General features: G+C 37.8%; 4 protein-coding genes and 1 non-coding gene across 9 annotated transcripts; 2 read left to right on the top strand and 3 right to left on the bottom strand.

Moving 5' to 3' along the window:
• Window positions 1–29981: 29981 nt before the first annotated feature.
• On the bottom strand, window positions 29982–46189 carry LOC130968167 (phosphatase IMPL1, chloroplastic). 2 transcript variants are annotated; one of them, XM_057893278.1, is made up of 10 exons: window positions 45806–46188; window positions 44031–44098; window positions 43638–43771; window positions 41668–41756; window positions 39715–39772; window positions 39558–39610; window positions 36934–37032; window positions 36739–36852; window positions 35970–36071; window positions 29982–30346 (listed from the first exon to the last, which is right to left on the bottom strand). In XM_057893278.1, the coding sequence occupies exons 1-10, from the start codon at window positions 46085–46087 to the stop codon at window positions 30248–30250; spliced, it is 1098 nt and encodes a 365-aa protein (XP_057749261.1). In that variant the 5' UTR covers window positions 46088–46188; the 3' UTR covers window positions 29982–30247. The 2 variants fall into 2 exon arrangements, with proteins under 2 accessions (XP_057749261.1, XP_057749262.1); XM_057893279.1 differs by lacking the exons at window positions 39558–39610; window positions 39715–39772 and having other exon boundaries at window positions 45806–46189.
• Window positions 46190–48658: 2469 nt separating this feature from the next.
• Window positions 48659–52903, bottom strand: LOC130965868 (uncharacterized). Its single transcript, XM_057890628.1, has 3 exons — window positions 52847–52903; window positions 49368–49634; window positions 48659–49300 (listed from the first exon to the last, which is right to left on the bottom strand). Exons 1-3 carry the CDS (start codon window positions 52901–52903, stop codon window positions 48659–48661), a joined length of 966 nt encoding a protein of 321 aa, XP_057746611.1.
• A 23770-nt stretch (window positions 52904–76673) lies between these two features.
• LOC130968778 (DNA repair protein recA homolog 1, chloroplastic) lies at window positions 76674–89958 on the bottom strand. 4 transcript variants are annotated; one of them, XM_057894235.1, is made up of 14 exons: window positions 89658–89958; window positions 88042–88133; window positions 87779–87854; window positions 87076–87138; window positions 86866–86995; window positions 86659–86744; window positions 86436–86561; window positions 86162–86266; window positions 85817–85873; window positions 82177–82239; window positions 82026–82102; window positions 81307–81379; window positions 79409–79508; window positions 76674–76693 (listed from the first exon to the last, which is right to left on the bottom strand). In XM_057894235.1, exons 1-14 carry the CDS (start codon window positions 89859–89861, stop codon window positions 76689–76691), a joined length of 1257 nt encoding a protein of 418 aa, XP_057750218.1. In that variant the 5' UTR covers window positions 89862–89958; the 3' UTR covers window positions 76674–76688. The 4 variants fall into 4 exon arrangements, with proteins under 4 accessions (XP_057750218.1, XP_057750216.1, XP_057750215.1 ...); XM_057894233.1 differs by lacking the exon at window positions 76674–76693 and adding an exon at window positions 78065–78351; XM_057894232.1 differs by lacking the exon at window positions 76674–76693 and adding an exon at window positions 78358–78498.
• An 8553-nt stretch (window positions 89959–98511) lies between these two features.
• Window positions 98512–100128, top strand: LOC130965866 (uncharacterized). Its single transcript, XM_057890627.1, has one exon. The coding sequence runs from the start codon at window positions 98512–98514 to the stop codon at window positions 100126–100128; it is 1617 nt and encodes a 538-aa protein (XP_057746610.1).
• Window positions 100129–129298: 29170 nt separating this feature from the next.
• On the top strand, window positions 129299–129402 carry LOC130971734 (small nucleolar RNA R71). The gene has a single exon (XR_009082946.1). It is a non-coding gene; the product is annotated as a small nucleolar RNA R71 (small nucleolar RNA).
• The last annotated feature ends 14777 nt before the right edge of the window (window positions 129403–144179 follow it).

Genomic DNA, 144179 nt, shown 5'->3' with positions numbered 1-144179 from the left:
CTGCGTCTCTATATACTGCATTTGCTCCGGCGACTTCCTAAACTCTAGACTGAACTCATCCGTAGATGTCATGTGGGTGAGGATCTCCTGATACCTCTCCCAATAGCAAGTTAGTCACTTATGGTGCTAATACAACAACAACATCAACTAAAAAAGTACTTCAAATATTTGTTAGAAACTAAATACAAAAGCCCTTCATTGGCTGAGCGGTGACTAGGATTGGATATACCACCAATTCAAGAACCTTAGATGTCCTAATGATATTTTTAGACAAGACTCAGATTGAATATTCCACCAATCTAAAAATTTAAATATTCTTTCTTTATGCCTTTTCAGATTTAGATGTCACTATTGGATAAATTTACAAAGATATATGTGAATTACAAATAGTCATAGTAATTAAATAAGAGTCTTGAGAAGCTTGTAAACTTAACAACTCAATTTAAAAACTTTTTTGATTCTGATTAGTTCAAAGAAGTTATTAAGTGAACACAAACTACTTAAATTTACAAGTATGTAATATGGATTAAGATATTAAATATAAATTGACAAGAGTAAAAAATAGATCCTCCTTCAGAAACAATATTGCTCTTATCTTCAAGTTTGAGCCTGTCCATATTTCTAAAGCTCTCAAGGAACAAGATTGGGTTAAAACAATGGAAGAAAAACTTGAGCTTTTTAAGAAGAATCAATTTTGACACCTAATTCCTAGACTGAAAGGAAAAACCATCATTAGAACGAGGTGGGTATTCAAGAACAAGTTTGATGAAGCTGGAAAAATTGTCCAAAATAAGGCAAGATAGTCCAATGATATATGAATCGGAAGAATTAAGTGATTGATTTTAAAGAAATATTTTTTGACCAGTTTCAAGGTTTAAAACAATCAGAATCTAGCTTGCTTTTGATACTTCTCAGAAGATCATATTGTAACAAATGGATGTAAAGTCGGCTTTCTTAAATGGCTTCATATTTAAAGAGGTATATGTGAGATAGCTACTTAGATTTAAAGATAAGAAGTGATTGTATCATGTGTTAAACCTGAAAACTCATTATTCTATGGTCTCAAACAAGCTCCAAGGACTTGGTTTGACTGTTTGACTTCTTTCTTAACTCAAAACGACGTCAAGAGATACATTCACAACACAACACTGTTCACTCTTCATCAAATAAAGAGGTTCCAGCTTTTCAAATTTACGTAGATGGTATCATCTTCAAAGCAACTCATAATTCATTATGCAAGCAATTTGCTTATTTGATGTATAGTAAATTCGAGATATGCATGATAGGAAATTTGAAATTCCTTCTAAGATTTTGGATCAAGCAAAGTAAGAAAGGCATTTACATTCGTCGGTTAAAGTATGGCAAGGAGCTTTTGATGAAGTTCAATATGGAAAATGCTAAACCTATTCAATATGGAGAAAGTGCCTTTAAGGCCACATATAAATGAATGATGATATGACTTCTATACCTCACTTCTATTCAAGATTTCAATCTAATCCTAGGCAGTCCCATCTTACAGCTATAAAAAGGATTTTGAGCTACTTGGGGTACTACAATCTTGGTCTGGGGTATGAGAAAGACTCATGAACTGAAGCAGTTCATTATATTAACGCTAACTTCGTCGGAGATCAAGATGATAGAAAGAGCACAAGTAGAAGCTATTGTTTCTCTAGAAAGTGTCTTATCACTTGGTGAAGCAGCAACCAAAATCTTGTGGCTCTATCAACTACTAAAGTAGAGTACTTAGGTGCCTCCAATTGTTGTAAAAAGTTTCTTAGATCATGCTAGAAACAATAGACTGGAGAAAAGATGGTATATTATTGAGTGTGTTCAAGTTGTCTACTCAAGTTGTCTATTCAAGTTGTTTTGGAATGATACAATATAAAGGGTATTTATAGGTACTAAGAAAATCGTAATAATAAAGACGTAATCTCCTATAATAAATATTCAAATATACTAAATAATACTAATTGATCCTAATTGATCCTAATTGATCCTAATTGATCCTAATTATATTCTAACATCCCCCCTCAAACTCAAATGACAACTTGAGTTTGAAACTTATTTAAAATATCTAAATAAAGAGAAAAAAGTGCATAAACTGATAAAACGGGTGCAGACGGAACTGGCGGAAGGAAGCGCAGATGGAACTGCCGCTTGTCTGAAGGAAGCTGATGAGCGGATACTTTGTACGCTTTTTGGGGTAATTTCATGTAGATTTTAGCATGTTTCAGTTAAGTTTTTAGTAAAATAATATTAGTTTTTAGGCAAAAATCATATTTCTGGACTTTACTATGAGTTTGTGTGTTTTTCTGAGATTTCAGGTATTTTCTGGCTGAAATTGAGGGAGCTGAGCAAAAATCTGACTTAGGCGAAAAAAGGACTGCTGATGCTGTTGGATCCTGACCTCCCTGCACTCGAAATGGATTTTCTGGAGCTACAGGAGTCCAATTGGCGCGCTCTCAACGGCGTTGGAAAGTAGACATCCAGGGCTTTCCAGCAATATATAATAGTCCATACTTTGCGCAAGGATAGACGACGTAACTTGGCGTTAAACGCCAAGTTCATGCTGCTGTCTGGAGTTAAACGCCAGAAAAACGTCATGATCCGGAGTTGAACGCCCAAAACACGTCATAATCTGGAGTTTGACGCCAAGAAAGGTCTTTACACGTGGAAAGCTTTAGTCTCAGCCCCAGCACACACCAAGTGGGCCCCAGAAGTGGATTTCTGCACCAATTATCTTAGTTTATTCATTTTCTGTAAACCTAGGTTACTAGTTTACTATTTAAACAACTTTTATAGACTTATCTTGTACCTCATGACATTTTCAGATCTGAATTACATACTTTGTGACGGCATGAGTCTCTAAACTCCATTGTTGGGGGTGAGGAGCTCTGCAGCGTCTCGATGATTTAATACAATTCCGTTGTTTTCCATTCAAACACGCTTGTTCGTATCTAAGATGTTTATTCGCGCTTAATTGTGAAGAAGGTGATGATCCGTGACACTCATCACCTTCCTCAATCCATGAACGTGTGCCTGACAACCACCTCCGTTCTACATCAGACTGAATGAATATCTCTTAGATTCCTCAACAGAATCTTCGTGGTATAAGCCGGATTGATGGCGGCATTCATGAGAATCCGGAAAGTCTAAACCTTGTCTGTGGTATTCCGAGTAGGATTCCGGGATTGAATGACTGTGACGTGCTTCAAACTCCTGAAGGCTGGGCGTTAGTGACAGACGCAAAAGAATCAATGGATTCTATTCCAACCTGATTGAGAACCGACAGATGATTAGCCGTGCTGTGACAGAGCATAGGAACGTTTTCACTGAGAGGATGGGAAGTAGCCACTGACAACGGTGACACCCTACATAGAGCTTGCCATGGAAGGAATCTGCGTGTGAGAAGAGGATTTCAAGGAAGAGTTGAAGTTCAAAGGACAAAGCATCTCCAAAACTCCAACATATTCTCCATTACTGCACAACAAGTAACGCTAGTATTTCTTTATTATTCCAACTTACAATTTTAAGTAGTTTGGCTTTTTACAAGTAAAACCCAAATAACCTTATTGGCATCCTGACTAAGACAAATAAAAAAGTATTGATTGCTTCAAGCCAATAATCTCCGTGGGATCGACCCTTACTCACGTAAGGTATTACTTGGACGACCCAGTGCACTTGCTGGTTAGTTGAACGAAGTTGTGTACATACTAAAGATCAAAAGATAGAAATCACAATTTCGTCCACCAAGTTTTTGGCGCCGTTGCCGGGGATTATTGAGTTTGGACAATTGAAGGCTTATTTTATTTCTTAGATTAGGAATAATTTATTTTTGTTGTTATAGAGTCATTAAATTTTGATAGGATAGTTTCTTTTCAAAAATTTCTTTTCAAAAATATTATTTTTCTTAATTAATTGTTAATTTTTCGTGAGTTTAGTGTTTTATTCTAAGTTTGGTGTTAATTGCATATTTTATATTTTCTTTAAAATTCTCGTGTTGAGTTTTCTTGGTTTTTCCTTGATTTTCAAGTTGTTCTTGATAATTGGTTATACCCTTTGGAACCTTTTTCAAAAAATAATTTTTCTTGGATTAAATCTTGTACCAAACTCTAAGTTTGGTGTTTTCTTGTTAAGTTTTCTTTAATTTTCGAAAATTTGTTTTGATTTTCTAAAAATTTTAAGTTTGGTGTTCTTTCTTTTGTTCTTGGTGTTCTTGTGAACCTTCAAGGTGTTCTTGAGTTTTTCTTGTGTCTCGATCTTAAAATTTTTAAGTTTGGTGTTCCTTGGTGTTTTCCCTCCAAAAATTTTCGAAAATAAGGAGCATTGGATCTAAAAATTTTAAGTCTTGTGTCTTTTGTGTGTTTTTCTCTTTCATCATAAAATTCAAAATTCAAAAAAAAAATATTTATTTTCTAACTAATTTTGAACTACTCTTTTTTTTCGAAAATTTTATATTAAAAATTCAATTTTCAATTTCAAAATATTTTCACTTTCATTTATTTATTTCATTTTTATTTTTATAAAATAAATAATACCAACATATTCCACAGTCCTTTATAAACAAATAACTCTATTGTTCAATATGGAAGCAAGTGGGAATGAACAGTCCAAGAGGACTCTGGGGTCATATGCTAACCCCACTACTGCTTCATATGGGAGTAGTATTTGTATACCCTCCATTGGAGTTAGTAGCTTTGAGCTGAATCCTCAGCTCATTATCATGGTGCAGCAAAACTGCCAGTATTTCGGTCTTCCACATGAAGAACCTACAGAGTTTCTGGCACAATTTCTGCAAATTACTGATACAGTACATGATAAGGAAGTAGATCAGGATGTCTACAGATTATTACTGTTTCCATTTGCTGTAAAAGATCAAGCTAAGAGGTGGTTAAATAACCAGCCTAAGAGCAACATAAAAACATGGAAACAGCTGTCAGAAAAATTCCTGAATCACTATTTCCCTCCCAAACGGATGACACAGCTAAGGCTAAGCATCCAAGGCTTCAAACAAGGAGATAATGAATCTCTTTATGATGCCTGGGAGAGATACAAAGAGATGCTAAGAAAATGTCCCTCTGAAATATTTTCAGAATGGGTGCAATTAGACATCTTCTACTATGGGCTTACAGAAAAAGCTCAGATTTCTCTAGACCACTCAGCTGGTGGATCTATACACATGAGAAAAACAATTGAAGAAGCTCAAGAGCTTATTGATATAGTTGCCAGAAATCAGCATCTGTACCTAAGCAGTGAATCCTCCATGAAAGAAGAAGCTAAAACAGTAACTGCAGAACTCAGTCCAGTGGATCAGGCTAATGAATTCAATCAGCAATTAGACTTTCTAACTCAGCAGCTAGCCGAATTCAAGGAAATATTACAGGAAACAAGAATGGCTAACAGGAACATGGAAGTACAATTAAAGCAGACAGAAAAGCAACTGTCAAAACAAATAACAGAAGAATGCCAAGCAGTTCAATTAAGAAGTGGGAAAACATTAAATGCCTCACTTCAAAGCAGCAGGAAACCAAGAAATGAACAAGAGGATACTCAAAATCCCTCTGAGGACAATAAGAGCCCAGAGAGGAACAAAGCTGGCGCTGAACGCCCAGACCATGCTCATTCCTGGCGTTCAACGCCAGAAACAAGCATGAATCCGGCGTTGAACGCCCAAAGGGAGCATGGTTCTGGCGTTCAAACGCCAGTAACAAACAAGGAAGTGGCGTCTAACGCCACTCCAGCTCCCACCACTGGCATTCAAATGCTAGTAGGGAATCAGTCACATACAAGTGCTGACCTTTCTAAAAAGGCTTCCCAACCCACTTCTGTAGGTAATAAAGCTGCAGCAACTAAGGTTGAGGAATACAAAGCCAAAATGCCTTATCCTCAAAAACTCCGCCAAGCGGAACAGGATAAGCAATTTGCTCGCTTTGCAGACTATCTCAGGACTCTTGAAATAAAGATTCCGTTTGCAGAAGCACTTGAGCAAATACCCTCTTATGCTAAGTTCATGAAAGAAATCTTAAGTCATAAGAAGGATTGGAGGGAAACTGAAAAAGTCTACCTCACTGAAGAATGCAGTGCAGTCATTCTGAAAAGCTTACCTGAGAAGCTTAAAGATCCTGGGAGCTTTATGATACCATGCACATTAGAGGGTAATTGTACCAAGCAAGCTTTATGCGATCTTGGGGCAAGTATCAACTTAATACCTGCATCTACTATCAGAAAGCTTGGTTTAACTGAAGAAATTAAACCAACCAGGATATGTCTTCAACTTGCTGATGGCTCCATTAAGTACCCATCAGGCGTGATTGAAGACATGATTGTCAAGGTTGGGCAATTTGCCTTTCCTACTGACTTTGTGGTGCTGGAAATGGAGGAGCACAAGAGTGCAACTCTCATTCTAGGAAGACCTTTCCTAGCAACTGGCCGAACCCTCATTGATGTCCAAAAAGGGGAAGTAACCTTGAGAGTCAATGAGGAGGAGTTCAAGTTAAATGTTGTCAAAGCAATGCAACATCCAGACACCCCAAATGACTGCATGAGTGTTGATATTATTGATTCTCTGGTAAGAGAGGTCAATATGGCTGAGAGTTTGGAATCAGAGCTAGAGAACATCTTTAAAGATGTTCAGCCTGATTTGGAGGAGTCAGAGAAGATAATAGAACCTCCGAAAATCCCTCAAGAAGAGGAGAAACCTCCAAAACCCGAACTCAAACCATTACCACCTTCCCTGAAATATGCATTTCTGGGAGAAGGTGATACCTTTCCTGTAATTATAAGCTCTACCTTAGAGCCACAGGAAGAGGAAGCACTAATTCAAGTGCTAAGGACGCACAAGACAGCTCTTGGGTGGTCCATTAGTGATCCTAAGGGCATTAGCCCAGCCAGATGCATGCATAAAATCTTGCTGGAGGATGACGCCAAGCCAGTGGTTCAACCACAAAGGCGGCTGAATCCAGCTATGAAAGAAGTGGTGCAGAAAGAGGTCACTAAATTACTAGAGACTGGGATTATTTATCCTATTTCTGACAGCCCCTGGGTGAGCCCTGTCCAAGTTGTCCCAAAGAAAGGAGGCATGACAGTGGTTCATAATGAAAAAAATGAACTGGTTCCTACAAGAACAGTTACAGGGTGGCGTATGTGCATTGATTATAGAAGGCTCAATACAGCCACCAGAAAGGATCATTTTCCTTTACCATTCATAGACCAGATGCTAGAAAGACTAGCAGGTCATGAATACTACTGCTTCCTGGATGGATATTCAGGTTATAATCAAATTGCAGTAGATCCCCAGGATCAGGAGAAAACGGCGTTCACATGCCCATCTGGAGTATTTGCATACAGAAGGATGCCATTTGGCCTGTGCAATGCACCTGCAACCTTTCAGAGGTGCATGCTCTCCATTTTCTCTGATATGGTGGAAAAATTCCTGGAAGTCTTCATGGACGACTTTTCAGTATTTGGAGACTCATTTAGCTCCTGCCTTAACCATTTAGCACTTGTTCTGAAAAGATGCCAAGAGACTAACCTGGTTTTAAACTGGAAAAAATGTCACTTTATGGTGACTGAAGGAATTGTCCTTGGGCACAAAATTTCGAACAAGGGAATAGAGGTGGATCAAGCTAAGGTAGAAGTAATTGAAAAATTACCACCACCTGCCAATGTTAAGGCAATCAGAAGCTTTCTGGGGCATGCAGGATTCTATAGGAGGTTTATAAAGGATTTTTCAAAAATCGCCAAACCTCTGAGCAACCTGCTAGCTGCTGACACGCCATTTATCTTTGATGAAGAGTGTCTGCAGGCATTTGAGACTCTGAAAGCTAAATTGGTCACAGCACCAATCATCTCTGCACCAGACTGGACATTACCATTTGAAATAATGTGTGATGCCAGTGACCATGCCATTGGTGCAGTGTTGGGACAAAGGCATGACAAGCTTCTGCACGTCATTTACTATGCCAGCCGTGTTCTAAATGATGCACAAAAGAATTACACAACCACAGAAAAAGAGCTACTTGCAGTGGTTTACGCCATTGACAAATTCAGATCCTATTTAGTAGGATCAAAAGTGATTGTGTACACTGATCATGCTGCTCTTAAATATCTACTCACAAAGCAGGATTCAAAACCCAGACTCATCAGATGGGTGTTGCTTCTGCAAGAGTTTGATATAGAAATAAGAGACAGAAAAGGGACAGAAAATCAAGTAGCAGATCACCTGTCCCGAATAGAACCAGTAGAAGGGGCGTCCCTCCCTCTCACTGAGATCTCTGAAACCTTTCCGGATGAGCAACTGTTTGCCATCCAGGAAGTGCCATGGTTTGCAGACATTGCAAACTACAAGGCAGTGAGATTCATACCCAAAGAGTACAGTAGGGTGCAATCAAAGAAATTAATCACAGATGCAAAGTACTATCTTTGGGATGAACCATATCTCTTCAAGAGATGGGCAGACGGAGTAATCCGTAGATGTGTGCCTAAAGAGGAAGCACAGAAGATCCTTTGGCATTGCCATGGATCACAGTATGGAGGACATTTTGGAAGTGAGCGAACAGCCACAAGGGTCCTCCAAAGTGGCTTCTACTGGCCCACTCTCTATAAAGATTCCCGAGCATTTGTGCTTAATTGTGACAGTTGCCAAAGATCAGGCAACCTACCTCACAGTTATGCCATGCCTCAACAAGGAATCTTGGAGATTGAGTTGTTTGATGTATGGGGCATTGACTTCATGGGACCTTTCCCACCATCATACTCAAACACTTATATTCTGGTGGCAGTGGATTATGTATCCAAATGGGTGGAGGCTATTGCAACACCCACTAATGACACTAAAACAGTGTTGAAATTCCTCCAGAAACATATCTTCAGCAGATTTGGTATCCCTAGAGTGTTAATCAGTGATGGGGGCACTCATTTCTGTAATAAACAGCTTTACTCTGCTCTGGTACGTTATGGAGTCAACCACAGGGTGGCTACTCCATATCATCCACAAAATAATGGGCAAGCTGAAGTCTCAAATAGAGAACTCAAAAGAATCCTGGAACGGACTGTAATTAACCGTAGAAAGGATTGGGCAAGAAGCTTGGATGATGCTCTGTGGGCATACAGAACAGCATTTAAGACCCCTATAGGGACCTCTCCATACCAGCTTGTGTATGGAAAGGCGTGTCACTTGCCAGTGGAACTGGAACACAAGGCCTACTGGGCAACCAGATTCCTGAACCTTGATGCCAAGTTAGCTGGAGAAAGACGATTACTCCAGTTAAATGAGCTAGAGGAATTTAGACTCAATGCTTTCGAAAATGCAAAGATTTACAAAGAGAAAACAAAAAGATGGCATGATAAGAAATTGTCATCCAGAGTCTTTGAGCCAGGACAGAAAGTTCTGTTATTTAATTCAAGGCTCAAATTATTCCCTGGGAAATTAAAATCCCGGTGGAGAGGTCCATATGTAATTACAAGTGTATCACCATATGGATACGTAGAACTTCAGGATAGTGACTCCAACAAAAAGTTCATTGTTAATGGACAAAGAGTCAAACACTATCTTGAAGGAAATTTTGAGCAAGAGTGCTCAAGACTGAGACTTAATTAAAACTCAGTAACAGTCCAGCTAATGACATTAAAGAAGCGCTTGCTGGGAGGCAACCCAGCCATTTCCTAAGTTATTTACTAATTAAATAAATTTTCTTTCTTTACAGGTTTAAGTTCAAGTATCTTCAAAGGTGAAATAGCAAATGGTTGAAGTCACAAAGTTACAGGGAAATTTGGAAGCTCACTGGCGTGAAAAAGCCAGTAAGAAATACTTTAGGCGTTAAACGCCCAAAAGAAGCTCCCACTGGGCGTTTAACGCCAGTAAGGGTAGCTATGTGGGCGTTAAACGCCAGAAAGGAGCATCTTCTGGGCGTTAAACGCCAGAAAGATGCACCTTCTGGGCGTTTAACGCCAGTCTGCTAGCATCCTGGGCGTTCAGAAAAACGCCCAGTGACGAAGGACTTTCTGGCGTTCAATGCCAGAAAGAAGCACCAAATGGGCGTTGAACGCCCAGGAGAAGCAACATGTGGGCGTTGAACGCCCAAAACATGCACCATGTGGGCGTTCAACGCCAGGATGATGGGAGGAGGTACAATTCGTTTTTCTTCATAATTTTTCAAAATTTTTATGTTTCAATTCATGATTTCTTGCATAAACATATTTTAAATTATCACCTTCAATTCCAAAAGTTTTTATTCTAATTTCTAAAATCCAATGTTGCAAATGTGTTAGATATATCTTAACCCAAAAAAAAAAACAAATGGCTTTCCAATCCAACCCATCATCTTTTCAAATTTGTTTTCAAAACTTAATTATTTTCAAAATTAAATTTCAATTTTATCTTTTAAATTATGATTCATATCTTTTTCTTCTTTTAAATTATATCTTTTTTTTATCATATCTTTTAAAATCATATCTTCTATCTTATCTCTTTCTTATTTTTCGAAAATTTCCCACCCCCTCCCTATATCTTGTATTCGGCGCCTTCCTCATCATCACCATCCCACAATTGCTCTCCTCCTATCCCTCTTCTTTCTTCTCTATTGCTTGAGGACAAGCAAAGCTCTAAGTTTGGTGTGGTTATCCGTGATCATCAAATTCATGGCCCCTAGAAGAAAGCAACCCACCCAAAAGGGCAAGAAAGAAAGCACTCCAAAGCCACTTTGGAATCAAGGGAAGTTCTTAACTAAAGAACATGCAGACCATTACTACAAGATAATGAGTCACAGATCAGTGATCCCGGAAGTCAGATTTGATCTGAAAGAAGATGAATATCCGGAGATCCAAGAGCAAATCCGAAACAGGCATTGGGAAATTCTGGCCAATCCTGAAACAAAAGTGGGAAGGAACATGGTTCAGGAGTTCTATGCTAATCTATGGCAGACAGACAGGCAAAGACTAATTGGAGCTGCTCTCTTTGACCATCAGACCTTAGTCAGAGGAAAGATCATTCATACTAATTCTGATAAGATCAGGGAGATATTCAAGCTTCCTCAACTGAAGGATGACCCAGACTCCTTTAACAGGAGAATGATGAGGGTCAATAAAGGACTGGACAAGATTCTGGAGGATATATGCATCCCTGGAGCCAAATGGACCACCAGCACGACTGGAGTCCCAGTTCAACTAAAGAGGGAAGATTTAAAACCAGTAGCCAGAGGCTGGCTGGATTTCATTGGGCGCTCCATATTGCCTACCAGCAACCGTTCTGAAGTAACCATTAAAAGAGCTGTCATGATTCACTGTATCATGTTGGGAAAAGAGGTAGAAGTCCATCAGCTGATCTCATGTGAGCTGTACAAAGTAGCAAACAGGAACTCTAAGGACGCCAGATTGGCTTATCCAAGCTTAATTTCTATGCTTTGCAAAGATGCTGGAGTAAAGATGGGAATAACTGAATATATCCTAATTGAAAAGCCCATTACTGGAACATCAATGTTCAGACAACAGCAACAAGATGATCCAACCAAGAGGAGAGCACAAGAAGCCCTCCCAGAACTTCCCCAATTCGAATATTGGGAACATCTTGAAGCTTCTATCTCCAAATTGCAAGAAGCTATGGATCAAATAAAGGAAGAACAGAATAATCAAAGTAGCATGATTTGCAAACTGCTCAAGGAACAGGAGGAGCAAGGGCGTGATCTAAGGGAGCTGAAGCGCCAAAGGATTAATCCATGAAAAAGCACCACATATTTTAGAGGAGCACCTACTCCCCAAAACAACAGGTTGCTGAGTTCCAATTTTTTTTCCCTTTCCTTTTCCTTTCCTGCTTTAACTTAGTGATAATGTTTTTATTTTAGAAAGTTCACCTTAGGAGATATATAGTAGTGGTAATTAGTATGTCCATTTTGATTTTATATCCAATTAAGCTATAATGTATTTTTCTCATCATCATCAGGCATGAATAAAGTAGTAGATTTTTTTTAGAATAAAGAAGTAATCTATATTTTTCGAATTCTTAATAATAAAATTTATAATTAATTATATGTGGTGGCAATACTTCTTGTTCTCTGAATGAATGCTTGAACAGTGCATAATATGTACTTTGAATTTGATGAATATTGGCTCCTGAAAGGATGAGGAACACGAAAAATATTATTGATGATCTGAAAAATCATGAAATTGATTCTTGAGGCAAGAAAAAGCAGTTCAAAAATATATATATATATATATATATATATATATATTCACAAGCCATGAGCACTAGCCAAGAGTAAAAAGGATCCAAGGCTTTGAGCACCTATGGATAGGAGGGCCCAAGGAAATAAAATCCAGGCCTAAGCGGCTAAATCAAGCTGTCCCTAACCATGTGCTTGTGTCATGCAGGTCCAAGTTACAAGCTTGAGACTGAGTGGTTAAAGTCGTGATCCAAAGCAAAAGAGTGTGCTTAAGAGCTCTGGACACCACTAACTGGGGACTTCAGCAAAGCTAAGTCACAATCTGAAAAGGTTCACCCAGTTATGTGTCTGTGGCATTTGTGTATCTGGTGGTAATACTGGAAAACAAAGTGCTTAGGGCCACAGCCAAGACTCATAAAATAACTGTGTTCAAGAATCAACATACTACACTAGGAGAGTCAATAATACTATCTAAATTCTGAGTTCCTAAGGATGCCAATCATTCTGAAATTCAAAAGATACAGGGAGATGCCAAAACTGTTCAGAGACAAAAAGCTACAAGCCCCACTCATCTAACAAGAAGTTGAGCTTCATTTAAAACTCGAGAATATTATTACTTCTTCATTTCTGTTAAAACCTATTTTATTCATCTAGTTGCTTGAGGACAAGCAACAGTTTAAGTTTGGTGTTGTGATGAGCGGATATTTTGTACGCTTTTTGGGGTAATTTCATGTAGATTTTAGCATGTTTCAGTTAAGTTTTTAGTAAAATAATATTAGTTTTTAGGCAAAAATCATATTTCTGGACTTTACTATGAGTTTGTGTGTTTTTCTGAGATTTCAGGTATTTTCTGGCTGAAATTGAGGGAGCTGAGCAAAAATCTGACTTAGGCGAAAAAAGGACTGCTGATGCTGTTGGATCCTGACCTCCCTGCATTCGAAATGAATTTTCTGGAGCTACAGGAGTCCAATTGGCGCGCTCTCAACGGCGTTGGAAAGTAGACATCCAGGGCTTTCCAGCAATATATAATAGTCCATACTTTGCGCAAGGATAGACGACGTAACTTGGCGTTAAACGCCAAGTTCATGCTGCTGTCTGGAGTTAAACGCCAGAAAAACGTCATGATCCGGAGTTGAACGCCCAAAACACGTCATAATCTGGAGTTTGACGCCAAGAAAGGTCTTTACACGTGGAAAGCTTTAGTCTCATCCCCAGCACACACCAAGTGGGCCCCAGAAGTGGATTTCTGCACCAATTATCTTAATTTATTCATTTTCTGTAAACCTAGGTTACTAGTTTACTATTTAAACAACTTTTATAGACTTATCTTGTACCTCATGACATTTTCAGATCTGAATTACATACTTTGTGACGGCATGAGTCTCTAAACTCCATTGTTGGGGGTGAGGAGCTCTGCAGCGTCTCGATGATTTAATACAATTCCGTTGTTTTCCATTCAAACACGCTTGTTCGTATCTAAGATGTTTATTCGTGCTTAATTGTGAAGAAGGTGATGATCCGTGACACTCATCACCTTCCTCAATCCATGAACGTGTGCCTGACAACCACCTCCGTTCTACATCAGACTGAATGAATATCTCTTAGATTCCTCAACAGAATCTTCGTGGTATAAGCCGGATTGATGGCGGCATTCATGAGAATTCGGAAAGTCTAAACCTTGTCTGTGGTATTCCGAGTAGGATTCCGGGATTGAATGACTGTGACGTGCTTCAAACTCCTGAAGGCTGGGCGTTAGTGACAGACGCAAAAGAATCAATGGATTCTATTCCAACCTGATTGAGAACCGACAGATGATTAGCCGTGCTGTGACAGAGCATAGGAACGTTTTCACTGAGAGGATGGGAAGTAGCCACTGACAACGGTGACACCCTACATAGAGCTTGCCATGGAAGGAATCTGCGTGTGAGAAGAGGATTTCAAGGAAGAGTTGAAGTTCAAAGGACAAAGCATCTCCAAAACTCCAACATATTCTCCATTACTGCACAACAAGTAACGCTAGTATTTCTTTATTATTCCAACTTACAATTTTAAGTAGTTTGGCTTTTTACAAGTAAAACCCAAATAACCTTATTGGCATCCTGACTAAGACAAATAAAAAAGTATTGATTGCTTCAAGCCAATAATCTCCGTGGGATCGACCCTTACTCACGTAAGGTATTACTTGGACGACCCAGTGCACTTGCTGGTTAGTTGAACGAAGTTGTGTACATACTAAAGATCAAAAGATAGAAATCACAATTTCGTCCACCAGAAGCGCAGACGGAACTGCCGCTTGTTTTAAGGAAGCGCAGATGGAACTGCCGCTATCTGAAGGAAGTGCAGACGGAAATGCCGGAAAGAAATGCAGACAGAACTGCCACAAGGAAAAACAGACGAAACGCATACGAAACTGCCACGAAAAAATGTAGACGGAACTGCCACGAGAGAACGCAAACGGAACTGCCATGAGAGAACGCAAACGAAACTGCCACGAGAGAACGTAGACAGAACTGCCAAAAGAGAGCGAAAACTATATGATTTCTTCATGAGAATAGGTATGCAGTGGATGACAGTGGTGTTTGATCATTCAACTCAAAATAGGCTAGTCGGTGAGGTGAAAGAGCATCAAAGGAGTGACAAAAGGAAAAGAAGAATGACATCGAAAAAAGTGCAAAACCACGGTGATTTCACCGCAAGAAAAACAACCTATTATCTTCAAGGAGAATACCATGGCTCTGATACCATGTTAGAAACAAGAGATTAAACTGGAGAAAGGATTTGTGTATTATTGAATGTATTCAAGTTGTCTATTCAAATTGTCTATTCAAGTTGTTTTGGAATGATACAATATAAAGGGTATTTATAGGTACTAAGAGAATCGTAATAATAAAGACGTAATCTCCTATAATAAATATTCAAATATACTAAATAATACTAATTGCTCCTAATTGATTCTAATTATATTCTAACAGATCAGAAATCAATTGGAGGACTATCTACTGATCTATATTTTGTGATAATACAAGTTCCACAAGCATTACTAAAAATCATGTTCATCATTATGAACAAAACATATAGAGGCTAAGCATCACTATATTAGAGACAATGCTCAAAAAGAGAAAATAGAACTCAAATTTACAAAAACAAAACTTCAAATAGCTGATGTATTTACAAAACCTCTTATTGTGGATAGATTTGGGTTTTTTAAGCCTCTTATTAACACGAGGGAAGTTTAGGTCATGCATTTCTTTGCATATGTGCTCCTTGAGCACTTCAAAAGTAATTTTAAAAAGTCAGCGACTTGACTAGTAGTGCTTCTAAGATATTCGAGTGGGTCTGAGATTGGTGGAGATCTCAGAAAACATGTTTTCTATCTCAAGAGTCAAATAGTGTTAACCTTTCTTTTCTTGAAAAATCATGAAATAAATGTGGGTTTCAAGAATTACTACATTTTTTCCAAATGGTTGAACGTGTCAATAGTAAAATGTGATTTTTATGAAAACTCCAGGGAGTATGTTGGAAAATAACGAGTGTTTTGTATAGTTTGTGCTGGTGGGAAGAATAAACAAAAAGGACCGTTTTGAAATTGAAGATTTTAATCTAGGCGTATAGCAGGTATAGTTTGTATAATGCAGATGATAAGTGTGTGGATCTTCTATTCCTTTACTATAATTTTGCAAGGAAGGTATGTTGAGAATGGCTTAAGAAGCTACAAACTGATTGAGTGATCTATTATTAAAGACCGTTTCACTAGCTAGATAGGAATAAGAAGAAAAGAGTTGAGTGTGAGATGAGCTAAAGTGTTTCTTGCTATTTGAGCTCTATGGTGTATCGTGAACAATTCAATCTTCTAACACACTAAGGTATTTCAGTGATATAATAATGGCAAAGAGTGAATATAATTTGTGCGATTGGACATAAAGGTAGATGTTCCTGTCTAGAATCGAGTTCCGAGGTATAGGTCGATCGCAGCTGGGAGAGCACTCGAGGCGTTCTTCTCCTATATACTGCGCCTTGACTTCTTCCTCATCTGGCCGGCGTGAAGAACCTGCAAAAAGAACTCCGACACTCAAATCAGTCCACGTTCAATAATAATATTAATATTAATGATGCTTAATCCAAGATTTTGTGTATCTTTTGTGTGCCTACCTTTAGGTTGTCTAAGCAGGGCTATTTATGTTTGAAAATTACGTCCGTTACTGATCCGAGATTCTCGCTACCTAATCCGAGGTGCGTCGTGGAGTTTTCTCTTAGTACGGCGTTATCTGATTTTGACCTAGTAGTTGGTCTGCTTATATGGATATGGGCCAGCCGAGGCATAAGTCGATTCAATTATAACGAGTATAGATCACAGTCCCCAAGTTTGACTTGCTAATGCCGGAAGCAAGTTGAGCTTTTGTCCAACATTATGCCTATTTCACTTGAACCCAAGCCCCCAAGCTCAACGTGGTGCTGACCTTTCTTTTTCTTAACGTTATCCGCGTTAAACAAGGCACATTTATTGGTCTTGGGGTCATTGAGGGACGCTTATAATAAATGCTAGTGGGGTCTATATATTATCGAGGCAATCATGGGTAGGAAGCTGTTTGGTAATGCAAACAGTTTTTGTGATCCAACAGTTAGGGATTAACTTAAAATTTGGTCGTGTGATAATGTTTATTGCATTTCGAAACCTCTTCACTTTGGGGAGACTTTTTCATTGTACTAATTCAAAAAAGGGATGACAACGAAGGGTTAGTGTTCTTCACTATTTTTTTTTGTTTCTCTGTTTTTCACCGTCTCAGTCATGAAAAAACCAGAGGATAAAGTGGTGGAGGTCAAAGATGACTGGTATGAATGGTCCACATGGACGTCAAGTGTCGCGCGTCCCTTTTTCAGAATCCTAAGATGTTAGCTTCGCTGAATGCTGCGAGTTGGGTTCGGGAGGGTTCTGGTTGTGGGGTCGAACTGCTCTCCTGTAATGGAGAGGAGAGGATTTGTGAAAAAAGAGGGGATTGGACGTACTTCTATATGTATACTTGTATCTTTTTTGAGTTGAATGTGAGGTTTCCGTTTTCCAATTTTGAATGCAAGGTTTTGACACAGTTAAATTGTGCTCCATCCAAACTCCATCCCAACTCTTGGGCTTTCCTTCGAGCCTTCGACTGTTTGATGAGTTTTCTGGAGTATGAACCTTCTCTGGAAGTGTTCTTTTTGTTATTTCAAGCAAAAGGTGTCCAGAAAGGTCTCTGGATTAATTTAAGTAGTTACCCAGGTCATTCTATGTTTGTGTTGTACAAATTTTCGTTTAAAAACTTTAAGAAAATGTTCGTAAAGGTTCGCTCCTGTGAGAGGGAGTATCCTTTTTTTTTTCTTAGATAATGAATTGGGCAAGAAGTTCCCTCTCTTCTGGTGTCCTGAACCCATGCAGGTTCTAGATGCTTTTACGAGATCTGAGGAAGAGGACTTGCTTTTAGATTATCTTATCGATTGCTTTTCTGTCGGGAAATTGTTGTCTATTTCTGAGGTTCTGAAATTTGAAAATGACTTTAATAGTTTGAGCAGTTATATTGGTGAGAGTTCTGTAAAGACCTGTATATATTTCTTTGTCCTGCTTCTAAATATTGATGGAGTAATGTATATATTTTGTTGTGTAAGTGGGAGAGTACCGAGTTTATCTCTTGATCGGAAAAAGAAAGGGGATAGGGATGTTTCAGCTGGGAAGGTTGAGAAGGACGCGGCTGCTGACGTTGCACAATCTAGTGCACACCCATGAGGGAAAAAAGGGAAGAATTTGAAATTCGACCGATCGTTAGAGATATTGTCAGGCGTAAACCTGACATTTAAATTCGGGGTTAGAAGTGTAGTGAAGAAGCAATCTCGTCTTCATGGTTTCATGACTGATGGTGCTGTGGAATCGATCTAGAGCAATCGCTTCCCCTTCGGTGCTCTTGCTGACAAGGTTGCTCAGAATCCCAATGACATTGAGCTTTTGAGAGACGTGGGGAAAGAAGTGGTAGGACAATATATGCAGGTACATGTGGTAGTATTTGTTTTTATATTATATTTGGGTTGGGTCTCTTTGCTGATGAATCGTGTATGTGTGTAAGGTCCTTGGTACAAGATTGCTGTGTGTTGGCCGAACTACAGAATTGCTTGATGCTGAAGAAAACATTGAAAAAGAAAAAAATTGTAAAATTGGAGAAGTCAGTTGCTGAAAGAGAAGGAGTGGTCGTTGATCTGACAAAAAAGATGAAGGAAATGGAGGTGGAAATCGGGAGTTTGCAGGATCAAATCCGAGTTCTTCAGGGTCAGCTAAAGGAGGGTGAGGTCAAGAAGGGCAAGTTGACATCTCAGATTCATGAGCTGGAGGATGAAGGATTGGAAATGTTTGCTAGTGGATTTGATCATGCTGTGAGCCAAGTTTCTGTTTTTGCTCCAGCCTCCAAGGTGTGAGATTAGTCAATTTGATTTGACTAAAATTGTTGTTGATGGTAAATTGGTGGATGATGAGCCTGGGGTAGAAGTCCAGGATGAGATTGCAGACATAGGTGATAAGTAGGATTGATTGTTAGTATGAAAAAGTTTGTAATTATGACTGCTTTTGTTTGTTTTGGATATTTGGCACTTGCGCTTATGCTATATTGACACTGCAACATTTGTTGTTGCTTATTTTGATAGAATTTGATGCTTGTTTATTGCATACTGTTATGAAAATGGACTTTGATATAGAATATATGCATTTGTATATATATCGGGAGATTTTGAAGTGGCCAGCCTCGTCGAAACCTCCCCGAGTAAAACCCTTTTAGGAAAAAACCTCGGTGGTAGGAAAAAGAGTACCTTCCAAGCTTCAAATCATTACAAATAGTTAAATGTAGTACAATCGCAATGACGAGTTCGCCTTGTCCTGGAGGTCTTCAAACATCTTCAAGACGTCTCAAGATGAGGTCACCTCGTTGTTAGGGGCAAGGTCTGACTTTCTTGGTGTACTTGCGTTGAACTATGAGTTGCATTGCTTCTTGGCGTATTCGTGCATCTTGTCTTTCTTCTTCTATAGTATCCAGCTCGGCATTTCTCATTTGATCATTTGCATCTTCATCAAAATGTTCGGTTCTTATCGATCCTTGAGCAATTTCTACTGGGATCATGGCATTGGCTCCAAACACCAATTTGAAAGGTGTTTCCTTAGTCGAGCTTTGTTCGATAGTGTTGTATCCCCAGAGTATCTCTTGTATTAGCTTGGCCCACTGAGTTTTGGCTAAAGTTAACTTTTTTCTTAATGCATGCAAAATGACTTGTTAGCTGCTTCGGCGAGCCTGTTGTTTTGAGGGTGCTAGACCGATGAAAAATGGTGTTTGATGTTTAAGTTTTTTAAGAAAGATGCTAATTTTTATCAGTAAACTATCTACCATTATCAGTAACAATGTCCATAGGCAATCCATATCGACATATTATAAACTTCTAAATGAAACTTTGTACTTTTTCAACTGTTATTCTGTCGAGTAGTTAAGCTTCTATCCATTTGGTAAAGTACTCAATTGCTACCTGGCCTTGTGATATTGGAAAAGGACAGTGGAATGGCTAGCCGTTCTCTGATGTGTGTAACATCCCGATTGGGTTGTGTATTACTGGGGCGCATTTTTGGTAGTTCTCACACTGTTTTACTTTTGTCATGCAATCTTTCTTTAGGGACAGCCAATAACACCCTATTCTTAGTAATTTTGCTCCTAGGCTTCGGCCTCCTATGTGTGTACCGCATATTCCTTCGTGAGCTTCCGACATTGCTAAGGTGGCATCTTCATCCCTTAAGCATTTCAGCAAGGGCCGAGAGAACCCTCGACTATAGAGGTCGTTTCCAATGATTGTGAAGAAACTCGCTTTTTTTCTAAAGACTTTAGGATTTCCTTCTGTTGTTGGTATTATACCATTTTTCAAGAAGTTGACATATGGGGTCCTCCAATATTCTACCTGTGATATACTTACGACAAAGTCGTTGTATATACTTGGTTATTCTAATGTTATTTGTGATAAATTTAATAGTTTGTCCGAGCTCCTTGTTGTAGCTAATTTAGTTAATATATTAACCCTATTATTCTCATTTCGATTAACATGTGTTATTTGGAAATTTCTAAACTATTGAATTAGATGCCTTACCTGCATTAAATATTGCTCTAACAAAGGCTCGCGTTCCTGAAATATGCCGTTTACCTGCTGGACTACAAGCAGGGAGTCAGAATAGACCTTGATGTGTTGGATTTCACTTTCTTTGGCCAGATGTAGACCAGCGAGAAGTGCCTCATACTCAGATTGGTTGTTACTAACTAGGAACATGTATTCTATTGACTGCTCGGTAGAGACTCTTTCTTTGTCTTTAAGGACAATTCCAGCTCCCCCGCCATCTTCGTTGGATGCACCATCCACGTATAGTTCCCACTGGATAAATATTGTCTATTGAGGTAAATTCCTCTATGAAGTCTACCAGTACTTAGGAATTTAGCGAGCCCCAAGCTTAGTAGCTAATTTCGTACTCTGACAGTTCGATCGACCACTTTGTTAGTCTTCCTGCCAGATCCGGTCTGGCGAGTACTTATCTCGATGGATGATTAGTTCGGACTATGATCTCATAATTCTGGAAGTAGTGCCGTAGACGTCGTGCTATAACCACCAGAGCATAGGCTAGTTTCTCGATGGTTATGTACCGAGTTTCTGCATTTTGTAGGACTTTACTGATAAAGTAGATTGGGTGTTGCTTCCGACCTGTTTCTGTACAAGGACGGATGAAATTGAGTTAGTAGAAATTGACAGGTACAAATAGAGTGGATTACCACGTGTTGGTTTTCTCAGTATGGGAGGTAATGAAAGGATTTGCTTGAACTCGGTAAAGGCTATTTCACATTTGTCTGACCATACAAACTTGTTTGATTTCCGTAGTGTGTTAAAGAAGTGGGTTGATCTTGCTGCCATCGTTGGTAGGAATCTTGACAAGGTTGCCAGCCTTCTTGTCAGTTGTTGTACTTCTTTGATTGTTGTTGGTGACTTCATCTGTATAACTGCGTTACACTTGTCGGGGTTTGCTTCGATTTTTCTGTGGTTAACATAAATCCAAGGAATTTTTCCCCTTGTACTCCGAATGCGCACTTTTCAGGATTTAGGCGCATGTTATACCTTTTCTATTGCTTGAACACCTCTTTGAGATCGGAAAGGTGAATTTCTTCAGTTTTTGATTTGACGACCATGTCATCTACGTACACTTCCATATTTCTTGCGATTTGGTCTCAAAAAACCTAGTCCATCAGGCGTTCGTAGGTGGCTCCTGTATTTTTGAAGCCAAAAGGCATGGCTTTGTAACAGAAATTCCCATGCTCGGTTATGAAGACTGTTTTGTCTTCATCTGAAGGGTGCATTAGTATTTGGTTATATCCTAAGTACACGTCCATAAAGCTTAATATTTTGTAACCAGAAGTGTTGTCAACCAGTTTATCAATACACGGCAATGGATAGGAATCCTTTAGGCAGGCCTTGTTCAGATCAGTAAAATCTACACACATTTGCTATTTTTCTGAGTTCTTTTTCACCATTACTACATTTGCTAGTCAGGATGTGAAACGAATTTCTCGAATGAAACCCGCGCTTAACAATTTCTGTGTTTCCTTGATGGCCGCATCTGTTTTTTCCTGCCCTAGATGTCTCTTTTTCTGTTTTTTGGGCGAGCTTTAGGATCTAGAGCAAGTTTGTGGCATATGACTTCTGGTTCTATTCCCGGCATGTCAGCCGAGGTCCATGCGAATAGGTCGGCATTTGCTTGGAGCAGATCGGTGATTTGTTTTAGGTACCCTGCAGACAAAGCATTACCAACATTAGTTTCCCGATTTTGATTGCCAGAGATGCTTACCTTTTTTAGGTCATCTATTGGGATGGGTCAGTGGTCATGATCAGTCTGAGGATCGAGCTCGGCTAACGGCGGTATATCATCGGTGTTGTATACCGAGTTTATTCTCGGTGCCGGTGTTTGTCTTATTTTGAGCCCGGCATTATAACATTGCCTTGCTTCCTTTTTGTCGAAATGCACTGTTGCTATGGTTCTGTCTTGCAAACAAAACTTGACACACAAATGAATTGTGGAGACTATGGCTCCAAAAACATTTAAAGATGGTCTTCCTAGGATGATATTATAGGGACTGAAGCAGTCGACAATTAAATATTGGATATCCAAAGTTTTTTAGTGAGGGTACTCCCCTAAGGTCGTCCTCACCCAGACATAACCTGTTACGAGGACTCTTTCCCTTGAGAATCTGACCAACTCTCCGAAGGAAGGTTGTAACACCTTGTCGTTTAGTTGCATCTTTCTGAAGGTAGATAAGAACATGACATCGGCGCTGCTTCCAGGATCCAGGAGGACTTTCCGAATCAAAAGGTCTCCTGTCGTCACAAATATTACTACCGGGTCATCGAGGTTATGAGTTATGGATTCAAAATCCTTTTTTGCGAATGTGATCTCCGAAATGTGGAAAGTGGATGCTTTTGTCGGTGTGTCATCTTGTAATGTCAACATAGTTCGATAATTTCTTTTCCTGGTCGAGCTTGTATCTCCACCACATGTGAATCCCCCTGATATGTAGTTGATGATCTTCTTAGGTGGGTGGGGTTGATTATGCTGCCATTGATACTTTTCAATGTTTGTTGTCTGATGTTCTGCAACTGTTGAGGTTGATGAGTCTCATTGTATCCTGCTGTTGATGTATTTGTCTAATAGTCCTTACCGTGCTAGTCTTTCAAGCAAGTCTTTGGCCACCACGCATTTGTTAGTGGTGTGACCATACATCTGATGAAAAGCGTAGTGTTTGGTTTTGTCCACATATTTTTTGTCTTAGTAAGTACCTGCTTTACTCGGCGGTTTTATGAGTTTGTTGTGGAGGATCTCCTTGATTATGTCCTCCATTTTCATGTTAAATTTAGTGTAAGAGTCGAACTTTGGGGTTAGCTTAAAAGGCTTTTTGAGCTTCTTGTTGGTATGTGACCTCGGTTGTCTTTCTTCATCTCGGCGAGGTTGATGCTTATCCATCTGCTGAGCTTCACAGAGTTCTTCGATCTCTATTTGACTTGCAGCTTTCTTCCGAAATTCTTCTAATGTTTACGGCTTGGTTACGACAATGGTTTCCTGGAACTTATCGGGGCGAAGGTCGCTCTTTAGTGCATGTAGGTGCACCTCAGGACTGAGATCGGGGTATTTCCATAGTTGCTTTAGCGAATCATGTCATATAATCCTTCAAGCTTTCATACGGACCGTGCTTATTAGTGCTAAGGTAGTTGGATCTGTGTACGTATATTCTTGAAGCTGCGAAATAGTCGATGAAGGACCTTGCCAATTCTTCGAAACAAGAGATAAAACCTACATGAATTTTAGAAAACCAGAGTAAAACAGCACCATCTAAAAAGGTTGGAAAAAAACGACAAAGTATAGGGTCAGAGGCACTATTAAAGAACATCATGGACTGAAATTTCTTAATATGGACACGGGGGTCTCCAAATCCTACATATGGTTTGAGTGTTGTAGGTAAAGCAAAGTTCTTTGGCATCTAAAATTTGACGATGTCCTCTGAAAAAGGATTGTCTATCGTCAGTTTTTCCATGGCGGTGTAACCTCTTGAGAACCCGAGTCTAGAGGTCGAGTGCCATTCGAGGTCACACTCTTAGGGTCCTCCGTGTTGGACTTCCCATTGTGAGAGGCTTCTAAAAGATCGGCCATCCTCCTAACCTCAGCCAGAAGGGTAGCATTCATGGCCACCAACTCGTCATTGGTGGGGGGGGGAGTAGTCTGAGACACGTCGTTATCGGCCATGATCCTGCAAAAAAGTAAAATAAAGGCATCGTGGGGTTAATTAAATTCTGGCCCCACGGTGCCAAATATTCCTGCCTAGAATCGAGCTTCGAAGCATAGGTCGGTCGCAGCTAGGAGAGCACTGGAGGTGTTCTTCTCCTATGTTCTGCACCTTGACTTCTTCCTCGTCGAGGTGGCATGGAGAACCTGCAAAAAAGAATTCGACGCTCAAGTCAGATCACGTTCAATAATAATATTAATATTAATGATGCTTAATCCGAGCTTTTGTGTATCTTTTGTGTGCTTCCCTTTAGGTCGTCTAAGCAGGGCTATTTATGTTTGAAAAGTACACCCGTTACTGATCTGATCCGAGGTGCGTCGCGAAATTTTCTCTTAGTGCATCTTTATCTGATTTTGACTTAGTAGTTGGTTGCTTATATGGATATGGGCCAGCTAAGGTGTAACATCGGATCGATTATAATGGGTACGGATCAATAGATAAGGTTATCTAATATGGTGCTTGATATAGGAAAATTATGTCTGCTACAAGGATGGAAAATGTCAACTATGAATTAGAATGAAAATTGCAAATGATAAATAGGTGAAGTAGGAAGAGATGAATTTGGTGATGAAGGAATACCAGGAAAACAAACGTGTTATAAGAATGGAAGTAGGTGCAAAGAACCAACACAAAATATGAATAGATTTTCTGGATTGGTGTTTGCTTGGTTTTTGCCTAAAATTTTGCAGTTTGTTTAAGCCTAATGTCACGGTCTTGGACACATTTCAACGCTACCGCGCCGGCACTCGGACTTATTCAACCTCTTGAGCTAAGACCAAGTCAGCCTAACCCTCAATACTTAGCAAGAAAGCTAAAAACACAAGAGCACACAAGAGAAAGGAAGCTTGGTGGAAAGAACACTTTATTGCTCAAGTGTTTGATACAAATGATACACACACAATTCACACTAACTCTCACCTTCTATTTATAGTCATCCACCTCCTCAATGGATGGTTAGGATTAAATCTAATCAATGACCTAGATTAATCATCTAGAACCTTCTTTACAAATACCCATCATACCACAACTTTCTAAATATTTCTAAATTCTTCCATACTACTCTTTATACTCCTATATACATCCACACTCTTCTAGAATACTCTATGGCCTTTCAGAGTATTCTAGAACCTTCTAGAATATTCCGGGACCTTCTAGAACATTCTAGAACGTTCCGGAACCATCTAGAGCATTCTCAAATACTCTAGAAAATTCTACAAACACTGTTAAATTTAACCTTCTAAAATTTACTGTGACATTCTCCCCCACCTAATGCGCAGACGTCCTCGTCGCGTTCTGCTCTTGATAGCGCTCTAGGTGTTCTTGGAATTGCCACAGATCTTCACGAGCTTCCCAACTAGCTTCAGTTATCGGGAGTCCTTTCCACTTGATCAAGTATTGGATACTTGGTGGTACCCCTCTTCGTCGCACGACGCGATTAGCTAAGATCTCTTCGATTTCTTTATCAAAGGATCTAATCACCACAGGCAGAGCACGACTCGAGTCACCTCTACTCGGTTCATCTTGGTCTTCGTGATATGGTTTAAGCATACTCACATGGAAGACCGGGTGGATCTTCATAGAGGGAGGGAGTTGTACTTTGTAAGCAACCTCTCCAACACGTCCAATAATCTCAAATGACCCTTCATATTTGCGGATTAAGCCCTTATGAACCTTGCGAAAGGCTTTGAATTGTTGTGGAAGAAGTTTAATCATAATCTTATCTCCCACTTGATAGCTTGCATGCCTCCTCTTCTTATCTGCCCATTTCTTCATCCTCTTTGCAGCTTTGTCGAGGTAAGAACAAGTAACATCTGCTTGTTCTTCTCATGACTTAATCATATGATAAGTTCCAAGGCTCTTTCCTGAGTAAGAGGAAGAAAGAGAGTGAGGTGTAAGCGGCTGTTGTCCAGTCACAATCTCGAATGGGCTCTTCCCTGTAGACTCGCTCCTTTGCAAATTGTATGAGAACTGAGCAATGTCGAGGAGTTTTGTCCAATCCTTCTTATTAGCGCTTACAAAATGCCTCAAGTAACACTCGAGTAAGGCATTCACTCTCTCAGTCTGCCCATCGGTTTAAGGATGGAAGCTTGTTGAGAAATGAAGCTCCGACCCAAGGAGTTTGAACAGCTCTGTCCATAGTCGTCCAGTGAAGCGTTGATCTCGATCACCAATGATGCTCTTAGGCAATCCCCAGTATTTCACCATATTATTGAAGAATAGTCGTGCTGCCTCCTCTGCAGTGCAGTCAGTAAGGGCGGGTATAAAGGTAGCATACTTCAAAAATCGATCCACTACCACAAGAATAGATCCAAACCCCTCAGATTTCGGTAAGGCAGAGATGAAATCTAGAGAGACACTTTTCCACAGTTGTCCTAATGGAGGCAGAGGTTCCAACAACCCACTTGGTGTCTTATTTTCAATCTTATCTTGTTGGCACACAAGACAAGTCTTCACATAGCTCTCCACTTCATCTCTCATTTGAGGCCAATAATAAGAAGATTCAATGAGTTCTAAGGTCCTTCGCTGACCTTGTTGACCAGCCCACTTGGTGTCGTGACATTCTCTTACCAACTTCCTTTTCAAATTTTCCCATTTAGGAACGTATAGTCTTCTCCCTTTTGTGTAGAGGTCATTTTCTAACCAAAATCTTTTGGTCTTACCTTCTCTAGCCAACTCCACCAACTTCTTGACTAGTGGATCGTGATGTAACCCTTCCTTAATGGTATGCAAAATATCTCCTTCAACCATAGAAATGGCCACCAACTCAGTCTTGCGACTCAGCGCATCTGCTACCACATTAATCTTGCCTGACTTGTATTCAAATTCGAAATCAAACTCAGCCAAGAAATCTTGCCACCTAGCTTGTTTTGGCAACTCGGGAGGTATCACATCCTTATTTTCTTCAAGGACTTCCTTGATTTTAGGGGGAATAACTTCTCCTTTGGACGTTGACTCCTCTTGTAGCAAAGACATCATCTTTCCCTTCTTGAAATCTTTCTTGAGTTGCATGGTTAAGAGCATCGGGATTCCTCCAACTTTTGAGATTGTAGGGACCATGCATGGAGACCCTTTCTCCATGACGCATACTATGTTGTAGTATGGCATAGGTATTATATTTGCCTTTCTTTGCAAATCGAGTCTGATGACTATTTTAAAATCATCCATGGGTGCTATAGAGAAATCCACAAGGCCCTTTCAAGAACCAAGAGTCATCTCAACCCCTTTTGCTACTCCCTTAAGGGGTTCACCCTTGGTATTCACGGTTTGAACCAGCCATTCTTTTCGGTGATCTTCAACCCAAGCCTCCTTGCTTCATCAGGCATGATGAAGTTGTGTGTAGCACCAGTGTCGATCATAGCCATGACAGGTTTTTCATTGATAAAGGCTTTGACATTCATCAAGCCTTTCTTTTCTACAGGGTTTGTCTCCTTTCCCTTCACAGCATTCATGAGTTGGACAGATCCAACACATTCAGTCACTTGTGATTGAGCCTTTCGTTCCTTGGCGATAGATGCCAAAGTCCCTAACTTGGGACAATCCTTCATTTGGTGTGGTCCCTTGCACACGAAGCATCCTCCTTTGGGCATGAAAGCCTTCTTCTTTTCTTCGTACTCTTTCTTTGAAGAGTATTTCCTTCTTTCTTGATTGAGAAACTCTTTCCTTTGTCTCCCCCACATTTAGTAGAACTAAGCTTGAAGAAAGACTTGGGTTTAGAGTCTCCCCTATGATACTCAGTGAGTGATTCGGCCACCACGATGGCCTCATCGACAACCTTAACATTCCTCCTTTGTAGTTCTTGCTTTGTCCAAGGTTGGAGTCCATCAATAAAAAAGAACAATGAATCCTCTGATGCTAAGTTGGGGATTTGAAGCGTGAGAGTAGTGAACTCCTTTACGTAGTCGCTAATCATACTCTTGTACTTCAACTCCCTCAACTTCTTCCTTGCTTCATAAACCACATTCTCAGGGAAGAATGGTCTTTTCAACTCTCGTTTAAAATCTTCCCATGTGGCTATGTTGCAAGTACCTTTTTCCATATCTACGCACTTTCTCCTCCACCACAAAGTAGCATTATCAGAAAGGTAGAGAGCTGTAGTGCGTACCTTTATTGCTTCTTCGACCACCCCTTGGCCTTCAAAGTACCTCTCCATTTACCATAGAAAGTTCTCTACCTCTCGAGCGTCCCTCACACCCTTGAACTCCTTTGGCTTTGGAAGATCAATCTTTGTCGTCTCTCTTATAATGGTTGGTCGAGATTTTGCCTCCTCGAACCAAACTCGAACTTTCTCAAATAGCTTCAAGGAATTCTCAAGCTTCTCTTCGATTTGGAGCATGCTTTCTTTGAAAGTATCTAGTTCTCCCAACACGTGAGCCTCGAGGGTCTCCTTGTTATGTTCTATCCTTTGGAAGCACTCATCCATAGAGGATAGAACATTTTCCAACATAGAAACTCTTTCTTCTAAGAAGTTAGAGTCCTTACCTCTAGGCTCACTTGAAGAACGGACTTTCTTACCTCCCCATTGAAAAGGAATAACATTCCTTCCTCTTTGAGACTCAACATGCTCCATGGTGATATTAGAAGTCATACCCACAAATCATTTGTGCTCCTTCTCGAACTTTGCTCTGATACCAAATTGTCACGGCCTTGGACACACTCCAACACTACCGTGCCGGCACTCGGACTTACTCAACCTCTTGAGCTAAGACCAAGTCAGCCTAACCCTCAATACTTAGCAAGAAAGCTAAGAACACAAGAAAACACAAGAGAAAGGAAGCTTGGTGAAAAGAACACTTTATTGCTCAAGTGTTTGATACAAATGATTCACACACAATTCACACTAACTCTCACATTCTATTTATAGCCATCCACCTCCTCAATGGATGGTTAGGATTAAATATAATCAATGGCCTATATTATTCATTTAGAACCTTCTTTACAAATATCCATCATACCACAACTTTCTAAATATTTCTAAATTCTTCCATACTACTCTTTATACTCCTATATACATCCACATTCTTCTAGAATACTCTATGGCCTTCCAGAGTATTCTAGAACCTTCTAGAGTATTCCGGGACCTTCTAGGACATTCTAGAACGTTCCGAAACCATCTAGAACATTCTCAAATACTCTAGAAAACTCTACAAACACTATTAAATTTAACCTTCTAAAATTTACCGTGACACTAAGCCTAGATATGGTTTACCAGTATTGTGTTTGTGCTTTTGTTTTTCTTATTTTATTCAGGTATGTTTATTTCAAATACTGAGATGATCTTCAGCAGCTACTGTACTATGTTCAAGCTTCAGACCGGACCAACAATTGACCCAGTCAAAAAACTGGATCACTAGGTCAATAATTCAACCTGTAGATCATTAATCCAACGGTTCAAATAAAAAAATGTACTATTTAAAATATAATTGAATATCACATATATATATATATATATATACCACTATATCTAATAAGAATCAATATATTCTCAAGGTCCCGTCTTCAAATTTAAGAGGAGTCCATTTTTTAATACATTGTCATACATTGTCATGCACCTATGTGCTGACATCATCATGACATAATCAATACACATGTCAATTGGTTCAGTCGCTACACAGTTCAGTCACTGCACAGTTCACACCAATTCTAACCGGTTTTACTGGGTTTAACCAATTTAAATGCATTAATTAGAACATCAAACTAGATTAGTTCATCAACTTTTCAGTCGAACCGGATGATTCGATCCGAATTTGATAACTATGCTGATAACCATAAAATAAGATGAAAAAAAAATAATACTACACATCCAAGTCTTTTTATAAAACAAATCTAAGTTAAATAATAAGACTTTGAGTAATGCTACGTATAATTGATTTGTGTTGATATTGGACAAACTTAATTAAATTTGGTTAACAAAAACACTTGGATATATGGCATTAATCTAAAAGAAAAAAAGACTCGTGCCATGAAAAGATAAATAGTGATAGATCAGGTCACATGATAATTCAATTTCAGAAGATAAATCCCCCAATAAATATGACGTGGGTGTAGCCGTGTAGATATACAAACGAATGATGACTATTTTTAAACACATTTTTGAAAATTCAGCTGGCGTAAAAGTTATCCTTGCAGTTTAATGTCCAAAATGTTTGGCTTTCATAAATATCGAACTATGAGCAGAAACTAATATAACAATGGAATTTAATTTTTGTATTAGTGTCCACGAATCATCCGACCTTAGACGTCAGTCGCGTAATTCTCTGGTTTATACCACAATGAGAAATCAATTCCCTTGCTTTTCAATTTCTCTGTTGCAGGTCCAATTCGATCTAGAAGCTGTAAAGATAAATATAAAAAAGGTTAAGAGCTTGTTCCATTGAGGTCAGGTTCAGTGAACCACCAAAAAACTCCATTAGTTATATTAAATACCAGCAGAATCAAGAAAATTGCTTAAGTTACAATAGCAAGCCTCAGCCTCAAGTTCTTAGAGCGAAATAGTAGTGTTTAGAACACAATTTATGGAAATGAACTGATTTACAATTGAAATAGGATTCCCCGTTTATTAAGTTTTCCCGCATTTCCATCACATTCAAAAAATTATATCAAGCAAGTAATAAACCAAAGTTCCGAAAACAAGCTATTCCCTTGATGGAAATGAGATCAAGAACTGGGATCAAAAGAAACTACGATCATGCTCCTTGACTGGGGGTATAGAAAATAGTAACTACTCATTAATATCATGCAAAGTGCCGTGAACCTTACCCAATAAGCAAATATAGGATTATCAAACATCTAGGGGGCAGCAACACAAGACTTGACAAATCCTGTCTGGAACACAAAGGCTTGGAATGGAATTGATTTGGATTGAAAATAAGTAAATTGCCTACAAATCCTTTCAAAATTGACAAGATAAAAGGATTTACAAATCATTTCACTTCATCCTTTATACCAAATACCAAACACTAAATTTGATTTCCAAATCAAATCAAACCCTCATTTCAGGCATTCCAAATGTTAGAACTTAGAAATCTTGTTGGTAAAGCTGTGTATTTCCTACCCCAGAATTCTGATATATATATATATATATATATATATATATATTACTAATTTTACAATCAAAATGTATCACATAGCACTCTCTCATTGCAATTGAATTGAAAATTTTTCCCTCCAAAATCAAGGAGACCTCTCGTTCCTCATCTTCCCTTTTTTTTCTTTCTTCCTCCTTCACTTACTCAATCTCTCTTATACATCATTACTAATTAGTAATTACTTATTTGACAACCAAAATGTATCACATGATATTTTTTCATTGCAATTGAAATTAAAAGCTATTAAATATTTGAGAATCAAAATATGTCACATAACACTCTACATCATTGCAATTAAAATAATTTTTTTTCTTTCAAAATTAAGAAATTCTCTTCCTTCTCCACTCACTCTATTTCTCTTGGCTTTTTAACCCATGAGCCACAATTTCTAAAACTTTTTATCAAAATGCTATTCTTTTCATATTATTTATTCACATGATACCGTTTTGCCACCGTAACACTTTTTTTTTTTTGTTCATTTGATAAAATCTTTAATATTTATTACAAAAATGTTGGATATTTAGATATTCCGCAGAAATAACTGCTAATATTCTACTAATATACAAGAAGATATTCCGTCAATATTCTGCCATAATATCCAAGAAACAAATAGATGCGGGGTCATGGAACAACATGCCATCTTTGATTTTCTTCCAATACGAGTAGTTCGGTTTCAATAGCTTGTTGCCAAGATTCATGTTCCATAGCCTGTTCGTAGGATGAAAATATAGAAACAGAAGCTAAAGTTTCTGTCAAGGATAAAGGGGAAGGAAAACCTAACTTTGGGGTTTACAAATGCATGAACTGTGTCGTACAAGAACTCGTTATGGGTCAAATATTGGATCAGCAGCTGGTGAGTGATCAAGCAGGGGCCTGGATGTCCAGATGCCTGATTTGGAGTGTTAGCTGGATCTCTTTGGTGTACAAAGAGAGGTTTTGGTGGTTCTAGTTTTGCATATTTATTAGAAAACAGTGCCAAAATTGATCTAGGGGGATGCAAAGAGAGGATCATGGTTATTTGCAAAATAATATGCATTTCTTGTAATATCACACCTCTAGAGACGAATCTGATGTAGATTAGGATCATAGCATAGAAAACCCTTTTGGTGGGGAGACTATCCAAGAAAAGCATATTTAATAGATTGATCCGTATGTTTGGTGCAATCTGTGGGAGAAGATGTACATACAAACACATCCAAAAGTTCAGCGATTAGAATAAGTGGGTGAGTGATCAAACAACATTACGGAAGGAAAACCATTGTTTAGTAAAGGAGAGAGCTCGCAGTTAATAAGAAAGACTCCAAAAACGAGGTGCCACAAAAGATTCCAACATAAGGGTGCGCACAACATCAAAAAGATAGTTTTCTTTTTCTTTCAGCTACTCCATTTTGTTGGGATGTGGCAGAGACATGATTTTTGAAATGAAATCTCATTGGTTTGCAAGAAATCTTGTAAGAAATAAGATGTGCACTCCACTGTAACAACTGGTACCCCAGAAAATCGAAAGAAAACAATAGAACTAGAAGAGCGGAGGTAGTAATGAATTACTGTGAAATCGCCCCTTCTTCAATTATGGATTATACGGGAAATGGAGGAAATTATAGAACAGAAAATAATACTATGGTAGTGTTTGAGAGCCTACCACTCTCGTACCTTCTCATTATTCCTTTTCTCCTCTATATAACAGAATCCCTCTCTCTTCCCTAACAGAATCAGCCTAGGATCACACAGCCATCCAGGCATCCACTAACTCTGCCACATGGCCTAATTAGTTACACAAGTGATTCCCCACCATTTTCTCTTTTCCCTCTCCTATTCCTCCTACTGTAAATGAAGGGCAAAAGAGGAATTCTCTTAGACCCTATTGCAGCCTCAGGAAAATCATCTTTTTTGCTCCCACCCTTCTTAGTTATTTGATTTTATTATTATCCGGTCAAACGGTTTGTTTAACCAATGACCCACCGATTGAACCACTAACCTGGTGACCAATACTTAGATTGGCAGTTCAGGTTTGATAATTATGCTATAAAGACCTTATCCTTGGTGACCAATACTTAGATTGGCAGTTCAGGTTTGATAATTATGCTATCAAGACCTTATCCTTGAGAGATGTCGAACTTGTAATAGTACTTCAGCTTTTGGTCGCAAAAAATAAATCCATGTGAAACGACTATAATCGTCAATAAATTACTTATAGTGAGCATGAGATACCATAGGTGACGTCCCCCATAAATCACTGAATATTTGTTTTCAATAAAAAAAAGAATTTCATTAAAATGAGAAGGATAATACAAATTGGGGATAAGGTTTCCCTTATACAAAAGCAAAACAAAACAAAAGATTTATTTATCTATAAAGCATAGCTTTCAGATTTCTCAAAACGTAGATTTACGAGCCTTTCCTATGAGAATTTAGATTTGCCTATAGCAGTTCTCAAAGGTACACGCTCCCCCAAAAATCCTCATCCTATTTATAACTTTTTGAGTTATCATCGATTATCTTGGTCTTACTCCACCTTTGTACCTTCTATCTCTCCTATTTCAATACACAAAAGAGTTCAAGTCATGATTGATGAAATAAAAGCTTCAGAGAATAGTGGCAATTGGAGGCTGGTTCCTCTTCCTTTGGGCAAAACCACACTTGGATGTTGTTGGGTGTACGCAATCAAAGTCAGTCCAAATGGACAATTGACGCCTAAGCAAGGCTTGTTGCAAAAGGATACACTCAAATTTATGGTCTTGACTATGGGGATACCTTATCTCATGTAGCCGAAATCACTTAGGTTTGTGTTTTCTCAGCTATGACTGCTATTCGTCATTGGTAATCACATCAATTGGATATCAAGAATGCCTGCCTTAATGGTGATCTAGAGAAAGAGGTTTTACATGAAGCAACTGCCTAGCTTTGTTGCTTGAGGGGGTTGTGGATTGGTTTGCAAGCTATGACATTCAATCTATGGATTGAAACAATCCCCCATAACGTGGTTAAATTCAGCTCCGTTGTTGATTGGGATAAAACGGAGTGAGGCAGATCATTCAGTTTTCTACTATCATAATTCCCAAAGGAAAAGTGTTTACTTGATATTGTACGTGGATGATATTGTTATCACAGATGATAAGCATCAAGGGATTAATCGTTCGAAAGAAAGTCTCTTCAGTTACTTTCAAACCAAGGATTTGGGAAAGCTACTAAATACTTTCTTGGAATTGAAGTTGCCCAATCAATTAATCGTGTTGTTATCTCTCAAAAGAGGTATGCTCTAGATATATTCAAGGGGATGATGAATTATAGATCAACTAATAGTCCAATGGATCCAAATCTTGAGTTACTACCTAAACAGGGGGAGCCAATTTCAGATCTTGAAAGGTATAGAAGATTAGTTGGAAAACTTCTCTATCTCACTATTACTAGACCTAACATTTGTCTTGCAGTTGGGGTAGTAAGTCAATTTCTGCAATCTCCTAGCTTGGATCTTTGGAATGCAATAATGTAAATATGAGACAGAATAAATTACCATTTGTACCCATAAAAGATACAGACGATGACAAATGTACCCATATAAGAATAAAACGACAAGTGTAACCACGGAAGATGGCCTCCGTGTGCCAAGAGTACCCAGACATTGGGTATGTAATTGGTCCATTAGGGTACTCTTGGCACACGGAAGCCATCTTCCGTGGTTACAATTATCGTTTTATTCTTATATGGGTACATTTATCAGCTTCTGTATCTTTTATGGGTACAAATGGTAATTTATTCATGAGATATATTAAAGGATCTCCTGAGATGAGATAATTTATGATGATAAAGGGAATTCTCAGATTATTGGTTTCAGTGATGTAGATAGAGCAGGTTGTTCCACTGATAGACGATCTACTACGGGATATTGTCTTTCTTGGAGGAAATCGTGTCTCTTAAAAAAAAAAAAATGTTGTATCTCACTCCAATGTTGAAGCAGAATTTCGTGCTGTGGCCAAATTACTTTTTATCATTTAGATCAAACAGCTTCGTTGAAAGTTAAGATTAGGTGACTTCAAAGAAATGAAATTATTTTGTGATAATTAGGCAGCCCTTCATATAGCTTCTAATCTAGTCTTTCGTGAAAGAACAAAACATATTGAAGTTGAGTAGTTGACTGTCATGTTTGAGAAAACATTCTCTCAGAGAAAATAATCATTGAATCAGTAAGCTATAGTGAACAGCTAGCAGATATTTTCAGTGTCTCAGAGGACCTCAGATTCAATATCTGTGTAGCAAGCTTGGATCACTTAACATATATGCTCCAGCTTGAGGTAGGATGTAGGAAAGAAACATTGACAACATAGAAACTAGGCAGACCTAGGAATTTAGTTGTATAGAAACTAAGCACTCCTAGAAAATTATCTCTCATATTCCTTGTAATTTCTGACTATAGTCTTTTAGGATATATGTGCTAATTTCTGACCATAGTCTTTACTCAGTCTTTTCAACTGACACCGAACACACTCTTAAAGTAGCCAAGTATGAACACTTGATTACTGAGAGAGCTTTAGGCTTGCTCTAAGATAAGTGCAAAAAATTCTCATGAGCGCAAAGATTATCTTCGACGACAAACAAATTTTGCTTTTACTAACATTGCAGCTACACATGAACTTGCTCCCCTATTGATTTTGTGTTAATATGCTACAGACTGACAAGGACTAGTGGTACTGTGGTAGATATAGCAAACTAAAACTACATCATAGGAAATATTCGCATTAAAAAGCATATAGAAAGCCTAAACAATTGTCAAAATTAAATGAGCTGAAAAGCTATTGACCCAATTTTACGATTCACATGACAACTAAAATTATTTCCAGATATTTGAAGCAAAATCAGAAAAGGCTAACCTTTTCATGGAGCACACCATTTGAAACCAAAACCGATCTATCAAAAACACAAAATTTACCGCCATCCATCCGAGAAACAGCGCCCCCTGCTTCTTCCACCATCTACAAGTGAATAGAAATAAAAAATCTATAAAAATTATTTTCATAATGAATCGACCTGCAAAAGAAAAGAAATAGGTTTCTTAGAGTACTTAGGACTATTTTCATTCCTATTTCTTTTTCTAGTTTCAGTTTGGATTACAAAGATGTCAACATATTTTCTAACTATTTTCCTGTTCCTAAAATTCATGATAAAAATATTTCAAACAGAAAACATCAGGGCTTCCCTAGTTTCTATACTTTCAAAATTAAGTGAAAAAAGGTGAAACAATAAGTAGGATTTTCTGTTTTCACAGTTCCCTTCACGACATACTACAAATCGAAAACACAAACGACAATGAGAAGCATACAGGCGTTGAATCTCAGGGAGGACCTGTCATGACCACATTGTCTTTATTGATATGTTCTCACACTTTACATGGGTTTGTTCCATCAAAACTAAATCAGATGTGTTTTCTGCTTCTTCTATTTACCTTTAAAATTAATGTTGGACTTCAAATACTTCTACTACTTAAAACTATTCAATTTGACCAGTGGGTGAGTTTAGATCCACTTTGTAATTCTTTCAATCTCATGGCATTACACATCTGTCACTCGCCTTTACACATAAAGCATATCAATGATACTGTCAGACTGTCAGAGCAAAAGTGACAATGATATAGAACTTTACCAAAACACCTGCAGCCATATCCCATGGCTTTAGACGATATTCCCAATAAGCTTCTACAATTCCCAAAGCTACATGACACATGTCCACTGCAGCCGCACCAAGTCGTCTTACACCCTAATAATCAAAGTCAGGCAAATGAAAAGTGGAAGGCAAATAAATGAGACAAGGTTTAAATAGAATTTAGTAGATGATTACCCTGCTGACATCTGTAAACTCTCTAAATAAGTCAATGTTAGTGGCCCATGCATCATCATGATCATACCCGAAGCCAGTCACTAGAAGAGATCGTTCCACCTAAAAATGCAGATCACATACAACATACATCAGTCATCAAGTGCCATATAAATCAGATAGTTCCGTAAAATAATAATGATGACAACCAGAAAAATAAACAACAGAATTATAGGCTGCATTTGAAAGAGAGACTGAGATTGAGAGACAGAGATTGGGGGAGAGACTAAATTAAGTCTCCGTATTGTGTTTAGTGTAAAGAGTACAGAACTGAGTTATGTCTCAATATCCTGTTTGGTTTAAGATAAAAATGGAGACTTAAATAAGTGAAATTACTAAACTACCCTTACTAATTAAAACCCTAACCCTACCCACTCAGCCATCCCCCTAACCCTTTCCCCTCCTCTGTTTTCTCGCTCTCTCTCATCTTTGTTCTCTTCTCTCTCCGGCGAACCAGCGGCAGCGGCGGTTTCCCTCCATGGCGCCACAGCAGAGACGACAGCATCCACCACCGTCGTGTCTGCCATCGTGTTCATTTCGTCTTGTGTCCCTGTTTGTTGCCGTCATGTCTGCACTTAGTCGCATCACTGCTAGTCCGTTGCGCTGCCTCTGTTCCCTGTGCTCACCGTATCACCTCTGTTCCAGTTCTGGGCTGAAAACAGTTCGAGTTCCGGATCTGTGCTCCCTCCGATTCGGAATCTCAGATATCCAATTCTGCCCCCTGTTCTTTTCTTTTCCTTTTTGATTTTGAAATCCTCTTGTTTATGAGATTGTTGAATCTGATTTTGACATATGTTTATGAGATTGTTGTTGTTCTCGGGATTATTGTTGTTGGTGGTGTTGGAATTCAGTGATGGCAGAGGTGTGGTGGTGGGGTTGGGTTGGGAGGGAGAGGTGAGCGCTATGAAGTGTTGGCAGTGGGGTGGCAGTAGACTGACTGTGAGGGATAGACTTGGAATATAAAATTTTGAATGAGGGTATTTTAGGAAAGAAATATCAATAAAGTTTCAGTCTGTGTATCCAAAAATTTCAATCTCCTGTGTCTCTAGTTTCTGGAGATATTTAAGGAATTGAAATTTTGTATCTCGAGACTAAAATTTTAGTTCCAATCTTTGATCACCAAACATGACACTAAGACCGTGTTTGGTTACTGTCTCAAAAAAATAGAGACATAGACACAAAGACACAAATACACATGCACACAAAGATACACAAATTTTATAACATGTTTGGTGATAATACACAAGACACATCTATTTAATTCAAAAGCAAATTTTACCCCCAAACCAAAACAACCTCAACAGTGTTAACACCACTACCACCACCTCTGATTCTCTATGGTCATCACTCTCATCATTTTTTATTTTCAATCTCATCTTAGATAATTAAAATTAACTACCTTAATTCAAATATCAGTTACAAAATTCAAATTTTAAAAAGTTGAAATAATTAAAAAAAAATAAACAGAAACAGATCTAACAAAAATATATCTGAGAGGATGAGGGTTTGTTGAAATTGTGGATGACAAAGAAAGAGGGCAGCAGCGACACGACGACGGGGATGACGACAGTGATGGCAAAGAGCGACGCAGTGAAGAGGGCAGCGGTGAGATGAGGGAGGCGTCGGCGCGCAAGCAAAGGCGGAAGAGAGGCTGCCAAAGACACAACGATAATAGCGATGACAACAACGTTGGGAGGGAGACGGCGAAGGGAGAGAAAGAGAAAAGGCATAAGAGAGGAGGATAGGAAGGAGGGAGGTGGTAACGCCGGTAGTGATGGCAGCGACAATGGTGGAACTAACAAAGGGAGAAGGAGAGGCGAGTTATGAAGGTTAGGGTAAAGGACAATGATTGGAATTTTTAAAAATAATCAGGGATAGAATTAGAAAAATCTGTATCTCATGGGTTATGTCTTAGTGTCACAGCTTGAAAGAGATACACTAAACACATGTTGTTTATGTGCATCTGTATGTAACCGTGTCCATTAAAATTTTGTGTCTCACCAAACAAACAGTGTACACGTACCACTATGTCCATGTCTCTAAGACTGCGTTTGTTTCTGAAAATAGGACAAGACAAGACACTAAGAACAAGACATAAAGGACAGACACACAAAATTTAGTGTTCTTGTATTCTGTTTAGTAATAAAGTAGAACAAATTATAAAAATCTAATTTATTCTAATTTTATTTTCACTAAAAAAATTTGAGAAGAAAAATATAATAATAAAAAATATAATTACGAAAAATTAACAAGAATAATTAAAGAAAAAATGGAAAATAAATTGTATCCTTGTTAGTGTCTCTGTGTCCTTCCTACCAAGATGGACACAAAATACACTAAATCAATGTCTCTGGACATAATGTCTCTGTCCATGTCTCATCTGTCAAACACGATTTTGTGTCTCAGTGTCCCGTCCCTATAAACAAACGCAGCCTAATGGGCATGGACATGAACCAAATGGGGCCCAAGTCTCAATCCCCGAGTCTCAGTACCTCAACAAACACAGCCTAAATGAAGAAAAAACAAATTGTGATCCAAGATCACTATTCTTTAACTTTATGTTGAGGTATTGTTTTGTTGTAAATCACCTGATTAGTTTCACTGACTCGAATCCTCTGCCCATTGCAGAAAGCTCCACCACCTAGAAGGTCAGAGAGCTAAATTTATTGTAGAAACACAAATTTATTTAAGTCAGTTTTATTTCTTCAAGACACAGATGGGAGACAAGATAGTATTTTCTTTCACCAGTAGTTGCAGAGAAAGTGCGAGTATTCCAACACATAGGACCTCCAACAAATTCAACCTGAAATATATAAAGGGCCCAGTTCATTAAGATTCTAGGAGAAGCAAAAGCAGACATAGAAACAAAAGTAGAAAAATATTTCATCTTATAAAATAACAAGAGGGATAGTGAGAACATAAGTGGAAAGAGAGAGAAATTCTTTAAAATGGTATATGCATAAAGAGCTGGAAAAAGTAGTGGTTGCAGTTTTCCATGAGCCAGTTTAGGCTTATTACCATTAAAGTTGATAATATTTGAGCCAATTAGCTGACACTAAAAACTTTTAACCCATGGACACTCCGACAGATTTTCGGGCTCAAAGGTCATTGCTGAACTGCAGATGTACACGTAGGTTCCGGAGGCTATAATGAGAGATGATGCAAATAGCACTTGCCACATAGTAAAAAGGCATTGAAAAACAAACCAGCAAAAGGAAACATAGTGGTCTGAAGGGGAAAATACTGCCGAAAAATGAGATGCTAGTGATGTACATGATTCACGAGTTAGAAAAGAAGTGAATAGGAAAGATGAAGCTGATCGAATAAATGTAGGATTCTTACAGAAATCTGTGCCTTACAAATCGAATCAAGTTCAAATTTCAGGAAGTTAGTGGCAGAATATTGATGTAGCAGGTCATAGAGAATGTAACTCCTCTCTAATCTCATCCTGAATTTTCAGATAATACTGGAGAAGGTGAAGTGAGAAAATCCTGAGCAATAAATAATTTTTTTCAAAAAATAAATAAATAAAAAATAAAAAATTCATTAAGATGATCCTCTATACAAAAGAAAAAATAGAAAAACAAAAGATTTATCTATAAAGCATAGCTTTCTAAACTCTCAACATGTTCAATAGGGAAAGTCTTTGGTAAAGATGATAAGCTTTACACCAAGTGTTGGGAATCTAATTCTATCCCATAAAACATGATTATCAAAAAATATGTCATTAAAGGTGCTTGCATTACGCTCCAATTGTCCAAAGTGTGGCAAAAACTGCACATTGCTACAAAAATGTTACCTCTTTTCTACTGCCAAACCCAACAAACCTAGTCAATAGAAATTGGTCTAGGATTACAGCGTACACCGAACATTCATCAAAGATGCTAAACAAATTATTCCATAAGAAAACAGTCATTGGGCAATGCAAAAACAGATGTGAATTTGACTCTAAATTAGCCCCACATGTAACACACAGATCATGGGAGATAGCCTTATCTTATCTAGCCTTCAAACCTGCATAAGTCATTGGTATTAATTCTGTTAACCACAACTGTCCATAAAAAAGAGTTGACTTTAAAGGGAGCTTTGGACTTCCAATGGGTTTGTCTAGATGAAAGGATGTTGTGTTAGAGGAGTGAGTAAGGAAGTGGAAGAAGGATTTACAGCTAAAACTACCAGAGGAGTCAAGAGACCATATCCATTTATCAGGGTTTGAAGACAAAGAAAAATCATCAACGAGAAGTTTAGAGAACCAAAAGTTCAGAGGATTCTCTATCATGAAGGTTACGAAAGAAAACGAAGTCCCAAGAGAAAGAGGAACCTTGTCTAATTTAAAAGGACCGAAAGATGAGAAATGGCTAGGTTTAATTTAGATTCAATAATTCAATAGTTTTAGTTCTTAGATGTTATGGTATAAAAACATAACTATATGTACAAAATAGGAAATAATGCAGCATATTCTTTCAGTAACAAGAAAGATTATTCATATTGGTCCAATGCAGTAACTTCATTTATTTAAAATGTCATAATCCCTCATCATTCCAATTACCATACTAGTTACATGGCAAAACACATTAATCTCATGCATCAATTGTACTAGGTATATATCCTTATATAGAATTGATTAGGACTGACATACTTATTCATAAAAAGCTATGCAAACAGTAGGAAATAGAACAAAAAGATATGGCTATTCACCACTGCAGCAGCAGCTGGCCTCCCCCGATATAGAACTCCAACAGAAACAGCAAAACTGGGATAGCCATGTGCAAAGTTTGTCGTCCCATCTACACAAATATCCAAGATTTGTAATTAAGTCATCCAAATAATACCCAGCATAAAGGGGAGTTTTAGAATATGTAATTACTAATTAGAGAAATAATATATTTGTATTTACAAGAATTTATTTCATATTCGTCTATACTCTTTAGTTGAAACACAAGAAATTCCATGCCTTTCTCTCCTTTATTTTCTCTCAATAGTGCCAAACTAAAAGCACGTGCAGTTTCCAAGTGTATCAAGCACAGTACACAGGCCATGGAGTGCCAACAGAAAGCATTTTAACTGATCCTAGAAATATTGAGGCAGTGTTGATTGGCCCCAACCAAAGACCTAAAGGCTTCAAATGGATTTCTCGGTCTCTCTGGGGGTTATAGGTTTCAACATGGTCTGAAGTTGATGAGAAGCTTCTGACAAACTTATAAAAGATGAACTCTTTTTTTTTAATCTCCAAGTGCAATTGGCATTTGAGAAATTGAGTTAAGCCATTACAGCACTTCTTGCAAGGGCATTGAAGCAGTTTTATTTTAAGAAACAAAATTAGTGGCTTTTCATACCCAAGTCTTACAACCTTGGGGCATAGGCAAAATCACATTATAAAGGAGATCTCAGGGACATTGTCTTGGTGATGCAAAAGTGAAGACACGTTTCATAATGATCAATAAACCAAGTCTGAGAACAAGTTGATAAGAGGTTCAGCAAGACTCAAGAATCAAGATTGAAAAGGATCAAGAAGAAAATAGTGCCATGATGATTCAACCCACCTATGTATTTGATTCACAAGAACATGGTGTACAGAAGGTGTAGAATTTGTGGTGCTAAGAAACACATTTTTGAACCTTATATTGCCAGCAGAATTCATGATTCAACTTTGAAGACACCATAAGTCCCTCAGAACTTGTAAAAGTGTTGCTAGTATTGGAAACATAAGAAAAAGGCCGTCAAGGATTATATGAGCACTTATAAAGTATTTCGAAAGGACAGATATGCCTTGGCGCCAAGGGTTATTGCAGTTTACTCGTCCTTCAAAATGGATGTAGTTTGCCAACTGACCAAATAAGCTCATTTTGTAGCTCTCGGCCACACATTTACAGCTAAGGATTTTATTGCTAATGTTGTGCCTCGCATGGTTTCCCCACAACAATTGTGTAAAATATAGATCAAATCTTTTTGAGCCAATTACATCTTATCTCTTCAAATATTGTACAAACTACCATCCATAAGAAAATGATCAAATAACAGAAGTGAATGTGTGGAGGCATATTTGTGATGCTTTTTGAGTCCCAAGCCAGAATATTGGGTGGTTGGGGAAAAAAGGCACACTTATGAGAGAAGAAAAACACTAATAATAGTGGACAAGCAACTAGAGAACATACCAAAACAGCTTGAAAGAAGGGTGTAATGAAAGATAAACAGTATCGGATATTCATCAGGAACTAAGCAGTTTGGTAGTGAGAGCATAGTGCCCTCTAATGCCATTTCGAAATTACGGGATTTTTTAAATAGTAATACTGAAAAGAGAAAATAAGATGCAATGTTTCGATGTGATGAAATTTCATACAAAATACAACGCACTCATCCCTGTTTATAATGATCATAAACTAGTCATCTTAATAAAAAATAAGGTAACAATCATGAAATATAATGAAATATAGCAACCACTTATAAAAGAACATCTAAGATACTTGATCATATTTTAAGATAAAAAGGACAACAGCAGCTTTTTAACTGATATCTACCAAATTCTGTGCCTTTCTTTAAAAGAAGATGCAAATTACAAAAACAGTATTTCTTGAAGGCCATGAACTAGTATAGCCTTTCCTGATTCTGATTTATAAAAAGGTTAATGTGCTTAAATTGAGAAAATAAGATTGACGGAAATCCCAAACCTAACGGATCAATGCACCAAAGATAATCTGATGCTGCATCCCCTATAATTCCTCCTTCTTCCCCGAGAATAAGATGGTCTTCAAAATTCTTGTTCACGATCTCTAATATGGCAGCTTCGCTCATTTTATCTGTCCTGTAAATAGTTTGAAAATTAAGTGCAACCTAAAGTTAGTTCCCTAGTTAAGCAAACAAAAAGGAAACCTTTAGTACAATATGTTGAAGAAGAAGAAGAATACAAGCTATGAATCCAATGACTACTGTAGGTCAAAGACAGCATGTAATTGAACTGGATGAGATCAAGGAAGGCACAGAGGAAAGGCCCTATAATCTGTGTCAATTATTTGATTTGAACATTGAATAAGATAAGCATCAGAGATTCAATAAGACCTTACTCAGTCACCAAGTCAGTTAATCCTTTATATGTAATATTTCGTGGCTTATTTACAGCATCCATTACAACCTGTAAATAACAGAGAGAAGTAAACATCCATCTTTTGATAATATATGCCAAAACCTTATTTAACTAGAAAAGGACCAAATTTAAAAAGCTATAACAGGAAAAGTATAGTGGGTTCACAACAATAGTAAAAGTTCCTACCTTAAAATATCACCCTGATCAACAGAAAAAGTGCAGATGACTACACAGAGATAAAGAATTCGTTGAGGTATAATCACTAATTACCGTATTATAAGGCCATGTCATTCAGATCTAACGTGAAATGGAACTTAAAAGAGATATTACATATTAGATCCTTCTGAATTCAATTTCTCCTTTTTTCTTTTTTTTGGGTTACGGTGAACATTTTTGCTTTCTATACTCACTAATCACTAATGGCTAGTAATTGCGGGTATTCTTACCTCCACTAAAATGAAATCCAATTTGTAGATCTAAAGAGTTTGTTATTTAGTTATAAACAATAAATTCTGACACTTCTATCAAATTTGTTCTAATAGTACAACCACAAATTGATTATTCAAAGACCATGAAAATGCAAAAGTTCTAAAATGGTACCCAACTTGGAAATCTAAAATAGAAGATTTAGCACAATAACAATTTTTCCCTAAGCACCCAAATGCAAGATAGGACACAAACGTGCTCTGTCCCTTTCTTATAATAATGATAACTCTTCAATATACCAAATGAAGCAGCAAAACACAATATCTGTTTTACAATAGCTTATAATCCAATAATCCATTTGTTCAGCAACTACCAACTGAAATTTGGCCAAAATGTCTACTTTGGATGTTGAAATAATAATGAGTACTTTAGAATCTCTAATGATGTAAAACAAGATCTTTTTAATCAAGTATCTTTAGACCACCTCAAAAGAAGATAGCAGCATCTTTCCCACTGCATCTTACAAAATGCTTTAACTTCACCAAATTTCTACTGAATAAAAGTTTGGCCCAATGGACCCCCCATATTTTCAGTTTTAGCAGGCATGATACATCTCTGTTTCCCATTTCCTTCTTCCTCTCCACTTTACTAACAACAGCAAATGAAATGTCTATTATCAAAGTTCAGCTTCAGAGTTTTAAGTATCTTCCTAGAACTGTTCAGAAATGGAAGTGGCAACTCAATTATCCTAAGCCAAAATGCAAATCACACTAAGGTCAAGGATAGGAAATAAAACACAAGGTTATTTTTAGTGGAAGGACCAAAAGAATAGGGCAATGCAATATGTTTGTTGACATTAAAGAAGGAGGTAACCTTCAAAAAAAAATAATAAGAACAATTTTTTTTTCCAGCATTTTGGGGTTAAATTTAACTTCATTTTTATTGGTCACATGTGCAATTTGCCATCACCGTCTTCTTCAAAAATGATTGCACCCCATTGAACCACAATCATTGATCAACAATTTCAATCCATCACACTGAGAACTCATTCAATTTCAAGACTGCTTTTCCAGTTATAAATATTTGTTATGCCTCTAGGCATAAACTCCCTTAACCTTTTCATCCCATTTTTCTTTAAATGAGTTCGAAACTTAGTCCTCTCAAAGATATTTGGGCACTAAGTTAGTTCCACAAAAAAAATTGAACCTTCAAAACATAAAATAGCCATCGGTACAAGTATCCCATTAATGTGTAAGAATGTTCAATAGGGCACAAAAATCAAAATTGATGTATGCTTCAAAACAATTGGGAACCAGATTTATCTTTAACCTGAGCGCCAGTCTGAGCTGCAGTTTTAACGACTTCGATGAGATGATCGGGCGCAACGGGACCCGTCGATCGGGCACCGACAGCAGGAAACTTGTCCGATATCAGAGAGTTCCTACATGGCTGCGTAATCGGTTTGAAGCAATGATTCGGATTCGAACGGTACCCGAAGTGATGAAGCCTCTGAATACGTTCAGGGAAGGTGGGAGAAAACTTATGTCTGGGAACCACAGAAAACACTGGAGAAAGGTTTGCGGCCGCGGCTGAGAAGACCATCAAGGACATGCTGGATTGTCAGCTGGATAATGTGCCGTTTAATGTTGCTCTAACTCTTCTGGCTCTATTCAGTGTCAACGGTGTCCATTGAGCAAAGGGGGAATATTTTTACGAGGAATCTTACTTGCCACCAAAATTTATTAATTTTTTCATCATTTTTTTTAGGGATATTTTTTTTCATCACTTATTAATGGACAATTCACTTAAATAAAATAAATGGACCAAATATTTATCTAAATGTAAAAATTAAAAACTGATTACTATGTAAACCTTAGAATCTTTTCTACTTTTTACAAAAAACATATAAACTGTGTATCCTTTTACGGTTTATAAAAAAAAAATTATGTGTGTACAAACCATGATATTCTTTTTACAGTTTATAAAAAAAAATTATGTGTATAAAACATAGTACTCCTTTCACGGTTTAAAAAAAATATGAACACAAACTATAATATCCCTTCCACGATTTATGAAGAGCTATGTATATACATAATCCACGAGACCGAATGACCGATTATATTATTGAGTGTTAGAGTTGTTGGAGGTGGGAGCATTTGGGAGAGAATCCGGAGACATCGAGACTCTGGCGTGGTGGGGTTATGGAAAATCAAGATCGCATGTACCGATTGAACGGCGTTGCTCACGTGGTTGGAAACATCAACCAAGATGTTAGTTTTTTATATGTTAAAATTTCATTAGTAAGGAGTTAATTTTTTATTTATTTATTTGTTCGAATGTTATGTGTACTTTGTGTAATTCGTAAATAATTTATAGTGTAATGATTTGTATGTTAAATTTTTATTAGTATCGAATTAATTTTTTCATTAATGAACCATATTTTTGAAAAATTTGATTAGTGTTGAAATAATTTTTTCTCCCATATGTTGTAGCCGATTACGTGTATTTGTAGTGTTAAGAGACAACAGAATATGTCTCTACATGAACAGATCAGGTCATACTTGAAAACTGCGGGTCTGTATCATTTGGCTAGACTGAACAATCATTGGTTCTAGGTTGATGAGCCTCTGCTTAGCACATTTATTGAGATGTGGTGTCCTGAGACGCACACCTTCCACATGCCATTTGGAGAATACATCATCACTCTGCAAGATGTGGCGTATCAGCTAGGTTTGCCCATTGATGGGGAGGCCGTTAGTGGGTGCCTCATTGACTTTGAACAGTTCATGGACAACAGAAGACCAGCGTAGGAGTGGTTTCAGAAATTATTCGACGAGCTACCACCACTGAATAAAGTCAAGCAAATGACGGTTCACTTCATATGGTTCCATGAGAGGTTTCGAGTGCTCCCATCTGATGCGAGTGAGGAGACAGTGAGTATATACGCGCGTGCTTACATTATGATGTTGCTGTTGACTCGGCTGTTTGGGGACAAGAACTGACGTCGGGGTATCACTTGGGTCACCAATCTTGGCAAGGTTAACAACCCCACTATGGTGAAAGTAGCCATAAACCCACCTTGGTTGGCCAAGCCAAGGATGCACATCTTACTCTCAAAGAGCCTAGAGGAAAATAAGCACACAACTTATTTCATATTCAAATCAACTTCTACTCTATTTCATAAATACAAGGTACATGAGTTATTTATACTAATGGGAGAAGGAAAAACTTTCATAACTTGGACGATGTGGGACTAATACATAACACAAAGTTCACTGTTATAAACAATATAGGACTTGTATTCCCTTATTACAATTAACTAATATAATTAACCTATTAACTCTACTTGCTCCCGCGTCAAGAACGCAAACCGGGTTCACCTTCGATGGTTGCCATTTGTGGCATCGATGGACGAGTTGGGAAAATACAGTTGGGGCTCAGCTACACTGGTTTGGTTGTATAGATATATGTGTCGGGTGGCAAATAGAAATGTTGCTAACTTGGCCGGACCACTTCAGCTACTACAGTCCTGGATTTTTTGGAGGTTTTCCACACTGAGACCTAGTGGTTTTGACATGTTTAGATTTCCACTAGCCTCTAGGTATCGATTAATGTTTTGTGCAGCATACATGCCTATTTTGATGTACTATCGTTTTCTATGCAATGCTTACAACGAATATTGTAAGTGGGTAACATATCTACCGACCTCCGATGCCAGAGATCAAAGAGTGGTGTCAACACATCTTTCTTTGGATAGATTGCGTGATCAAGACGTAAGTTGTTTAGTTGTTGCTGTTTGTCAAATTCGTAGTTCATATTATGTATCTTTTAATGGTGTTATCTAAACTTAACTTGTCCTTTATAGTTTTTATGGGAGCCTTATTCTATTCCTGATGTGACAGCTGTTGTCCATTCAGAGATACTGGTTGAGGAGCACAATAGGCTATGGAAGGCGATCACGAGCTTGATATATTTTGCCGTGATAGAGTGGCATCAAGTTGATAGAGTGGTACTGCAGCTCGGCGGCTTACAGCATCTCCCTCAGCATCTCCCAAGCATCCAACGTGGAAACTCGGCATACGATTCTTCCCAATCTCCATATATCTGTGCTATTGCCTTCTGCTTTGCCATCCAAACTTTCCTGTAACTAGGCATGAATCCATAATTTGCTTCCGTTGCTTTCTATAACACTTTTATCATAATCGCAGCATCCGCTCTAACCAACGGATAGATCCTCGCACAGATAATGTGGTAATTAAGCTGCCGGTGATCGCTCGAAATTGAGGTAGTCAAGCAAGTGTGCGAACCGTTATACCTTCTGACCTCCCAAGTGACCTTTTGTGCACGAAGTGAGATGCGAATCAACCAACTGCATCCTTTACCAAACTCCTTGCATTTCCCATGATATTTTAGACGATTTGACTCTAAGACCATGTATTCAACACCTCGACGGATACTATAATCCTTCACACTTAAAATAGCTTCCTCTTTATTCTGGAATGAATGCCCAATCTGAAATTCTGTAAAAAAACTCCCAACGACAGCATTTTCATCTGGTTGTTGCCTCATAGCCTCCAAGTTTAGAGTTGAAAAGTGTGGAGGGTACTGCTGTGTGTCGGAACTTGATGGGTCATGTTGTGTACGTGGATTGGCACCTGTATCATCATCACTGTCTCCAATTATATCAACAAGCTCCTGGTCTGAATCATCCTCCCGCATTGCATTCTCAACTCGATCAGGTTTCCCCAACTCTATAATGCTAGGACCACTAGCCACCTCAAATGTCTGCTGCCGGACCGAACGATTCTCGAATGGTACAAAACCCTGCATCCATACAGTCTAAATCAGCCACAAAGGAAGAAGATGCAACGGATGGACAAGCTGGTGCAACCGCAGCCATCGAACTAAAACCACCACCTATGACAGTAGACTGAGGATTCGGAGCTGATGCCCCAGAACTATTGACACCGACATCCAACTTTGCATACAGCTCGTGTATTCTGATCTCTGGAAAACTCCTACGATAATGAAACAGAATCCAAAGATCTTCATCGAACGATATCACAAACGTATCATACTTCACACCGGTTGGCACAATTGCGATAGGGATATTATAAAATAACTTTTTTACCCACTTGCTCTCAAATACCCCAAACTTCTACAATATGCTGTTCTTTAGATCTGACAACGTATTTAATGAACTGATAAATACACTCAAGGATTCTCTGTCAGTGAGCTTCACACCATATCTCTTGCTTCTATGAATTTTTCCAGAGAAATGCACTAGCACTAGCAAACTCTCTTCCTCACTTGCCATTGTAAAAATGATACTCTTCTATACAATTGATTTCACTGAGTATATATAGAGTTTTTACTCCTCATAAACCGTAGAAAGGGTAGAACATATTATGTATGCATGCTTACTATTCATAAACCATGGAAGGAACACCACAGTTTATGTGTTTTTTACATTGTTGATAAACTGTGAAAGGGGTACCACGGTTTACATATATTTGTAAAAAGTGGAAGGTGGTTCCACGGTTTACATATAATAAAAATAGGCAAGTAAGTAATCAGTTTTCAATGGTTGTATTTGGGTAAATATTTGGTCAATTTGTTTTATTTAGGTGAATTGTCCCTTGTTAATATTTAAAAGCGTAGATTAAAAATACATTATTAAATTAAAAAATTTGAATTAATCATTAAAACTGATAAAAAATTAAATTTTGTTAGTTTTTAAATTTTTTAATTTTTATTTGAAAAGCTTATATGGTGATATCAGAGAACAATGACGCCAACGAGTTATAAGTCAAATGGCATAGTTTTTCCTTCTCACCTAAAGGTTTTGGGCTCGTCTCTATTCTTTTTTCTATTTTGATTTTAAAATCTTAAGATGATTGAATTTGTGTTTATGAGATTGAATTTATTTTTGGTATAATAGTTGTAGGTGGTGGTTGAATTTAATGATGATAGAGATCTAATGGTTATAGTTCAGTGATAGCAGAGGAATGATGGTTATAGTTTGGTGATGGGTGGTGGCAGAGTGAAAGGTTTTAAAAATTTTAATTTTATGTGTTTTCATTTTTTGAAGTATTGAAAAGATTGAAATTTTGAAAATAAAGACTGAAATTTTAGTTACAGTCTCTAGTCACCAATATAGTACTTATTTGGATGTCATTATCTTGATAAAAAAAAAGATATTTTTCAATGAAAAAAAGATCTTTTTTATTTTTTAGCGTATTTGGCAAATTTCTAGTAGTAAAAGTAAAAGCACTAGAAAAATTAAAAAAAAACATCTTTTTTGAGAAGTTGCAATTTACATCTTTTTTCTTTAAAAGTACTAATATATTGTTATGCCCAAACATAATTGATAGATAAAAATATCTTTTTGCATGAGATATCCAAACATAAAATTATTTTTACTTTTCCATAAGATCTTTTAAAAAAAGATATCTCAAAAAAAGATATTTTCTTAGAAGATCACCCAAACAAGTCCATAATATAGAATTTCAATTTCTTAGTCTCAATCTCAATATCCCTTACCAAATGCTTTCTTAGTGCCTGATTTGACTTGATACTTATAGCTGATAAAACATAATTACCAAGAATATATTGTGCCATCTTTTGTGAGCAAAGTAATAAGTTATGTCGAGAGTGATTTGTAGGTAATTAAGTTTGGTAATTTTTTTGCTATGTTGGGTTGGACTTTATTCAAATAATACCCCACCTCCCAACAACACACACATTATCTATCTATTTATTTATTATTACTAGCACCTGACTCGTGCAAATGTATGGAAAGCCAGAAATTATTTATCGCACAAGAGATTTTTTATTTTAGAAAATTATCATAACTTTTTCTGTTAACAAAATTAAACAAACAATAGAATCTCTTTATCTCTTCTTTTATAGGCAAAGGCTATGGTATGGATTGAAGGAAACATCCAGAGGTTTAGATGCCATATGCATGTATCCATCGGACGACAAGTGTGGTATCAGATGGACCTAGACAGTTAGTACGAACAAAGAATTCCTGACACAAGATGGAAAGAGAAGTGCTTTTCAGATGTGGGTCATATAGGTTGCAGAGGATTAGTTGCTAAATGTCATTGTTAATGGAAGGATGTGGTTAAATAATTTTTTGGAGAATATAGTTGGTGGGCCAATGGGATTTTTTGGCAGTGTTGGGCTATGCAAGTTGGGCTTTATTGTTGAGTGAAGGTTTGTTTTATGTTGGCATTTGTTTAAATGAGACAGGAGCCAAAGTGAGCCTTATTGATGCGGACCCAGTAACAAAGAACAAGTTAACATGAGTAAAAATAGGATATCGGGTCAGAGGCAGAGGTTCTTGAATCTAGATTAACATAAAAAAAATGTCGCTGTAAGTGTGAAAAGGAAACCTTGAGAGGGAAACACATTCATCAAGCACGGTTGAAGGGAAGGAGCGTGGGAACTCTAGCCATAATAATCGCACGGTGCAACAATTGGGATATGGATGTCCTTGTCCCTGAAGGATATTGGAAACGGTGGTTTTCATCAGCTGGCTAGCACTGGAGGGCATTTCATACACGTTCGGAGTCTCACGCGATTGGTAAGTTCTGGTGCCTCTATCTGTAGGAATTTGAAGGGTGATATTTAGCTGCTAGTGATTATGATTCCATTTCCAGGGGTTTATTGATGATGTATATAAATCCCTAATTCGGTTTAATGTGGCTTTTGAAATGTGGCCTGTATGTTCCGCGTTCTAAATTTTGACCAATACAAAATATCTTGCAATGTTAGCCCGGTTCTGGCCAGTAGTGGGTATGTTAGTATGTGTTTGTGCAGATATAGATTAGGCCAGTGTTAAGACTCTGTGGTGCTAGATTTAGGTAATATCATTTAGTGGGTGGACATGAAGTAGGTTGGGTTTAGGGATTCAGGTATGCACGAGTTTAACGATACCTATAAATGTACATAAGAGAATATCTATAGTACTTGGTTTTGGTGTGTTATGATTGTGTGTGTCACGACTTATGCAGGTGAATTCGTAGATGGCAACAATCAACTTGGAAGATGTGTTGAACACACGGAGTGACGATGGTGTTGATTACGGCGATTGTTGCTTCTCTTACCGATGACAACATATTAAGAAAGGTATTTCTAACGAAAGAAGATGCATATGATTTCTATCAGAAGTTGGGTAGGTTTCATGATTTTGGAATTCGTAAAGGGGATATATTTAAGGATGGAGGAGGGAACCTAATTAGGCAAATATTTTTTTGCAATAGAAAATGGCTCAGACATAGGAAACATTACAATCAAGTGGATAGGAGGAGGCCTCACAAGCTGGAGACAAGGACAAACTGTGAGGTGAGGATGTGCATATACCTTGACAGGAGCAATAACATCTGGAGGGTGAAGAAAGTTATCACGAAGCACAACCATGCCCTCACACATCCTGGCATGGTCCACCTAATTCCAAATTTTTGGTCCATGACAGAAGCGGAAAAAGCTCAAATAAATGGGATGCAGGGTGTGGAATCTCGACATCGAAGAGGATGCAATACCTGGCTGGCATTGCCGGTGGATATTCTCTAGTTGGTTTCCTGAAGAATGATGCTTATAACTACGTTGATAGGAGTAGGCATGATAGAATGGCCGACGGGGATAAGAACTTGGCTATAGTGTACCTAGAAGAAAAAGTTGATGCTGACCTGATGTCTATGGCGCGGTATAATGTTACTGTGGATGACATGCTTACGAATGTATTATGGGCGGACAATGGAAGTAGGCTTGACTACCAGTACTTCGGCGATGTCCTTGCATTCGACTCAACATATAAGAAGAACAAGTATAATAAGCCGCTAGTTATTGTTTCTGGCTGTAATAACCACAAGCAAACTTGTATATTTGGGTTTGGGTTGGTGTTAGATAAGAGCATCGCATCATATACATGGCTGCTAAAGAATTTTTTGGAGGTCATGTGCAACAAGGTGCCATCGGTTGTTGTTACTGACAGAGATGATTCAATCCGGGAGGCTGTTCAAAAAGTTTTTCCAGATGCAACTCATCGACTTTGTGCATGGCACATTGAGAAGAATGTTACATCTAACGTCAAGGACGTGGCGACAGGTGGTTGTATGCAGACATGGGGGTCGATGACTTTGAGACCAAGTGGGCCGAAGCATCGGCTGAGTATGGATTGAATGACACCTTGTGAGGGAACCAGGTGTACGAAAAAAGGGAGATGTGGGCCAACACATACTTGCGTGATAAGTTTTGTGCCGGGTTCAGAACAGCATCGTGGTGTGAAGACATTAACAGCGTGGTGAAGAAGTTTCTTCAATCAAAGCACACAATGCTCGAACTTGTCCAAAACCTTGAGCTCCTTCGGGAGTTTAGGAATAACGAGCTACTATCTCAATTCATGTCGATCTATGGTGACCCCGTGTTGATGACCTCGTTGGACTCCATCGAACGGTTTGCTGCTAGGGTGTATATATTTCCTAAAATTTTAATAATTTTCAGTAATTATTTATTTATTTTTATTTATTTTATTTATTTTCATGATCTTTCATCCTTTTTTCTCTAATTAACCGTAGAAAAAAAATTGAATATAATAGAAATAAAAAATAAAAAATAATGAAAATTACTAAAATTTCAGGTGAAATGAAACTTATTAACATAAAAATATGAAAAATAAATAAAAAAATTAATTAATGATATAGTTATCTCAAGATTTGGTCTTTCTTTTTTAAATATCATAAATATTAAAAAAAGATTTAATCCTTTTTAATAATTTTGGTATTAAAGATCCATATTAATAATTAAATTTTCCTAACGATCATTTAGAATGATTTTCCCTTATATTTTGTTGATTACTCGTAGTTAATTTTTTATTTAACTTATCATTTTTAACAGGAATAATAACACAACTTATAACGCGTTAACACCAGTGTTAAAGGTTTTTTCGTCCCAGTAGAGTGGCACAAAACAATTAACACTAACATTGATTGGACTCTCCCAACCAAAAAGCTGTAGCATCATGGATAATACACTAAACAAGAAGCATATGTAATTTACATGCTTGGCAATACATGTAACTATCCACCCTAAACCCTCACGTAACCCATTGACTAAAACATTACAGTTAAGTCACAGAAAATCTACCTTCAAACTGTCCATGTGGATACAATTCTTACCATGACACTTGAAGACGTTCTCATATTAACATGTTGAATACGGCAACGTGATCCTTCAAAGTGGCATTTTCCATCTCAAGTTGATATATGCGGTCATGATCCCTGTATGCGCGTTGATGGCGTAGGTCCTCAAGCTGCTTCTGAACACGCATCATGACGCGGTAGTTATAGTCTAGTATCTTCTTTCCTGTCGTATTTAACACCTCTTCAATCCCTCAAACGCAGTGTCCTCCCAAGCATCCTCCTCAACGTGTTTAGCTCGTCTTCAGCTATTATGGCCAAGCCTAGAGGATTTAAAGGAAGAACCACAGCAAACTCCACCAGTGGACCCATGTCCGGTGCACTGGTATCTCGTCGATAAAACAGGGGAGGCACAATACCAATTGAAGCACACACTCATGCTAGTAACATTTTCATATTCTCGACATAGAGGAAATCCTCCGCCTGCCACGCACCCCTTCATACAAGGACAACGCAACACGCACAGATTAGGAACTTCAAATTTTACACCACGCACGTAAACCATCCCCGCATGGTTAGAAATATTACCTTCGAACAACAGTATCTGACTGTGACGACTCTCCAAATGAGACAGCACCTGCTTGAGGAGAGAATTGTCTCTCCCCGACGAAGTCCGTCACCGAACTGAACACACGATCACTGTCACCGGGGGCCAATCTCTCCACAACCACCTCTTCACGGGTGTGAAGCCATTTCAGTGCTTCCTTGCGTGAACGAAAACCCTGGAAAATAGCGTTGCAAACACAGTCGACCTGGGCTTTGCAACAAATCCATGAGGTGTAAATACCAGGTTGTTTGCCTACCTTAACCGAATAAAAAGGGAACCCCATCCTCCCTAACCCTCAACAAGAACCAAAAAAGGACAGCAAAGACTTCTCTCCGCTATGTGAGATCCAAATAATGGGTATTTGTAGTGACACCATTGGTAGGTCCAGCAATGTCGGTGGCACATTTATACAACTTAATTTAACCATGGATTTGTTTCTCCCTCAGCCTAAACTGACTAGTTAGATGCCTTATTAAGCTAGGTTACTGTCCATTTCAATTCTTCCCGGTGTATCTGTCACATTCACGTGACTCCTGCACAAGCGTGGTCCCAAAGCAACAATGGTCATGCAGAATAAAACCTTGGCGACCGCACAATCAAATCAAATGGTCCCCATTGAAGCCAATATTCAATTTTTATTTTCTCATGAAATAAGTTTTATCTTTTCCCGCCCATTCAGGTATGGCACTTAGTGATTAATTCCTCGTGCGGAAATGCATTTTTAAAAGAAACTTTTAAAAATGAATTTTTTGTTTTGGATAAATTTTTTGTTTTGAAATGTTTTTTTAAAAGATCATTTTTAAGAAAATATTGCATAAGCATGACTGATAATAGTTATATTTAAGAAATAATTTTATTTGATTTTAAAAATATTATAATCAATATAGATATTAAAAAAATAAATAAATATATATATATATCTATTAATATATCAAGTTATACTAAATTTTTTATTTTAATAAGGACAAATTAATAACTTGTGAAAATATTTCTATAAGAGGGAGAACTAAATATATATCATGCCAACTTTATCATAGACCGTATTCACTCGACATACTGTTTCATTACACTTTTTAAGTAGTTTCAATAATCTTGTTATTGTTTCCATGATTATTATAGATAAGCACTTTTTGGACTCATTTTGTCCAAAAAAAAGGGTCAATAATTCGTATATAATAATCTTATTACTAAGAGTACTTAAAAAGAGTACTAATAATGCACGTTAGTTTATATGCTATTTTTAAGTTAATAAATAAATAACTATTCAAGAAGTATCGTAACTGAATATGTTGTTAGATTTTTTTTTGGAATATGTGAAATAAAATATTTTTTTTGGCTTTAAATTTTTATTGATAATGTAGAGTAATTTATTTTAAATTGTGGGTTTAAACATAAGTATTTACATGTATATTTGATTATTTTGTTAATTGCTCGCAAGAAATAAAATAACATTTATATTGTTAATTATGTAGAAGAGTCTTGTCTTTGAAATTTGAATAAGTATATTTTTAATAAATTTATTTATATTTTACGCCAAAAAGTTATTTCATTCTATGCAAAACAGTTTTTAACAAAAAAAAGGGTTTAAAAGTTTGGTTAAACAGATTAATCCATCAAGAGTAAATGCTAAAAGTTTATTTAAAGCCATTATCATTTACAATTTAATTGAATAGCTTATTTTCAAACGAGCCTTAAACGTTCTTCGCCATTTTCGCATTGCACAAGGATGAAATCGAATGGTGCCTAACATATTATATCGACCATAAATGGTTTCGTTGTACCTAAAGGGCTACGCATCATCATACACCGAATTCAATGGATTCGATAACCCTAGTTGACTCAAAATAGTAGGCTAACCTGATTCGGATCCGTTAGATTCGATTTACAGGGTAAGGGAATGTTTCTTTTGTAATTAGACTCCCATGGTTTTGATTTACTACGTATTTGGGTTAATCGAATTTAATCAGTTCGATTCGTATAGAGAATCCTATTTGGACATTCAGGGAGCCTTTTTGAGTTTGGGGAATTCGCATAATTTTGGTGAGAATTTGGTTCATTAGCGTAAATTGCCCTTGTCTTCTTGTTTTTCTTTTTTAGAAATTATTAATTTATCTTGTCATTATATTTCCTCAACCTTCTCGTACACCAATTTTTCCTGTTACTGTTGTTCTTGATACAAAAAACACGACATGGTATGATGACGATTGTTACAGAAAAGATAAATGGAAAGTAAAGACATGTGGTACGAACCTTACAGAAAATTAACTCGAAGAAGCACAGTTCCAACCCTTGTATCTTGGAGCCTTGTTCTATTTAAAGCCACTCCTTGACCGATTGAATTGAAACTTAACGTCCACGTGTGTGAAAACAAGAATTAATTGTTCCCACTCTTTAGCTTGATCATGTCACGGTTGAAAAATAACCTTCGATGTCAAGGTCTTTGATCTTCCTCATTGAATAACTCTTCGACTTGCTCATTTGATCGGATTTTCTTACTCGATGTCCCCAAACGCAAGACTTCTTCGATATCACATTCCTTCCGAAAACTTACTCACCAATCTTCGAATGACTCCCTTCTTCGATTTTAATTATTTTTTACCAACACCAACTATATCGACAATTCAGTTCAAATGACTACGAAGTTTTCATGGTGGAGGGTGAAAACATGAAACCAACGTTCCATTCCATCGCAGGCCAATCGAACCAATGCTGCTCATGAAACTACTTTCAACCAGAGAACTGTATCCTAAATTACAGTCTCATTCGTAATATCGAAAATGCTAAACATAGACTGTGTTACATCTTGACGCAAATATCGGCAAAGTCTTGTATGTAAAACGTTGTATCCAGTTTGACAAGAATTTAGTAATGCATACCTCGCTCACGTCATCTTATCCGTGTTGACATGAGAAAAAACTGGACTAGTGCAATCCACCAAAGTAGTCGTGGATTGCTACAACAGTTTATGCACTTGCAAAACTACAATGACAACCTGCAAATTTCGTTCCGCATCATCAAGACCACACCTTACCCTAAACCGTACGCATCGGATGTCAAAGCAAAGTCAACATGCCAGTGCATATTAATTGTGGACAACATTACTGTATTCCCTAACCTTACAGTCGAGCCTTAACATTCTTCATAATAGGCTGACCTGGCACAAAGCATTAACACCTCAGCTAACCATGAAATTATCTAGCATCCAAACAGAAACAGCAGCATGCAGGATGCACATCATTACGTTGCGGACCACATATCTCCGCTTCATTACGAGTCTTCGAGCTATGTTAACACTGAACAAAAGAATTTGTGTTCAACCGTGCACACTTACAACGCAGTTTTTCCTCACAACAAATGTCTCATAGAGAGTCCGATATCAACAACACTTGAGAGCGGATCAGATATTCCTCGCCTCAACACATGCAATTAGAATCTATTATACGTCTCTAATTTTACAACCAAAATGTGCCACTTGTCACTTTCTCATTGCAATTGAAATCATGTCTTTTCGTGTCAAAATTAAAGAAGTCTATCCTCCTCCTCACTAATATTACCACCAAAGTGTGCCACATTCACTCCCTCATTGCGATTGAAATCAAATCTTTCCTTCCGAAATTAAAGAATTCTCCCCTCCTACCTCTTCCTTTCTCTAATTCTATTATTCCTTCGACTACTCTATCTATTGTATATATCATTATCAATATCAATGACTGATAACTAATTTGACAAGCAAAATGTGCAACATAACATTCTAGCAGTTGCATTAAAATTAAATTGAAATTTTAAAATTGAAATTGAATTATATCTACATTACGTATCATATATTATTGTCGGATTTAATAATCAAAGAAAAAACATGACACTCTCTTATTAAAATTGAGAGAAAATATTTTTTTAAAAAAATTAATAAAACTTTCTTCTTAAATTTTCTCATCTACCTCTCTCCATTTTTCTATTTCTTATTATATGATCATTATTACTATTACATACACAATTTTTTAGTCTTATATTTTCAATGCTTATCTTTCTAATTCATTTTTATTCATTTCTCTTCTTTCAAATACTTATTACATATATGTTGGAGAGAATACCAATATTATAATTAAAAGTTAGACTCAAGATTCAATTATTTTAAGAAAATCAATTTTCAGTTAATTTTATAACTATCGGTATAATTTTTTTATGCTAATATCTAACTGTATTTTTATATATATGGAGACATAAAATTTTATTTTCAAATAGCAAGTATAAAAACCAAATTATTTCTATTCGTGCAACAGACTTAACATAATTAGATGAGAAATTATATACGTTAATTTTTTTTAAATTTGAGTAAACGAATGTCAAAATCAATTATTAATAATAAATTAGATTTTTACATGTAAAAATAATAACTAACAATCTTATTATTTGATTTTTTATCTACAGATAACTTGGTCTTCTTAGGATGAGACTTTTGTCAACCTATGATTTTAGTTGTAAAAGTACTTTGATTTTATAAATATTTTATGCCATGCATAATCTATACTCCCAGGACAAAGTGGACCGTAACTTTAAAAAATTTATATTCCCGTAATATTTCATAATATTATTACGGGTAAAAATACTTGTTGTACATACCACAATAATGACACCTTACTTTTACAAATAACACTACACCGACGCTATTTCATACTTACCCAACATATACATTATTGTAACATCAAATTAGTATCTTATGATATAGAACATATCAGATACAATACAAAAATAGAAACTAACATTACGTGCTTCCAAGAAATGTAATATATTTTTTATTATAAGAAAATAATTTGGCACAAAGACCAGATGAACATAAGAAGCCCAAACCAGTGAAAGTATGACTTATTCACAAAGTTCCACTAAACACATCTACATTCCTATCCAACATCATAGTTGTCAGGACTGAACTAGTGATCGAACCGATCTGTCTACTGGTTTACTGGTTCATTAGGTTAACCGATGAATCACTGGTGGAACTAATCTTGTGTTCATCAATAGTATGAAAAGTAAAAAAAAAATTGGTGACCTTTCGTTAAGCATATATTTTTTTTGTATTATATTTGTTACCAACCAATATTACTTTAAAAAAATCACAAAAAAAATTAACCTTAGCAAAAAAATACTAAATTTTAAAAATTATAGCAGCTTATTTTTTCATTTATGTTTGTTTAAAAACACATCCAAATTCATTATCGAATGTATTTTTGGAGAAATACATACTTAATGTTAGATTTTTTGCAGCATTATCTAACAGTAAAAGTGTATTTCTCAAAAGATATATTAGAGATTAAAATTTGATGTGATTTTTGGCAAGCATGCATACAAAAATGGGGTATTACTATCTTTAAAATTTGGTGAATTTTCGTTCCGTATATGTTTCTTTTGTAATTTTTTGTTACCAACCAATAATACGTTTCAAAGATACAAAAGATACATACTTAGCAAAAAACTCACCAAATATTAAGAATAATAGTATCTCATTTTTCAATCATACTTGCAAAAACTCGCATCAAAATTCAATCTCTAACATATTTTTCGAAAATACAAATTAACTGTTACGTATTTTTTGTGTCTCGAAATTATTAAAAGGTATTTTTTTCGAAAGCAAAATTCGAGTTCATCTTTGTTAGCGTTTGAATAATTCAGGCGAGTTTTTGGAGGTTAACCCTATGAAACTAACTACTAAGCGTGTGTTTGGATTGTTGTTTGTCAAACTGGAATTCAAATAAAAGTGATTCTATCAAATTGATTTCGAGTAGAAGTAACTTTACATTAATATGATTCATGTTTGGCAACTCTATACCAAAATTTATTTTGATAAAATAAATATTGTTTGGAAATATTAGTTAAAATCGCTTTTAGATAGATAATTACTAAAGAGGACATGATATTAAATAATAATATTATTTTTTAATACATCTTTATTTTTGTAACTATTTTTTAATAACCTTTTTATATAGTATATTTTTAGTTCTTTTTTTAGTATGTTAAAATTTTTACACTTGTTATTTATGGATAATTTTTTCATTTATTTTACATTACCTAACAAGATCAATAAATCACATTATAAAAAAATAATACACAAAAATCACAATTATAAAAGTGTATAATATTAAACAAAAAGGTTTTTAAAAAAATACAGATAAAAAAATAAAAAAAGGTCATGTAAAAAGAAATAATAGGAGTTCCATAGATAATACAATAAGTGAAAGGAAAATAAATTTAAGTGTTAGTGGCTAAAAGTCCATTAGTGAAACACAGAAGTTAAGAAATTTTTACTTCTTGTAAATGTGGTCTCAAATGCAAAGTTATTTTTACGTTCATGAAGGAAAAATTAGCCAAAAAAAATTAAAAAATTAGGCAAACAAAAATTTAAAACTTCCAGGAAAGAGAAACGTGCTTTTTCAATTATAACGTATTTGCTAAACATACCCTAAAACTCTTATTTGCCTATTCCAACCATGATTTTGTTTTATGCCTTCACTAATGTTAACTTCTCTGTTTGGATGCTCGTGGATTTCATTTTTGGTGAACTCAGCCTTTTTTTTCGTTTGTGGTTCTGATGTTTCCAGGCCTCTTTAAATTCTATTGGACATCCAAACTCAAACCAATCATAAAAAAATAGTCCATGTGCGTTTCTTCGGCCCATCACCCAAAAAAAGTAAATTACATCATTAAATTAACTACCTATCTTTACCTCGGTAATTCCACCCGAAACGCATTCCAAAAGGCTGCACCCCACTGCTTGTGTCAGTCATTCTACCTGCTCAGCAACATCAACATTGCTGGTCCCCCTTGCATGCATTCATAGTATGCCAAGTCCACGTAATATCCAAACGTATGGATGTCTTCAATTGACCATACCATAGAATTTGTCATATAATATTCATCAATTTGTTCTACGTTTTTCTTATCTTTCTGACATCCATCGAATGTAATATGGAGTTCTTGTCTAATAGTTAATGAATTGTGACGTACAACAATACTGTTTCACTATTAAAGGGACTGCTAAATATCTGGACATTCATTAAACATGATACTAACTATTTAACAAAGGAAAATGCTACTTGTACAATAAAATTCAGCCTTTATTCAGCTTTTACATCTAATATTTTATTATTTTAATTTTTTAATTAATCATATTTCCTACTTTTAAAGAACTACTTTTATTTTTAATACTTATCACCGTAAAATTTGTAACCACTTGTAATACATTGATTTTTTACAAATCAAACCATAAAACTTGTAACAACTAGTGTACTAATTTTTAAAAAATCAGTGAAGTTTTCAAAATCAATTAAAGTCACTTCAATTTTTTTTATTTAAAACATTCAAAACTCATGTCAAAAACACATCTAAAATTAAATAATCAATATAAACACATTTAAAATTATATATTAACACATTTAAATTATTGTCATTGTAGTTCTAAATTACATATTGAACACAGACAAAATTAAACTCAAATACACATCCAAAATTATAAGAATGTACTCTAAATATTTTATCAACACATCCAAAACTCATGTAAAAAAACTTATATATGTACATAACAACATAATAAACACTATAAACATATCTAATATTATAAGAATGCACTCTAAATATTTTATCAACACATCCAAAACTCATGTAAAAAAACTTATATATATACATAAGAACATAATGAACAACATAAACACATCCAAAATTAAGTATTGACACATCTAAATTAAGTTAACATTCAACTCCTAAATCAAATATATGAGTGCAAAAAAACATTATAATCACAAACACATTTAAAAAAAATAAAATAAAACACAGACATATTCAATATTATACATAAATTAAAAAAATATAACCTTTTATTAAACGAAAAAAAGGATAACATATCTTCATGAATGAACTCGACCAAATTTTTTTAGAATTTTGCAAGTAGAACTACCAGAGACAGAGAAGAAGTGAGATGTGGAGGAGGAAACAGGGGAGGAACAGGAAGAGGAGGCGGTTGTGCATGGTGCGAGGGAAGAGACCATGGACGGGGAGTAGGGGTGGCAGGAGTACCCGAATCCGCAGGTACCCGACCCGCCTCTACCCGACCGGGACGGGTTTAAACCCGACCCGAAGCGGGGCGGGGTGTTGATCGGAGCGGGGCGGGGTCGGGTTCATGGTAAACCCGCCCCTACCCGCCCCGGAGTATACATATACTCCCTCATATATATATCTCTCTTAGCAATTAGGGTTGCCTCCCTTATACCCTCATACCCCTACCCACATACCCAAATCTCAGAAACACACACAGCACTCACTTACCCAGATCCCAGAAACCCACACAGCAGCAACCTTGCTCACCGCCGCTGTTGCTTGCTTTGCTCAGTCGCTAACCGCCGTCGTCGCGCAGTCGCTCACCTCGCCGCTCTCCCTCACCGTACTCACTTCGCTCACACTTCTCTCGTTGCCGTCACTCTCCTCGCCGTTCGTCTCTTCGATTTGCAGTCTCCGGTCCTTCCTTCCTCTATCGTCGTCTCATTGGTAAGCAGCAAGCACTCCTCCTTTACTCACTACTTACAGCTTACTGGCTTGCTCTTTGCTTCTTGCCTTCTCCAGATTTTTTTTTGTGAGTAGATTTTATAGTTAATTTTTTTTTATGTTAGAACAGTTAAACTTGCCTTTTCATTAATATTATGTAAATTGTTGACGAAGGACTTCTTTGAGTACAATAATTATTGATCTTGAAAAATCCCTAAATAACGATATAAAAAATGATATCCTCAGCCCTCAGGAACTTGTTGGCCCTGCCAAGGTCCTCTCCTTTTTAAAGAAATTAACATTTGCTAATCTGAGTTGATTTATGTACTTCTTTAAAGCGTGAGTTTTGCAATTTGTTTGAGTAATAACTGTAAGTTTTCTTACTTACTAGCTAATAAGAATCGGCCTAATTTATGTGTGTTGGCCTTATGTATCTTTATTTTTTTAAATCAAAGTATGTTTGGAAACTGAAATTATCTATTACTTCTCATTTTTTATGTTAAATATATATCATATGGCTTTTCTGTTTAAGCATTGTTTATGGCTTTCCTGATTAATATTTTCTAGCAATCAAGATACTTGTGGTAGTTATAAAATTGAAGGCTGATTATCCATAATGCCATGTATTCTTTTGGAGCTGATTCAGAGTCAGTCAATCTTGTGATTTGTGCTTGATTAGTTATAATTGATTTCAATCTAACACCATCAAGTCATCATGCTTGCTATGTATACACATGAAACTTATTTAGGTAATGAGTGATTCACTTGCTGATGTTACAGCTTACATTTAGCATTGTTGTATCAAAGTTGCTTATTAAATTATTAACCCGTTGACTGTAAATTTGTTACTCTTATTTTATACAATGAATTTTATTAGAATTAACATTGAATAAACTTAAAATTTTTTTAAAAGTTAGTTCTTGTCAAGCTGGTTTAAGTATTTAGAGAAGAGACTACAGTGTGATATATGATACATTGGTGCTAATTTGTTTTTGGCTTTACTTTTAAAAAGATTGACCAGGAACTTGGAACTTGGAACCAGGCTTGTAGAGTTTGCACTTGGTCTTTTGATATAATTGAGAAATTTTTGCTGGGATAACACTTGATTAGTTGTGGTTAACAGGTAAAGAGGGCTGAGATTGGTTAACAGGACTCAATTTTTATATATTCTTATTTCTTAGCATGAGGCATTACTAAGATTGGTTTTTTTATTTATTATTTTACAAAGTAAGAGTTAGAGTAACTATTTCTGCATAGTTATATAGTAATTTTTAATTGCATCATCATTAGAGTTATTTTATTTGTTGACCATGGAAACTATACTTATGCAAATTGTTCAATTCTAAAATTAGTGTTAGCTGCTTCTATTTTTGTTTATCTTTGCTTTGGAATTTTAATTTGGTGTTGCTTTCTTCTCAATGGTATTGCTGTTACTTCTGAAAAATTATTTTACCTTTTTTTCAAAAATGGTGCCAAGTTATTTGATAAAACTTTGTGTTTACTGATCATAATGCTTAACTTAACTAGTTTTTATCCTGTGTTTTCAATGTAGGTTTGTTAAATGGTGGAAGAACAAGAATAATGATTGAAGACTCTTTTGATGCAATTTTTTTATTATGCTGTTAAATTTGTAGTGATTAAACATTAATCTTTTTTTAATTTTAAGTTATTTGACATTGTATGAATCTTATGTTTGTATTTTAATTTAGTTATGAATTTTAAATTTTTATAGGGGCGGGTAGGGGCGGGGCGGGTACCCGTGGGGGCGGGTTAGGGTAGGGCAGCCTACTACCCGCGGGTAGGGGTGGGGCGGGTAGTAGTGGAGTGCAAGGACGGCGGGGCGGGGTCAGGTAGGGCAAAAACCCGCCCCTACCCGCCCCACTGCCACCCCTAACGGGGAGGAGCCCATCGATGAAGGAGGTGTGGGGATGTGCGCGCATCGCGAGAGAAGTGTGCGTCGCGAGGAGGAGCGCATTGCAGAAGGAGGAGATCATCACAGAAGAGGTGCGCAACGCGGGAGAAGACAAAAGCGGTCACAAATGAGGAGGGGGAAGCGCTGCAGTTCTGGATCTTTACGGAATGAAGATTTTACTAGTGATGAAAATCTGATTTGGAATATTTAGGATCTTATTTAGGATTTGTTAGGATTTATAAGATTTAAATTTAAAATTTGAATTTGAATTTTAGTTAATCTATTTTTGTAGATTTGTATTTAAATTTAAAAAAAAAACAATAAATCTATTTTGATGTGTTTGTTTTATTTTTTTTAAATTAATGTGATAAAAAGGATGAATGAAGGACAAATTTAAAGGATACCTAGTTGAATTGTTTAACAAATTAATTGTATAATCAAGAAAGGGATCCCATAAAAAAATAAGTTAACATATCACAAGCCATAACAATTAATTATAGGAAAAGTCTAGGGGGCCAGCAATTTTATTGCATTTTGGCCAGCATGTAACCAGCAGAGAAAGGTGAGCCATTGGATGAAATCTCACACCAATCTCACACCATCAAATCATCATTGATGGCTAGTTGATGGCTACCAATCATAAATATTGCTGGCCCCTAACATTGCTCTTTTAATTATAATAAGAAGTGAAATAGTAGTGATATGAAATGGAAAAGATTAATCATTTTTAACAATATACCAAATTAAAGCTTTGCAATTCAAAACTGAAACTGGTGAAAAACGTGAGATATTACTAAAAAAACATTAGTAGCATGAGAATATAGATGGATAGCATTATTAACTTCCAATATGTAAGGGATTGCTGAGTTTTTTAAAAACATCTAATTTACAAAACATTCTACATGAGCATAACAGCTTAACTTTAAAAACACCATGAAAAATATGTATCTAAGTAATCTTTTTTTTTTCAAAAAGACAATCATAACAATCAATTTATAAATTCCTTAGAATCATTCTAACCTTTTCCTCATTGACATTAGTAGCATCTTAAAAAAATGATAATACAAGTATCATCATATATTGCACGAAAATGTAGAGACAAACGTGATTTATATCCAACTGACCTAACATCAACCATAAACATTAGCTTCACGTTTATCATTTTTAGGATAAGTATTTCTAGTATTGTATAATCGTAGAATGACAGCATTTAACAAAACAATTACCTAAATAAGCAAACATGATTAAAAACTAATATAATCATGAGTTTATCATAAAAATTAAAGCAAGAAAAAATACGTTACAAATGACATTTGACAGCCAAACAATAAAAGCATAAAAATAATTTATAAGTTGCCTGTGAAATAGATGGATACTATTGCAAAAATTCTGAACTTTTTTGAAGCACTTGTGTAACATCATAATCATCAAGAATGAATATATTACTCCCATTGAGTGAGAAACAACTTTTAGCCGATAGTTATATTAAATAAACAAAATCACAATCACAATTATAAATATGAATAAAAAAATTCTCCCTATCTATGTATATGATTACATATAACAGAAAAATAAAAAAACATACATGACAAACATACCTTAGAATGGTATCAACACACTCAACTCTACACATATAATAGTAAAACACATTTCATATACAAGAGATTGGTGTACCAACACAAACATGAATAAAACTACCACTCTTGAGTGCTCACCACAGAGGTTATGATACCAATTAATCCACATAAAATTTCCTAGAATATAATAAATAAAAATTAAATGGATAAAACAATTTCACTTTTTACAAATTTATTTGTATCAACAAAAAAAATATTTTACACTTATAAACGGTAAAGTACATATTTTAACAAACAGGACATCAACTAACATTTGCTTAATAGTTTCAGCATCTATTGGTAAATTGAAAATGATTTTATGTTTGTAATTTGCTAATTGTAGATTTTGTAATAAATTTTTAAATATAGGAGTACAATCATTAGAATTCACCACAACGAACAAATATATGAATGACATGAATATAGTTAGCTTCTAAAATTGTTATCAGTTATACTCCAACTATGAGAGAGCAAGAAAGAGAGCGAGAGAGAGTGGGTTGGGGAAACACAGGTTGGGTAGGTCTAGGCAGTCACAATCCAAAGTCAAGCATCCAAAGATTTAGAACCGAGAAGAGTATGTCCATTTGGAGAAAGAATTCTTTAGCATTTTTGTGGATGGGTTACCAGAAGAGACGTGAATTGTTTAGCTTGTTTTCATGTGGATCATTGACATATATCTATCAAGGAAGATGAGAAATAGTGCAGTCTACCTTTTTACGTTTGTACGATACACCATAAAGGGAGGAGCTTTGAAAGCAATTTTAGAAATGAATCGAATGCGATTGCGAGGTCAGAAAATTTTTGTGGGAGAGGCGAGGTATAAACGGGATACTGACCAGGGAAAGAAGTCGGTGGTTGTGGACACTACAATTAGGCGGACTGATGATAGGGTTGTGGAACGTCGAAAAACTAGTGCTCTGGGAAGGGATCAATCAGAAGAACAGAAAAACATGGACACTGGAAAGGATATGCATGAAAAGTGTGGGACAAAGAAGATAGACGTCTTGGTGGCACAGCCTAATTTGAGCTGGTTACAGAAGAGTATTATCGGTACCATGAGGACAGCTATAGACTATGGTTTGTTGAACGCGACAGCTCATAAGGAGTGGCCTCACGTGATGGTCAAGGTTTGTGAGATGGAGGCATACAAATCCTTACTGACCTTTGATAGCATTCGCAGTATGGAAGCGGCGTTCGCACTTATCGGGAACAGTCTGTTGAAGTTTTTCCATAGGATGTGGAGGTGGGAGGGAATGAACAATACGAAACTAAAAGGGTGTGGCTCGAGTGCTTTAGAGTACCGTTACATGCTTGGTTAGAAGCTGCATTCCGTATAATCGGTGAATAGTAGGGTGAGATGGTGAATTGTGACGATGCAACAAAATCATGTCAGTCATTTAATGTTGGACGAATGCATATTGACACATGCACACGGTTGGATTCGATGTGTTTGTAAAGGAAGCGGGAATTGAAGTCGATGGCTTACTACCTTGTGTGATGAAGGATGTGTTGGGAGGCATTGATGTGTTCTCTATGGGAGGAAAATGTGCTATGGGAGATCCCGGAAATCACGAGGGTGGTAATAGTAGTAATATGCGGCTGTCGAAATAGGATGCATCAACAGATTTGATGGTGATGACGGTTAGAGGGGAGGATTAATGACTGGGTAAAGTTGTAATTCAACATGAAAATTTGAATGAGTGGAGAAATAATTTTTTAAATTTGAAAACAGCAAGAACAACAGTTAGGTCAATCAATTCTGGTGTGTTAAGGGCTGATCAACCAGGTTTTGCAGCAAGTAATGAGTATGCTAATTTGGATAGAATTGAATCTTGGGATTATGGTAGGACTGAAATGGTGGTTGAGGTGGAAATTAATAGCAATAGTAGGAGGGGCGAACATGGGGCCATTGATGCTAATTCTCTACGGTCAACCGGAGCTTTAGTAGAAGACAGATTGGGAGTGGGTTTTGCAGCTGAGTACGATGCTTATGATGCTATTGAAGGAAGACATATGGGAGAAGGGTGTTGTGCAGGAGTTCGGGTAAGGAATAATGGGGATGAACATTCGAAGGAAAGTTGTTCAAGTTGTTGTTTAGAAAACGGTGAATTGGCTAATGAGATAAAAGATGTTGGTCAAGAGATATATGCGACACAAGGACGGCTTGATATGGTGGAGGAAATGACTGGTGAGACTGGGAGGGTTGCAGAGGACTTGGAAGATGCAAGAATATCTAAAGGCAGCGAAGCTGAGATTGAATCCTTTGAAACCAAATGGGATGATGAAATGTAGGAAAACAGGAAGGCATGGGAGTTGGCAGTGGAATCTGGAGTAGTTCAGTATAATGAAGAAGATGATATTATGGCTATACTTCAAGCACAGAATAAGGCGATTGCACAAAAGAAAAAGCAAGCTAAACAGAAGGAAAAGGAAAGAAAAAGTCGGCCGAAAAATCGCAAAAAGGTGTGTACAATTGGTTTAAAATGATTTTTAGTTCTTGGAATGTTAGGGGTTTGGGGGGAGTTGGAAAATTGAGTATGGTGAAGAGTTTTAGAAGAAAATTTTAGTTGAATATGTTAGGTTTAATAGAGACAAAGAAAGAGGTAGTAACCAAATATGAGGTAGTGCAACTGTGGGAAAATAATGTGGTAGCATGGGAGTACGTGGGGTCGAAAGATGCTTCTGGTGGGCTGTTGTTGATGTGGGATGAAACGATTTTTTAGAGGAGCAACTGTTATAAAGGGGAGATGTGGTTGTGCGTGGATGGCATGGTGCTAAAAAATAATTTTAAGTGTGTTTTTTGTTTAGTGTATGGTGCGCACCAAAGGGAAGAGAAGCTTGTCGTGTGGGAAGAGCTGAGCTTTTTATCTGGACTTTGTCAAGTATCTTTTTGTTATTTGGGGGACTTTAACAAGGTTGTTCAAGTGGAAGAGAGGAAAGGAGCTACCACTTTGACAATGATTGCAACTGAGTTTAAATCTTGGATTCGGGATATGGAGCTTTTGAATCTTGCACTTGCTGATCGTATGTTCACATAGTTTATGGGTTAGTCGCGTAGCCGCATTGATAGAGTTCTAGTTAGTTTGAAGTGGTTGGAAGAATTTTCTGAAACAAGGCTTAGAGAAGGTCCGAGAGGTTTATCAGACCAATATCCATTGATTGTGGATATCACAAGATTGGGAGGGGGCGAGACCTTTTCGGAGTCTAGATGCTTGGTTTACTCATGAGGGTTTCTTGAGGATGGTGAAGGAGGAGTGGAGGAATTTGGGCGACGTACAATTCATTGACAAGCTGAAGGCTTTGACGGTCCCACTGGGTAAATGGCATAAGGAGAATTTTAGGGACATGGATATGAAAATCATGAAGTTTGAAGAAGAGATAAAGAAAGTAGATGATATGGTTAGCAATGGGGTTGTTGATGGAACTGTGGAAGCAAGAAGGAGGGCATTGGTGAGCTCTTGTAAAAATGGTATATCAGAAAAGAGTTACATTGGAAGCAGATGTTATGATCCAGGCATGCCAAAGAGATGGATAAGAACATCCGCTATTTTCACAATCTAGCCTCAGCTCGAAGGAGAAACAATCGGATTGAGTCCTTACTGATTCATGGGAGGATAGTGAGAAATCAAACAAGGATTAAGGTTGCTATCAGATAACTGGGTTGGTTAACCAGATAATTGAGGAGGAGGCAGCATAGTTGGAATGGATGCCGTCTAATGAGGAAATTAAGGATGCAGTTTGGGATTGTGAGTCAACTAAGGCACCAGGCAGTGATGGGTATAATATGAATTTCACTAAGAAGTGTTGGAAAGATGTTGGTGGGGAGTTCACTGCAACAGTGATGGAATTCTTTCAGTCAGCTGGTTTACCTAGGGATGTGACGAACAGATTTTTGTGTGGTCTAGAATTTCACAAATAAGTTCTCGTTGCAAGTATAGTTTCTAAACCAACAAGAATCCTTTCGTATAAAAACTTGGTTGTCACAAGTAACAAACCCCTAACAAAATTAATAACCGAAGTATTTAAACCTCGGGTCATCTCTCAAGGAATTGCAGGGAGGTGTTCTTATTATTGGTTATGAGTTGTGTAAATTGGGGTTTTGGATTGAGAAATAAGAAGAGAAAATTCCAAAGAAAATAAATTAATAACAATAAAAAGCCTTGACTAGGAGAAGATTAATCGGAAGTTCTATCCTTGTTGGACGTTCCCAAGATCAGTTGATAATTGATTGTTGTTCCTACTTAGTTATCCCTTACCGAATAAAGGAAAGTCAAGTAGTGAGCTAACTTTTATTCACAAGTCCTAATCCTCTCCCTTGGGAAGGATTAGCGTTAGTGACTAGAGTGCTAGCCAACAACTTCCAAATTAACTAATAGCTTGGGCATTCCAACTCAAGGGTCTCCTCTTAATCAACCCCCAAGTCAAGTTGGGAATCTATTCCATTATCATGAATATAACTTTCACAGAATTGATAGAGGAATAAAAGTGAGACATGATAAACGATAACCAAAAATTAATTAAAAGTAAAAATAGTTCTTTGCATTAATAAATTCTAAAAATAATCCAATTGTAACTCTGAACAAGGATTAAGAATATGGAAGAGTAAGTGACAAGTAAGGAAACAAACTAGAATGATGAAGTCCTCAGCGGAGGCAGTGACTCTGTAATATCCAATCTAACAACATAAAACTAGGAATCCTAAATCTTCGAGAGAGGAGAGAGCCTCTCTCTAGAAACTACATCTAAATTATAAAAAGTGAGTAATGAGAAGTGTCTCCATGATCCCTCCACTCTACAGCTTCTATTCTGTGTTTTCTGGGCCAAAAACTGGGCCAAAAATAGCCCAGAAATCGCTGGGGACGATTTTTGCCACGCTGATTTTCTGCATAACGACGCGTGCGCGTGAAATGACGCGTGCGCGTCACCTAGCTGTACGGCCACTATGGCAAATTATATATCATATTGAAGCCTCGGAAGTTAGCTTTCCAATGCAACTAGAAGCGCCTCATTTGGATCTCTGTAGCTCAAGTTATGATCGATTGAGTGCAAATAGGTCAGGGTTGACAGCATTAGCAATTCCTTCAATTTCTTGTATTCTTTCCACTTTTGCATGCTTCCTTTCCATCCTCTAAGCCATTCCTGCCATGTAATCTCTGAAAACACTTAACACACATATTAAGACATCGAATGGTAATAAGAGAGAATTTAAAATTAGCTAAATTAAGACCAAAGAAACATGTTTCCAATCATAGCACAAAATCAGGAAGAAAAATGTAAAACAAGCGATTTCTATGAATAAGTGTGAGATTAGTGGATAAAATCCACTCAATTAAGCACAAGATGTACCACGAAATAGTGGTGCATCAGGATACGGATATTACTTGGGTGGCTTTGGCACCAAAGTTTATCGGAGCTAAAGAAATCAAGGACTTTAGACCGATTAGTATGGTGGGTTGTGTTTATAAGGTTATATCAAAGATCCTAGTTCGGAGGATGCAGAAGATAATGCCAGGGTTGGTAGGAGAAACACATAGTGCTTTTGTGCAAGGTAGGAAGATACATGATGGGGTTTTGATTGCATGTGGAACTGTGCAGTGGCTGAAGTTGAGGAAAAAGAGCTCGGCCATTACTAAACTAGACTTCCAAAAGGCTTATGATCGAGTCAAGTGGAGTTTTGTGGATATTATTTTGCAGAAGATGGGGTTTGGCCGTAGATGGAAGGAGTGGATAAAGGAGTGTGTGTGTTCTGCGTCTATATCGGGCCTAATAAATGGCTCTCCCTCTAAGCCCTGTAAAATGGAAAGGGGTCTACGACAAAGGGATCCTCTTTCTCCCTTTCTATTTGTGCTTGTTGTGGATGTTCTACATAGGATGATTAGAGAGGTGGTACGGAATAGAAGCATTACTCCGTTGTTGATTGGAAGGAATAACATTGAGTTGTCACATTTGCAGTTTGCGGATGATACTATACTTTTTTGTCCTTCTGAAGAAGAGACGATCAGAAACTATAAATGTTTCCTACGCTGCTTTGAGATGATATCAGGACTGAGTATTAATTTTGACATGTCCACTAGCTTGATCCCGGTTAATTGTGAGCAGAGTTGGGCACGATAGATGTGTCGACTGTTGGGGTGTAAAGAGGCGTATTTACCTGCCAGATATCTTGGCATTTCTCTGGGGGCGAATCCGAGGCTGGTCAAGACATGGAAACCAGTGATTGACAAGGTAGAAGAAAAGCTAAGCATGTGGAAAGCAAAGTCTCTGAATAAAGTGGATAAGCTGGTTCTCATTAAATCTGTTCTTAATAACCTGCCTATTTACTATCTCAGCTTATACAAAATGCCGGAGGCAGTAGCAGAAAAAATAATATCCTTACAGAGACACTTTTTGTGGAGTAAGGAGGATGGGAGGGACGGGATGCCTATAGTGAAATGGGAAGTGGTATAGGCCCCCAAAAAGGCAGGAGGTTTGGGAGTTGGTGATGCGGTAATTCGGAATACAATGCTCATGTCTAAGTGGTGGTGGAGATTTTTGAAAGAGGATTTTCCACTTTGGAAGAAAATTGTATGTTCCTGTAATAACATGAATCCTTTTGAGATGATTTGTAATCAGCCAGTGCCTACAAGAAGGGGTCCTTGAAAGGATATTTGTCAATTACAAATTAGGGAGCCACAAGTGAGAGAGAAGATGATCAGAGGCTTGGCTATGGAACTAGGAGATGGCAGGATAATTCGCTTCTGGGAGGATAGATGGTTGCCTTGTGGTGCTCTAAAAGTTACTTTTCCATGACTTTTTTCGGTCTCAAATCTTCAAGGATCTGTCATAGGAGATTGTGGGTTTTGGGATGGGTTAGAGTGGATTTAGAATTTCCAGTGGCGACGAGAGTTATTTCAATGGGAGCTGGAACTAGTAAACCAGCTTTATGCGGTTCTGCAATCAGTGAAACTGACAACTGAGAGAGAGAGGACAGAGTGGTCTGGAAATTTGATAAAAAAAAATGTGTTTATTCTACTAACTCCTTTGTGCAGGTATTACAGGCAGATGTACTTCCGGCGGATATCACAAGCTATAGCTTCACTAGTACTATTTGGAGAGGATTCGTCCCACCAATGGTTGAGTTGTTTACTTGGTTTACACTAGTTGGTAGGGTGAATACAAGGGAAAGACTATGTAGATTAGGTGTTATTGGACAGAATGATAACATGCATGTTTTATGTTATAAGTCTGTTGAAACTGCTTTTCACTTGTTCATTGGTTGTGAGCTCACTTGGCAGGTGTGGTGTGCTTGGTTGTTCACTCTTGGAAGGATATAGACTATTCCAGGTACACTCAAGTAACACTATGAAAGTTGGACGGATATATCAGCGAGAAAGATGGAACGGAAGCGGTGGTTGGTTGTTTTTTGCGATCATCTGGACAATTTGACTAGAAAGAAATGATAGAATCTTCAAAAATCTAGGTTCAAGTGTGGTGGACATTATTAACAAATCCTTTACAAGTTACGATGAGCGGATTGGTGGTAAACCATGTGGTTGTTGATGGCAATGCCAGAGATGGCTAGGGGTTGTTATTTTTAGCATTATGAGTTTTTGTTTCTTTTCTTTTGCTCCACCTTATTGTGTTGAGCTTTTTTACTTCAAAAAAGAAAAATCTAAATATTTGTGATAATAATGTACATCGAAAGATACAAAAATAATTTTTTTTTGTTTGAATAATTTTAAATATTACTTACATTATAAGAATTATGGTAGTACATATTTTGAAGAATCTAGGATCAGTTAAAACATTCATAACTTTAAAAGTATCATGATAAGATTGACTACTAAGTTTTCTTGTTTGAACCTTGAAACCTTGTTCTTTACCAACAATACCATGGAATAACAGAGGATAATATGGAGCATGGATCCTCTAAGAAATCATAATAAACAATTAAAAATAATTAACTCAAGTTTTAAAATTTCGAATAATATAAATTTTGAAATTCTAATATTATAATGAAAAGCAAATTACACATGTCACATCACGAATTGCAGCATACCACTCCATTACATATTGTGACATTGGCCTAACATGTACAGACATTATCCTCACATGTTGAACAACTTCGAACCAGAATAACTTGTTAATAAATCCTCCACTCAGAAGCACTGATAAAAATTTATATGCAACTCACTTAATCTTTTTGAAACCTATTGCCTCCATGTGCTCAGTACGACTGTCTTCAACGCTACGGAAAATCAATAGGATAAGTGCGCAACATCATAGTTGAATTAGACTAAAAAATCACTATTTTCTCATAGTTTCTTATTATCCCATTAGGATAAATTACAACAAAAAGAACTTATTGTTATCCATGAGTACAAAAAAGAAGGATAAAGACAGAGAATAGAGATATAGATGTAATGTGACTAATGATTAAGACAGAAAATTTTTTTATAGAATTTTTCTCTTAGTTATCTAGGGTGCAGAGAGACACCTAGATAATTAGACATGTATCTCATGTACCCCATTTTTCACTATGAACGCATCCGGGTATTATGACTCATTTTTTCTCTGTAAGCGTATCTCGAGTATGTCATATCTCGGGTGCTGAGTCGCCGAGATATGCTCTTTATTGCACTCAGGTCATAATACTCGAGATGTGATACATTGCGTAAATCCATAAATTTGTATTTTATAGATTTTTGTAAATAATATGATTATTTAATTTAAATAAAAAATCCGTATATTAATTGCTTTTCAAAAGAGAAATACTTCGTTTCAAAATTCAAACAGTTAAACTTGATAAGCACGCTTGCATTTTTAAAGCCAAAATCTTTCTGTTGCATATGGCGGCCTTTTCAGGTAGGTTTTGAGATGGCTTTCGTTGCTTCTAAAGTGTAAGGATAGTAACATCTCTGCCTATGAGGACAGCTGGTAGCTTCAGCTTACGATCTATGGTCTCTTTTATTTTTCAAAAAGTGCCCCTTAGGGGTCCTATACCTACTTGATTACGTTAAAACGAAAAATTCTTATATCAACTATACGCTTGAGCAATTAGTTAAATAGTATTTCAATAAAATCTTTAAATTATATATGTATAATATTAATTATCAAAACTCAATTTAAAATTAACATAGAGCTAACAATCCCCTCATTTTTTATAATAACAAACCATACATATTACTAAAAAATTTGTTGATTCTTCGGATATGATGAGACAACAAATACAGATAACTCATAAGTCATAACAGACACATAATATATCAAAATACAATGTTATAAGATATCTCCGAGTCAAAATTAGATTCGTTTCTGGTCTTTGCTTCGCTATGATGCAGCAGCAACTGGAGTTCAATCAACTAACACTATCATGACGGAATTGCAATGCTTTTCTATGTTGAATATTTGAGGGGAGATTCTACTATGCTGAAGTTATTTTCTTTCTTTACATACTGAAGACACATGGGAAGGCTGCTAGGATGACACGCATGGAGAGAGAAACCAAAGAAAAGCTAACTCTCTGCTGTGCAGCAGAATATGGGTCCCACATAGCTTTATTAGTCAGTTACTTATTCAGGTGTTTATGATTATAAGGTTGGGTTAACTAAAGTATTAATTTTTTTGTAACTAATATTGAGGATTCAAGAGGACTAACATGTTTGGGTTTAGCAAAAAAAAACCTTAGTCTTATTACTAAGAGTGGATTGTAAGACCAAAAAAAAAAGGATTGAATTGGATTGACAAAAAAAAAGGAGGTATGTTTATCATGTTACAAAATTTTTTGTTTTGCTGAAAAGCCTTAAATAAAAATGTCATAAATAAAAAACCTATAAAAATATGTAATTTAATACTTAAAGTTGTGACCATATTTGTTGGCAAGATAAAAGATAGTGATAATATAATTTTTGAATTGAAAATGAAGTGTTAACTTTTTTTTATGAAATTAAAGAGCATTTCTTAAAAATTAATTGTCAATAATAATTACCTTTATTTACTTGTAACGTAGAGAATACGGTACTCCCAGTTATTTTATTACTCAACTTTTTTATCGCTACATTTATAATTTTTATTTTTTAAATTATTAATAATTTCAATTAACATAGATAAGTGAATGAAAATACAAATAAAAATAAGAAACATAAATGAGGGAAAAAAAGTAAAAATAGCAAGATTATAAAAATAAATTAAAATAAAAATACAAAGGTTATGAAAATAAATAATCATAAAATTAAGTAATTAGTAAAAATTATTAATATACATAGTATGGCCTATAACAGAAATAATAAATATGGTATTAAATGTTTTTGTTCAATAATTTAAATTTGCAAACAGTCTATTAGAATAATGTGTCATAGAAAAGAATCTCATGTCAATGTTACACATGTGAGATGAATAGTACGAAGCAAATATTTTAAAATATAATTTTTTATTATATTTATGAAAGATGAACAAAAATAATGAATAATGATAGTTATCTTGTTCCTGAGACCGATTTTTTTTTTTTCCATTAAGACATTAAAAACCGAATTTTTTTTCCAAGTTTTAGGTGGTCATCTTTTTATCTCCTTATATTTTTTCATCTTTTATGTAAACAAAGTTTTAAATCAACCTGCCAACATTTGTCATAGTTATAGAATATACTGGTGTGATGTAAATATTGTAATTGTTACAGAAAAAATGTTTAAAATTTTTATTTTTAGGTTAAATTTTTTAAATTTTTAAATGTTTAAATTTTTGTTTAAGGCTTTTCAGCAAAACAAAAAATTTTGTAACATGATAAACATACCTCCTTTTTTTTTTTGTCAATCCAATTCAATCCTTTTTTTGTGGTCTTACAATCCACTCTTAGTAATAAGACTAAGGTTTTTTTTGCTAAACCCAAACATGTTAGTCCTCTTGAATCCCCAACATTAGTTACAAAAAAAATTAACACTTTAGTTAACCCAACCTTATAATCATAAACACCTGGGTAATTAACTGACTAATAAAGCTATGTGGGACCCATATTCTGCTGCACAGCAGAGAGTTAGCTTTTCCTTGGTTTCTCTCTCCATGCGTGTCATCCTAGCAACCTCCCCATGTGTCTTCAGCATGTAAAGAAAAAAAATGGCTTCAGCATAGTAAAATCTCCCATATTTGAGAAGACAAAATTTTGGTATTGCCAAGGATCTCGGAGTTCAGAGAGGACGAGATTCCAGAGAAGTCTAGTGAGCACAAAAGTCTCAGAACTTCTGGGAGTCAAAGAAAATAGAAAGTTCATGGCTATATGAGGTTTAGAGTTTTGGTCTTATTTTACTGTTGTATCACTCAAGTCAATTAGTTGAACCATTCTTCAACTATTTAACTAGTTTATACTTCAAATCCTACTAATTCACAATACGTATTAATTCCCACGGACAAAAGAGAGAAACTCAACCCGCTTAAGAGAATCTATTAGGCATCCCTAGTTCCCTACGACCCCAGTGCTCATGTGGGAAGTCTTACTTTTCTTTTTCTGATAACCATAATCGAAAAATAAATGATCAATTTTGAGTGAACAATCAGCATGTTTAGTGGTTTGTGCAATTAGTGTAGGGTGTATGAACGTGTTATTAAATAAAAATAAAAAAGAGAAAGAATATATTAAAAAGGATAGGGAGAGACTATTTGGAAACACTAATGCTCGTCATCAGCTTCTTCCTCCTCTCAGCTCTCATTATCTACTAAAAGAAAATTAAAACCTATTTTGAAACAACGGGTAACAAAAAATAATCACGAAATTGATGCAATAGGGAAGAGTTATGGAAATAGATGGCAGCAGAATATAGAAATCATGGGGCCATGACTGAGCACTTATATAGCTTATAAGCAACTTGAATAGAAAGAACCATCATTCCTAGACCTTTCACATTCATTTTTTCCCTTTTTCTGTATTTCCCATGTGCATCTACTGGCTAATGCTCGTCTTTCACATGATTGTCATCCCATCAATTTCATCAATATCAACCAATGAAACACCAGGAACCAATATAAATATCAAATCATGAAGCCGCCACCATTTCAATTTCGCAGAGTAAGACAACCCCCCCGCCCCCGGCCAGTGCAAACCTTCACCAATTTATCTCCAAAACTTGTTAAAGGAATAATTCTATCTTCACTGACCTTCATCAAAGATATCATCATCTTGATGGAGAACTGGACCGCTCTTTGTGAATGCGAGGTTTGTTTGGTTTGTTCCCTCAACCAATGAAGACCGAACTACCTGCATGTTAATTTACACATTTTTTTGTATAACTTAAAAAGTAATCTCAGGTATTCAATACAAGAGAACTTGAGCTTAAAATATAAATATGTCCATTTTTTACCAGTTGACCATATAATCAAACAGAACTTGTTCAAGTTAAAGATCACTTATACAGTTCGTACATAGTGGGAAGGTAGGACATGCTGTACTGCCTGGGACAATGCAGGAGATTCTAACACAAACGAGATTCTAGTCTGTTACACATGAACACCTCTTTATCTTCCTAAAGGGAAGGTTAATTTCATGTTTATAAGGGTGCGAGTGTCATGTAACCTAACATTTAGAGAAGTTTTTACTTTTATAAAGGTGGTCTATGTAATTTACCCTAAATATAAAAATTATAAAGAGCTCCTCAATCTTATTCCTTCTAATTTTTCATCTATTGATGATTGCAATAAACTATTTTTTTTCCAATATTAGAATGTGGCAATTGGAAAATTTAAGCAAAGTGTTTACATCAAAATAATGGCAAAGAATATATCAGTCCACATTTATTCAAATTTGTAATACAGCAAGGTATCTCCTGAGTATACGATGTCATAATTGAAGTAATTATTCATTAGTGCTTTACTGTTCCAGATGATGCCCCCAACTCATCATGGTGAAACAGCTTCCGTTATCATTATTGGTTATTGCCATTTGATTAATTAGACACCCCTCCCAATTTTGTTGCGAGTGTTATTACTGCTATATTTTAGGGAATAAAGCAAATGTGCAAACTTTCAACCAGAAGAATTCTAGTGCCAAACTTCACAAAGCTTAATCTGTTTAATCCTAGCTTTCCCTTGAAACCAACCGACTAATTGACAGCTGCCGAGACCACTTCTAAATTTTATCTTAGGAATTGAAAACCATTCTTCTTCCTCGTAGGCTACAATTCTTTCTAACCATAGACAAGCTCATGACCTAAAGATTTGGCTTTTCAAAAGTGGCTTATTTAGTTTTCCCAAAATTGTAACAGCTATATTTGGTAAATAAAAATGATAGTGACTTTCAAAAGCATAAGCTACAAAAGTTGTGTTTGGGAAAATTGTTGTTAATATTTAAAATGAATTTAGTAGGTATAAATGTAACAAAGACAAAAATTAAATGTTCAATAATATATAAAGCTATATTAGATATTTTAACTTTGAAAAACACAAGCTATTTTTGAAAAGTATATCTTTATAGGTGCTTTCAAAAACATTCCTAGCTTTTCAATGCTAAACAAATATGCACATAATTTTTTGATAGCTATGCTGCATGACTAAAAATATATTATTTTTAGCCAACACTAAGCCCTAAATACTAAATTCAAAATCATACATCCGAATAGTATAAAAATAAGGTGTTGTCCAAAGTGTTTGGCTAATATTGATAAAAAGTATTAGACCCCTAGCAATTCTCTCTCTTTTTTTTTTTAATTTTCAAAATACAAAATGAGATGTTTGTATCTTCACAAGCACCTCTTCAAAAAGTTTTATCAAATCAGGCGTTCAGCACCGATGAATGTAGCAACTGTTGTCTGAGACCAGAATAATGCTTCAATTTATCACTTGGTGACCAATGTATTTAGAATACTAGTACTAATATCTAATTTTCGGCTACCGAGGTAAATTCGAATTGCAGTTTTCTACCAGATGGTGGGAAAAAGAAAGTAACAAGCTATGAATAAAGCAGAAGGCAAGCTCACATTTCATGGCAATAAAGAAAAACAAGAACCTAGTTTACCATACACTCGAGTCAAATAGCATATGGAAGGTTCAGACTGTCCAACCTTTTCGATTTCCTCTAAAATGTGTGTGTTCTCCTTCAAGTACTGTATTGCTTTCTCCCTTCCCTGTCCCAATCTGTTCCAAGACAAATTGAAAATAGAATTAATCCATGAGAATTTCTCATATTAAGACAGCCCATAATTGAAGGAAGAAAGTGAACTGGAAAGAATGTTTTATTGTTTGTAGAGTTAATTTCCTTCACTGCCGAACCATACGGAATTTGTGTTAGTAGGTACAGGACTAAAGAGAAGACAAAGTTCACATTGTAGGTTTATGCCATTTTAATGAAAATCATGTCTAATGCAATAAAATTTAGGTCATATCGGATGTCCTAGGATTGTCGATAATATGCATGCGATTGCATCTGTTAGAATCAAAACTAGCTTTCTAGAGTTGGCTATCTTCTATTAGGAGAATTTTAGAATCTGTGACAGAAAGAAAAATTGATTGGAGAAAGGAGAAAAAAAAAAAAAAGGGGGGGGGGGGGGTTGAAATTAGAAATATACAACATAATTAAAGCAAAATAATGCTATATATAATTTGCTCTTCCATTTACAAAATACAAATAACAAAAAGCAAATTCTCTAATTAACATTCTTATGAATCTCCCATCTACATGGAGTTGAAGTTCCATGTGAAGTCCTATTACAGAAAGTAAGAAACAATGCAAAACCATAAAAAAAAATGATACTAAGCTTCATAAGAAAGTTTGAGATAATACCGATGGTCCCCATAGCTGTACCAAGAACCTTTCTTTAGGACAATGTCCAGTATTTCTGCACAATCTAAAATGCAACCCTGACAAAAAAATAATGAGTCAAAATAGTGATATACAACTAAGGTTAACAATACTTTTCTGTTGCAACACTCACCAGCTTACTGACTCCTTCACCAAATATAATCTCGAATTCAGCTATTTTGTAAGGCCTTGATACCTAAACAATTCAGAGTGTTAATAACACCATAGTGAAGTATAAAATGTAGCATAATTACCAAGAGAATTTTTAGCTCATCAAAATCTTCTAGCAACCCTATCAAGTATAGTTGTCAAGTGTCATACAAGATAGCATCGAGAATCTCAATACCTGTATTTCCGTTAATTCAGTAAGATAATCATTAGATAATAACTATCAGATGCCTGCATATTGTTATATAGTACATTATTATAAATAATAAATAATGTTTAATAGAACTTTTCAAGTTATCACTTTCCTTTTCAACACTTGATTAAGTGTAACATGAGTGTGGTTGGCCACACAATTATTTTTCTCTTCCCTTTTTGTACTACTATTCTTTTTAAACATAAGAACATCATTAAGGCTACAAGATGAGAACTTAGCGATCCTCCTTACAAAACCAAAAGAAACGAAGCTACCATTGAAATGTAACTTTCTGATCTCCCTCGTCTCTCGTACTCTTTCAACCTACTTAGCATTGTAACTGAAACCAAACCTGAGGTAACCTAACGATTCTTGACCATGGGCCCACTCACCAAGTGACAAATTTTTTACTGCCAACCATGTGTTCCTTTTAAATAACCACCATACCCACTATTGTATTGGCACTCAAAAAGATTTCATCCTTCAAAAAAAATACACATCACTATTCGCAAGTTGCAATCAGCACCAAATTTGAGTATAGTCGCTTATCCACCTTAGCATCCTCGTCTCGTCCACACTAAACTTATGCTCATGTTTACAGGTTGCTGCCCAATAATATGTCTCGTATATCATAGTCAGTCTAATGACAATGCGGTAAAATTTACCCTTAAGGGTGCTTTTTTGTCACATATGAAGCCCGAAACACTCCACCACTTTGACCAATTTGCTTGATCTTATTATTTACATCTTCCTCTATTACCCCATTTTCTTGAATAATACAACCAAGATGCTAAATCTCTTCACTCATGGTATGATATCTTATTAAATTTTCACTTCTATGTTTGAGTCCACCTTTTGCTTGCTAAACTTACATTTCATATACTGCGTCTTAGTCAAACTAATGTACCTCCAAAACTTGTAACCACAAATCCACTCATTTAAATCATCCCTCGATTTGCCTATAAGAACAATATCACTGGCAAAAAGTATGCACCATGATACAAGTTCTTGGACATGTTTAGTAAGCACCTCCAAGATAAATGTGGAAAGATAGGAGCTTAGATATGGCTCTTGGTGTAATCCTGCACCAATGAAAAATTCCTAAGTTCTCAAGTTAGTTGTAACCCCCATCATATGTGTCCTTAATTATACGAATATCAATTATCTTTACTCCTTTTCTTCTCCAAGATATCCTACAGGACCTCCCAATCTACTCGGTATAAAACTCTGACAAACCCCAACAACCAAGAAGTTCAGGGGCAGCATAGAGAGATTACTCCTTTTAAATATAATATAGCAGGAGAGGAATATAAAAACTAACTAATTAGTAAGGACGGCATCGTGAATTTAGGGAGTTAGTTACAGGAGAGAAATATAAATAGGAGTGAGGAGCTTTGGTTTAAGGTAGGAAAAGACTAAAGTGAAAATTGTGGAGAGAATTGGCCTCTCAAATGCCAAACGTCATTTCAGTACAGTCATACACACATACTCAATATACTCATTCACTGGTTTGGAGCTATCACATTGATACTCCCTCTTCAGTGATTGCACACTACTTCTATTCTTGCTGTTCTTGATCATTTATACTACTTGCTTCTCTACACTTCTTGATCATTCACACACTACTTCTATTCTTGTGATATCTGAGAACCTTACAAAAACCAAACTGATTCTCCGAAAACTATGTCTCTTGTCTTATCCTCCGCTATATCATCCTCAACCATAACTTCAAGATATGACTCGTGAGCTTCATCCTCTCCAAAGTGCTCTTTCTCCATTTATTTGGCAATCTTCTTAGAGCTTATTGTGGTGTAAAATACAAAGTAACTTGAAGCACTTAAAAGGTCTCTTCCTAGTACTAACATAGTTCAGTTATTCCTCTATCTAATCCTCCCTGTATTTAACTATTCCCGCCAAAAGTTCCTCAGTTACAATTTTGTTGGACCTTATCAAACCTAAAGGCTCTCTTCCTATGCTTATCTCACTTGAACACTATACCATGTAATGCTCCCTACCACAGACAAACTAAAACATAATGGTTTCATTCATATTTTCCCATGGTTTTCTCCATCTTTAACCACTCTGCCTATTTTATATCTGATTTACTTTCCCTGTTGGGGCTTTTAAAGTCGTTTTCAACATGCCCACACATAATTTTAAGTCATCTTCCACCACTGTCCTAATGGATCTTTTACCGCTCAACCTTGAATTCGATACAATTTTATAATTGTTCAATACAAGTACTCCTTAAACTTGAGCAGTAAATTTTATCACAACCAACAACCAAAAGTCTTCCTCTTATTTAAATGTAATTATTCACCTCCAATTTTCATGTCTAACCTAGGATTTGTGTACCTTATATCAATTAATAACAAAGCTTAGATGAGAATGGGTGGCAAGCAGGGAAGCCCGCCCCGCCCCGCCTAGTAAGGCGGTCCTAAAATCCCACCCTGCCCCGCCTAACTGCGGGCTGGCGGGCAATCTCCTCTTTTTTTTTTACTATTAACTATTAAATAATATATATAATTTCACAATCATTTTAATAAATTTATACTTTCTGAAGGCATAAAAAATTATAATTTTTATATTCACAAACATTAAAGTCTTCGTAATTATATATATCTAATAAACATAATTATAAACCAAGTTTTCATCCAAAACATAATTATAAATATTGTCTCCAATGCAAAATAAACATAATCCAAAACATAATTATAAATATTGTCTCCAAAGCAAAATAAAACATAATCTAAAACACTCAATTTTCATCTTCATTCTCTTGAAAGTTGGGTTGGGAGAATTGGGTTTTGCCAAAAAAATTGCAAAAATATCCCCTTGTCAAAAAAACGCTAAGCCCGGCGAGGAAGCCCGCCCCGCCAAAGCCTGCGGTTTAAGCGGTGCGGGTTAGACTGCCTTTTGCTATTTGGCGATCCAATTTTTTCCAGCCCGGCCCGCCTTTTTGGCGGGTTACGCAGGCCGCCACCCCATTGAGATGCACTTGGAAGCAATGATCAAAGATCCTTGGATGATCAGGTTCATCACCAACCCTACTATCCCAGATTGCATTTGATGCAACTCCTAATAAATATTGTGTTTGTAATGATGTTAGTGCTAAGTACTTAATGTGGGAATGGCAAGATCAGTTATTGTTCTCATGGCTTTTCCTTCACTTGCATACTAAAATAAGAATGATGTGGAATTCTTATAAACGAAAGTAAACCCAAGCAAGGAATTCAAACAGTACACTAACAGATAGGTAAACTATAGGAAAGAAAAAGTCAATTTTCTAACTTCAAAAGGGTACAACATAACTTAAAGAAGAAAGTAATTGGAAGTATGTATCAAGTAACTATGTTAGCTACACAGCAGAAATGAAGAGCTTTCAAACGTGCATTCAAATATTCTAGTTTACCTTGCTCTTTTGCACTCTTGCACGGACTTTAAGGCCAATTTCTTCATCTCCTTTGGCCTAAAATAAAATTAACATTAATGCTTAATACTAAAGAATTTTGAAATAATGATTAAAGATTATAAAGTAAAAATAATTCTTTGCACGAAAGCCACTAGGATTGGTCCTAGTGGTGAGGGTTTAGGTAGTATGCATGAGGTTCTAGGTTCAAACCTCATTGCTATTGTGGGAAAAAAAAATAAAAGTAAAAATAAGAAAAAGTAATTAATGATAGTACGTTAAGGAGAAATGCAACTCCCATGTTTAAAATAATACATAACAATATATCAAGAAAGTTATTGTTCTTACAGACTTTATCTTCCCTATAGGACGAACTTCTAGCCGAACTGACGCAAAGAACTTCAACGCAATTCCACCACTTGTCACTTCTGGATTTCCATAATAGACGCCAATCTACAAAACAATTAAGATAAATCATAAAAATAAAACCAAAATATTTAACATATCTCAACACATCATTGAAATTATATAATTAAGTGCTGTGAATTTACAGTACCTATATGATTCAATGCATGCAATCCTTGACAAGAAGGTTAAACTAATCAAACACAAATGCAAATACCTTATATCTTATTTGATTCAAAAATATTAGTGTACAGCCAGCTTTTGAGGCATTTCCAGACATCTTGCGTAAAGCTTGACTCATAAGGCGAGCTTGCAACCCCATTTGCTGCATTCCAATCTCACCCTATGTATTATGAAGACGAGTTAGAAATGAAATTCAATTGCCTAAATTATAAAACAAAGCTACCTATAAATAACAAAAGTAACTGTTAGTCTGTTACCTCAATTTCTGCTCGTGGAGTGAGAGCTGAGACAGAATCCACACAAATGAGATCTACGGCACCAGATCTACACATTCGATCTGCAACTGTAATATAGAAATTTCGATCAACTCATAGATCCAATACAGCAACCTGCTATGCAGTAAGGACAATGCAAAACATTAGCTTATCCATTTCAACCCAACCACTTAAAGGCATAGATATTACTCTCAAGAGCCATCTCTCCGTGATCAGGTTGGCAGACAATCAAATTTTCTACATCCACTCCTAATGATTTAGAGTATGCTGGATCAAAGGCGTGCTCAGCATCAACGAGCATTGCATTTCCTCCTAGTTTCTAGACATCACAAATAGAACTGCACATTGGTCTCAAAACATATTTACATCAAGTACATTATTGTCATATAAATGAATTACCTGCACTTCTGCAATAGCATGAAGTGCAATGGTAGTCTTCCCACTGCTTTCTGGTCCAAATATCTAGAAATATAGTCAGAAGATAATATCAGTTTGACCATGACAGAACAATTCAGGCATAAAGTAATAAAAAGAATCAACAACCCTATCATGTGTAAATTAATGAACAAAAGAATAAAGGAGCAATAACGCATAAACCAGCTTTTTCGGATAGTTTAATCAGAAGCCCTCCCAAACTACAGTAACATACTCCTATACAAGTTAAGCACTACGTATGAAGATTGATAAACACAGGTCAGGGTACAGAGAGAAACAAGATGAAAATGGGGAAAAGGTAAACTAAAGTGCAGGTAAAATAAAAATAAAAAAAGGTCCATAACTCCATAAGCAGTACAAATCCACCATTCAGCTAGTACGTCTTTCAAAGTAATGTACACAAAGAAACCAATGAGAAATTTCCAGCATGGTAACCGAGCAATCCCAACTTGTTGAAGATGCCATAAAACACCAAAACTAGTAACAAATACCACTTGAATAAAACCCCAATGACCCAATCCTTGCAGCTTACAAATATATCTCATTCTTCATAATTCACACCCAATTATTTTACTTACTCCACACTCCAGAAACCTAAAAGTTGTAAATAAGATGGTGCTAAGAACTAAAAGAACAGTGAACACAAACATATACCAGGCAACAATACCTCAACAATTCTACCTTTCGGAAGACCGCCACCTAAAGCACAGTCCAAGGTCAAACAGCCACTAGGAAATGTTTCACTGCAACATTCAGGATGATTTATTTTTTTTGGGGGGGGGGGGGGGGGGGGATTCTATCAGCCATAAGTCTAATTTATATGACAGAAAATAGTCAGGGCACAATTTGACATTTTTTTTCCCTTAAATATAATACAATAGATTAGGAAAATATGTGATTAAAAATAACTACAAATATTAAGATACATACACTAAAGCTCCCCCAGCACTGCCCAATCTTGTAACACTTCCCTTTCCAAAAGAATTGTTTATGTCATTCATTGCTGCTTCTAGTGCTTTTTGCTGGAACAAATATTTCATTGTCAGTTAAAACAAATTTAAAACTCGTTGAGCAGAAAGTTAATACAAAAATATCCATCAGCTATCCATTGATCATTCAGTAAAATTGGAACAACAACTACATTTATGGGCAATGTTCACGTCATGATTTCTTTAAAACAGATAAATAAAACCACTTTAAGAAACTATACATGAATTAAAGCAGAATAGACAATGTTATAAAATGCTATTTCGAACATTAAGTTATTGGGGAAGAATAGAAAAGATGATAAGGAGAAATTTTGAATATTGTAATATGACAATCTAAAAGAGCAATAATACATATATAGAAGCTATAAATTTCACATAGACATTGTGTTATTGAATATATCTCACACATCACTCTTTTACAATATTGTCTATCTTCTCTTGACAGACAATTCTTGACAAGCATACAATTAAAATTTCCTTTTAAACAATTACAGATTCCCCTCTAAACAAGTGAGAAGATGAACCGTGGCAGCATCTTATGGTTTGAAAATTGAAAGATAATCAAGTAATAAGAAAACCCCCTGATATGAACTAGAAAAACAGAGTCAACTAAAATAAGCACGTCTCCTGAAATGCCTCCTATATCCCACTTATTCCAGTGAATATGAACTTGCTCATTATAATGCCAAAGAGAATACAATTCAACAGGAACAAGTCATTGCCATTTGAATTAAAGGAGATCTTAGACAAGTTCGAGAGATCCAAATTTTTCAGGGAAATGTGTAAAGCATACATTCAACTCGACAACATAATCCCAACAACAGTAGCATTCATAAAAGGTGTAAGAAAGAACACAAGATAAGGAAGACATAATAAAAGTGATGCAATCCCCTAAGGAGTAAGGAGAGGAACCCCTTTCCAGTATTATGGAAAAATCCAACCCAACCATAGGCCTTCTAAAATCTAGTTTAGAAACTGCACCTTTACATCACCTTTTAAACCTAATCAACAACTTAATGAGCTTCAGAGATGCATGCCCGCAAAAGAGAACAACCAAGTGCTTAACAGCTGCTTGGAAATCAACATCTTTCTAGAGATGCTATCAATCATATGTTAGAACATCTGTACCATTTTTTTCCATTTTTGATAGCATACTTAATCAGCTGATGAAAATTCCACTAAAAAAAAAAAAAAGAAAAAGACGATAAAACCGTAAAACTCTTGTATAAAGGAAAGCTTTCCCCAACAGTGATGCATGATGATAATTCACCGGAATACAGAAGTTGCAACAAATGTTCAAAAAATCATTTCGGTCTTGTAGGTTTTAATAGTCATCGTAAGTAACAAACGTAAGTCAAATTAATCCCATGTGGGTCTCAATCTTGAAGGACTAACCTAACTCATTGCAAAGGACTAATTTGACTAACATTTGTTAAAGGACTATTTTGACTTTTGACTTATCGGAACTTACCGGGACCAAACTTAGAGAGAGAGAGAAAGAGATAATCAGGTAATGAAACAAGAGAAAATAAACATAGAACACGGGGATATGTGTACCCTGTCAACAAAGCGGGGGTCAAAGTCACCAGAAATAGCGCCATTGACTCTGCTTTCAAGCTCGCAGTGAACCCTGAGTTTCTTGGAAGTAGCTGAGACTGGACGAAGACGAAGGGACTTGAAAGGAAGGGGGAGGAAGAGGGCTGAAGAGGAGGGTACTTTGAGAAACGCGGTTTGGGGTTTCAGAGGGAACACCAAATCCATTTAGAATGAAGGACCAATGAAAGAACACTGGTGAGTGGTGACACAAATTCAAAATAATTGTTTCAGCTGAGCGTTGAGGGAGAGACAAAGATACGAGTAAGAGACTAAAAGGACAAAAAGAAAAGAATATGCTTGAGAGTTGAGCCGAAATATAAAAAATAAAAAATAAAAAATAAAAAATAAAAAAACCAGCCTTGGGTCGGGTTGTTCACCACAAATGCTGGGTAATGTTTTAAAGGCTAAAGTACTAAATTGATCTCTATATTTGGGCATAATCTTGTTTTGTTTTTTAAGGTTTAAAGTCTTATATTTGAATCTAAAAATGTTTCATTTACCTTCAATTTAGTTTCACCAGAGGTTAAAGATAAATAATTAACGAAATGTCCTACATAACAGCAGTATAAGAATAAGATTGATAATCTGGAGAATAAATACAAACTCCAGAGGCACAAAATCAGCCATAGATGTATCAATACATTTATTTATCATTTTTCTTATAATTAAAATGAAATATTTTCTATAAAACTAAAATGTTAAATACATGTATTGATACATCCACGGTTGATTTTGTGCCTCTAGAACTTATACTTATGCTCTAAATTATCGATTTTGTTCTTATACTGCTGTCATATAGGATATTTCGTTAACTATTTATCTTTGACCTCGCGGTGGGACTAAATTGAAGCTAAATAAAATTTTTTTAGATTCAAATAAGACACTTTAAACCTTAAGAACTAAAACATAATTACACTGAAACGTAAGGGATTAATTTAGCACTTTACCCTAAAAGTAAAATATTCAAAAATTAAATTTAGTTAATTTGTTAAAATTTAGGTGAAGTGAAATATGGATAAATCTAGTATAGGCTCCCCAGATTTACTACAAATCTCATTTCTCTACAAATAGTTACGATTTATGAAGTACAGTTACTTTATTGAATTATCGTATTTATGTATTGGATACATTTTGAATACAATACTTTTAATATCGTCTAATATATATGTCTAGTGTGTTCAAATATATTTTAATAAAAAAAATTTTAGATACACTTGAACATATTTAAATAATATTACTTATTAGTATCTCTTGTCTTATTCTTAATATATATTTTTAAAATAAATTTAAAAATAATATATATTATTATTTATTAAAAAAATATTTTAAATATTTTATATCATTAAAAAATATTAAAATCAGTTAAAAATTTATTTTATATTTAAATATTAATAAAATATCATTATAATTTATCTAAAAATTAATTTATATGTTCCTGTATCTTATAATAAGATTTTAAAATTTGTGTATACACGAAACATATTTGGAACAATTGAGTTTCCAAAATTATAATTAATTACATAGGACTCAAATTGAACCAGAATGAAATCATTAAAGTGTCTACAGAAATGGATTCTTTTCATTTTTTTTAACACTTGAGAGAATAAAGTATGATCTCTCATAATTAATTATATAAGTGAGACTAAACATAAATAAAAAAGAGAACAATTAAAAATAAAATTAAACACTGAATATCATCGAATAATCCATTCTCGGTGTCTACGGTTTAGTGACTACCTCTACCAAAAACGAGCTTAACTAAAAGTCTTTAAAAATTTTTATGCAAACTAGCGTAAACTATCAAAATGCAATGAAATAGGATAACTATAGTCTGAAAGGTTTTCACATGTACCACAGTATTTTCTGGTACATTTATATTCTAGTCTTTTTTAGCATTAAGATATAATAAAATAATTAAAAGAATAAGATTGAATTGATATATATTGAGTAGTTTTTTTTAGAGAGTACCATACAACAGAGACAAATTATTCCTTTAGTCCACAAAAAGAATGAGAAAATTACTATCTTATATTTGTATTGTGTTGTTTTCTTTTGATACACTCTTTACTTTGTTTGGGATTTACCTTGGAGAGTAAAAAAGTTCGTTTGTCTCATTGTTATGTTTGGTAATTTTTTGAAATCCCTAACCCAAAAGTGAAACATACATTTATGTGAAGCTAAAATTCAAGCTTCTGCGTTCACGTTGGGAAGATTAATTATCGTCGGAGAAATTAGGTAAGAAATTTAATTCATATTTACCAACTGTACCCTTCATTTCTTCTATAAAAAGAATGCTCGTAACCATATAATTTCACAGTAGTTCTTTGTAAGTTCATATTCTTTGTTACAGATTTTGTTTTTTCATCAAAGTCTTTCATATTTGTTTCCATCACTGCTAAGGTAAAGATTTTATTTTTTTTATTATTTTTTAGTTCTTTCTTTCATATTTTGATTTTTATGTTTTTTAGTGTTCTGATATTATTTTTAATTTTCTTTTGTTATATTTTTATTGTATTTTTTTAATTTTTATTATTTTTTATTTATATAAATTATTTTTTTATTGTACTATATTTATGTTATGTATAAATTTTTTATTTTTTATTTATTTACTTTTTATTATAATTTTTTTGTTCATATGATATATATTGTTAGTTGTAATTATTATATACTATGTTTGCATAATTTTTTTTATTTTTTATTTTATTTGTACTTCTTACTGTACTTTATTTTTGTTTTTATTATATACTAATTATAAATAACAAAAGAGTTATAAATAATAAAAATTTATAGTCCAAAATATACTAAATTAAAAAATATTCATGGAACTAAAATAAATTATAAAATATTATCTTTTTGTTTGACATTATAAAATATATAGTACTCTCTTTTATATTTTTATTTCTTATTGTTTTTTAGTTCATATGAATTTTTTTATCATTTACTGTTCTTTATGTTTAATATGTGAGGTATCTTTTTTATTTTTATTTGACTTTGTTCTTTTTTATTTTTTACTTATTTTTATCATTGACTTTTTTTATATTATTTTTTCAGTGTTCTAATCTCTCATCTTTCAAGTATGTTATTAATTTTTTTATGGTATTCTTATTATTTCTTGTTCATATGAATTTTATTTTTTTTCTGTTATGCACTGTATTTATATTTTATACGAAGTTTATTTTATTTTTCTTATTTGATATAGTTTATATGAATTTTTTTATCTTTTATTATATTTCTTTTATTCATATGATATATATTGTTGGTTTTATAAAATTTTTATCGTTTTTTATTTACATGAGTTCTCATTTTATATTTTATTATACTTTATTTTTTGGCTGAAATTTTTTATTTTTTATTCTAGTATGTAAAATTTATAATTATAATTCTCATATATTATATTTTATTGCAACTTTTTTTATAATATAAATTAATTGATCCCATAAAAAAAGACAAACTAAATAAAAAAATATTCATAAATATTAATAAAATTATGAATGTTGGATGCTAAAAAAAAGTCTTATAAGAATAAAATTATTGAGAGTACGGTATAAAAAGATAACATATTTGATTAAATATTCTTATATATATATATCTAAAATTTATTTATATTTTTTTAATAGAATAATGAGTAACAATGAATCTCTAAAGACAAAAGCAGCATGGGACATGGAGACCTAAACAATTTATTCAAGAATGTTTAGATCAAGTTGCTAAACAGTAGTGTAATGAAACCACTCTTACAAAAAAAGGTTGGAAGGATGTTTTGTCTCAATTTAATGAAAAAACTGGAAAACAGTACGATAAGATTCAGTTAAAAAATAAATGGAACAATCTTAAAAAGGAATGGTCAGCATGGTACAAGCTTTTTGACAAAGAAACATGTTTAGGATGGGATTATACTAACATACCGTTGATGCACCAAATAAATGGTGGGAGAGAAAACAATTGGTACGTAGTAACTTATTATTGAAGTAAAAATTTTAACTTTAATTTTAGTAATAAGTCTTGTATTGATTAGTTGTACACATGCAGGAAATCCCTTATATGGAAAATTCAGAAATAAAGGACTTTCTTTTAAAGATGAGTTAACTATATTATTTAAAGATGTTATGGCCGATGACAAATTTGCTTGGGTTCCCTCATGTGAGATGTTACCTAATGGCATAGAAGAAGATGGTGATGGATATCGGCCATACTTTGAGGAAGATCGTATTGATATAGAAGAAGGTTCTAGAGATAGTGAAAAAGGTATAGGTGCTAGTGTGGTAGTTAGTTTTGAATTTTAACACATAAATCTTAGCTCTTCTCAAAAAAATAATAGTAAAAAGAGTACGAAAAAAAGAAAGAGAGATGTGATTTGTGAAACAACAAAGAAGAAAAATTTTAAAATCCCTGCCTCAAAGCAAATTACAGATACAATAAGTAGAATTGCTTCTGCATCTGAATCACGCTCAACTATTGTGTCCATATTTCTAGTACCCGGTACATCTATTGGGGAAGTAATGACTGAGATTCAAAAAATGGAAATGATTACTAGTGATCCTGATTTTCATAGTCGTTGTTGTCAATTAATGATATTTAAACCTGCTAGAGAAATGTTTGTATCCTTCAAAGGATATGAGCAAAGATTGTTGGATTGGCTCAAACATGTCAGCATATAAGAATTTATTTTTATTTTTATGTAGGACTTATTTTTTGTTAATTAATTTGGAATGAACATGAATTATTTGTTTGAAGAGTATGAAAAAGAACAATGCGAAGAATCAAAATTATTTTCCATTATAGAAGAAGAAACAGATGAAATTAAAAATATTTCTGCATTAATTGGTCAATATGCAGTCAATTATTTGTGTAAAAAACCATGCAAAACTAGTGAACAAACAGGTTATTTATGGGTGCAAAAAATTTTAGGTGGTCATGGCATTCGTTGTTATGAAATATTTCGGATGGAAAAACATGTTTTTTTTCAATTTTGTGATGAATTAGTTAAACAAGGATTAAAATGTACAAGACAAATGGGAGTTCAGGAAATGGTTGCAATGTTCTTAAATACGGTTGGTCATGGAGTGGATAATAGGATGATACAAGAAAGGTTTCAACATTTTGGAGAGAAGTAAGTAGACATTTTCATAAGGTATTGGTTGTTTGCTTGAGATTATCTATTAAATATATTAAGCCATCGGATCTTAAGTTTCAGAATGTTCATAGCAAAATAAAAAATGACCAACGATATTGGCCATTTTTTAAAAATGTTATAGGAGCAATTGATGGTACTCATATCCCATGTGTGGTTAGCCCAAGTGATCAACCCAAATTTATTGGAAGAAAGGGATATCCAACACAGAATATAATGGCTGTATGTGATTGGGACATATGCTTTATTTTTGCTTTACTTGGATGGAAAGGCACTACGCATGATGCTCGTGTATTTGATAATGTTATTATAGCTCCTACCATGAATTTTCCGCATCCTCCTCCAGGTTAATTTTTATCATTTTCTTACAAATAAACTATATTTATTTGGTTATTATGTAACTAATTTTATTCTTTATTAGGTAAATATTATTTGGTAGATACCGGTTATCCAACACCGAAAGGATATATTGGTCCATATAAATGTGAGCGATATCATCTTGCAGATTTTAGGCGTTCTTCTGGATTTACAAATCATAATGAAGTATCTAATTATTATCACTCAAGCTTAAGATGCACAATAGAAAGGACTTTTGGAGTGTGAAAAAAATAGATTTGTCATCTTGCGACACATGCCCAAGTTCAAAATTGAAACTCAAGTGCAGATAGTGTGTGCAACAATGGCTATTCATAATTTTATTAGAAGACATTCTGAAACAGATACTGAGTTTAATCAATATAAACATGCAAACATTCTTGATGGAGAAAATAATACTCACAGTTACTCACAATTACTGACACTTACAATTACTGACAGTTATATATTATCAATTTAATTGAATTCAATTCAGATGTAGATCACCTCAGTCCATTCAATTCACTTCAAATGAAATTAGAAATTTTATTCCATTAAATTCAATAATCCAAACCTCATCAAATTGATGCGTTTGAGAATAATCATCAAAATCACACTTATTCAACCGATTTAAAGTTGATTCATTCATTGTTTCAATTCAAAAGTGTAGATCGAATAAGAAAACGAAGAAGAAGATGAACGACGAAGATAATTGCGTTGAATCAATCCAGATCCATAATGCAGAGAAGAAAAATGCGAAAGAGGAGAGCAACGAATTTAATTAGGTTGAAGAAGAAGAAGAAGAAGAAGAAGAAGAAAGAGGTTTATGTTGTATGAAAAAGTTTACGTTGAGAAACGTTGATAACGCAAAATAAAGATTCGTTATATAGGTTATAAGAGGCGCGTGCAAAATAAATGGAGATGTGGGGCGTGGAGTGAAAGTTACTTGAATACCATCCATGTAATTTTTACATGGATGTAAAGTTTTTCTCTTATATTTATTGTTGTAGATAATCATATACACACGGTTAATGTAAAAGATTATTATTTTTGTTGACGTGGCATTATATAATTAGATGTACGTATATATATTAATAATGTATTAAAATTAAATTCTTCTTTTCAGTTCCATGTCTTTAAAATAAAAAAGTGTAATAATGAAACTTTGGAAACAGTTATTTTAGCAAAGTTTTTTAACAACTAAACAAAAAAATTCTAGTTTAAGCCTCAAGGATAAACTTGATTTTCTAATTCAAGTTTACCATCAAAGCGAATTAGTTGTTATAATTTACAAGATAGCAATTTTAATTCCTATTGTATAACTGAAAAATAGATTCTCTCAATTTTTTTTAACAAATGAGTGATTAAAGTATAATTTCTTATTCTTCAATATTTTTTTATGTTTTTTTTGTCGTATTTATAAAATTAATTGTGGAAGATCATACTTTACTCTCTCCATTGTTAAAAAAATCGAGAGGATCCATTTCCGATTTTTGTATTCATGCATGACAATGCAAGTTAAGGTTAATTGAAATAAAAGCTTAGCTTGTTTGCTAAACTCCATTTTGCACTTTTCAAATGTTCTTTCCCATACATATTTGGATAGAAAATCATAATTCAAAGCAAAATAAAACTTAAATTTCTTGAAGCTTCTTTCCACTCAACTTGTGAATCCTGTGTTTTATTTGCAACGAAATTAGTCACTCATATATACATTGGAACACAAAATATAAAGTTATTTTTACACGGATTATTTTCTCAAAGCTAACCATGATTTTGGCTATTACCTCAGACTTATGATTTCTAATATCTCTTTCTAACCATACAAGCAAGAGCTGGAGAAAAGGAAGAAACTTCCTCAGGATGTAGATGTAGCTCTAGACTGTAGTATGAATAGGTATTTTGTCAATCACAATAATGCAACTTTTGCATAAATAATACATAAAACTATGTACACACATGAATCAGGATGTGCAACTTTAGGATAAAGCAAGGTAATGGAGAATGATTAAAATAATCTCCATTTATATGACTTTAGAATTTTAACATTGGCAAAAGCTTTTCTATCAAGCACTGTGTTTTTTCACCTATGCTTTCTTGGTTTCATTGAGTCAGAGCTCACTGGTTGAATAACTATGCTATCACAATTGTAAGATCCACTAAAAATTGGTCTCATGGCAGATCATGATGCAGAATCTTGCTCCTCATATTTTATATATGATGTTTTCCTGAGCTTTAGAGGCTTCACCCGATACGGATTCACAGATCGCCTCTATCATGCTCTGTTTGAGAGAGGAATCACCACCTTCAGAGATGATGAGAACCTTAGAGTTGGTGATACTCTTCTTGAAGCCATTGAAAGATCCAAGTATCACCTAACTGAAAACTGAAAATAACTAACTGCTTACATCATCATCACCTAACTACTAACTAGTTTAACTAACTAATTAATTTACTCGTAGATCATAATAACAGGATATCTATTGCTGTGCTGTGTAAGGACTATGCTTCTTCCACATGGTGTTTGGATGAACTAGTACAGATCATGAAGTGCTGGAATAATGGAAAAAATCAACCGGTTTTGCCAATCTTTTATCAAGTGGAACCATCAGATGTGAGGCGCCAGAGGAACCAATATGAAAAAGACATGATGAAGCATGAAGACACATCAAAGACTCCCATCATATAAAAGCATGGAGGTTGGCTTTGCATCAAGTGACCGATCTAAGCGAAGTGACTTGTAAAGTGAAGAGGTGAGTAACCTTTAGTTCATGAAGTCACCTTAATGTTTTAGTGTAAGCTTCTGTTTTCACAGCTTCTTCACAAGATTTCGAGCATTTATAGCAACTTTGCTTCATTTTTTTGATGGTGTATGTATATATTTCTGTTACGGCCCGGCCCAAGTTCCGCACGGGTCGACCCGACCCAAGCTCTACCCGACCCGGCCGTTCGCCCTCCAACCGACCCGGACACGCGTCCTGTACGGCTCACACGCGGCTGCAGGGCAACGTCCTTGAAGATATGGGCCTGCCCCCATGAGGGACCCACTACTGACATGTATATAAAGGGAAGATTGGCTCTTCCCACGAGGTACGTCATATCCTTTCACCTCGTTATTCTGCCCGCCTGCACATCGCTGACTTGAGCGTCGGAGTGTCTTTGCAGGTGGCACCCCCCTCACCTTCTCTCCAGGATGAGTGCTCGTTTGCTCAACTTATCCGCAGCCAGTGCGACCCAGACCAAGGCGTCCTCGCCCCCTCACTTGCACACCCGACCTGTCCGGAACCCGACAACCGTACATTGGCGCCGTCTGTGGGGACGCCTGCCTAAATGGAAGTCGCACTAGGTCCCGGCGACCGAGCTCGAGCCGCCGGAGCGGAGGGGGCAGCCTCCGTCGCCTCGCAAAGGGGGGCGCGGAGATCTCCCCAACAACACACGAGAACACGACCATTCGGGGGAACGGGCGGCGACAGCGCCATAATAATGCAGGAGCTACGCCACAGAGTCCAAAATCTAGAACGACAGCTGGCTGACCGGGAACGGGATGGACAGTTTACCGACCCAAGCTACACCCCGTCTCCCGGGAGCGAGGAGGAGGACTCTCACAGAAGCCGCCCGCGACGTACATCCGCCTCCCGGACGGAAGCGGAGAGCACGCGGGAGGAATCACCCGTAAGAAGAAGACGAAATGACACAATCATCTATTCCCGCGGCAGAACAACCCGCCGAGCGGCAAGAGGTCGCGAAGACGGGGAAGGGAGATCTGACAGAACAAGACAACCTGTGATAATGGGCGTCACCCCGTTCCACCGATCCGTCCTCGAGGTCCGGTTGCCGAAACACTTCGACAAACCAACGGACATGAGGTATGACGGAACTCAGGACCCTCTGGAACACCTCACGGCCTTCGAGGCCAGGATGAACCTAGAGGGAGTAGGGGACGAAGTAAGATGCTGCGCCTTCCCGGTTACCCTAGCAGGACCAGCGATCAGATGGTTTAACGGCCTCCCTCAAAGTTCCATCTACAATTTCTCAGACATCAGCCGCGCATTCCTTGCCCAATTTACAACGCGGATAGCAAAGGCCAAGCACCCTATCAACCTTTTAGGGGTAACCCAGAGACAAGGAGAGCCGACCAGGAGGTACTTAGATCGGTTCAACGACGAGTGCTTGGAAATCGACGGCTTAACCGACTCGGTGGCCAGTCTCTGCCTGACAAACGGCCTCCTCAATGAGAACTTTCGAAAACACCTTACCACGAAATCGGTTTGGACAATGCATGAAATCCAGACGGTGGCCAAGGAGTACATAAACGACGAGGAAGTCAGCCGAGTCGTGGCTGCCAATAAGCGGCAGTCCGGCTACAGCCAAGCTCGTCAGCCCGGTGGGGACGGTGAAAGAGCAAAAGAAAAGGCCAGGGAGGACGCATCAAACAAAGCACCCAGGCCGTTTCCTCGAGTCGGAAAGTTCACTAACTACACCCCACTCACTCTCCCCATCGTGGAAGTTTATCAGCAAATAGCTGAGAAGGGAATTCTTCCGAAGCCTCGACCACTTAAGGACCGTACGGGAGGAAACAAAAACCTTTATTGTGATTACCACAAGGGTTATGGCCATCAAACACAGGACTGTTTTGACCTGAAGGATGCACTGGAACAAGCGATACGGGAGGGAAAGTTAGCAGCGTTCTCCCATCTCATCAGGGAGCCGAGAAGACGTTATCGCGATCAAGATGAGGAAGGCAAGACCCGTTCGGCCAAGCGGCGACAGGAACCCGAGGACAGAGACCACGGCCTCACTGTGATAAACGTGGTAACGGCAAAAAACGCTGCACCAAAATCCCGGTCGGCACACAAGAAAGACGCTAAGGTTCTGGCGATCTCATCCCCGCCGGTGCAAAGCTCTAAAAAACCTCCATCCATTTCTTTTGGCCCGGAGGACCAGTGATTCAACGACGCCCCGGAAAACCCCCCCATGGTCATAACGGCCAGGGTGGGAACCGGCCTCGTCAAACGGATCCTTGTCGACACAGGAGCTGATTCAAATATCATGTTTCGCAACGTGTTCGACGCGCTAGGGCTAAAGGATGCCGACCTGACGACTCACCAGCACGGGTTATCGGGTTAGGCGACCACTTCATCAAACCGGACGGAGTCATATCCCTACCAATCTCGGTGGGGCAAATCCAAGGCCGAAGATCGGCGATGGCCGAGTTCGTAATCCTCCGAGATTCCACAGCCTACAACATCATCTTGGGAAGAAAAACAATCAACGATTTTGAAGCCATAATCAACACCAAGCTGCTAGTTATGAAGTTCGTTGCCGATGACGGATCCATAGGCACCATAAGGGGAGACCTCGAGACGGCGGTCGCTTGTGACAACGCCAGCCTTTCCCTTCGAAAGAAGTCCAAGGAAGCATCCGGCGTGTTCCTAGCCGACCTTGATGCCAGAGTAGAAGACAAGCCGAGACCAGAACCAGAAGGGGACCTGGAGAAGTTTAGAATCGGTGACGAAGAGGAAAAGTTCACATTCGTCAACAAGAACCTCCCACATGAGCTGAAGGAACCTTTGATCGAAATGATAAGGGCCAACAGGGACTTGTTCGCCTGGACACCAGCCGACATGCCGGGCATAGATCTAAAAATCATCTCACATCATCTAGCCGTCAAGGCGGAAGCACGCCCAGTGGCTCAACGGAGGAGAAAGATGTCGGCGGAAAGAGCAGAGGAGGTAGCCAAGCAAACGGCCAGCCTCCTAGAAGCAGGCTTCATACGGGAAGTGGACTACTCGACATGGCTCTCGAATGTGGTACTGGTGAGAAAACACAACGGCAAATGGAGAATGTGCGTGGACTACTCTGACCTTAACAAAGCATGCCCTAAAGATTGCTTCCCCCTCCCCAACATAGATGCACTCGTCGACGCCGCGGCGGGATACCGGTATCTAAGTTTCATGGACGCCTACTCCGGTTACAATCAGATACCGATGCACCGTCCCGACGAAGACAAGACGGCGTTCATAACGCCAGGAGGAACTTTTTGCTATAAGGTAATGCCATTCGGCTTGAAAAATGCGGGGGCGACATATCAAAGGCTGATGAACAGGATATTCCACGACCTCATAGGGAAAACAGTCGAAGTTTACGTGGACGACATCCTGGCAAAAACAACACGACTTGACGACCTCTTGAACGACCTGGCAAGTGTATTTGCGTCCCTCCGTCAACACGGTATGAGGCTGAACCCCCTCAAGTGTGCCTTCGCCATGGAAGCCGGCAAGTTCCTGGGATTTATGATAACTCAGAGAGGGGTAGAAGCTAACCCGGAGAAATGCCAGGCAATACTCCAGATGAAGAGCCCGGGTTGCATCAAGGACGTCCAGAGATTGGCAGGACGATTGACCTCACTATCCCGATTTCTCGGAGCTTCGGCGACAAAGGCCCTGCCATTCTTTAACCTCATGAAGAAAGGAATGGCGTTTGAGTGGACACCCGCATGTGAAGAAGCTTTTCAACACTTCAAGGAAATCCTGGCGGCACCCCCCGTTTTCGGGAAGCCAAAGGACGGGGAACCACTATACCTATACCTCGCTATAACAAGTGAAGCCCTGGCCGCAGTTCTGGTACGGGAGGACGGGAAAGCTCAACAGCCAGTCTATTTCATAAGCAGGGCCCTGCAAGGGGTAGAATTAAGATATAGCAAGTTGGAAAAGCTAGCCTTAGCACTCCTAACTTCCTCGAGAAGGTTAAAACAGTACTTCCAAAGTCACCAAGTGGTCGTCAGAACGGACCAAGGGATCCGGCAAGTTCTCCAAAAACCTGATCTGGCGGGAAGGATGATGACTTGGTCCATCGAACTCTCCCAATATGACATACGGTACGAGCCCCGGCAAGCCATCAAGGCGCAGGCCATGGCGGATTTTTTAGTTGAAGTAACGGGAGACCCAAGCGAAGACGTGGGTACACGGTGGAAGCTCCATGTGGACGGAGCCTCCAACCAGACCTTTGGAGGTGCCGGGATCATCCTGGAAAGCCTGATTGGGGTTGTATACGAACAGTCGGTCAGATTCGAGTTTCCCATCTCGAACAACCAGGCAGAATATGAAGCCCTTATAGGAGGCTTAACCCTAGCGGCAGAATTCGGTGCGAGAAGACTGGAAATATGCAGTGACTCCCAAGTCGTCACTTCCCAAGTAAACGGTAGCTACCAAGCCAAAGACCCCTTGCTTCAGAAGTACCTGGAAAAGGTTAAAAGCTTGAGCCAAAAGTTCGAAGAGGTCACGGTCCACCACGTACCTAGAGAAAGGAACACACGGGCAGACCTCCTGTCGAAGTTAGCTAGCACTAAGCCGGGAGAAGGGAACCGATCTCTCATCCAAGGCATGACGAGAGAACCGGCAATCGCACTGCACGTAACAAGCCTAGGCTCTTCATGGCTAGACCCCATCACCGACTTCCTAGAACACGGCAAACTCCCCAATAATGAAAAGGACGCGGCAAAATTGAGAAGGGAAGCGGCCAAATACGCCGTCATCCAAGGACAGTTGTTCAGGAAAGGGCTCAACCAACCCCTACTGAAGTGCCTACACCCCGATCAGACGGACTACGTCCTAAGGGAAGTCCATGAGGGCTGCTGTGGGCACCACATCGGAGGCAAGGCCCTAGCGAGGAAACTAATCCGAGCCGGATACTACTGGCCGTCGATGATGGCAGACTCCAAAGAGTTCGTCAAAAAATGCGTAAAGTGCCAACAGAACGCCAACTTTGCAAGGGCGCCGGCCTCCGAGTTAAGCTTGCTGACGACTTCTCGACCATTCTCTCAATGGGGAGTCGACCTCTTAGGGCCTTTCCCAGTCGGCCCGGGGCAAATCAAATACCTCATTGTTGCAATTGACTACTACACCAAATGGATAGAAGCCGAACCGCTAGCCAGCATATCCTCATCTAATTGCAGGAAGTTCATGTGGAGGCAGGTGATAACGCGATTCGGGATACCGGAAGTCGTCATCTCCGACAACGGCACGCAATTTACTGATAAGAAGTTCATGGAATTCCTCAACGGCCTGGGCATAAAGCAAAGGTTCTCTTCGGTAGAACACCCTCAGACGAACGGACAAGTGGAGTCCGCCAACAAGGTTATCCTTTCAGGGCTAAAAAAGAGGTTGGACAACAAAAAGGGTGCTTGGGGGCCGACGAGCTAGCATCGGTCCTCTGGTCTTACCGAACAACCGAGCAATCCTCCACCAAGGAAACTCCTTTTCGACTAACGTACGGGGTGGATGCAGTAATACCCGTAGAGATCGGTGAACCGAGTCCGCGGTTGCTATTGAAAGGAGTAGAGGAAACCGTAGAAAAGGACCTGATAGATGAAGCCCGGGAAATGGCCCATTTGACAGAAACGGCGCTAAAACAAAGAATGGCTCTACGCTACAACACCAAAGTGCTCAAGAGGGAATTCGAGCCAAACGACCTCGTCTTGAGGCGAAATGATATCGGCCTGCCGACCCCCGGAGAGGGCAAGCTAGCGGCGAACTGGGAAGGCCCCTACAGAGTCAAAAAGGTGATGGGAAAAGGAGCCTTTAAGTTAGAAAAGCTTGATGGTAAGGAGGTCCCGAGGACATGGAACGCGGACAACCTTAGAAGATTCTACTCCTAGAGGACGGAACGACATGCCGGCTAATCTAGCTAAGTAGTTAATTTGTCATTTGAACTTTATGGTAGCTTTTAAGTCCTTTATATGGTTACCGAATAAGATATACTTGTGCAAATTCTCCACCCTATTTTATCTCCGCTTTTCAGATAAACCATCTCGTCGTGACTAACGACGACGCGCGACCCGGGACTGATCACCCCGGGAGATCATCAACTACCGTTGTAACAAATAACCACACGAAAGGTCACGGGCCGCCGGTATAAACGACTACAAACCAAAAACGGTTAATACAATAACACGATCAGACGAATAAACGACAACTATAAACCAAAACGGTTAGAAGCGATAACGCGACCAGACGAATAAGAAAAGGCTTATCGCGATAATACGAGCAAGCGACCAAAAAAGGTCATTGTTCACAAGCCAAAATAAAAACGGCAAAGATCAAATTGTTCGTAAGCCAAAACGGCTAAAATCAAGATTATTCACAAGCCAAAACAAGACGGCTAAACAAAAACTTTAAAACAAAGGATTCATTTCTTGGGGACATCAACAACTTGGCCATCCTTAATGACTTTACGAACGCCGATTGCCGATGTGTCGAACTCGGGAGCAATGATTTTGACCTGAGCCTTAAGAGCCTCTTCGGTCGCCAGAATCGCGCCCTTCCCCTGTTTCACGACATCTTTATACTTGGCTTTCCATGTTGCCAACTCGGCCTCCACGGCCTCCTTTTCCTTCCCCATCTCGGCCACCCATTTTTGCGCTGCGCCGACCTGGCTCTCTAAAGTCATCTCGCGTTCGACAAGGCGAGAAACCGTGGCATCGGACTCCTCTAACTTTTTCTCCGCAGTAGCGGCTTTCTTCTCGGCAGCACTGGCCTTTTTCTCAGCAGCGTCAAGTTTTTCCTTTGATTGGGTTAACTGTTCGCGGAGAGTCTCAACCTCACTTTTGAGCTCGTTATTAGCCTTCCCGGCAGAATCCAGCCTCCTTCGGAGAGACTCCATCCCGGACAGTTCAAACTCGGCCTTCCGAGCTATGACTGCGCCGCACAGGAGAGTGCGATACATCCACCTCGCCTGCCCGGCAAGGGATGATTCATGGAAATACTCCTCAGTGCCGGGGATCAGCTGCGAGTCTATGAAATTTCCGGCGTCGAAATTCCTTTCCATAACAGTAAGAACACCCTCAAGGCTAGACGACGCCGTCGAGGCCTTCCTTTTTCTCTTCAGCTTAGGGACCTCTTCCACCTCTTCATCATCATCTGGTTTGGGCACGGAACCCCCAGTTCCAATCACCTCGCAGAAAGGGGAGGCATGGACTGTTTTGCCGCCTTCAACCGCGGCACCATGAACCGAGGTGCCAATCTCGTCGGTAGCGTCCCTCTGCTCGGGAGCACCCTTGTCCTCCGGAGGAGCATCAGGCCCCTCGGGGGTGGGTTGCTCGTCACCCTCCTCGTCGTCACCATCGCCTAAAAAGGTCTTAAACAAGTCGGGAAGACCCGTCACCGACGCAGACATATCCACTGCAGGAAAGCAAATAAGGTCGGTTAATCGCCACATAATATCAATAAAAGGAAAAAAAAGGTAAAGGGTAAAGTAAAAAGCTTCTCACAAATATAATTACGACCGGACTCCCGGTCACCCATGAGGAGGTGGGAATTTACTTGGTTCTTCCCAAAAATTGCCATCAACACCTCGGCAATCTGCTTATCCACCGCCGACATACCCCTATAGGTTACCTTAATAAAAGTATTGGACCCTGCCCCGAAGCTCCAATAAGTCGGGATGAGCCGTACCCCCTCCAAAGACAACCAAAAGGGATGACGACCTTTGACAGGGCGGACCTTAAAATATTTGTCCTTAAACCCATGGTAAGAATCTTCAAACAAACCGAAAATCTTCCGACCCTGGGCAGACCGGAAGGACATGAACCCTTTTTTGTGTTTCCCCTCCTTGGAAGGGTTTGTGAGGGTGAAGAAGAAGAGGTAAACATCCATGGACACCGGCAGTTCGAGATATTCACAGACCATCTCGAAACAGCGGATCGAGGCCCAACTGTTCGGATGCAACTGCGACGGTGACACGGAAATCCGATTTAAAAGCGCCATTTGAAAGGCTGAAAACGGAATACGAACTCCGACTTGAGTGAACATGGCTTTGTAGAACCAAATCCAGTCGGCGACCTGGCGAGGTTGGAAGTTGATTTCATACAATCGCTCGTGAGGGGCCGGGACGAAAACGTCATAATTAGCCTCCTCGTCAGTCCCTCCACACAAGTACCCGGCTTGTCGGAACTCGGTGAGCTCCTCCTCGCCCATTTGGTTGGGTGATTCCTTCACGTCGGAAACAACCCAGGCATACGGATCATACGCCGCGGGGTTAACGGAAGCCCGGGAGACCGTGCGAGCCATACCTACACGGGGGGATCATCCAGTTAGTCTAAGAGATCAGTAGATCGGTTGCTCAGTTCAAGCACACCACTACTCCCCAACTAAGGACAAAACACTAGAGGTGGACAGGGAAAAGCCTACCCTGGAATGGCTCCCCCCTAACATGTATAACCGCCATTGGAAGGCCACACAACAGTAACAGAACCATGCAACAAGCATACAAAAATAATGCATAAAAGGGAGAATGATTCGAAAGTTACCTTAATTGGTGAAAAGAAGATGAAGTTGCGAAGTCTGGAAAAATGCAAGGCACCACAGCAATATACACAGAAATCTCGTAACGGAGGTGAAGAAGGAGAGGAATGGAAAGTGTGAAAAAGCACAGAAGCACAAAATCGATCGTTTAAAAACTGCTCCCCCAAAGCGCGAAACGCCTGGGGGCAGAATAGTCTTTTCAAACAGGATTTTTCCACCCCATTATGAGCATTCAATGCTCGGCACGAGGAACGAAGCGACAAAACGGTTGCTTATGCAACCAAGGGACACGCGCATTGGGGGCATACACCTCCCACGGGCGGCCGACCAGACGAGATGCGAGACGGCACGCCATAGGTAGCTCCCACGACTACCATTGGCGCGTGGGGGCACTGTTACGGCCCGGCCCAAGTTCCGCACGGGTCGACCCGACCCAAGCTCTACCCGACCCGGCCGTTCGCCCTCCAACCGACCCGGACACGCGTCCTGTACGGCTCACACGCGGCTGCAGGGCAACGTCCTTGAAGATATGGGCCTGCCCCCATGAGGGACCCACTACTGACATGTATATAAAGGGAAGATTGGCTCTTCCCACGAGGTACGTCATATCCTTTCACCTCGTTATTCTGCCCGCCTGCACATCGCTGACTTGAGCGTCGGAGTGTCTTTGCAGGTGGCACCCCCCTCACCTTCTCTCCAGGACGAGTGCTCGTTTGCTCAACTTATCCGCAGCCAGTGCGACCCAGACCAAGGCGTCCTCGCCCCCTCACTTGCACACCCGACCTGTCCGGAACCCGACAACCGTACAATTTCTTTATATAAATTTGAGTACATATTGAAGAGGTATGTATTTCTTGCAGCTATGAAAGTGAGATTATAAAGAAAATTGTTGAAGAGGTCTCAGAGAAGCTTCCTCCTGAACCACTATACATTAAGCATCCAATTGGTTTTGATTCTCACTTTGATGTAGTGGAATCTCTTTGGAATATTGAATCTGACAATACCATTTGCATGCTGGTCATTTATGGAGATGGTAACAAGACCACATTTGTTGGAGAGTTGTTTAACAAGTTCAGGCATCAATTTGAAGCTGCGAGTTTTCTTGACAAAGTATCTGAAAAATCAGTGGGAAATGCCCATGGTCTAGGAAATCTCCAAGAAACTCTTTTGTATGAAATGGGTGTGCATAAAAAGCTTAAGTTGGGAAGCACATTAACAAAATATTTCATTCTGATATAAAACAAAATCTTCGCAATAAAGAGTCCTTCTGATTCTCGACAATGTTGATAGTACAGAACAGTTGGATTCACTAGCAAGGGGAGGTGATTGGTTCTGTCCTGGTAGTAGAATTATTATAACAACAAGAGATGCCAATTTCCTAAATAATCAAGTGTTAAATGGATTCAAGATTGAGAAATATTGCATTAATGAAGGTGAATTTGAAGGAATGGAAGGTGCTAGATCAAATCAGAAACGAGATATGGTCGTCTAGGAAGATATGGTAGGGCTTTGTGAATATCTTCAACAATATAACTAAGCAATTGAAAGAAAATGAATCATGTCTTAATGTTATCTCTATAATAGGCATGGGTGGTTTGGGTAAGACTACCCTTGCTAAAAAAATTTTCAATGATAATGAAGTGGAGAGTTGTTCTCTTATTATGTATGGATCACTGTTTCTATGGACTTCAAAGGCAGGGAAGTTCTTCGAAGCCTTCTCGGTGGTTGCAACTTGTCCAAGTCTACTGAACATTTGGGCGAGGAGGGACAGAAGCGGAAGGTGCAAGAATACTTAGGAGAAGAAGTATTTGATAGTGCTTGATGACTTCTCCGGATAACAAAAATGGCAGATTAATAACCAGTCGTAATGATGAGGTGGCAAATTATACAGAATCAAAGTCCCTCTCCCTTCCATTCCTAGATAAGGATGAAAGTTGGAAACTATTTTGCAAGAAGGTCTTTAGGGGAGGAGAGTACCCATCTGTTCTAGAATCAATTGGTAGATCAATGGTTGAAAAATGTAGCGGCTTACCACTTGCTATTATCACCTTGGCCAGGGTGGTTGCAAAGAAGAAGCAACTGACAGTTGAGTAGATGAGAATCATGCGCAATGTTATTTGGTATCTTGCTAAAGATAACAGTAGAGTCACTGAGGTGTTGAAGCTTAGTTATAACACCTTGCCTCATCGATTAAAAACATGTTTTCTATACTTTGAGATGTTTCCCGAAGACTATGCAATTCCTGTGAAACGATTAATACTATTATGGACGGCTGAAGGGTTAATACAACCACCAAAAACAGGAATATTAGATGAACCAGAAGTAGAAGATATTGCTGAAGAGTACTTGAATGAGTTGGTGGATCGCAGCTTGGTGATGGTGCAAAAAGAAGGAGTGATAGAGGGGCCAAAAGCTGCCGGATTCATGACCTGCTTCTTGATCTTTGCATATCAGAGAGTAGAGCTGAAAAAGGTATAGATATATGCACGGTGAAAGACATTAGATCCCTTGGCAATGTCAAATCCTGTAGATTGTCCCTTCGAGACACTGATTGAGATTCATTTAAGCAGTATGATCACTCCTGCATCCATTCTTTAATGTGTTTTAGGGAGAATTGCATTCCAAGACGGCAAAATCTTGATCGAATGGGTTTCGATTCAGCTCGCAGATCGGATTTTGGATGTAATGATTATGTAATATCATCAATGGCACAGGATTTGAGTATGTTCATCCATTTAAGATACTTGAGACTAAATCAGGGTGCACAATGCCCAACAGAGGATCATCCTGATCCAATCAGCACTCTTCCGAACCTAGAAACTCCAATTGTTGAAAAACATTTCCACTGTTATGAACTCTCGCATGGAATATGGAGGCTCAAGAAACTGTTGGAGCTTGATCAAATATTGTCGCTTGGGTGAGCTTCCAGAGCGATTGTGGTCCTTGCCTAACTTGCAAGATGTGCTTTGTGGTCCTCTCTCATCATGGCTTAGTTCACTATTTTCATTTATTTGCAATTTTTTTTTCACATTGGGTTAATCAAGTTTTTTCTCTCATTTTATTGTCTAGAATAGACTTTTCTCTTTGTTCGAAGGGTTACTTTTTTGTGTCTAATTACTAAAGAACATATTACTGGTGCATATATCAACAATAATCTTGATATTGGTTTTGATTTAACAAGAAAAGCATCCTATATTACTGTTTCTAGAGCAAGTAAAGTCATCAAAGCTATGATTACTGTCATGTCCTAACCACCAAATAAGAAACTATGAGTTAATACTCAAAATGACCCTTGAAATTTGAAGACAGACTCAATTTGACCCTCGAAATTTCAATTGACTCAATTTGAACCCCCCTTTTAATGAATATAAAACCCTAACAAGTGCCAAATTTCCAAATTGCTATCGTTGTTTGGGTGTTGAAGAAGATGATGAGGAGCACCAGCCAAGGTTCCAGAAGCCGCAACAGATCTCATTCATATGGAAGTTTGGATAGGAATCCAAATCGAGCTAGATTTGAAAAGGTTCTACACTAGTGTGGTTGTGGAATGCGTCCCGTTCTTCGTTGGTCTGGAACAGAAGCAAATCCAGACAGACCATTTTTTGGATGTCCAAACTATAATGTGAGTTCTTGAATTGCTTCCTTCTTGAATTTACATCTTTTTTTTGTAATACATGCATAATTTATTTTGTGGTTCTTGTTGTGATAGACTTCTGGAAATAGATGGTGTGGACTTTTTGTGTAGAAAAATGGCGTGGAAGAAGAAGACATGACTGGCAGACATGAAACTGAAAATAACATTGAGTATTGGAAGATGAACGTGGGTTGGAAGATTAGAGCAATAGAAGCTGAAATTAGGATTTTAAAAGTATGGAATAGTATTTTGAGTTTTTTTTTGTTTTTTTTTTTGTAGTTGTAACCATTGGCTATGTCTTGGGTGTGGGAAAGTGATGAATAAAATTGAATTAATGTCACTACAATTATGTTTTTTTTTTCAATACAAATCTGTTTTGTAAATTGTAAGTTTTGACTAAACCTAAAAATTCAATAAGGATAAATAGGTATGATTCTGTAAATTAAAAGTTGTGACTAAACCTGTAAAAGTAAAATGGTAAGAATAATCAAGAGACTGATTACAAATATGCAAATATCAATAATAAAGTAACTTGTAATTTATCTACCAAATCTCTAAATTGCAAAATAAGTTATAATAATAAACCTTGAATCTGATTTCATAGGTCAACTATAGTCATGACAATAACCATTGTAACACATGATAAACTAAGAGTGATGTCTAGAATGTCATCATTATAGTCACAAAACAAAAGGGCTATTTAAAAGGTTCCAAAACAAAGCCCTATACAAGACATGAAAAGGGCATAAACAACTACAGACACAAATTTCAACCACAAAATAACCTCAAAACACACAATTTTGGATTACATTTATCAATTCATCCACAAAAGACAACATAATTTAATCTCTATTTCTTCCTTGGTGCTTTGAAGCCCGAAGTGGAGACGCATTTCATAAATTCTGTAAACTTTGACGCTGTCCCCGAACTAGCTCCTTGTATTGGTTCCACACTAGGAGTTGCTCTTCTTTTATGCGACAGCTTATCCAGCCTTGTGAGTGGAGGTGGAGGTAGAGGCACCTACATATAATTAGAAATATTTGATAGATGATGAATAAACACATGATATTTTCATAAATGTAATTAATTAATGTGTTATATAATGGTACCTGCTCTATAATTTGTAGCTGTGAAACAGTGGGTTGGGTGATGTTCATCTCCGAAGCCTGTGGAGCATCCATAGTTTGTATACCAGTAGTTGTCGCAGTATCACCGGGTGCATTTACATTAGCTCCATTTTGGGATTTGGATTTAACTACAACAGCTACTTGTAATATCATCAGCTTTTCTATGAGCACAACTTCTTTTAGTGTGTTCTTTAATACTGCAGTAAGTACAAGTAAATTCTTTGTAGATTCTCTTTAATTTCGTTGCAGTTTTAGACTTCTTACTGCTCGAAGGCTCATCATCAGCGTCCTTTCTCCTTTTCTTCTTGAAGTTTCCTGGCCTTCTCCTAGTTTTAGGTGCTTGAGGTCTGTTGTATTCAGATTTTTCCCACAATTCCTCACCCGGTATTGGATTTAGAGAATACATGTATATTGCCCTATATGCCTCCATAGTCAACCAATGATGACAAAAGTCTTCAGGATTTTTATTTATCCTTGAAATTGCTACACATGCATGGACACATGGCATGCCTACAGATTTTCAAATTTTAATTAGTCATAATTTATAACTCTTAAATGCCATACATTAAAAATGTTAATTAAGATATAATGTTGGACCTATTATCTGCCAGAATCTACAAGTGCAGATGCTTTTGCTTAAATCAACTGCCATGTTAGTAGGCCAGCCGTGAATTTCAAACCTTTGGTAGCCATAATCTCCACACCATATAGGTGTCCATTTTTACGAGTCTTTCCTAATCTTCTGCAGCCGACTTTGTTGGATTGGGGGTAGCTTGCCAATGTGGTGAGACAATTTGACTTTATTTTTGGCAATTGACCTCATTGCAAACATCTGAACCTCCTCTAGTAGTGTTATAATTGGCTTCTGGTGGACGAAATTGTGATCAAAATTCTTGTATCATTTGTGATCAATGTTCTAATTATGGCACTGGTTGAATTCACAACTCCGTTCAACTAACCAGCAAGTGTACTGGGTCGTCCAAGTAATAAACCTTACGTGAGTAAGGGTCGAATCCACAGAGATTGTTGGTATGAAGCAAGCTATGGTCACCTTGCAAATCTCAGTTAGAGAGATTAAAGGGTAATTGTGATTATTGGAATAAATAATAAATAAACAGGAATAATAAAAGGGATAGAATACTTATGCAGATTCATTGGTAGGAATTTCAGATAAGCGGAATGGAGATGCTGTAGAGCTCACGGACGCCTGCTCTCCTACTGCTTCTACTCAATCCTTCTTACTCCTTTCCATGGCAAGCTTTGTATAGGGGTTCACCATCAGCTGTGGCTACTTTCATCCTCTCGGGAAAATATCCTATGCGGCTGTCACTCGCATAGCTAATCAGTCTGGAGGCATCACCCATGGTTGATGGCTACATCCCATCCTCGCAGTGAAAACTAATGCTCACGCACTCTGTCACAGTATGGCTAATCACTGGTTGGTTCCCGCTCCTACTGGAATAGAATCCCTTGATTCTTTTGCGTCTGTGATGAGCGGATAATTTGTATGCTTTTTGGCATTGTTTTTAGTATGTTTTCAGTATCTTTTAGTTAGTTTTTAGTATATTTTTATTAGTTTTTAGTTAAAATTCACTTTTCTGGACTTTACTATGAGTTTGTGTGTTTTTCTGTGATTTCAGGTATTTTCTGGCTGAAATTGAGGGACCTGAGCAAAAATCTGATCCAGACTCAAAAGGACTGCAGATGCTGTTGGATTCTGACCTCCCTACACTCGAAGTGGATTTTCTGGAGCTACAGAAGCCCAATTGGCGCGCTCTCAACGGCGTTGGAAAGTAGACATCCTGGGCTTTCCAGCAATATATAATAGTCCATACTTTGCCCAAGATTTGATGGCCCAAACCGGCGTTCAAAGTCACCTCAAGAAATTCCAGCGTTAAACGCCGGAACTGGCACCTAATTGGGAGTTAAACGCCCAAACTGGCACTAAAGCTGGCGTTTAACTCCAAGGAGAGTCTCTACACGAAATTGCTTCATTGCTCAGCCCAAGCACACACCAAGTGGGCCCGGAAGAGGATTTTTATGTCATTTACTCATTTCTGTACACCCTAGGCTACTAGTTTCTTATAAGTAGGACCTTTTACTATTGTATAGAAATCTTTTGATCACTTTTAGATCTCTAGATCATCTTTGGACATTTTAGTTCTTAGATCATTGGGAGGCTGGCCATTCGGCCATGCCTAGACCTTATGCTTATGTATTTTCAACGGTGGAGTTTCTACACACCATAGATTAAGGTGTGGAGCTCTGCTGTACCTCGAGTATTAATGCAATTACTATTGTTCTTTCATTCAAATTCCGCTTGTTCTTTATCCAAGATATCACTTGTTCTTCAACATGATGAAGGTGATGATTGACGCCCATCACCATTCTCACTCATGAACAGAGTGACTGACAACCACTCTTGTTCTACAAGCATTTGAGGCTTGGTGAATATCTCTTGGATTCCTGATTGCACGATGCATGGTTGATCGCCTGACAACCGAGTGCTTGCCTGACAAACGAGCCAACCATTCCGTGAGATCAGAGTCTTCGTGGTATAGGCAAGAACTGATGGCAGCATTCAAGAGAATCCGAAAGGTCTAACCTTGTCTGTGGTATTCTGAGTAGGATTCAATGATTGAATGACTGTGACGTGCTTCAAACCTGTAACCTACTGGGCGTTAGTGACAGACGCAAAAGAGTTATTCTATTCCGGTAGGGGAGGGAACCACACCGGTGATTGGCAGCACTGTGACAGAGTGTGTGCATTAGCTTTCACTGCGAGGATGGGAGGTAGCTGCTGACAACAGTGAGACCCTATACGAGCTTGCCATGGAAAGGAGTAAGAAGGGTTGGATGAAGACAGTAGGAAAGCAGAGAGACGGAAGGGAAGGCATCTTCATGCGCTTATCTGAAGTTCCTACCAATGAATTACATAAGTATCACTATCTTTATCTTTTATGTTATTTTCGTTCATCACCATATATATCTGAGTTTGCCTGACTAAGATTTACAAGATGACCATAGCTTGCTTCAATACTAACAATCTCCGTGGGATCGACCCTTACTCACGTAAGGTTTATTACTTGGACGACCCAGTGCACTTGCTGGTTAGTTGTGCGAAGTTGTGTAATGCCATGGTATTGGACTACCACGTTTTTGGAGCCATTACCAGGGATTATGAGAGTTGTGAAAAAGTATAGTTCACAATTTTGCGCACCAAGTTTTTGGCGCCGTTGCCGGGGATTGTTCTAGTTTTGAGCAAGCCTTTGGTAACATCAGTGCCAAGATCCGGCAACAACATCAGATTTTTGGTGTTATTGCCCGGGATTGTTTAGGCTGGACAACTGACGGTTCATCTTGTTGCTTAGATTAGGTATTTTTTTCGAAATTCTTGAAGATGAATTCTAGAGTTTCATGATGATTTGTTGAAATCTGGCTGGCTGAGAAGCCATGTCTAATCTGATTGGACCGAGGTTTCAACTTATCACCACAAGAGCTTGTTGATTTCGTATCAATCTTGCTTTTGGAGCAGTGATTTGCTAAGGCTTGGCTGACCTTTGGTCATGTCTAGTGTTTTGGACCGAAGCTTTCTTTGGAAGCTTGGCTGGCTGTGAAGCCATGTCTAATTCCTGGACCGGAGTCTTAGACTAGCATTGCACTGATTCCTGGAATTCTCATTAAGAATTTTGATACCTTCTTTTTCCACTTAATTTTCGAAAAACACAAAGAATTTAAAAAAATTAAAAAAATCATAAAATTCAAAAATATTTCTTGTTTGAGTCTAGTGTCTCATCCCAAGTTTGGTGTCAATTGCATGCATTCATATGTCTTAGTGATCTTCAAGATGTTCTTGATGATTCATTTGCTCTGATCTTTGAATTCTATTGACTTGAGTATTTTGTGTGTCTCATATGCATTTTCAGTTCATTAGTGTCAGTAGTATACAAACTGCTAAGTTTGGTGTCTTGCATGCATTGTTATTTGATTCTTGTTGCATCTTAATTATTAAAAATCCAAAAATATTTTTAATTTGTGTCTTTTCAAGTCAATGATACAAGGGATTGAAGATTCAGAACACACTGTAGAGGAATTATACAGAAAAAGCTGAGCATTCAAAAATGCCCAGTGAAGAAGGCAGACTGGCGTTTAAATGCCAGCCAGGGCACCTGGTTGGGCGTTTAACGCCCAAAGAGGTAGCATTTTGGGCGTTAAACGCCAGAATGTATACCATTCTGGGCGTTTAACGCCAGGATGGTGCTAGGGGGAAGATTTTGTTTTCAAATCAATTTTTTTTCAAGTTTTTCAAAACCAAATCTTTTTCAAATCATATCTTTTCACTCAAATGTTTTCAAAATTAATTTCTTTCCTTTCAAAGATACTTACTAACAATTAATGATTTGATTGAACATTTTTTGCCTTTTCTGTTAAGGAAGGTTTTATGTTTGAATCATATCTTTTCTTGTTAGGCAAGTCACTAATTTTCCAAATCAAATCTTTTAAAATAATTTTCAAATCATATCTTTTAAAATGGTTTTCAAATCATATCTTCTCAATCACATCTTTTTAAGACAATAACCTTTCAATCATATTTTTTTTTATCATATCTTTTTCAAATTAGTTTTCAATCAAATCTTTTTAGTTTCTAATTTCAAAATCTTTTTCAAAAATCACTTGATTTCTCTTTCACTTTTAATTTTCGAAAATTATCAATCAAATTTTCAAAATGTTTTCAAAATCTTTCAAATGAATTTTCGAAAATTCTCTTCCCTCCTTCCCACATCCTTCTATTTATGGAGTACCACTCCTTCTAAATGCACAATTCGAACCTTATCTAATTAAAGTTCGAATTCTTCTTCTCCTTCTTCTTTCTATTTCTCTTTTCCTCTGACATTTCAAGGAATCTCTATACTGTGACATAGAGGATTCCACATTTTTTTTTTCTCTTCTCTTTCATATGAGCAGGAGCAGAGACAAAGGCATTCTTGTTGAAGCTGATCCTGAACCCGAAAGGACCTTGAAGAGAAAGCTAAGAGAAGCCAAAGCACAACTCTTTTTAGAGGACCTGACCGAATTCTTCAAAGAAGAAGAACCCATGGCAGCCGAAAACAACAACAATGCCAACAATGCAAGGAAGGTGCTGGGTGACTTCACTGCACCTACTCCCGACTTCTATGGGAGAAGCATCTCTATCCCTGCCATTGGAGCAAACAACTTTGAGCTTAAGCCTCAATTAGTTTCTCTAATGCAACAGAATTGCAAGTTCCATGGACTTCCAATGGAAGATCCTCATCAGTTTTTAGCTGAATTCTTGCAAATCTGTGACACAGTCAAGACTAATGGGGTTAACCCTGAGGTCTATAGACTGATGCTATTCCCTTTTGCTGTAAGAGACAGAGCTAGAATATGGTTGGATTCTCAACCTAAAGAAAGCCTGGACTCTTGGGAAAAGCTAGTCAATGCCTTCTTGGCAAAGTTCTTTCCACCACAAAGATGGAGTAAGCTTAGGGTGGAAGTCCAAACCTTCAGACAGAAGGATGGAGAATCCCTCTATGAAGCTTGGGAAAGATACAAACAATTAATCAGAAGATGTCCTTCAGACATGCTTTCTGAATGGAGCATCATAGGTATTTTCTATGATGGTCTCTCTGAACTATCTAAGATGTCCTTGGATAGCTCTGCTGGAGGATCTCTTCATCTGAAGAAGACGCCTGCAGAAGCTCAAGAGCTAATTGAAATGGTTGCAAATAACCAATTCATGTACACTTCTGAAAGGAATCCTGTGAACAATGGGACTAGTCAGAAGAAAGGAGTTCTTGAGATTGACACTCTGAATGCCATATTGGCTCAGAACAAGATATTGACTCAACAAGTCAATTTGATTTCTCAAAGTCTGGCTGGAATACAAAATGCACCTGGCAGTACTAAGGATGCTTCATCTGAGGAAGAAGCTTATGATCCTGAGAACCCTTCCATGGAAGAGGTGAATTACCTAGGAGAACCCTATGGAAACACCTATAATTCTTCATGGAGAAATCACCCAAATCTCTCATGGAAGAATCAAGAGAGACCTCAACAAGGTTTCAATAACAATAATGGTGGAAGAAACAGGTTTAGCAATGGCAAGCCTTTTCCATCATCTTCTCAGCAACAGACAGAGAGTTCTAAGCAGAATACTTCTGACTTAGCAACAATGGTCTCTGATCTAATAAAGACCACTCAAAGTTTCATGAGTGAAACAAGGTCCTCCATCAGAAATTTGGAAGGACAAGTGGGTCAGCTGAGCAAGAAAGTTACTGAACTCCCTCCTAGCACTCTCCCAAGTAATACAGAAGAAAATCCAAAAGGAGAATGCAAGGCCATCAACATGGCCGAATATGGAGAGGAAAGAGAGGAAGAAGACGCCACTGAGAAAGACCTCAGTGGGCGTGCACCACTCTCCTCTGAGTTCCTCAATGAGGAACCTTGGGAATCTGAGGCTCAAAATGAGACCATAGAGATTCCATTGGACTTACTTCTGCCATTCATGAGCTCTGATGAGTATTCTTCCTCTGAAGAGGATGAGTATGTTACTGAAGAGCAAGTTGCTAAATACCTTGGAGCAATCATGAAACTAAATGACAAGTTATTTGGAAATGAGACTTGGGAGGATGAACTTCCCTTGCTCACCAAAGAACTGGATGACTTGTCTAGGCAGAAACTGCCTCAAAAGAGGCAGGATCCTGGGAAGTTTTCTATACCTTGTACCATAGGCACCATGACCTTCAAGAAGGCCTTGTGTGACTTAGGGTCAAGTGTGAACCTCATGCCCCTCTCTGTAATGGAGAAATTAGGGATCTTTGAGGTGCAAGCTGCAAGAATCTCATTAGATGGCAGACAACTCAAGAAAACAAGCCCATGGACTTGTAGAGGATGTTCTGGTTAAAGTTGAAGACCAGTACATTCCTACTGATTTCATAGTCCTAGAGACTGGGAAGTGCATGGATGAATCCATCATCCTTGGCAGACCCTTCCTAGCCACAGCAAAGGCTGTAATTGATGTTGACAGAGGAGAGTTAATCATTCAAGTGAATGAAAAATCCTTGGTGTTTAAGGCCCAAGGATATCCCTCTGTCATCATGGAGAGGAAGCATGAAGAGCTTCTCTCAAAACAGAGCCAAACAGAGCCCCCACAGTCAAACTCTAAGTTTGGTGTTGGGAGGCTACAACCAAACTCTAAGTTTGGTGTTGAAACCCCACATTCAAACTCTAAGTTTGGTGTTGGGAGGTTTCAACACGGTTCTGAGCATTTCTGAGGCTCCATGAGAGCCCTCTGTCAAGCTAATGACATTAAAGAAGCGCTTGTTGGGAGGCAACCCAATGTTTTATAATTAATTATTTTCTTTTGTTATTTTATCTTTTTTGTAGGTTGATGATCATAAGAAGTCACAAAAACAATGAAAAAAGCAAAAACAGAATGAAAAACAGGAAGAAAAACAGCACACCCTGGAGGAGAAGAAGCTGGCGTTCAAACGCCAGTAATGCTAGCTGTTGGGCGTTTAACGCCCAGTCTGGCACCATTCTGGGCGTTTAACGCCAGAAAGGGGCACCAGACTGGCGTTAAACGCCAGTAAAGGGCAACAACCTGGCGTTAAACGCCAGGAATGGGCACCAGCCCGGCGTTTAACGCCAGAAATGGCTCAAAACGTGATTTTAAGCAACATTTGGTGCAGGGATGACTTTTCCTTGACACCACAGGATCTGTGGACCCCACAGGACCCTACCATCACTCTCTCTCTTCTTCCACCATTCACCAATCACCTCAACACCTCTTCCCCAAAAACCCTTCACCTATCAAATCCCATCTTTCTCTTCACCACTCACATCCATCCTTCATAAATCCCCACCAACCTCACCCTTCAAATTCAAACCACTTTCCCTCCCAAACCCACCCTCCATGGCCGAACCATTACCCCCCTCTCTCCTATATATACCCTTCCTCAACCTTTCATTTTCACACAACCTAAACACCCTTTCTCCCCCCTCTTTGGCCGAATACACCACCATCTCCCTCTTCTTCATTTCTTCTTCTTCTACTCCCTTCTTTCTTCTTTTGCTTGAGGACGAGCAAACATTTTAAGTTTGGTGTGGTAAAAGCGTTGCTTTTTCGTTTTTCCATAACCATTTATGGCATCCAAGGCCGGAGAAACCTCTAAAAAGAGGAAAGGGAAGGCAAAAGCTTCCACCTCCGAGTCATGGGAGATGGATAGATTCCTCTCAAGGGTGCATCAAGACCACTTCTATGAAGTTGTGGCCTTGAAGAAGGTGATCTCCGAGGTCCCCTTTTCACTCAAAAAGGGTGAATATCCGGAGATCCGCCATGAGATCCGAAGAAGAGGTTGGGAAGTTCTTACCAACCCCATTCAACAAGTCGGAATCTTGATGGTTCAAGAGTTCTATGCCAATGCATGGATCACAAAGAACCATGACCAAAGTGTGAACCCGAATCCAAAGAATTATCTCACTATGGTTCGGGGGAAATACTTGGATTTTAGTCCGGAGAGTGTGAGGGTGGCGTTCAACTTGCCTATGATGCAAGGAGATGAGCATCCTTACACTAGAAGGGTCAACTTTGATCAAAGGTTGGACCAAGTCCTCACAGTCATATGTGAAGAGGGCGCACAATGGAAGCAAGATTCAAGGGGAAAGCCGGTCCAATTGAGAAGGCATGACCTCAAGCCCATGGCTAGAGGATGGTTAGAGTTCATACAATGCTCAATCATCCCCACTAGCAACCGGTCTGAAGTTACCATAGACCGGGCCATCATGATCCATAGTATCATGATTGGAGAAGAAATAGAGGTTCATGAGGTTATAGCCCAAGAACTCTATAAGGTGGCGGACAAGACCTCCACCTTGGCAAGGTTAGCCTTTCCTCATCTCATTTGTCACCTCTGTTATTCAGTTGGAGTTGACATAGAGGGAGACATCCCCATTGATGAGGACAAGCCCATCACCAAGAAAAGGATGGAGTACACAAGAGATCTCACTCATCATGAGATCCCTGAGATTCCTCAAGGGATGAATTTTCCTCCACAAAACTATTGGGAGCAACTAAACACCTCCCTAGGAGAACTAAGTTCCAACATGGGACACTGAGGGTGGAGCTCAAGAACACTCCATCATCCTTCATGAAATTAGAGAAGATCAAAGAATCATGAGGGAGGAGCAACAAAGACAAGGAAGAGACATTGAGGAGCTCAAGCACTCCATAGGATCTTCAAGAGCAAGAAAGAGCCGCCATCACTAAGGTGGACCCGTTCTTTGATTTCCTTGTTATTTGTTCTTCTGTTTTTCGAATTTTAATGCTTATGTTTATCCATGTTTGTGTCTTGTGATCATTAGTGTCTTAGTGTCTATGCCTTAAAGTTATGAATGTCCTATGAATCCATCACCTTTCTTCAATAAAAACGTGCCTAATTGATAAAAGAAAGAATTGCATGAATTTTGAATTTTATAATAGTTTAATTATTTTGATGTGGTGGCAATATTTTTGTTCTCTGAATGTATGCTTAAACAGTGCATATGTCTTTTGAATTTGTGGTTCATGAATGTTGGCTCTTGAAAGAATGATGAAAAAGGAGACATGTTACTGAGGATCTGAAAAATCATAAAAATGATTCTTGAAGCAAGAAAAAGCAGTGAATACAAAAAAAAAAAAGAGAAAGAAGGAAGCAAACGAAAAAAAAAAAAAAACCGAAAAAAAAAGAAAGAAAAAGAAAGAAATAAAAGTTGTGATCCAAGGCAAATAAGAGTGTGCTTAAGAACCCTGGACACCTCTAATTGGGGACTTTAGCAAAACTGAGTCACAATCTGAAAAGGTTCACCCAATTATGTGTCTGTGGCATGTATGTATCCGGTGGTAATACTGGAAGACAGAGTGCTTTGGGCCACAGCCAAGACTCAATAAGTAACTGTGTTCAAGAATCATCATACTTAACTAGGGGAATCAATAACACTATCTGGATTCTAAGTTCCTAGAGAAGCCAATCATTCTGAATTACAAGGGATAGAGTGAGATGCCAAAACTATTCAGAGGCAAAAAGATAAAAGCCCCGCTCATCTAATTAATACTGATCTTCATAGATATTTTTGGAGTTCATTGCATATTTTCTTCTTTTTATCTTATTTGATTTTCAGTTGCTTGGGGACAAGCAACAATTTAAGTTTGGTGTTGTGATGAGCGGATAATTTGTATGCTTTTTGGCATTGTTTTTAGTATGTTTTCAGTATCTTTTAGTTAGTTTTTAGTATATTTTTATTAGTTTTTAGTTAAAATTCACTTTTCTGGACTTTACTATGAGTTTGTGTGTTTTTCTGTGATTTCAGGTATTTTCTGGCTGAAATTGAGGGACCTGAGCAAAAATCTGATCCAGAGACTCAAAAGGACTGCAGATGCTGTTGGATTCTGACCTCCCTGCACTCGAAGTGGATTTTCTGGAGCTACAGAAGCCCAATTGGCGCGCTCTCAACGGCGTTGGAAAGTAGACATCCTGGGCTTTCCAGCAATATATAATAGTCCATACTTTGCCCAAGATTTGATGGCCCAAACCGGCGTTCAAAGTCACCTCAAGAAATTCCAGCGTTAAACGCCGGAACTGGCACCTAATTGGGAGTTAAACGCCCAAACTGGCACTAAAGCTGGCGTTTAACTCCAAGGAGAGTCTCTACACGAAATTGCTTCATTGCTCAGCCCAAGCACACACCAAGTGGGCCCGAAGAGGATTTTTATGTCATTTACTCATTTCTGTACACCCTAGGCTACTAGTTTCTTATAAGTAGGACCTTTTACTATTGTATAGAAATCTTTTGATCACTTTTAGATCTCTAGATCATCTTTGGACATTTTAGTTCTTAGATCATTGGGAGGCTGGCCATTCGGCCATGCCTAGACCTTATGCTTATGTATTTTCAACGGTGGAGTTTCTACACACCATAGATTAAGGTGTGGAGCTCTGCTGTACCTCGAGTATTAATGCAATTACTATTGTTCTTTCATTCAAATTCCGCTTGTTCTTTATCCAAGATATCACTTGTTCTTCAACATGATGAAGGTGATGATTGACGCCCATCACCATTCTCACTCATGAACAGAGTGACTGACAACCACTCTTGTTCTACAAGCATTTGAGGCTTGGTGAATATCTCTTGGATTCCTGATTGCACGATGCATGGTTGATCGCCTGACAACCGAGTGCTCGCCTGACAAACGAGCCAACCATTCCGTGAGATCAGAGTCTTCGTGGTATAGGCAAGAACTGATGGCAGCATTCAAGAGAATCCGGAAGGTCTAACCTTGTCTGTGGTATTCTGAGTAGGATTCAATGATTGAATGACTGTGACGTGCTTCAAACCTGTAACCTACTGGGCGTTAGTGACAGACGCAAAAGAGTTATTCTATTCCGGTAGGGGAGGGAACCACACCGGTGATTGGCAGCACTGTGACAGAGTGTGTGCATTAGCTTTCACTGCGAGGATGGGAGGTAGCTGCTGACAACAGTGAGACCCTATACGAGCTTGCCATGGAAAGGAGTAAGAAGGGTTGGATGAAGACAGTAGGAAAGCAGAGAGACGGAAGGGAAGGCATCTTCATGCGCTTATCTGAAGTTCCTACCAATGAATTACATAAGTATCACTATCTTTATCTTTTATGTTATTTTCGTTCATCACCATATATATCTGAGTTTGCCTGACTAAGATTTACAAGATGACCATAGCTTGCTTCAATACTAACAATCTCCGTGGGATCGACCCTTACTCACGTAAGGTTTATTACTTGGACGACCCAGTGCACTTGCTGGTTAGTTGTGCGAAGTTGTGTAATGCCATGGTATTGGACTACCACGTTTTTGGAGCCATTACCAGGGATTATGAGAGTTGTGAAAAAGTATAGTTCACAATTTCGCGCACCAGTCTGTCACTAACGCCCAGCAGGTTGCAAGTTTGAAGCACGTCACAGTCATTCATTACCGGAATCCTACTCGGAATACCACAGACAAGGTGAGACTTTCCGGATTCCCAGGATCCTACTCGGAATACCACAGACAAGGTGAGACTTTCCGGATCCTCATAAATGCCGCCATCTATCTAGCTTATACCACGAAGATTCTGTTGGGGAATCTAAGAGATACACATTCGAGCTTGTTTGCATGTAGAACGGAAGTGGTTGTCAATCACGCGCGTTCATAAGTGAGAATGATAATGAGGGTTATCTAACTCATCATATTCATCATGTTCTTGGGTACGAATGAATATCTTGGAATAAGAATAAGAGAGATTTGAATGAAAGAAAATAGAACTTCATTAATACTTGAGGTACAGCAGAGCTCCACACCCTTAATCTATGGTGTGCAGAAACTCCACCGTTGAAAATACATAAGCAAAGGGTTCAGGCATGGCCGAATGGCCAGCCCCCAAAACGTGATCAATAATCTCCTAAGATGAAGAATAAAACAAAACTGAGACTAAAGATGTCTAATACAATAGATAAATGTCCTATATATACTAGACTAGCTCCTAGGGTTTACATGAGTAAGTAATTGATGCATAAATTCACTTCCGGGGCCCACTTGGTGTGTGCTTGGGCTGAGCTTGATCAATTCACGAGCTGAGGTATTTCTTGGAGTTGAACTTTGAGTTATGACGTGTTTTGGGCGTTCAACTCCGGATCATGACGTTTTTCGGGCGTTTAACTCCAGACAGCAGCATGAACTTGGCGTTTAACGCCAAGTTACGTCGTCATTCTTCGAATAAAGCATGGACTATTATATATTGCTGGAAAGCCCTGGATGTCTACTTTCCAACGCCGTTGAGAGCGCGTCATTTGGAGTTCTGTAGCTCCAGAAAATCCATTTCGAGTGCAGGGAGGTCAGAATCCAACAGCATCAGCAGTCCTTTTGTCAGCCTTTTTCAGAGTTTTGCTCAAATCCCTCAATTTCAGCCAGAATTTACCTGAAATGTGAATTTAACATAAAAACTAATGAAAACATCCCTAAAAGTTGCTCAAACTTACTAAAAACTATATAAAAACAATGCCAAAAAGCGTATAAATTATCCGCTCATCACAACACCAAACTTAAATTGTTGCTTGTCCCCAAGCAACTGAAAATCAAATAGGATAATAAGAAGAGAATATACTATAAATTCAGAAATATCACTGAATATTAATTATAATTAAATGAGCGGGACTTGTAGCTTTTTGCTTCTGAACAGTTTTGGCATCTCACTTTTTCCTTTGAAGTTTATGAATGATTGGCTTCTCTAGGAACTTAGAATTTCGGATAGTGTTATTGACTTTCCTAGTTAAGCATGTTGATTCTTGAACATAGCTACTTATGAGTCTTGGCCGTGGCCCTAAGCACTTTGTTTTCCAGTATTACCACCGGATACATAAATGCCACAGACACATAACTGGGTGAACCTTTTCAGATTGTGACTCAGCTTTGCTAGAGTCCCCAGTTAGTGGTGTCCAGAGCTCTTAAGCACACTCTTTTGCCTTGGATCACGACTTTAACCACTTAGTCTCAAGCTTTTCACTTGGACCTTCATGACACAAGCACATGGTTAGGGACAGCTTGATTTAGCCGCTTAGGCCTGGATTTTATTTCCTTGGGCCCTCCTATCCATTGATGCTCAAAGCCTTGGATCCTTTTTACCCTTGCCTTTTGGTTTTAAGGGCTTATTGGCTTTTTCTACTGCTCCTTCTTTTTTTTTTAATTTTTTTTTCGCCATTTTTTTTCTTTTTTTTTTCGCAAGCTTTTGCTATTGACTGCTTTTTCTTGCTTCAAGAATCAATTTCATGATTTTTCAGATCCTCAATAACATTTCTCTTTGTTCATCATTCTTTCAAGAGCCAACAATTTTAACATTCATAAACAACAAGATCAAAAGACATATGCACTGTTCAAGCATTCATTCAGAAAATAAAAAGTATTGTCACCACATCAATATAATTAAATTAAATTCAAGGATAAATTCGAAATTCATGTACTTCTTGTTCTTTTGAATTAAAACATTTTTCTTTTAAGAGAGGTGAAGGATTAATGGAATTTATTCATAGCTTTAAGGCATGGTTACATACTAATGATCATGAATTAAAGACACAAAACATAGATAAACACAACAATTAAAAACCGAAAACAGAAAGAAATAAAGAACAAGGAATGAATCCACCTTTAGTGGCGTCTTCTTCTTGAAGGACCAATGATGTTCTTCAGTTCTTCTATGTCCCTTCCTTGCCTTTGTTGCTCCTCCCTCATTGCTCTTTGATCTTCTCTTATTTCTTGGAGAATGATGGAGTGTTCATGATGTTCCACCCTTAGTTGTTCAACATTATGGCTCAAATCTTCTAAGGAGCTGTTGAGTTGCTCCCAATAGTTGTTGGGAGGAAAGTGCATTCCTTGAGGCATTTGTTGATGATGCACTTCCTCATGTTCTTCTTGAAGGCCGTGAGAGGCTTCTCTTGCTTGCTCCATCCTTTTCTTTGTGATGGGCTTGTCTTCTTCAATGGAGACATCTCCTTCTATGATAACTCCAGCTGAGTAACATAGATGGCATATAAGGTGGGGGAAGGCTAGCCGTGCCATTGGTGAAGGCTTGTCGGCTATTTTGTAGAGTTCATTGGAGATAACTTCATGAACTTCTATTTCCTCTCCAATCATGATGCTATGAATCATGATGGCCCGATCCACAGTAACTTCAGATCGGTTGCTTGTAGGGATGATGGATCTTTGGATGAACTCCAACCATCCTCTAGCTACAGGCTTGAGGTCCAGTCTTCTTAGTTGGACTGGCTTGCCTTTGGAGTCTACTCTCCATTGGGCGCCTTCCACACATATGTCCATAAGGACTTGGTCCAACCTTTGGTTAAAGTTGACCCTTCTTGTGTAGGGGCGTTCATCACCTTGCATCATGGGTAAGTGAAACGCCAACCTCACATTTTCCGGACTAAAATCCAAGTATTTCCCCCTAACCATTGTGAGATAATTCTTTGGGCTTGGGTTCATACTTTGGTCATGGTTCCTAGTGATCCATGCATTGGCATAGAACTCTTGAACCATTAGAATTCCGACTTGTTGCATGGGGTTGGCTAAGACTTCCCAACCTCTTCTTTGAATTTCATGTCGGATCTCCGGATACTCATTTTTCTTGAGCTTGAAAGGGACCTCAGGGATCACTTTCTTCTTTGCCACAACATCATAGAAGTGGTCTTGATGGCTCTTGGAAATGAATCTTTCCTTCTCCTATGACTCGGAGGTGGAAGCTTTTGCTTTCCCTTTCCCTTTTCTTGAGGAAGCTCCGGCCTTAGGTGCCATTGGTAATGGAAGAACAAAAAAAAGCTTAAGCTTTTACCACACCAAACTTAAAATTTTGCTCGTCCTCGAGCAAGAAAAGAAAAGAAAAGTAGAAGAAGAAGAAGAGAATATGGTGGAGAGGGAGAGAAGTGGTTTCGACTATGTGGGAGAAGATGGGGTTTGTGTTGTGTGAAATTGAAGAAGAATTGGAGGTTATTTATAGGGAGGGGGAGGGAGGGTGTTCGGCCATTTTGGGTGGGAATGGGTGGGAAATTGAATTTGAATTTTATGAGGGTAGGTGGGGTTTATGGGGAAGGGGAGGTTGATGTGAATGGTGAATGGGGTAATTGGGAAGAGGAATTGAGGTGATTGGTGAAGACTATTGGGAATTGTGACATGGGGTATTCACATCACAAAAACTAGGATTAGGAGGTAAGGTGGGAATATGGTAGGTGGGGATCCTGTGGGGGCCACAGATCCTGAGGTGAGGATCCTGTGGGGTCCACAGATCCTGAGGTGAAAACAAATACCATTCCTTCACCATATAGGCATGTAAATTGCCTTCATGCATCATTCTGGCGTTCAAACGCCCATTGGTGCATGTTCTGGGCGTTCAACGCCCATGTAATGCATGTTTCTGGCGTTGAACGCCAGTTTCATGCTTGTTTCTGGCGTTCAGCGCCAGAATGTCCTCTCTGTGCACCATCCTGGCGTTTAACGCCAGGTTGTTGCTTGTATTGGGCGTTCAGCGCCAGAATGGTGCTCTGTTCTGGCGTTGAACGCCAGCCAGATGCACCTTACTGGCGTTGAACGCCAGTCTGCGCTACCTCCAGGGTGAAAATTTTTTTTCTTCTGTTTTTGACTCTGTTTTTAATTTTTTTGATTTTTTTTCGTGACTCCTCATGATCATGTACCTAATAAAACACAAAAATAACAAAGAAACAAAATAAAATTAGATAAATAAAATTGGGTTGCCTCCCAACAAGCGCTTCTTTAATGTCAATAGCTTGACAGTGGCTCTTATAGAGCCACAAGGTGATCAGGTCAATTTAGTGTGTAGTCCCAACACCAAACTTAGAGTTTGGATATGGGGTTTGAACACCAAACTTAGAGTTTGGTTGTAGCCTCACAACACCAAACTTAGAGTTTGACTGTGTGGGCTCTTCTTGACTCTGAACTGAGAGAAGCTCTTCATGCTCACTCTCTTTTGTCACAGAGGGATGGCCATGTGCCTGAAACACGAGGTAGTCCCCATTCAGTTGAAGGACTAACTCACCTCTGTTGACATCTATCACAACTCCTGCTGTGGCTAGGAAAGGTCTTCCTAGGATGATGCATTCATCATCTTCCTTCCTAGTGTCTAGGATTATGAAATCAGTAGGGATGTAAAGGCCTTCAACCCTTACTAGCACGTCCTCTACTGTCCCATAGGCTTGTCTTATTGACTTATCTGCCAATTGTAATGAGAACAAGGCAGGTTGTACCTCAATGATCCCTAGCTTCTCCATTACAGAGAGTGGCATAAGATTTATCCCTGACCCAAGATCACATAGAGCTTTTTCAAAGCTCATGGTGCCAATGGTGCAAGGTATTAAGAACTTGCCAGGGTCTTGTTTCTTTTGAGGTAGAGTTCTCTGAATCCAAGTATCTAGTTCACTAATGAGCAAGGGAGGTTCACTTTCCCAAGTCTCATTACCAAACAGCTTGGCATTCAGCTTCATGATAGCTCCTAAGTATTGAGCAACTTGCTCTCCAGTCACATCTTCATTCTCTTCAGAGGATGAATATTCTTCAGAGCTCATGAATGGCAGAAGGAGATTTAAAGGAATCTCTATGGTCTCTAGATGAGCCTCAGATTCCTCAGGATCCTTAATAGGAAACTTCTTCTTGCTTGAGGAACGTCCCAGGAGGTCTTCCTCACTAGGATTTTCGTCCTCCTCCTCCTTTGTGCATTCGGCCATATTGACTATGTCAATGGCCTTGCACTCTCCTTTTGGATTTTCTTCTGTATTGCTTGGGAGAACACTGGGAGGAGTTTCAATAACTTTCTTACTCAGCTGGCCCACTTGTGCCTCCAAGTTTCTAATGGAGGATCTTGTTTCATTCATGAAACTGAAAGTGGCCTTTGACAGATCAGAGACTATATTGGCTAAATTAGAATTGTTTTGTTCAGAGTTCTCTGTCTGTTGCTGAGAAGATGATGGATATGGCTTGCTATTTCCTAGCCTATTACGTCCACCATTGTTAAAGCCTTGTTGAGGCTTTTGTTGATCCTTCCAGGAGAAATTTGGATGATTTCTCCATGATGAGTTATAGGTGTTTCCATAAGGTTCACCCATGTAATTAACTTCTGCCATGGCAGGGTTCTCAGGATCATAAGCTTCTTCAGAAGCTGCCTCTCTAGCACTGTTGGATGCATGTTGCAATCCATTCAGATTTTGAGAGATTATGTTGACCTGTTGAGTCAACATTTTGTTCTGAGCCAATATGGCATTCAGAGCATCAATTTCAAGAACTCCTTTTTTCTGAGGTACCCCATTATTCACGGAATTCCTCTCAGAAGTGTACATGAACTGGTTATTTGCAACCATGTTAATGAGCTCTTGAGCCTCTTCAGGCGTTTTCTTCAGGTGAATAGATCCACCTGCAGAATGATCCAATGACATTTTCGAAAATTCAGAGAGACCATAATAGAATATGTCTAATATGGTCCATTCTGAAAACATGTCAGATGGACATCTTTTGGTCAGCTGCTTGTATCTTTCCCAAGCTTCATAGAAGGATTCACCATCTTTTTGTTTGAAGGTTTGAACATCCACTCTCAGCTTGCTCAGCTTTTGAGGAGGAAAGAATTTATCCAAGAAGGTAGTGACCAGCTTATCCCAGGAGTCCAGGCTATCCTTAGGTTGTGAATCCAACCATATTCTAGCTCTGTCTCTTACAGCAAAAGGGAAAAGCATGAGTCTGTAGACTTCAGGATCAACTCCATTTGTCTTTACAGTCTCACAGATCTGCAAGAACTCAGTTAAAAACTGATAAGGATCTTCAGATGGAAGTCCATAAAACTTGCAGTTTTGTTGCATTAAAGCAACTAGTTGAGGCTTAAGCTCAAAGTTATTGGCTCCAATGGCAGGAATGGAGATGCTTCTTCCATCAAACTTGGATGTTGGCTTTGTGAAGTCACCAAGCATTCTCCTTGCATTATTATTATTATTTTCGGCTGCCATGTCCTTCTCCTGTTCGAAAATTTCTGAAAGGTTATTTCTGGATTGTTGTAACTTAGCTTCTCTTAATTTTCTCTTCAGAGTCCTTTCAGGTTCTGGATCAACTTCAACAAGAGTGCCCTTTTCCCTGTTCCTGCTCATATGAAAGAGAAGAAAACAAGAAAAGAAAGAGGAATCCTCTATGTCACAGTATAGAGATTCCTTTATGTTAGTAGAAAAAGAAAGGGGGTAGAAGAATGGAGATGGAGAATTCGGATTTTTAGATGAAGAGAGGTGAAGAGAAGTGTTAATAATTAATTAATTAAATGGAAGAAGAAAAGAGAGGGAGAATTTTGAAAATAATTTTGAAAAAGGAGTTAGTAATTTTCGAAAATTAAAGATAAATGTAATTAAAATTAAAATTTGAAACAATTAGTTAATTAAAAAGAAAGTTTGAAAAAGAGATGAGATATTTTCGAAAATTAGAGAGGGAGAAGTAGTTAGGTGGTTTTGAAAAAGATAAGAAACAAATAAGAAGTTAGTTAGTTGATTGAAAAAGATTTGAAATCAAATTTTGAAAAAGATAGGAAGATAAGAAGTTAGATAAGATATTTTGAAATCAAATTTTGTAAAATATAAAATTTTTTAAAAAGGATAAGATAAAAGATAAAAAGATAAGATAAAAATTTTAATAAAAAGATATTTTGAAAAAGATTTAATTTTTAAAATTACTTAGCTAACAAGAAACTGCAAGATAAGATTCTAGAACTTAAAGATTGAACCTTTCTTAACAAGAAAGTAACAAACTTCAAATTTTTGAACCAATCACATTACTTGTTAGTTAATTTTCGAAAATTAGATGTAAAGATAAGAAAAAAGATTTTGAAAATATTTTGAAAAAGATTTTTGAAATTTTCGAAAATTATATAAAAAAATGAAAAGATATGATTTTTGAAAAAGATTTTGAAAAGATAAGATTTTTAAAATTGAAATTTTGACTTGACTTGTAAGAAACAACTAATTTTGAAAATATTTGACCAAGTTAACCCAAAATTTCGAAATTTTGGAGGGAAATAAGGAAAAGATATTTTTGATTTTTTAAATTTTTAAAGAAAAACACAAAAATGACCCAAAACATGAAAATTTTGGATCAAGACACAAGACGCATGCAAGAATGCTATGAATGTCAAGATGAACACCAAGAACACTATGAAGATCATGATGAACATCAAGAACATAATTTTGAAAAATTTTTGATGCAAAGAAAACATGCAAGACACCAAACTTAGAAATTTTTAATGCATGGAAATTATGGATGCAAAGATGCACATGAAAAACAACAAACAACACAAAACAAGAAATCATCAAGATCAAACAAGAAGACTTGTCAAGAACAACTTGAAGATCATGAAGAACACTATGAATGCATGGAATTTTCGAAAAATACAAGAAAAAAATTTAAAAGCATGCAATTGACACCAAACTTAAAAATTGACTCAAGACTCAAACAAGAAACACAAAATATTTTTGGTTTTTATGATTTTGTGATTTTTTTGTATTTTTATTAAAATTTTTTTCGAAAATATAGTTTGAAAAACGAAAAATAAAAAGAAAAATTTTGAAAAAGATTTTTGAAAAGAAAATTACCTAATCTGAGCAACAAGATGAACCGTCAGTTGTCCATACTCGAACAATCCCCGGCAACGGCGCCAAAAACTTGGTGGACGAAATTGTGATCAAAATTCTTGTATCATTTGTGATCAATGTTCTAATTATGGCACTGGTTGAATTCACAACTCCGTTCAACTAACCAGCAAGTGTACTGGGTCGTCCAAGTAATAAACCTTACGTGAGTAAGGGTCGAATCCACAGAGATTGTTGGTATGAAGCAAGCTATGGTCACCTTGCAAATCTCAGTTAGAGAGATTAAAGGGTAATTGTGATTATTGGAATAAATAATAAATAAACAGGAATAATAAAAGGGATAGAATACTTATGCAGATTCATTGGTAGGAATTTCAGATAAGCGGAATGGAGATGTTGTAGAGCTCACGGACGCCTGCTCTCCTACTGCTTCTACTCAATCCTTCTTACTCCTTTCCATGGCAAGCTTTGTATAGGGGTTCACCATCAGCTGTGGCTACTTTCATCCTCTCGGGAAAATATCCTATGCGGCCGTCACTCGCATAGCTAATCAGTCTGGAGGCATCACCCATGGTTGATGGCTACATCCCATCCTCGCAGTGAAAACTAATGCTCACGCACTCTGTCACAGTACGGCTAATCACTGGTTGGTTCCCACTCCTACTGGAATAGAATCCCTTGATTCTTTTGCGTCTGTCACTAACGCCCAGCAGGTTGCAAGTTTGAAGCACGTCACAGTCATTCATTACCGGAATCCTACTCGGAATACCACAGACAAGGTGAGACTTTCCGGATTCCCAGGATCCTACTCGGAATACCACAGACAAGGTGAGACTTTCCGGATCCTCATAAATGCCGCCATCTATCTAGCTTATACCACGAAGATTCTGTTGGGGAATCTAAGAGATACACATTCGAGCTTGTTTGCATGTAGAACGGAAGTGGTTGTCAATCACGCGCGTTCATAAGTGAGAATGATAATGAGGGTTATCTAACTCATCATATTCATCATGTTCTTGGGTACGAATGAATATCTTGGAATAAGAATAAGAGAGATTTGAATGAAAGAAAATAGAACTTCATTAATACTTGAGGTACAGCAGAGCTCCACACCCTTAATCTATGGTGTGCAGAAACTCCACCGTTGAAAATACATAAGCAAAGGGTTCAGGCATGGCCGAATGGCCAGCCCCCAAAACGTGATCAATAATCTCCTAAGATGAAGAATAAAACAAAACTGAGACTAAAGATGTCTAATACAATAGATAAATGTCCTATATATACTAGACTAGCTCCTAGGGTTTACATGAGTAAGTAATTGATGCATAAATTCACTTCCGGGGCCCACTTGGTGTGTGCTTGGGCTGAGCTTGATCAACTCACGAGCTGAGGCATTTCTTGGAGTTGAACTTTGAGTTATGACGTGTTTTGGGCGTTCAACTCCGGATCATGACGTTTTTCGGGCGTTTAACTCCAGACAGCAGCATGAACTTGGCGTTTAACGCCAAGTTACGTCGTCATTCTTCAAATAAAGCATGGACTATTATATATTTCTGGAAAGCCCTGGATGTCTAATTTCCAACGCCGTTGAGAGCGCGCCATTTGGAGTTCTGTAGCTCTAGAAAATCCATTTCGAGTGCAGGGAGGTCAGAATCCAACAGCATCAGCAGTCCTTTTGTCAGCCTTTTTCAGAGTTTTGCTCAAATCCCTCAATTTCAGCCAGAATTTACCTGAAATCACAGAAAAACACACAAACTCATAGTAAAGTCCAGAAATGTGAATTTAACATAAAAACTAATGAAAACATCCCTAAAAGTAGCTCAAACTTACTAAAAACTATATAAAAACAATGCCAAAAAGCGTATAAATTATCCGCTCATCAGCTTCGCTCTGAACTCCTTAATTCTTGAGTTAAATACCTCACAGCTGTTGTTACAAATGTTGTCCATCTTTGGTCCATGACTGAAAAATGCTCTTGTCTATGACTCTTTAGGCCACTTGTCCAAGTATGCCCATGCTTCTTCATTTCTCCTCTTTAGCCTAAGCATCTTCTGTTCAAACCCGTGGCGAGTAGTTTCTCTAGCATAGTCCCACAACATTCCTCTCAACTCCAACTCCTTCCATTGTTTATTGAAATTCTTCCATAAATGCCATACGCAAAACCTATGGTAAACATCTAAATAATTTTTTGTTATCTATAATTAACAGGTCCACGTTATCACATTGACAAGCATAATCTATTTACTCATTCATGAATTTCTCATTTTATATTTTCAAAAAAAAAAAGCTCAGCTATTGAAATCATCTATAGAAAGAAACTGGTACATAAAGAAGTGGTAGACTTCACTAATTTAGATGTCCTTTCTTCTCTGTTAACACAGTTAATGTTAATCATTAGTCTTTTAAAAGAAAAAAAACCCTAACAGAAGGGGATCAATAACTAAAACTATCTTCTTTCACAATGGACCAATCCATTTGATTATCAAATAGAGTGCAAATTAATGTCCTGTAAACCCCAACCAAGAGAAGATACAAAACATAACATTGAACCCAAACATAGAATGCTTGCGTTACTAACCTTTTTTGGAGAAACAGTGGTGCGCAGCTTCTTTCTCGTGCTAGCAAACAAGAACACCTGCGACAAGCTTTGCCAGCGCCCTACACTAGCAGTGACATTGATCTTCCACAGTATGGTGCATGCGAGAGAATAAAGAAGAAGAGTTTCTCTATTTTGAGTGGTTTGATCATTGGTGTTGTTGAATTTTAACCTCAGAATGGAAAATGCTGTCGTTTGAAGAGAGATTACGCGCCAAGGAAAAAAACGACGTCGTTTAATAAGCTCACCTGTCAAGCCCACGTGTCACTTAATGTTCCAGGTAAACGTACCGTTAACGGAGATTAACAGAAGGGCTAACGTGAGTCACTTATTCAAATTTGGGGGTTCAAATTGAGTCAATTGAAATTTTGAGGGTCAAATTGAGCCTGTCTTCAAATTTCAGGGGCCATTTTGAGTATCAACTCAAGAAACTGTCGTGAACTTCTTCCATTTGGCATATACTATAACTTCAGTTCTTGGTTAATTACCAATAGTTTTTTGCCCAAGGGTTTTATCAGTCACATATTTGTCAAAGCTAACATCGAAATGAGTATACAAGTATACAATCAATGTGAAAAGTATATTTATCTATAGCAATCAGCACAATAAGGAAGCATATATAAGATTTTCATGGTAAAGGTCACAAGCTTTAGAAAGCAAGACACTAATTAATAATCCCCCAAGCATCTGATACATCAAGTTTCACCATGAATAGACAAAATTCACATATGAATGCAACTTGATGCACATGCATCTTGCTCACCACTTTACATTAATCATAAAACAATAAAAACTAGCAGGGATAATGTGGTGCAATGCATAGCAGAAGAGTTAAATAACATTATTGTTCTTCTTATCCTTATGCTTACTATCACTAGGGAGCAGCAAGAGACTCTCTGTATATACAAGGTAACTTTCATATTTGTAAATATCGTGTGGAAGATGAGTAGGACATGTAAAATGTTGGAGCAACTCTCCTTTGATATTATATTTGGCAAACTTTAATGGTCTAGCCAGAATAGAATCTAGTGCAATAATATCACTACCATTGGATAAGCATAGAGGCTCAAACTCTAAACAACGAATCACATACAAAGTCCAAGATGAGTGCACTCTGTATTCTTTCATCACCCATGTGTGTGTGTTACCTTCAACATAGTCCTGAAAATACAAGGCTAGGCACCCTCCTAGTATGACAAATGTGGCAGGACCACCCATTATGAGTTGTTCAGGCAAAGATATCTTTGAGAAACTTCTTTCCTTCAAATCAAATATAAGAAGACCTTCACTGTAATGTTTGAGAGAATAAGGCAACCAATGAATAGAGCCATTCAGAATAACCCCTCAGATTCCCACAAACAAAAACCGAATCATTTGGGGAGTGCATCATCAAGATTAATCCATGTATTGGTTCTCAAGGACAAGCAATCTAAGAGTTGGCAGTTACTATCCTTCCAAGCTACAACAACCAAGTAGTCATCGTAACCAAATTCATACAGGATCGCATTATCGGGAAAATAAAAGTACCTGCCCTTACTACGATGAAGAATATTTAACCAAGAGTAAGATACTCTTTTGCTGAATCTGGTGAGTGGGTTCCATACTACAAAAAAAGTGTGGCTCTTGATGTAAGAGAACAAACCCTCTGCAGGATCCCATTACACGAAACTTAGATTGTGGCTGCTTCTTGAAAGGGAAAGATACCTCTTTTACTTGGTAATTGTCGCCATTAAATACTTCTTTGTTGAGCCTAGTTTGATTTTGGGTTATACTATGATGACAAACATTTAATTGGGTTGAAAGCCCAATAGTGTTTAACATGTGCTTTATTGTGGTAGGTCCAAGTATACTAGCTTATGATGCATAAGCCCATCACAGCAAATAGAAAAGCAGCTCACATTGTTTTTTAGTGCAGTAACCAAGTCCAACAATTCCTCATAGCACCGTTCAGCAACATTAAATGATTATGTATATATTTGCTAAAAGCAATATGAGGACAGCTGTATTCATGCAAGGACAAGTGTAGCTCTGTAAAAGCAAGCAAGGACACAAAGGGCACACACACTAACCCAAGGACATCACCAAAGCACTGTTGTGGTTCGTGGTTATGCAAAACACAAACTTGCATAGAGTAGCAGCAAGGAAATGGAGCAGAATGGAAAAGAGGAACATGACAAGGAAGAAAGAAACACCAAGGACAGCAGAGGTAGTGGTGGAGCTCTTCGGACAGCAAGGGAAGTGGAGCAGGATGAAGAAAGGACTGTGACAAACCCTAATTTGACGGTTTGTTTTGCATTGAATTTAGAGTATTTTGATAACCTTTTGTCACATTTAGCCCAGGAATTAGCATGGTTTTGTTATCTCTCCCATATTTGTGCTTAAGTGTAAAAACATGCTTTTTAAGCCTTATTTTGATGAATTCTAGTTTCTCTTTGATTCCATAAGATGCCTTGATGTGTTTGCTAGTAATCTCAGGTTGAAATAGGCTAGGCATGGATCAAAGGAAGCAAGGAAGAAAGCATGCAAGTGGAGAGAAGCACAAAAAGCCAAAGAATTGATCTAGGCCATGCACGCGCACGCGCACAAGGCGCTCGTGCGCACATTGCGAAACAGGCCAAGGACGTGCATGCGTACCGTGCGCGCACGCGTACCGTGCGCGCACGCGTCGATGATGGCACATGACCTCACTAATGCAACACGTGCCTGGCGATTTGAGAGGGTTTCTGAACCCATTTTTTGGCGCCAATTGCTAAGGGAAAGGAATAAAAGGATGAAGGATTAAGGGGAATGGGATAGTGGTGAGTATTCCCGCCTGTCACGTGGGTGACCCGGGTTCGATCCTCGGCAACGGCGCCATTTTGATGATTGGATTTTTGACGGTTTAGAATTTCACTAATGAAATCTCGTTGTAAAGTATAGTTTCTAAACCAAACAATAATCCTTTCATACAAAAAGTTGTTTGTCACTAGTACAAACCCCTAAAATTTATAAACCGAAGTATTTAGACCTCGGGTCGTTCTCCCTAGAAATTACAATGAAGTGTCTTGTTATTGGTTGTGAGTTATTTTGGGGTTTTGATATGAAGCATGAAAGATAAATGGCAAGAAAGTAAACTAACAACTATAAAACTCTTGGCAAGATATGAGAACTAGAATTCCTATCCTAGTTATCCTTCTCAATTGTGATGAGAATTGTGTATTGCTCCCACTTAGTTAACCTCTAACCATGGAGGAAAGTCAAGTGGATGAATCAATTTGATTCCTCAAGTCCTAATCAACTCCTTAAGGGAAGACTAGCTTTAGAGGCATTCAAATCAATTAGCAACTTCTAATTATCAACCAACAAAGGAATTGGATAACTCAAGAGTCACTAATTACTCTACCTAGACCAAGAGAAACAAAAGCTACACTAAAATCCAACCAAGCATTTCATCAAACACTTGGTAGGCATAAAAGGGAAACATAGTAAATCAACAACAAGAGCAAAATCTAACAACAATTATTAAAAGGAATTAACAACACAAATCAAGAGGAACACAATTATTATGAATTACCTTTATTGAATTGAAAGAGAAAGGAAGGAACAAAAGTGGATCTACAACAAAGTCTAAGAACAACATAAAGGAAATTACAACAAAAGAGTAGAGGAAGATGAATGTAATAACAAGGAAATTGAGAGGATAGAAGTAGAAGAAGATGAATCTAAATCTAGATCTAAGAACTAAACCTAATCCTAATCCTAGAGAGAAGTGAGAGCTTCTCTCTCTAGAAACTAACTCTAAACTAAAATAATGGTTCCCTAATGACTATCCTCCCATTCCCCTTAATCCTTCATCCTTTTATTCCTTTCCCTTAGCAATTGGCGCCAAAAAATGGGTTCAGAAACCCTCTCAAATCGCCAGGCACGTGTTGCATTAGTGAGGTCATGTGCCATCATCGACGCGTGCGCGCACGGTACGCGTGCGCGCACGGTACGCGTGCGCGCACGGTACGCGTGCGCGCACGGTACGCGTGCACGTCCTTAGCCTGTTTCACAATGTGCGCGCGAGCGCCTTGTGCGCGTGCGCGTGCATGGCCTAGATCAATTCTTTGGCTTTTTGTGCTTCTCTCTACTTGCATGCTTTCTTCCTTGCTTCCTTTGATCCATGCCTAGCCTATTTCAACCTGAGATTACTAGCAAACACATCAAGGCATCTTATGGAATCAAAGAGAAACTAGAATTCATCAAAATAAGGCTTAAAAAGCATGTTTTACACTTAAGCACAAATATGGGAGAGATAACAAAACCATGCTAATTCCTGGGCTAAATGTGACAAAAGGTTATCAAAATACTCTAAATTCAATGCAAAACAAACCGTCAAATTGGGGTTTGTCAACCTCCCCACACTTAAACCTTAGCATGTCCTCATGCTAAATTAAGAAGGAACTAAGGGGTATGACATTGAATGCAACTAAACTACATGAGTCTGGTGCACGAAATTGCAATAACACTTTTGCAATCCCGCACAACTAACCAGCAAGTGCACTGGGTCGTCCAAGTAATACCTTGCGTGAGCAAGGGTCGATCCCACGGAGATTGTCGGCTTGAATCAAGCTATGGTTATCTTGTAAATCTTAGTCAGGATATCAGAAATTATCAGGATTGATTGTGAAAAGCAAAAGAACTTGAAATGGTTACTTGTTTTGCAGTAATGGAGAATAGGTTGAGGTTTGGAGATGCTCCATCTTCTGAATCTCTGCTTTCCTACTGTCTTCTTCATCAAACACGCAAGTCTCCTTCCATGGCAAGCTGTGTGTAGGGTTTCACCGTTGTCAGTGGCTACCTCCCATCCTCTCATTGGAACGATTCCTAATGCCCTGTCACGGCACGGCATTCCATATGTCGGTTCTCAATCAGACCGGAGTAGAATCCAGTGATTCTTTTGGCGTCTGTCACTAACACCCTGCCTTCAGGAGATTGAAGCACGTCACAGTCATTCAGTCATTGAATCCTACTCAGAATACCACAGACAAGGTTTAGACCTTCCGGATTCTCTTGAATGCCGCCATCAGTCTAGCTTATACCACGAAGATTCCGATAAAAGAATCCAAGAGATAACTACTTAATCTAAGGTAGAACAGAGGTGGTTGTCAAGCACATGTTCATAGTTGAGAATGATGATGATTGTCACGGATCATCACATTCATCCGGATTAAGAACAAGTATTATCTTAGAATGGAAGCAAGCATGATTGAATGAGAAACAGTAGTAATTGCATTAATCCATCATGACACAGCAGAGCTCCTCACCCCCAACCATGGGGTTTAGAAACTCATACTGTAGAAGAAAACGTGTACAATGTCATAAGGTTGCATTTCCGTACTGATTACAATGTCAAAAGGTCCTATAAGTAGTAAACTAGTATCCTAAGGTTTACAGAAATGAGTAAATGACAGAAAAATCTACTTCCTGGCCCACTTGGTGTGTGCTTGGGCTGAGCATTGAAGCTTTTATGTGTAGAGACGTTTTCTGGAGTTAAACGCCAGTTCTCATGCCAGTTTGGGCGTTTAACTCCAAGTTTTATGCCAGTTCCGGTGTTTAACGCTGGAATTTCTGAGGCCGGATTGCTACGCAGGTTTGGGCCATCAAATCTTGGGTAAAGTATGGACTATTATATATTGCTGGAAAGCCCTGGATGTCTACTTTCCAATGCCGTTGAGAGCGCGCCAATTGGGCTTCTGTAGCTCCAGAAAATCCACTTCGAGTGCAGGGAGGTCAGAATCCAACAGCATCTGCAGTCCTTTTCAGTCTCTGGATCAGATTTTTGCTCAGAACCTTCAATTTCAGTCAGAAAATACCTGAAATCACAGAAAAACACACAAACTCATAGTAAAGTCCAGAAAAGTGAATTTTAATTAAAAACTAATAAAAATATACTAAAAACTAACTAAAAGATACTAAAAACATACTAAAAACAATGCCAAAAAGCATACAAATTGTCCGCTCATCACAACACCAAACTTAAATTGTTGCTTGTCCCCAAGCAACTGAAAATCAAAATAGGATAAAAAGAAGAGAATATACTATAGATTCCAAAATATCAAAGAAACATAGCTCTAATTAGATGAGCGGGACTAGTAGCTTTTTGCCTCCGAACAGTTTTGGCATCTCACTCTATCCTTTGAAGTTCAGAATGATTGGCATCTATGAGAACTCAGAACTCAGATAGTGTTATTGATTCTCCTAGTTAAGTATAATGATTCTTGAACATAGCTAATATATGAGTCTTGGCTGTGGCCCAAAGCACTCTGTCTTCCAGTATTACCACCGGATACACACATGCCACAGACACATAATTGGGTGAACCTTTTCAGATTGTGACTCAGCTTTGCTAAAGTCCCCAATTAGAGGTGTCCAGGGTTCTTAAGCACACTCTTGTTGCCTTGGATCACAACTCTATTTCTTTTCTTTTTCTTTTTCTTTTCTCTCTTTTTTTTTCGAAATTTTTTTTTTGTATTCACTGCTTTTTCTTGCTTCAAGAATCAATTTGATGATTTTTCAGATCCTCAATAACAGTTCTCTTTCTCCTCATTCTTTCAAGAGCCAACAAATTTAACATTCTTAAAAACAACAAATTCAAGAGACATATGCACTATTCAAGCATTCATTCAGAAAACAAAAAGTATTGTCACCACATCAAACTAATTCAACTAGTTTCAGAGATAAATTTTGAAACCCTGTACTTCTTGTTCTTTTGTGATTAAAGCATTTTTCTTTTAAGAGAGGTGATGGATTCATAGGACATTCATAACTTTAAGGCATAACTTTAATTTTATTAATTATGATTTAAAAACAAGACTCAAAAATAGATATAGAATGAGACTAGAAAAACGAAAAATAAAAACAAAATAAAGGAAAATAAAAAAAACGAAAAACAGAGGCTCCTAATGATAGAGGTTTTCACAGAGTTAGGACTCAACAACCTTGATTTTGAGAAGTGGATGCTCCCTCAGCTTGAGAGGAGAGCTTTTGGCGTTTCAACTCTTGGAGTTCACGCCCCTGCTTCTCTTGTTCCTTCAGCAATTTGCAGAGCATGCAATTCTGATTCTGCTGTTCTTCCTTCAGTTGCTCCATAGTCTCTTGCAGCTTGTTAATAGATGCTTCTAGACTGGACCAGTAGTCAATTCTTGGGAATTCAGGGAGGAATTCCTGCGCCCTCCTCTTGATGGAGTTGTCTTGCACTTGTCCTTCCATTGACTTCTTGGTGATTGGGTGTTCAATGGGTATGAACTCATCTACTCCCATCTTCACCCCAGCCTCTTTACAGAGCAAGGAAATCAAGCTTGGGTAAGCCAGTTTGGCCTCAGTGGAATTCTTATTTGCAATGGTGTAAATCTCACAAGCAATCACATGATGAACCTCCACTTCTTTTCCAAGCATAATGCAATGAATCATCACTGCTCTCTTGATGGTGACCTCAGAACGGTTGCTAGTGGGCAATATGGAACGCCCAATAAGGTCTAGCCAACCTCTTGCGATTGGCTTGAGGTCTCCCCTCTTGAGTTGGTTTGGGACACCCTTTGAATTGGTTATCCACTTAGTCCCAGGGAGGCATATGTCCTCTAGAACTTGATCCAACCCTTTATCTACTCTCACCATCCTCCTATTGAAGGAATCAGGATCATCTTGTAGTTGAGGTAGTTTGAAGATTTCTCTTATTTTGTCCAGATGGAAGTACATAACTTTCCCTCTGACCATGGTTCTGTGGGTATGGTAAGCGGTTCCAGTCATTCTTTGCTTATCTGTTAGCCACAGATTTGAGTAGAATTCCTGAACCATGTTCCTTCCAACCTTTGTCTCAGGATTGGTCAGAACTTCCCAACCTCTGTTTCGAATTTGCTCTTGGATCTCCGGATATTCATCTTCTTTCAGATCAAATTTAACTTCCGGGATCACTGACCTCAGACCCATTATTTTGTGATAATGGTCTTCATGTTCTTTGGTTAAGAACTTCTCTTCATTCCAAAGATTCTTTGGAGTAGTCTCTTTCTTTCCTCTTGAGTTGGTTTGTTTTCTCTTGGGAGCCATGATCTTGATAGATTTTGGCTTAGTGATCACGGAAAAGCACACCAAACTTAGAGGTTTTGCTTGTCCTCAAGCAGAAAGAAAAGAAAGAAGAGAAGAGAGAGAGAGAGAGAGGAAATTCGAATGGTGTGAGGAAGGAGGGGTGAGGAACGTTCCTTTATAGAGTGGGGGGAGGAGAATTTCGAAAACAAAAGAGAGATTTGAAAGGAAATTTGAAAAGATTTTGAAAAAGTTTGAGAAAAGGGTGAGTTTTTGAAGAAGATTTGAGATTATTTTGAAATAGATTTGAAGAATGGTTTTGATTTGTGAAGATTTGAAAGTGAATGATGAAAGGTTGAAGTGCATTTATGTAGAAGATTATGGGTAAAAAGAGGAAAGTTTGAAAAAATTTGAGTTGAAAACAAAAATGTGGTCCCCCCACCTTTTTGGCGTTAAACGCCCAGAATGGTACCCATTCTGGCGTTTAACGCCCACTTGGCACCCTTTTTGGGCGTTTAACGCCCAGCCAGGTACCCTGGCTGGCGTTAAACGCCAGAAAACCTTCCTCACTGGGCGTTTTTCTGAACGCCCAGTGATGCTGCACACCTGGCGTTAAACGCCCGGAATGGTACCCATTCTGGCGTTTAACGCCCAAAATGGTACCATTACTGGCGTTAAACGCCCAGAATGGTACCCATTCTGGCGTTTAACGCCCAAAATGCACCTTACTGGCGTTTTTTCGCCAGTAAGCTCATTTTCTCTGCTTTTTGAGCTGAATCCTTCTGTAACTCTGTGAATTCCTTCATTTTTGATATTTGCCTCTGTAAGAACAAATCATATAACCTACTAATGACTGGGTTGCCTCCCAGTAAGCGCTTCTTTACTGTCTTTAGCTGGACTTCCACTGAGAATCACTCAAGTCTCAGTTTTGAGCACTCCTGCTCAAAGTTTCCTTCAAGATAATGTTTGATTCTCTGTCCATTAACAATGAACTTCTTATCAGAATCAATATCCTGAAGCTCAACATATCCATATGGTGACACTCCTGTAATCACATATGGACCCCCCCAACGGGATTTGAGTTTTCCTGGAAACAGTTTGAGCCTAGAGTTGAAGAGCAGAACTTTTTGTCCTGGCTCAAAGACTCTGGTTGACAATCTCTTGTAATGCCACTTCTTTGCCTTTTCCTTATAAATTTTTGCATTTTCAAAGGCATTGAGTCTGAACTCTTCTAGCTCATTTAGCTGGAGCAGTCTTTTCTCACCAGCTAACTGTGCATCCATGTTTAGGAATCTGGTTGCCCAATAGGCTTTATGTTCCAGTTCCACAGGCAAATGACAGGCCTTCCCATACACCAATTGGTATGGGGAGGTACCTATAGGAGTCTTGAATGCTGTTCTGTATGCCCACAGAGCATCATCCAAGCTCTTTGCCCAATCCTTTCTTCGGGACATTACAGTCCGTTCTAGGATTCTTTTTAGCTCTCTGTTAGAGACTTCTGCTTGCCCATTTGTCTGTGGATGATACGGAGTTGCCACTTTGTGGCTAATTCCATATCTAACCATAGCAGAGTATAGCTGTTTATTGCAGAAATGAGTGCCCCCATCACTGATTAGCACTCTGGGGACGCCAAATCTGCTGAAAATGTTCTTCTGGAGGAATTTCAGTACGGTCTTAGTATCATTAGTGGGTGTAGCAATTGCTTCTACCCACTTAGATACATAGTCCACTGCCACCAGAATGTAAGTGTTTGAGTATGATGGTGGGAATGGCCCCATGAAGTCAATTCCCCATACATCAAACAGCTCTATCTCTAATATCCCTTGTTGAGGCATGGCATATCCATGAGGCAGGTTACCAGCTCTTTGGCAACTGTCACAGTTACGCACAAACTCTCGGGAATCTTTATAGAGAGTAGGCCAGTAGAAGCCACATTGGAGGACTTTAGTGGCTGTTCGCTCACTTCCAAAATGTCCTCCATACTGTGATCCATGGCAGTGCCATAGGATCCTCTGTGCTTCTTCTCTGGGTACACACCTGCGGATCACTCCGTCAGCACATCTCTTAAAGAGATATGGTTCATCCCAAAGGTAGTACTTGGCATCTGAAATTAATTTCT

The sequence above is a fragment of the Arachis stenosperma genome, chromosome 3 (assembly GCF_014773155.1).
Source record: "Arachis stenosperma cultivar V10309 chromosome 3, arast.V10309.gnm1.PFL2, whole genome shotgun sequence".
Taxonomy (NCBI): Eukaryota; Viridiplantae; Streptophyta; class Magnoliopsida; order Fabales; family Fabaceae; genus Arachis; species Arachis stenosperma.
Note: the sequence above shows the minus strand (reverse complement) of the source record. Positions and strands in the feature narration are given on the sequence as shown.

Coding starts and splice junctions, on each gene's coding strand:
- LOC130965866 (XM_057890627.1), top strand. CDS start 98,512: ATGGAAGTCGCACTAGGTCCCGGCGACCGAGCTCGAGCCGCCGGAGCG.
- LOC130968778 (XM_057894232.1), bottom strand. CDS start 89,861: ATGGATTTGGTGTTCCCTCTGAAACCCCAAACCGCGTTTCTCAAAGTA. Junction 86,267..86,435: donor TGAATCAAATAAGATATAAG/GTATTTGCATTT, acceptor ATTGTTTTGTAG/ATTGGCGTCTATTATGGAAA. Junction 79,509..81,306: donor TTTTAGAGGAAATCGAAAAG/GTTGGACAGTCT, acceptor ATTAACATGCAG/GTAGTTCGGTCTTCATTGGT.
- LOC130965868 (XM_057890628.1), bottom strand. CDS start 52,903: ATGGTTGTGCTTCGTGATAACTTTCTTCACCCTCCAGATGTTATTGCT. Junction 49,635..52,846: donor ATGTTATTGCTCCTGTCAAG/GTATATGCACAT, acceptor AGCATATTGTAG/AAGTTTGGGGTATTTGAGAG. Junction 49,301..49,367: donor GTTTTAGTTCGATGGCTGCG/GTTGCACCAGCT, acceptor GTATGGATGCAG/GGTTTTGTACCATTCGAGAA.
- LOC130968167 (XM_057893278.1), bottom strand. CDS start 46,087: ATGTCCTTGATGGTCTTCTCAGCCGCGGCCGCAAACCTTTCTCCAGTG. Junction 44,099..45,805: donor CAGCTCAGACTGGCGCTCAG/GTTAAAGATAAA, acceptor TGTTATTTACAG/GTTGTAATGGATGCTGTAAA. Junction 37,033..39,557: donor GAGTCAGTGAAACTAATCAG/GTGATTTACAAC, acceptor CTGCATTTTTAG/GTGGAACGATCTCTTCTAGT.